Source organism: Vipera ursinii (genome assembly GCF_947247035.1).
Source record: "Vipera ursinii genome assembly, chromosome: 6".
Lineage (NCBI taxonomy): Eukaryota > Metazoa > Chordata > Lepidosauria > Squamata > Viperidae > Vipera > Vipera ursinii.
The window spans coordinates 43,768,358-43,912,536 of record NC_139515.1 but is presented as its reverse complement, the minus strand read 5'-3'; the positions used below and the strand labels follow the sequence as shown (position 1 = coordinate 43,912,536).

At 39.1% G+C, this 144,179-nt stretch overlaps 4 protein-coding genes across 12 annotated transcripts; all 4 read right to left on the bottom strand.

The window, feature by feature from the left end:
* Window positions 1-817: 817 nt before the first annotated feature.
* Window positions 818-17,423, bottom strand: MDM2 (MDM2 proto-oncogene). 5 transcript variants are annotated; one of them, XM_083365559.1, is made up of 12 exons: window positions 17,225-17,423; window positions 16,890-17,119; window positions 16,704-16,794; window positions 14,536-14,610; window positions 12,499-12,632; window positions 11,448-11,497; window positions 11,072-11,151; window positions 10,218-10,278; window positions 9,274-9,428; window positions 6,519-6,668; window positions 4,749-4,826; window positions 818-2,284 (listed from the first exon to the last, which is right to left on the bottom strand). In XM_083365559.1, the coding sequence occupies exons 3-12, from the start codon at window positions 16,785-16,787 to the stop codon at window positions 1,727-1,729; spliced, it is 1,425 nt and encodes a 474-aa protein (XP_083221685.1). In that variant the 5' UTR covers window positions 16,788-16,794; window positions 16,890-17,119; window positions 17,225-17,423; the 3' UTR covers window positions 818-1,726. The 5 variants fall into 5 exon arrangements, with proteins under 5 accessions (XP_083221685.1, XP_083221686.1, XP_083221684.1 ...); XM_083365560.1 differs by having other exon boundaries at window positions 16,890-17,026; window positions 17,225-17,410; XM_083365558.1 differs by having other exon boundaries at window positions 16,890-17,410.
* Window positions 17,424-36,885: 19,462 nt separating this feature from the next.
* SLC35E3 (solute carrier family 35 member E3) lies at window positions 36,886-46,497 on the bottom strand. 2 transcript variants are annotated; one of them, XM_083365936.1, is made up of 5 exons: window positions 44,598-46,497; window positions 43,574-43,684; window positions 41,328-41,486; window positions 39,920-40,002; window positions 36,886-37,960 (listed from the first exon to the last, which is right to left on the bottom strand). In XM_083365936.1, exons 1-5 carry the CDS (start codon window positions 44,892-44,894, stop codon window positions 37,774-37,776), a joined length of 837 nt encoding a protein of 278 aa, XP_083222062.1. In that variant the 5' UTR covers window positions 44,895-46,497; the 3' UTR covers window positions 36,886-37,773. The 2 variants fall into 2 exon arrangements, with proteins under 2 accessions (XP_083222062.1, XP_083222061.1); XM_083365935.1 differs by having other exon boundaries at window positions 44,300-45,245.
* A 527-nt stretch (window positions 46,498-47,024) lies between these two features.
* Window positions 47,025-73,537, bottom strand: NUP107 (nucleoporin 107). Its single transcript, XM_083365934.1, has 28 exons — window positions 73,345-73,537; window positions 72,276-72,352; window positions 71,376-71,453; window positions 71,063-71,178; window positions 67,647-67,779; window positions 66,734-66,837; window positions 65,738-65,865; window positions 63,595-63,643; window positions 63,110-63,181; window positions 62,496-62,584; window positions 60,577-60,655; window positions 59,642-59,755; window positions 58,733-58,823; window positions 57,745-57,821; window positions 56,804-56,863; window positions 55,521-55,666; window positions 55,375-55,423; window positions 54,681-54,750; window positions 53,656-53,774; window positions 53,336-53,374; window positions 52,886-53,036; window positions 52,224-52,330; window positions 51,633-51,735; window positions 51,377-51,537; window positions 50,816-50,941; window positions 50,503-50,616; window positions 49,872-50,039; window positions 47,025-47,363 (listed from the first exon to the last, which is right to left on the bottom strand). Exons 1-28 carry the CDS (start codon window positions 73,350-73,352, stop codon window positions 47,256-47,258), a joined length of 2,736 nt encoding a protein of 911 aa, XP_083222060.1. The 5' UTR covers window positions 73,353-73,537; the 3' UTR covers window positions 47,025-47,255.
* An 8,671-nt stretch (window positions 73,538-82,208) lies between these two features.
* On the bottom strand, window positions 82,209-115,544 carry RAP1B (RAP1B, member of RAS oncogene family). Of its 4 annotated transcripts, XM_083365604.1 has the most exons (10): window positions 114,562-114,896; window positions 108,589-108,644; window positions 108,319-108,406; window positions 101,077-101,160; window positions 97,095-97,163; window positions 96,623-96,679; window positions 94,663-94,803; window positions 92,582-92,725; window positions 91,526-91,641; window positions 82,209-84,526 (listed from the first exon to the last, which is right to left on the bottom strand). In XM_083365604.1, the coding sequence occupies exons 4-9, from the start codon at window positions 101,131-101,133 to the stop codon at window positions 91,555-91,557; spliced, it is 555 nt and encodes a 184-aa protein (XP_083221730.1). In that variant the 5' UTR covers window positions 101,134-101,160; window positions 108,319-108,406; window positions 108,589-108,644; window positions 114,562-114,896; the 3' UTR covers window positions 82,209-84,526; window positions 91,526-91,554. The 4 variants fall into 4 exon arrangements, with proteins under 4 accessions (XP_083221730.1, XP_083221729.1, XP_083221732.1 ...); XM_083365603.1 differs by lacking the exons at window positions 108,319-108,406; window positions 108,589-108,644; window positions 114,562-114,896 and adding an exon at window positions 115,481-115,544; XM_083365606.1 differs by lacking the exons at window positions 108,319-108,406; window positions 108,589-108,644; window positions 114,562-114,896 and adding an exon at window positions 115,056-115,402.
* Between the last annotated feature and the right edge of the window lie 28,635 nt (window positions 115,545-144,179).

Here is a 144,179-nt window from a genome sequence, read left to right as displayed (position 1 = left end):
GAGCCAATGAAATTATTTTATTAGTACCTATTAAGCATCTATAACAAATGCTGTTGGATACGGTGCTGTATAAAAAAGCATGATCTGTTGCTTTTACCTTTCCTAGTCTCTCCTTGGAATCACATTTTACAACTCTAAATTAGGGGAAATATTTCTGTGACAAACTATTTTTACATTCCAAAAGTGCAGTACTAATGCAGTTTTGCTCCAAAATTAATACAAATGGGGAAATACTATTTTATATGCATACACACACATACCCAAGGAATACAACATATTATGCTCTTCTTTGTCAGATCTCCTTTTAGAAAATAAGGCTTCCAAGTAAATAGTTCACCATCTACAATCTTTAGATTGTACATTTGGAGGGAAAGAATTAACATTACATATTGTTGCTCAGTGGGTTAGGATGCTGAGCTTGTCGATCAGGTCAGCAGTTTGGCGGGTCGAATCCCAAGTGTTACTCGTCCCAGCTTCTGCCAACCTTGCAGTTCGAAAGCACATAAAAAATGCGAGTAGAAAAATAGGGACCACTATGGTGGGAAGGTAACAGCGTTCCATGCGCCTTTGGTGTCTAGTCATGCCGGCCACATGACCACGGAGACGTCCTCGGACAAGCGCTGGCTCTTCGGCTTTGAAACGGAGATGAGCACCAGCCCCTAGAGTTGCAAACGACTAGCACGCATGTGCAGGGGAACCTTTACCTTATTGTTGCCTCTCCCCACTACCAAAGAAAGACTGGAAACATATTATTGCTGTGAACTGAATTACGACATAAGAATAAAATATGGAAGATAAGCAAAAGCAAAGATTGATTGCTTATTGGTAACATTTATTGGTAAACCACAGGTCGCAACTCCACTCATTGTACATTATTTGCTTGCTGTGAGTGTATTACAGTAAGCACTTGGAATGCTACATCTTATTTCAGTGACTTTCAGAATTAGTTCTAAAAACTTTTTTAACAGAATTCTTGCCATAATACTTGATCAAAGCACAAATGTAAGTGATCCTTTTAAATTTCACCAAAGAAGTATAGGCCTAAAGAATGCAACTTGAATAGACCATCAAAACTTCACTGGGTTCACCGAGGCAAAGGTAGAGCTTTCACATTGGGAACAGACTGTAAGCTTGTCCAGGTCCAAAACAAGTGTCTGCCTCTTGTTTTAATCAGCATTAAGGAATCTGCCAGAACTAGTTTTTCCAACATGAGCTTTAGGCTCTTTTTGAGACAATCTTAGTTTGCTAGCCAATAACCACTTAGATACAATAAAAATATTAGACAAGAGAGAACCTGGAAAGCATCTAGGATTGCTTCAATCATTATTAAGCACCTTCCATTGTATCTGTTTGTTTGGAAAGGGGTAATTTGAAGTTCTATATCACACATAACTTGGCCTACAGTATTTGGATCAGCTTAGGTAAATCAGTTTTCAGATTTAGAACAGAATATATACTTTATTTCTGTGGTCCTTACAAGAATATTAAGATTCCTTTATATTAGATATAAAGAATAAGCTCTGAATTATCAATCTTCATCACGTATACGTGTGCTTGCTGTTTTGGCAAATTTCAAAACTAAACTGGAGAATGTTCTGATCACACTGTCAGTTGCAGTGCAATATTTAAAAGTTTCTATCTTTTGGAAAATAAATATATTTGTGTAAGCATTCAAAACTGCATTCTGTGTTCTTCTACATGTAGAAACCGTTGGTTTGCACTGCAGCTAGCAAAAATAAGTTAGCAATATCATGTCAATAGGCTGCCTGCAAACTGGGCAAGGCTTGTTCCTTTTTTTCAGCTTTTTTGCACATACAAAACATAACATTAAGTGTCCTGTCTTTCCATGTACTATGCAACCATTTTTAGGTCGTGTTTGACATATGACACAAGGCTCTACGCTGGAGAGAGGCTGCTCGGCTTCCAGTCTTTCTTCTTTGTCTTCAATGTCTTCTTTCTCAGATTCTTTATAGTCTTCTTGGCTACTACAAAACATACTGCTAGATGTAGATGGTTGTGAATATGCCTCACTTTCCTGAGATTCAGGGCTTTCTTCTGCACTCTCTTCTTCTTCTTCTTTACCCTCATTCATTTTTCCTTTCTTACAGTCAGGAACATCAAAGCCTTCCTCAGGATCTAATGGTGAGGGATTTAGAAATTTGCTCTTCTTGGCGATCTCAGTCTTTTTATCAGGAAGCCAATCCTTTCGAAGAGTCCAGCATCTTGGGCAATGGGATGGAAGAGGTGGGTTCATTTCATTGCACTTTGCGCACTTCCAATAATCCTTTGATGAATTAGATAAGAAATAAATTTATGTTAGTGAAAATGCTTTATCAAAATAAAAGATAAACTATAATTTTTTGTGCACATGATGGGCTGTAAAAGTTTTCAGAAGGGACCATATTTGTGGCCAAAACTTATAAACTCACATTTCTGATCATTGCAATCCTTATTTGTACAAAATATACATATAAAGTGAAAGCAAGGGCACTATGCATGGTAATCTAGAAATATGTTGAAGAGCTACTAGTGTTGGATGCTTTCTCATATATATATATATATATATATATATATATATATATATATATATATATATATATATATATATATATATATATATATATATATATATATATATATATGTTTCAAATGTTAACTATTTAGATTACCTTGCTAGGCCCCAAACATGGGGCAAATCTTTATTTCCTGTTTTCAGCCTATCTTGAAGGCTATCGAACAGGCAGTAGTCACACCGGACAATTCATATATTTGTGTAAATTACTAACAAAGAATTAAAGGGAAACTGGGATGCATTTCTGACTCCTTAGTCGTCCTCAGCCAGCCATACCCTTCTGAGATTCGAACCAGGGCTGATTGCATATGAGGCAGTGTTATTTGCCTCTAAGCCACAAGGTCTCTCTCGCTCTGTTAGCTTTTTTTTTTTCTGCAAGGGAAGATATGTTTCAAATGTTAACTATTTAGATTACCTTGCTAGGCCCCAAACATGGGGCAAATCTTTATTTCCTGTTTTCAGCCTATCTTGAAGGCTATCGAACAGGCAGTAGTCACACCGGACAATTCATATATTTGTGTAAATTACTAACAAAGAATTAAAGGGAAACTGGGATGCATTTCTGACTCCTTAGTCGTCCTCAGCCAGCCATACCCTTCTGAGATTCGAACCAGGGCTGATTGCATATGAGGCAGTGTTATTTGCCTCTAAGCCACAAGGTCTCTCTCGCTCTGTTAGCTTTTTTTTTTCTGCAAGGGAAGATATGTTTCAAATGTTAACTATTTAGATTACCTTGCTAGGCCCCAAACATGGGGCAAATCTTTATTTCCTGTTTTCAGCCTATCTTGAAGGCTATCGAACAGGCAGTAGTCACACCGGACAATATATATATAATATGACCACAAATGAGCCCAAAATTTATGTTGCTAAGTGAAACATTTATTCAGTGAGTTTGTTCCATTTTATGACTTTTCTTGCCACAATTGTTAAATAATCCTTGCATTTGTTAATAACACGGTTTTTAAAGGAATCCGGCTTCCCCACTGACTTTGCTTTTCAGAAGATCACAAAGGGGGAATCACATGACCCTGGGACACTGCAATGGTCATAAATATGAATCAGTCGCCAAGCATCTGAATTTTGATTATGTGACCATGAGGATGCTACAACGGTTGTAAATGTGAAAAACGGCCATAAGTCACTTTTTTCAGTGCCGTTATAACTTTGAACAGTCATTAAATGAACTGTTGTAAGTGGAGAACTATATGTACTACTTCTATCTTTCTGACAGATTGAAGCTTGCATATAAATAGCAATTGACTAGAAGTCCTGAGTCAGAAGCTTTGGCCTCTGATAAGATATGAGGTAAATATATTCTGAAAGGACCCAGATTGTTGGGGGCAATAAGCTGACTTTGTAATAATGTAATAATGCCGCTGGGGTGTGTGTGAAAGCCCTAATAAGCAGGCATATACATAGAATGAAGGCTACTGCTAAGCTTGTAAGCTGCCCTGAGTCTTCGGAGAAGGGCGGGATATAAATGGAATTTAAAAAAAATGTCCATGACTGGAGTAAAATTTCATGTTAAAAGTATTGTAACTGGCCAGGTTCTGGACTACTCAATATACTTCGTGGTATAGCTATTCACAGCACTTTGGTTTTAGTGACAGAACAGTTATGCTTTAAGAAAAGTAATTTAAAATTAATACATTTTCACCAAGAGAATTTCAGAAGAGGATCCTGACAGAATTTCAGACTTGGTGCCATATTTATTGTAATGCACTCTGCTGTCCAAGATACTTGATATCCTGCAATTGATTTGGTGATATACCCAATCTATAATTAGGGAAATGATCATCATTCCACATGTAATGGTTTGGGGAAAGGGACCAATATACATTCTTTCCTAAAGTGAACTCATATTACCCTATATATAGCAAAATAATTTTTAAAAGATTTATGAAATATATTTTTCTAATTAGTTGTTATATTAGTATTTTAGAGAAAAATATACAACTATAATTGGCACCTGAAAATAGATTATAACTCTCCAATTCACTGAAATACCACTCTAAATTAAAGCTGAAAACAACATGCTTTTAACCTCTTCGAGTTTTTAATGTATATATTAATTATATATGTATTTGTTTATAGACAGACGGGTCATCTGGAATAAATTAAGGAATATGTTGCAAATTCAAAAGTGCAATTAGTCTCAAACCAACATTTTACTTACTGCTAGTGAAATTTCAGGGTCTTCGTCAAATGAATCTATATCACTATCTTCGGTCTGATATATAGTTACTTGATATACCTGATGAAAATGATTTTTAAATTAGGGTTAATTAAAATCCACACAAAATACATTTTATAACTCTAGATTAAAGTTAATTTGTGAAGGTTTAATTCTCTTTCATCAATGAAAATAAATTTCGTAAACAATTATTTTACTATTTGAGAAGAAAATACAGTAATTTCCCCGTCCCAAGTCAAATGACTCAATATTTAATTTTAAAATCAATAAAATCTTATGAGCAATTATCTTCGAGAACAAGAATGAGTGACAGTAGGGAAGTCAAGGCAAGATACAATTAAACTAGCAATATCCCTCCTCCCATCAAAGTCATAATGTCCATTTGAAATCCAGCCAATCCACTGGTGGCAAAATTAACGGGTAACTGGCACAGTTGGTGCACATCTCAAGGTCTTCTTCAGCTTTTGTTTCTCTGTAACCATCTCCCTGATAAGGGAGACACATTCCTTTCTCAAGTGGATAGAGATAGAAGAAGGAAAGCAGAAAGCAAAAGTTATCCCAAGCTAAAGCAAATACCCTCCTTCCAGCATAATGGCAGGCCCCAAAGCACTGATTATGTTATCTAATAATTTGGCTAATGAAACATCTGCAAGAAAACATGCAAGCTCAGAGGGCACCAAGGACCCCTCATTTCGACCCTGAGCTAAAAATATTCTCCTTTATTGATTTTCAAAATAGAATAATAGAATATGCCATTTAGGTAGAAGCATTTTCTCCCAGCATCAAAATTTATTTCTTCATTCAGACTTCCTTTTATTTACACTGCGCAATTATTAGGCAAGTGAGTATTTCGACCATATCATCGTTTTCATGTGTATTTTCTATCTCCAAGCTGTATAGACTTGAATGCTTAGAGCAGGGGTGTTAAAACTGCTGGCCCGCGGGCTGGACGCGTCATCCAGAAGCCACCCCCACCCCATTGCCGGCAATGGCAAAACTGTCCCGATACGTTATGCAACGTCATGTGACATCGCGAGTTTGACATGTCTGGCTTAGAGGATATAAGCATATCAGGTGATGTGTATTTCTGTAATGAGGGAGGGTGTGGCCTAAGGAGATCAACACCCTCTATCAAGGTGTGCATAATTATTAGGCAGCTTGTTTTCCTCAGGCAAATGGGCCAAAAAAAGATTTAATTGACTCTGAAAAGTCAAAAATTGTAAAGTCTTTCAGAGGGATGCAGCACTCTTGAAATTATTAAGATATTGGGGTGTGAACCATGACAGACCCATCAAACGTTTTGTTGAAAATAGTCAACAGGGTCACCAAGAAACATGTAGAGAAAAAAAGACACACATTAACTGCCAAAGATTTGAGAAGAATCAAATGTGGAGCTACCAGGAACCCATTACCCTCCAGTGTGTCATATTCTAGGACTGCAACCTATCTGGAGTGCCCAGAAGGACAAGGTGTTCAGTGCTCAGAGACATGGCCAAGGTAAAGAAGGCTGAAACCCGACCACCACTGAACAAGACACATAAGTTGAAACGGCAAGACTGGGCCAAGAAATATAATAGTAAGTAGCAAAGATAAGCAGAACTTCTGAAAGATTCTGAATACTTTTTATGAAAATGTACTTCTAGATTTTCAGAGATTGATAGTTCACTCAGTAATGTCCAATTTTAAGTGTACCTATATGAAGTTACATTTCTCAAACAACATTCCATCTGATTTTGGTTCAAATATACATACTTCATCATCCTCATCTGTTAGTTCAAATCCTTCTTCATTAGGACTATAGTCTTCTGAGTAGATAGATTCAACTTCAAACTCTACACTGAACTGATCTGAAACAGAATCTTCATCTAACCAGTCCGAGTTTTCACTTAAACTGGCATGATCCTAGAGAGAGAGAGAGAATGTTTCTGATTAGAATAGTAATGAAATTTAAGAGATGAGGTCCCTATAATTGTAATGCATATATGGGATGAAAACTGTGCTAATAGGATAAAAACATCTAGTAACATTCTAGGAAAGTAGTTACCGTAATTATATTTACTTTTAATCAAAGTACAGGAACCCATCATTTTACAACCATTCATTTAACAACTTTTCAAAGTTAGGACAGCATTGAAAAAACTGGCCTGTGACTTACAAATGCTGTAGTATCCCCATGGTCACATGATCAAAAACCAGATATTTAACAACCAGCAGCATCTATTTATAATAGTTGCAGTGTCCCTGAGTTACACGATCACCATCTGCAATCTTCTCAGGGGGCTTTCAACAATCAAAGTCAATGGGGGAGGCCAGATTCGCTTAACAACCATGTGATCTGCTCAACAATCATGGCAAAAAAGGTTGTAAAATTAGGCATGACTCACTTAATGACCACATCAGTTTAGCATTCCCAATTAGTTCAGGTCCCAATTATGGCCCTACGTTGAGCATTACCTGTAGCTCCTACAATGAAGAACACATATTGCCTGAACTGTAGGGGCATTGCTATGGGAAATAAGTATTTTCTTTCTTTAAAAAAAAGGCTACTTCCATAGTTAAAAAGTAAACATTCATCTTTTTAAAGAAAGAACATTCTTGAAATGTCATGGGTATGAACTGAAGAGACAAGCCATGTTTAAACAACAATGATCATAAAGCATCAGTTGTCATACAGTTTTAGGAATTGCCCTACCCTGGTTCTATGTGGAATATTTAGCATTTTAGCAGGTGTTGTGCTACACAAGTCTAAAGAAATTGTTTAGCAGAATTATATTTTACTGTGCTAGTTTCCAGCTTGTAGAGGCAAGTTCTGATATCACTGAATATTCCTGCTTCACTATTGCATTATGCTTTGTCAAACCAAATGTTGCAGAAAATGCCAGTTAACCCTGAAATGCTATTAACCACCCTGAAAATTCAAAATCACATTTTAATAAAAGCTTCCTCTATTTTACAATTTAACAAATCACTGGCTTATTTAAGCAGAACAAACAGCTAATGTGAATGCATTTACAAAAAGGCTTTAGATGTAATAGTATAATACTAGCTAAGAATACATTGGAGTTAAAATTCCTGAAGGCCCTAAGAAACAGCACAGGTAAAGACAGGTAGGACAAGAGTATTTAAGTTTGAAAACATATAGTTGGTGGAGGTGGACAAAAAACAGCATCTTTAAATATGCAACTCAGACGACTAACAACAAATTTCACAGTGGTAATTCCATCCTACAAATTATGTAAATTAATCCACAAAAAGAGGGTGCAAACTATGAAAGCTAACAGTCATGGTACATACACATCAAAATGATTATCTCAATAATAGTAACTGTTAGTTAGAAGGATCTTTGTAGTCCTAATGGACAATCACTTAAATATAAGCTAGCAGTGTGTTGGAGCTGCAAAAAAAGTCAATGCTATCCTAGGCTGTATTAACAGAGGGACAGAATCAAGATCACGTGAAGTATTACCACCACTTTATAATGCTTTGGTAAGACCATACTAGGAATACTGCATCCCGTTTTGGTCACCATGATGTAAAAAAGATGTTGAGACTCCAGAAAGAGTGCAGAGAAGAGCAACAAAGATGATTAGGGGATTAGAGGCTAAAGCATATGAAGAATGATTTCAGGAATTGGGTTATGTCTAGTTTAATGAAAAGAAGTAGGGGTGACATGACAGCAGTGTTCCAATATCTAAGGGGCTGTCAGAAAGAAGAGAGGGTCAACCTATTCTCCAAACCACCTGAAGGCAGAACCAGAAGCAATGGATGGAAACTAATCAAAGAGAGAACCAACCTAGAACTAAGGCAGGGGTATTAAACTGCCAGCCCGCGGGCTGGCTGCGTCACGTGGAAGCCACGCCCACCCCATTGCCAGCAATGGCAAAACCGTCCCGATACATTGCACGTCACGTGACTTCGTGAGTTTGACATGCCTGAACTAAGGAGAAATTTCTTGACAGAACAATTAATCAGTGGAACAATCTGCCTCTGGAAGTTGTGAATGCTCCAACACTGGAAGTTTTTAAGAAGAGATTGGACAACCATTTGTCTGAAATGGTATAAGGTTTTCTGCTTGAGCAGAGGATTAGACTAGAAGACCTCCAAATTCCCTTCCAATTCTGTTACCTTTTGGGTGGGTGTATTCCAATGCAACAGAACTGGGGTAAAAATATAATAAATATCAAAAGGGAATTTTTTTCCTTTTCTATACAGTGCTATACATGACAGCTAATTGTTTCTAATATTTCCTAAGAGGCCTTTTAGCCTCTCGCTTCATGAAATTTTTTCCCAGCCATTTACTGTCTTAGAATATGGATGTTAATTTAATACCCTATTTATGATGAAGAAACTTTACAGATAAAAATTAGTATGTTTACTAACAAGTTTTCTTCTTTTTGACATGTCAGGTTAAAATGCATTTTCTCATGCTATTATTACTTACTTTCAGGGGTACAGATTTAACATAGTTAAGTTTCTTGTTTAAAAATTCAAACTAGTATCTACTTACTGGACTTGGCAAGGAATTGATTGAGCTGCTGCTGCTGCTTTGCTCACAATGTACTACACACCATTTAAGACTTTCATCAAACGTAAGAGAAATACTATCAGATTTCTGCCTTTTTCTTTGTCTTTCATAATTTATATCTTCTGAAGCACTTTCTTCTGTTGGAAAAAAAAACTCTTCTTAAGCAAATTACCAAATCTCTGATTTTGTGTAAGAAAAGAATTGAATGAACAAACTCTGCTATGCAATTCCTAAACTTCAGAAAGTGTAGGTTATTGCTATGTCTTATTTCTACCATTCTGAAGACAGAATCTTCTTTCCATATTCTGAAAGAAAATCACCAGTACTATCTAAAATGCTAGCATAAAACTAACAGCTCATTAAGACATCTATTGACATCCCAATGTAAAAAAAGTTACATATTTTCAATGTATTTCCTAAATTATAATGGAAAATTGTTCACTGGATTGCTATCTTTAGAAGCATTCCTAAATGTTTTTTTTTTAAAATTCAGCATTATTTTATAAAGATTACAAAAAGCTTCTACTTGACAATAGTAATGGTATGACAAATTATACTATATTGTACTATATCTCACTATGTTTTTAACTAGATTTAAAATGTTTCTAGTACAATTTGCTTTTTACTAAACCAGTTGGAACAGTGTGAAGTAAATTGATCTATAGGATAAGTAATATTCTGGATACAGTCAAATAAACAAAGCTGTATATCTTTCACTTAGCCATATCTCCACAACATGCTGTGTTAGTCAGACAAGTTAAACATCTAGTGTTAAATTTGAAGCCAACAGCTTCAATCAGAGGTCAGCCAACCAATAAACAACTCTATTTCCACACAATGTACACAACTGTATTACTAGTCAATGATTAACTTTGAATATTCAAATGACTCTAAGGACTGAAACAAAACATAACAGACTTATATACCTGTTTCACTGGATCTTGTTCTTCGGGAAGTAGTTGCTTCAGCGGCTTCTTGTATTGTTTCCTGTTTAATAATATATTAAGTAACTATTTCAGATTTACATGTGAAAAAATAAAGAGGAATACACTATATATATATTACTGAGGAATCATCTCAACCCAATGGGACAGGCCTGCCCCATTTGCACCTCGAGAGGTGGCACGCTGCAGATCCAGTCAGTCAAGGAATTTTGGCTGGTGAGATCCAGAAGAACTTTCTCTCCTGTGGCTCCTGCCCTCTGGAACATCTGACCCCTAGGGCGAGATCTGGTCCCACCCTCCTGACCTTTCTTTTTCTTTATGTCCCTTTAATTCCTTTATTCGAGTTGGAATCGAGACGACTAAATGGAGCTGAGCGTTTACTGGCCGGATGCCTTGGCTGACATCTACATGGAGTTCACAGCAGATAATTTTCTCTTTGTACCCTTATAGAGAAACCTCTGCGAATGCCTAACATTGAACTTTCAACCTTCTGAGTGGGGGCAAGTGCATCTTCACTTCTAGGCCACCAACGCTGCTCCCTCCTGACCTTCCATAAGGGCCTGAAAACTGGTTCTGCCAGATGGCTTGGGACCCCAATGGGGGAATGCTACAGTAGTGATAGTTGGTAGATTAATAGCAGATCCCACCTCACCACCAGCACATCTTCTTACTTCCCTCCCCATATTTTTATCATAATGTATAATTTTATTGCTATACTTAACATTTGTACTGTTTTATTGGTTTTAACTTTGTAAGCCGCCCAGAGTCACTTTGTGGTGAGATGGGTGGCAAATAAATTTAATAAATGAATGAACGAAATATAAATCAGTGATCACCTTTAGAATGTTTTCATTTTCTAGCTGGCATCTGGATGGATTCACAGCTATGTTATTAGAATCTTCAAAAGAAATACATACTGGAAGTCACAAAAGAAGAAAGCTGGCAATTCAGATACACATTTACAAAATAATCTAGTTATTACTTTATAATTGTAGAAACAATTAGGAATATGACTTCCTTAAAATTCAGTAATAAATGTTGGCTAATAGAGTTAGAAAAGAATTAAACAAATATTTATATAATTGCTTTTCAGGATCTATTCTCTTTTCAAAATGTTAACCATGCAACAGTTCAGTGGGTTTTTTATTTGTACCTAGCCTTCTGTCCATCAATTGTTTAAGTGGAAGCTTACTTAAAAAAAAAATAACTTACCTTGCTGGGTGGCCGTTACCAGGTTTTTGGAAATCATCAAATATAATTGCCTTTTAATAGATAAAACAATATCTTAGTTTTAGATATAAAGAACAGTGAACAAAAACACTGATGAAAAAAGTTTGTATGTATTCAGAAGCTTCTGGGAAAGAAACCGTAAACTGAAAATGGCTGCTAAAAGCAGAGTGATCTTTCAGTATAGGTATCATATGAGTCTCCTCCTTCCCGAGCCTTTTTTTAATATCTCTGAGTTCTGACAACCGCCTGGACAAGTCCCTGCAGTTTTCTTGGCAACGTTTTTGGAAGTGGTTTGCCCTTCTCCTGTTCCTAGGCTGAAGGTGATTAGTCCAACATTGCGCAGCTGTACAATTACCGGTATGCCTAAAGTATGACTAGAATTAGGCAGGATTGGAATTGAATCTGCATTTATTTTGATACCATTTACTTATACCAACTAAGAACCTAGCTGACACTTATTAACCATCTGAAGCTAGAAGTGTTGGTTGAAATAGCATATCTGGCTGCTTTTTCAAGCATGGGTTCTAAATGGCCGTATGAAGGCTACATTCAGATCCAGCCATATGATATACATTTAAGCTTCTGGGTTAGCTGCTAGGATCCAGATTCCAGCCTATCTTCAGTCTTGGTCCAAAGTCATCTAGGGTTTCCAAAGCTAAACGATGACTAGAAGCTGTATCCTCAGTCCCAGCCCAGCACCTTAAGCACTGTATCACACTGGCTATAGTACTTTTTTAAAAATCTAGAAGAAACTCCTATCCACTGCCCCCAATAATCTATTGTGAGCTCTCACAATATAAATGCAGTAAATAAATATTACCAAAATTTGGATGATTTTCTTGTAGACAGTACTTTATTTTACAGTATATTTATTACAGCTACTAAGGAAATATAATGCAGAACTATAAACAGTTACATCAGATGTCTACATTAAAAATAAATTCACTATAATCATGCAAACAATCTGAACTGATGTATTTCTAACACATAAATTCATGCCAACAAAGCAAGCTACGTTTTTTTTTTTGTTTACCTGTGTTCCTTTATAGAAAAACTCTGTACTCCAAACAGATCGCCCAGAAGGTCATTTGCACAGTGGACAATATGCTGTTGCTTTTCATCATACAGACGTTTAGACATAATATATTGACCAAGGTAGAACAGAATCTACAACAGCAAGCATTGAACAGTTTTGTAACACAAAATTTAGAAAGTAGAATTTGTACTGCATTTTGCTCACAGGACAATTACATTTATTAAAGGTAATTCCCAATAACGTCTCAGCTATAATGCTGTTATGGTGCCCTTCTGAAGTTGGAAATATTCCAGTGATGACTAAAGGTGCTATGAAGTGTGAGGACAACAACACAGCTTGATTGGAACCCAGCTACCATTGCTGGATGCTGAACTTCCTTTGGATGAAGGAGGAAGTGTGAAATTAACCTACCTGATCTTCAGAGGGCCATTCCCTATGGGTTAACCACAAAGATGGAGGTTTTTGCGGTTGTTTCACAAGTTGAGTATGATGTAGCCTATGGACACTTTGACCTGCCAATCCTCATTTCTTAATCGCATTTGCGATATTATTCTTCAATTTAAGAGAGATTTTCTTTTGTAACAGATAAGTATGTTTGTGACTATAAACTTAGAAGAAGTATAAACTCAAAAATATATTGGTATTTAAGCCAAATAATAGGGATTATATAAGAAAAGTATTAACAGAAGAAGCGGAACATTACTTTTAAAAAAATATTTTTCAAGAATTTGCATTGTAAAAATCTCAGTTGTATTGACAGTTCTTCCATGGGAATGCTTTTTGCTTTGTCTTAATATGCTTAATTGTTGACTGGATTTATAAAAAAAGCCACAGTAATTTGAGTAGATTGTATATTTCACTGAGACATGCCTGTAATTACAGCTTTAAAGACACTAGAGGGAGTGAAGTACAGATAATCCTTGACTTAGAACAGTTCATTTAGTGACTGTTCAAAGTTATAAAAGCACCTAATTGATGATTAGAAATAAAAGTAGATAAAAAAATGAAAGTTAATGTTGTAAATGTAGAGTAAGTGTTTAATGTAAATCAATACTTATATCTGTTGTAAAGGAAAAGGTGGAGGTCATTTCTTTGTATTTATAAAGAATGAAGAATGAAAAAGAAAGCAAAATCAAAAGTATAGGGGAAAAAAGGATTTTGCTTTTTCATTTTTTAGCTTAAATATTACTTTTTGTTAGTTTCTATTTATTTTAAAATCTAATAAGGTCATTTTAAAAAAATGAAATTAGAAATATTCACTGAACGTAGAAAATAATTCTTTGAAAATAGGTAAGTTTGGAAAACAGAATATGGGTCTTGCCTTTGCTCTCACAATATAAGGCTAAGATAAAATCATAACCCACCCTCTCAGCTGTGCGGTATTCTTCACTCTTCAGTCACATTATTGTAACTTGGCATGTTGTTCAGTGTATAAGAAATAAACACCTAGTTCAGTGGTGGCGAACCTTTGGCACGTGTGCCAGAGGCGGCACTCAGAGCCCTCTCTGTTGGCACGTGCACCACTGCTAGCAGAAGCAGGTCCATCAGGCTGCCACTGCCGCCCAGAGCAGGAGCCTGCCCAGCACAAAGGAGGCATAGCGGCTGACTAGCAAGCTCAAGTAGAGGTGGTAGAGCAGAAGTCACCAACCATTGTCGATTGGTGGACTGGAAGAAAAGGGAGGGGGAAGCATTTTACATGTGTGCGTGCACAGGGCCACGAGCATGCGCATGCTGCAAATGGGGCGGGGCTAGTGCCTGCATGATACTCACTAGCCCTGCCCCATTCTTGCGTGGTGCAGCGCCTTGTATCTGTGCCTTGCAGCACGGTGGCCCATTTTTTGTGTGCCAGAGGCAGCACTCAGAAGCTCCTCCCTGCCCCCCCCCGAGGGCACCATAATGCTGATGCGCCCCTGGCACTTTGTAATAAATAAGTGGGTTTTGGGTTGTGGTTTGGGCACTCGGTCTCTAAAAAGTTTGCCATTGCTGACCTTATTCATTTTCACTTCCTATGTTGACTGCAATTAATCTATTTACCTCCTTCATGGTAAAAGTATCCTTTTCTGCACCACCAAACTGTAGAAGTTTCATAAACAGTGGTTTGGGTTTAATCTGAAAATATAAAGATTGCAGTTTGTTTAGTTGTCTTGTTCAAAATACGGGAAATTTTTCAAAAACGAACCTTGCTCTAAAGTTTTTAATATGCTCAATAGCAAATCTTTTTGAGATCAACCGCAAAAAGGCTCTCAGAGTTGCATCTAAAAGCGGAAGGGAAAAAAGCGCAATTTCCTAGAGCGTGTTTTTGGTTCCTCAAGATCATGCCCAAATAACAGAGAATGCTATTTTATTTAAAATCTTATATTCTGCTTATCATGAGATGGGCTGAAAAGACAGTGCAATAACATATCCAAAAGTAAATAGCAGAATAGCTTTTAACATATGAAATGAAAAACATCCATACATAGGCCTTAATAACCAACTGATCATGCCTAAAGGAATGTTGGGGCTTCTCAGATACTATATATTGCCACTCTTTGAAAATGCTTTGAGTGCAGCTGATCAATGCAAACAGAATACTTCCAAATGTACATATTCCACTTTTTTTCTTTTTAACAAAGGTGACCTAAGTTTTAATTTTCCCTTAGGAATGGAAACTGTCTGCATGACTTTTAGCCAGCCATTCTTCAGCCCTGAACTGGGAAGTTGAAAACATCCCTCTACCAAATGACAAGTAGGTAGGTGAGGTTTGCATAATATTCTTATATCCAGGCAAAATTACAGTTCACCACAAAGTGGATACCCACTCATAGCTTCTTCAACCTTGAGCCAGTCTCCAAATGATAACATTTTTAAGTGATCTTCACTTTGCCTCAAAAATGTCTTACCATCTCAAACACAGAGTAATACTTAACTATTCCAATTCCATCCTAGTAATTTTTAAACCTTTCAAGTGATGCTACCTTGTACCTTTATGCTAAGAAATCTTATTAGCCTGAATTTCCCAGCACACTTTATAGCTTTTTCACTGGGTCTCTGGCTTCATGTAAATAATCATCTCAAGCATAATTACACAAAAGCATGTTCTTTTAAGTCCTATGGATTTTTTCCAAACAAATTAATACAAGCTAATCTTAACTTTTTTCTGAATGTCTAAACCGAGACACACTGCAAAAGATTCTGAACAATGAAGTGGGTCAGAGTTCTCCAATTTTTAAAAAAAACCTATCAGCATTCCCAAATTGGCCATATCAACCTGTCATTTGCTGATCTCAGGCTGTTGACCGAATCACTCAATGCAGTTCCTAAACCAGTGTTTAAAATTTAAAACGTGTGACCCATCTAACTTGTTTAACCACCTTTCCCCCCAAAAAATTAAAGAACCCTCATCATAGCATGGAGTGCGCACTTGTTGTTAGCTGTGAAGTCGTGTCCGACCCATCGCGACCCTATGGACAACATTCCTCCAGGCCTTCTTGTCCTCTACCATCTTCTGGAGTCCATTTAAACTCACACCTACTGCTTCAATGACTCCATCCAGCCACCTCATTCTCTGTCGTCCCCTTCTTCTATTGCCCTCAACCTTTCCCAGCATTAGGCTCTTCTCCAGTGAGTCCTTCCTTCTCATTAGGTGGCCAAAGTATTTAAGTTTCAACTTCAGGATGTGGCCTTCTAAAGAGCAGTCAGGGTTGATCTCCTCTAGGACTGACCGGTTTGATCGCCTTGCAGTCCAAGAGACTTGCAGGAGTCTTCTCCAGCACCATAGTTCAAAGGCCTCAATTCTTTGGCGCTCAGCCTTTCTTATGGTCCAACTTTCACAGCCATACATTGCAACTGGGAAGACCACAGCCTTGACTATATGCACTTTTTGTTGACAGGGTGATGTCTCTGCTTTTTAGTGTGCTGTCTAGATTTACCATGGCTTTCCTCCCCAGGAGCAAGCGTCTTTTAATTTCTTGGCTACAGTCCCCATCTGCAGTGATCTTGGAGCCCAGGAAAATAAAATCTGTCACTACCTCCATTTCTTCCCCATCTATTTGCCAGAAGTTGAGAGGGCCGGATGCCATGATCTTCATTTTCTTAACGTTGAATTTCAAGCTAACAATGCTAACAATCCGCCCTCTCCCTTCCTATCGTCCCGCTCAACAGGGACCTCTGGAAAAATGCAATCGCTTCGGAAGGACCTCGAGATCGCCTTACACGCTTACCAGGGCTTCTTGATCCGAGCGGCCAAGGACAGCAGAGCCAGCCGCAGGCTGGTCGGTCGCAGAAGCCATTTTAGTATTGCACATTTGCCTGCTAGGGAGGAAAGAAAGAAAAAAAACTAAGTAAGCTGAGGCGTTGCATAAGGCGACAGGACAGCAAAACCCCAAGAAACACCTCGATCAACTTACCGTAAGGGGCCCTGTAGCTACGCAAGTCTCAACTGCCTCGCAAGGGCCGAGCATAAATAGCGGCCTCGCGACCTCGTTTACGGGCATGTCTAGACTTCACTCCTCCAAACCAAACGGCCAGGCATGTCCGAGCATGACTAGAGAGGCGCTGAGTCAACAAGGTAGCAGGGACAGAACAGCGAAGCCGCCCCCGCCGCTTTTTCCCAACGATCCCTCCAAGCTGAACGCGCCTTCCTGGGAATCGAGAGGAGAAATAAATCCCTCTTCCCGCCCAACTCCCAAGCCGCTCTGCGACTCCTTCCCTTGAGCTCGTCCTCGCTCGCCCGTTTCCTTACGCGCCTCTTTCTCTGTGGGCGAAAGGAAGCCGCTTCCTCCTGAAAGTGGAGGCCAAATTATTTCACGCCACGCGCCGCCATTTCAAACTTAAGGCGCTCGTAGCTGCTTTCTTTTTTTATGCAGCGGCAGAAGCCACTTCCTGGCTGAGGTGCGCGAGCGGCCTACGTGGCGTCCCCCGCAGACGTTCGCGCCGTCGCCCGACGTCCCCCAGCCGCGACGAAGAAGCGGCTTTATACGGAGGAGGCGGGGGGGGGCAATTTTTTTCCTCAGGGGCCCTGCCACGCGCTGCCGTTCGTGTTTGAAACCGGTGGGGGACGGGATCAGTTGCAGACTTCCTGCATCGCACTGTATTCATCGGGTTTAATTTAGAAACAACCGCACAAGGTTTATAGTAAAGCAGCCATCCTATCAGCGTGTATATTTTTGTCTGGAATCTCGGGTTTGGCTTGGATTATTTCTTAAGTCCATACACAAATATAAAATCCGATGCATTGTTTTACTCCCAAGTCATTTTCCCACAACCTGAAGGATATACGTACATTAATATTGTGGAGACCGTGAGTTCTACTCCTACCTTAGCCATCCATGAAAGCTAGCTGGGTGAATGAGCCAGTCACACACACTGCCTAGCTCATTTCACAGGTTGGTTTGGGGGAAAATAGGAGGAAGGCATGTTGGATATGTGTGATATATATATATGTATATGTAGATCTAGAGTCGGGTTTCTTCCCGCGTTCCTTTCATCTTCAGAAAGTTGTGGCGACGTTTCGACGAAATCCCATCCGTCATCATCAGGCTGGAGTGTTCCTCCTGCTGCTTCCAGGAGCAATGCGTGGTCTGGCTGTTCCTTTCCTTCCAACTGCCGGTGGGGCTGTGTTTCGTCGAAACGTCGCCACAACTTTCTGAAGATGAAAGGAACGCGGGAAGAAACCCGAGACTCTAGATCTACACATACAGACACCCGCGAGAATCTACGAAAACATATATGTATATGTGTATATGTATGTATATACACACACACACATATATAAATCACACACACACACCACATACATGTATCCAATAGGAGCTGAGCTGCACTAGTGAGCAGCTGAGCTGTATTTTAGGCTGAAAGCATAATGTACCACAATACATTTATGTGTAAAATTCTATGTATGTGGAAGGGTAGCTTAAGAGGCATGCCCTGACATGTACTGTGGTACATTTATGCATCTCACCTCTTGTCAGCCTATGGAAAATACAGCTCAGCAGCTTTAGTGAAGGTCAGCTCCTATTGGGTAGGTAGACACACCCTTGCTCTTATCTTAGTGACCAGGGAGCAATGATTGCAATCTTAATACCTAGTCTACAGCTCTGAGAATTACTGGTGGTCTCTGAACCAGACTGAAATCCACTTTCAGTCACAGCACTTCCTGGATGACTGACTACTGAAGTTTTGTGAAGAACAAGAGGAAGTGCTGTGTATGTTGCCTTGAGCATCTGAATAAAAGAGAAATCTGGGGCAATGACCCTGCTAAACAAGGAGACGCTTTTCATGCTATTGCACCTTACATTGAACTTCTCAAATAGATGGCAATGCTTTAAGAAGGGACATGGTATATTCATAGATGATAAAGTTATTAGTGCCTACTACTTCAAAAGCAATAATTACCTTCTGATAGAATAGTCCTGAAAAACAAAAGGTTTCCTCTGTGTGGGCTTCACAGATATTTCTTTGGTCATTATTGTAAGCGTGACATGGTCAAGATTAGCTTTTGGTTTGATTCAGCAGGGCTATTATGAGATTATCTTTGCTCAAACCTCTTCCAAAGCAGGAGCAAATAAATATTACAGATTGTTGAGCACATAACTTCCAAAACCACATAAAAATCTGACATTTAAATAATAATTAGGGTTTTTTTTCTCCAGAATTTCTCAAAATCTGAAATGCTTCAATCTTACAACTGACCAGATCAAGATCTTCATTTTATTTTTTATTTGGCCACTAATAAACATTCTTAGATAATTCCATGTTTAAAAAGGAATTGCTTCAGGAATGCAGGTAAATTTCAGTATTTGGAACAGCTTCCCTCTAGAATGTAGGCTAGCCATTTTGATGACATTTGTCAAAAAGTTAACAAAAACCTAAATTTGCCAGCAGGCCTTAAGGGTATAATTGCACACTATTAATATTTTATATACTTTTATATAATAATTTCTATTTCTGGTTTTAATTTCTTATAAGTTTATATTGTGGGACTCATGTATCATACTATATGATTCATTTTCGTACTGTGTATGTTGTTGTGAACTATAAGTTTTGAATGCCGTGTTTCCCTGAAAAGAAGACCCAGTCTTATTTTGGTTGTTGCCTCAAAAAGAGGCATCAGGTCTTTTTTTTGGGGGGGGAGTCTTTTCCACTCACCTGTGGAGGTGGCACTAACAGCCCCACTCAGCTGGCCCACTTCTGTGGCCGAAGGAGCAGCTTTATTCTGCAGATGAGAATGGAGCTCAGGCCTGCATTTCGTCACCAGAAGCCTTTCAGAAAGCCTGTGCAGCAGAGAATGAGATCCATAGCTCAGTTCTCGGCTGGATAGGTCTTCCGGAAAGGCCTCTGACTGCAAAATGCAGGCCCAAGCTCCATTCTCAGCTGCAGAATGAAGGTGCTCCTTCGGTTGCTGAAGTGGGCCGGCAAGACAAGTGTCAATCCATGGGAGGCCTGGCTGCAATGGTAAGTGCTGCCCTAGCTTGATTTTTAGGCGTGCGCCTCGCCCCAAAACTAAGGCTTATTTTTGGGGTAGGGCTTACTTTCCAGGAAACATGGTAATAAACATTGCATCATGAGCTTTTAACAAGTGCATGAAATACTGCTTTTTAGGAATTATTTATTGGAAAGATCACTCATTAAATTGTATTTCAATAGATTGAGTAAATTTAGATAAATAATACACATTATCAACATTGTAATATCAATATTGCATTTCAATACTTACAATCTTACATATTGAAAGAATTAGATCTTTTTCACCCTAAGAAAGGCAAACTGCCAGTCATTGTTAAATTGTAATCTTTAATACTTTCCCATTGTAACATTCCAGAATCAAACCTAAAAATATGGACTCTTGCTAATTAATTAAGCTATAATTGAATAATTAAACTAGAAGATACTTAAATGTTGCATTCTTTATTATTTGCTTTACTGTTAATTAAGGCTATGATTTCTATTACCACCATTGTGAATTCTGCAAAATTCAGCAGAACTTCAATAAAATAAAGGAAAAGCAGTGTACGTTAGTAAAGCAAATTAATAAAGCTTGTATTGGTTTAGATTATTATTTATAACTTCATGACTAATTGTTATGAGTTAGGGATGTTAACTTCCCATGTTTGTTTTCATTTTTTAAATTACAGAATACCCTACCTGTCAAAAGTAAGAGTCATTAATATGAACATATTTTAAATAGCATGGACATATGCAATATTCATAACTTTGATGCCCTTGACATATGTTGAACCTAGAATTCACATTATTAGTGGGATTAAGACTACGTTTAAAGTGGCTCTATTTAATATCTATAACTATAAATGTGTATAAGCCATCCCACACTTGGCTTTGTTTTTACACTTTAATTAAACATAAAATATTTACTTCACTTTCCCCAGATACTCATTATTGTCTATCATATTCTTTCTACTATTTTAGTGTTTTATTTGCTAGATTGTGGATTCCCTGTGAATTCTATTACAATATGGTAAGTACAAAGAAGAACATGTGAATGAAGGAAAGCAAATGTACATAAATTAATATGCATATTTTAATGCAATCTGTATCCGCCCAACAGATTCATAGCATCTTGCTATGCTTAGGAGGAAGCAGACTTTTCAAGCCTGCCTTATGTACATTTCCTAGTAAAATACATGGAAAAATCTCACTGCGGGGCAAATCCACATAGGGTTAGTTAGGTCTCCATGAATTCGGACGGCAAAATGGACATCATCAATGGATTTGTAGCATGTCAGTATGCTTAGGAGGGCGCTGACTTTTCAAGCCTGCCTTATCTACATTTTCTGTTAAAATTCATGAGAAAATCCCATTTAGGGTTAGGTCTGTATCAATTCAGAAAGCAAAATGGATTTCACCAACAGGTTCAGAGTGCATGGGTATGCTCAGGAAGGCGCTTCCATTTTGAGCCTGCCTTATCTACGTTTCCTGGAAAAATACACAGGGAAATCCCATTGTGGGACTAATTCACTTAGGGTTAGGTTTCTATGAATTCTGAGAGCAAAATGGACATCGCCAATGGATTCGGAGCACCTGGGTATGCTTAGCAGCACACTGACTTTTTGAGCCTGTATTATCTACCTTTTCTTGTAAAATATATGGGAAATTCCCATTGGATGGCAAATACACTTAGGCTTAGCGTTTGGTGTCCATGAATTCGGAGAGCAAAATGGACAAAACCAATGGATTCGGAGAGCCTGAGTATGCTTAGGAGAGCTGTGACTTTTCAAGCCTGCATTATCCACGTTTACTGGATAAATACACAGGAAAATCCCATTGGGGGGCAAATCCATTTACGGTTAGGATTAGGTCTCCATGAATTCTGAGAGCAAAATGGACATCACCAAGAGATTCGAAATGCCTGGTTATGCTTAGCAGGGCACTGGCTTTTTGAGCCTGTCTTATCTACCTTTTCTGGTAAAATATATAGGAAAATCCCATTGGATGGCAAATAGCCTTAGGGTTAGGTCTCCATGAATTCAGAGAGCAAAATGGATATTGCCAATGGATTCAGAGCACATGTGTATGCTTAGGACAGCTTTTCACTTTTTGAGCCTGCCTTATCTACAGTACGTTTCCTGCTAAAATACATGGGAATATCCCATTGGGGGCCAAATTGACTTAGGGTTAGGTCTCCATAAATTTTGAGAGCAAAATGAACATTGCCAATGGATTCAGAACACATGAGTTTGCTTAGAATTGCGCTGGCTTTTTGAGCCTGTCTTATCTACATTTACTGGTAAAATACATTGAAAAATCCCATTGTGGCGCAAATCCACTTAAGGTTAGGGTTAGGTCTCTATGAATTCAGAGAGCAGAATGGAAATTGCCGATGTATTCATAGTGCATTGGTATACTTAGGAGGGTGCTGAGTTTTTTAGCCTGCCTTAACTGTTTTCTGGTAAAATACATGGGAAAATCCCATGTGGGGCAAATCTACTTAGGGCTAGTGTTAGGTCTCCATGAATTCAGAAAACCAAACTGACATCTCCAATGGATTCATAGCACATATGTGTTCTTAGGAGGGTTCTAAGTTTTCAAGCCCACCTTATGTTAGATTCAAGAGTAATCAATATAGAATGAATTTGATGCAGATTGCTTATAAAGGCATTAAATTCTTACCTTAAGATATAATACAACACATTTAATAACCATTTCAATAAACTTAAATTCAGTATTTATTCCTTACTGCGTGCCTGCTCTTCCCTTCCCTCCAATGTCTGCTCTCCGAGAGGAGAGGAGAGAAAAACAACAGGTCAGATATGACAACACAAACCAACTTTATTGGTGATCAGATGACTGAGGAATATCCTCAAGGGTGTAAATGCAGGCATTAATCATAGCTGACTTTGATTTAAAAGTCAGTAATGATTTATATGACATAATATGTTCTGTGGGATTGTATCCCACTGCAACACCCCTAGAATATTAATAATAATAATAATAATAATAATAATAATAATAATAATAATAATAATAATAATAATAATAATAATAATAATAATTTTATTTATATACCGCCCTTCTCCCGAAGGACTCAGGGCGGTGAACAGGGCAAATGTATAAAAATACAAAAATACAAAAGTTAAAAGGAATTAAACATAATGCCCAAGGTAAAAACAGTAAATACAAATATTAAGAACAATAAAAACCCAACCCATCCCCCATCAGGCAAAGCCGGCTTGTTCAGATTGCTGAGGTCCCGAATCCAGTTTTCCTGGGGGAGTGGGGGGGGGGGTTTATCCCAATACCAAGATAGCATTGTTTTGGTATCTCATAAGGTGCTGCAGCCTGCTAAAGGGTCCTGAGTGCTAGGAATTTAATTCTTCCTCTTTTGAGGCAGACAACATCTTGTGATTACAGTCTGCATTACCAAGAATGACAGATTACTTTCCAGCTGACTTGATATACATACTCCATCTTGACCAAAAAAATTAATGGGAAAAATGATTTTTATTATCTAAATTATCTATTATCTAAATCAAATATATGGTAAGTGCTCCTGCATCTCCCTGTCCTAGATAGAAAAGTGCTTTGTTCTTTTGAAATTCAGAACAAACATCCAGGGAAATGGAGAAAGAATGTGCTGAATCAGAACTGGAATGTATGGTCTTTCCAACTGTTCTGAGAAGTGAGTGGGAATTACCCCAGCCTCCAGAGAAGATAAGGAAAAAGAACAAAGAGCCTTGCTTTGGAATTCAGATTATTTCTGAGAAACAGATATAAATGTTTTAGACCAAATCCATGTTTGAAAAGTTGTCTGTGCGCAGGATTCTTTATATTTTAGTAGACACTCAGCAAGTATATATATGAGCTTTAATCTTTTATTCATATATCAAGTTGTACATGAAGATACTCTGTTTTTTTCTTCAAATTTCTTGAAATCATGATTTTTCCCTGTGATATTCCTTAAACTTCGATTGGATTATAGTCTTTTGCCATTGCCCCTACTGGCTGAGGCTCCCAGAAGTAAAAAACCAAAATGTCTGAAAGTCACGAGTTGCTTACCTCTTTAAAAAATAAAAACCCAACTCCTTCACAAGTAAAACCTATTACGGTAAGTTTGATGGAAGAAACAACACAATATGAAGGGTTTTTTGTCAGAAATTGCATCACATACTCTATGCTTATTTCAGAGAAAAATGAATACATTTTAAAATTGTATTTCCATTACCTTAAAAAGTAAACTTAAGAGTTCTTATACTGATATTATCTTACTATTTATTTCTCATATTTATTATTTTTACAAATAACCTATCCAACACACCTTCCTCCTCCTATTTTCCCCACAACAACCCTGTAAAGTAAGTTGGGCTGAGAGTGAGTGACTGACACAAGGTCATCCAGCTGGTTTTCATAGCTAAGGTAGGACTTGAACTCAAGGTCTTCCGCTTTCTAGCCTAGTGCCTTAACAACTGGACCAAACTGGCTTTCATTGATGAAACTAAACTGTGGAGGAATGGTATATTATGTCATTTACTCAGGATCTTTTTGCTTGCTTTTCCTACAGTAAACCCTGTGCTTATATTCTACAAAATAACAACCTATCATTGTCTCACTTGTATACTGTGACAAATTAAACTGGGACTCCTTTGATAGGTTTTTATGTACTGTAGAATGCTGAGAATCTCCACTGAACAGGATTAGGAGCTATTTTTTTTAGGGTTCTTAAGGATAAAATGTAAGGGACGTGGTGGCTCAGTGGGTTAGGACGCTGAGCTTGTCGATCAGAAGATTGGCAGTTTGGCGGGTCGAATCCCGAGTGCCGCGTAGCAGAGTGAGCGCCTGTTACTCGTCCCAGCTTCTGCCAACCTAGCAGTTTGAAAGCACATAAAAATGCAAGTAGAAAAATAGGGACCACTATGGTGGGAAGGTAACAGCGTTCTGTGCGCCTTTGGTGTCTAGTCATGCCGGCCACATGACCACGGAGACATCCTCGGACAAACGCTGGCTCTTCGGCTTTGAAACGGAGATGAGCACTGGCCCCTAGAGTTGGAAACGACTAGCACGCATGTGCGGGGGAACCTTTACCTTTACCTTTAAGGATAAAATGTGTCTTAAGTTGATATCAGATAGGAGCACTACCTATACCTGTCAAATCCGCCACTCTCCTTACTGAATTGACAGTAATTCCTATAGACATCTATTTTCCACTGGTAGTGTATATCAGACATGACCCAACAACCAACAAATTTTTCCCTGCATTCAAAGGAGGTAAAGAAAGTATCCCATGACAGAAGCTAGCATGGTGTTAGATATACATTGAAAGTCCATATGAGATATGCTGTCTGATGTGGGATTGATTTCACAGCCCTTTATCTGAATAAAACAATCCAGCGGAGATCTACATATATAGGTCTGATTGGGGTAAATTGTAAGGGTGACTGGAAACATGATATTGCATTCCTTATTTATCCCTTTTTATTTGTTGTAACTTCACTTTTACATGTGGTTCTATTGTGTCACGTTTTATGTTTCCTTCTGAATGTTTTATTTTGTATTCGGATGTGGCCTATGGTAAAATAATTACTGAGGAATACTAGATTATTGACATTAGAGGGACATGATTTACAGTTGGGATGGCATTCATTCATATGGTATGGGAAAAATAGAATACACAGCTATTTCCAGAGACATTATATCAGGAATTCTTTATTGATGGTTTGGGAGAAAATAAAGAGGAAGCATTACTTGAGGATTCCAGATTGACTCTCAACGATGGAAGCGTTAATACACCCCAATATGTTTAACATGGGAAACATTATAAGATATAAAGACCTACTAACAGATACAGGGAAGTTGAAAACCAAACAACAATTAGAGGAACAGGGAATAAAGATGGATTGGTACATGAGAACGCAAATACAATCTAGATATGAAAAAGAAGCTAAAATAGATGGTTTTAATTTGGGGAGAACAGAGTTAGATGAAATACTTATGGGAACTGAAGAAAAATGGATTAAAAATGTATAGCTACTTATTATATAGGAAATTAGAGGAGGAGCAAGTTAAGGAGTAAATGATAAAATGGTCAAGAAATGTTGGATATACGATTGAATTAGATAGATGGCAGCAATTGTGGGAACGAAACTATAAACTGACAATGGTGACAGCATATAAAGAAAATGTGTACAAGATGTTCTACAGATGGCATATGTCTCCAGACAAACTAGCTAAAATGTTTAAGGACAGATCTATGAAATGTTGGAAATGCCATCAAATACCAGGCTCTTTCTATCATATGTGATGGATGTGTGCAGAAGCTAAAACCTATTGGAACATAATCAAATCATGGATAGAAAAGATGATACAATAACGTATAGAATTAAGACCAGAAATATTCCTGTTGGGTATTTTACCAGAGAAATATAGCAAAGAGAACACATATTTGATTATTCATATAACCACTGCAGCTAGGATTGTGTTTGCACAAAACTGGAAGGCACTGAAAGCTCCTCCAGAAGAAGAGGTGATCAGGAAAATAATGGAATGTGCGGAAATGAATAGATTAACAATGATAATTAAAGATAAGACAGAGTCAGAGTATTATGAAATTTGGGGAAAAATTTATGAGTGGATGAAAAAGAGAATATGCTTAAAAGACAGCTAACACTAATTTAGAAAAATTAGAGGAGATAAGGATATTATCATACCTAATATAGCCATTGAAAATCCAAGGAGAGGAGCTGCTCGGACACCACCCCTGAATTGTATAGGAAGAGGAATGGGAGGGAAGAAAGGAGAGGAAAGAGGGAAGAGAGTAGAGGAGGGGGAAGGAAGTAGGAAAGTTGGAGGGAAAGAGGAGGAGAAGTGGGGGGAAACGGGAGGGGAGTGGTGAGGGAAAGAGGAGAGGAGAGGAAGAAGAGGGAAGTAGGAAAGAAAGGAGAAAGGGAGAAAGAAAGTAGAGAAGAGGGAAGAGAGAGAAGGAGGGTGGATACAGTGAAAGGGGAAATGGACGAGCAGCACCCAAACTTACGTGTATGTATTTATGTATGGTGATATATAATACCTACAGCATTACTGATATAACAAATGTTAAATACTTGAAAAAATGTTTATATTTCATTGGTTAGTTTGTGGTATATTAAAGGAACTGTGAAAAAATAAAAATAAAATGATGTGGCCTATGGGCTAATCAGTAACAACAAAGGTTGGGAATGATTTAGGTAGAAATTCAGTAATTCAATCTGTGAATGGTCGAGTTTGACTTGGGTACAAAGCAGAGGTTTCTCTCGAAGATAACATGTCTGGACAGAACATACATCAGCGCCCCCTAAGAATAAACCTGGTTTCCCTCCTTCTCCCTTATTGAGTTATTGAGATATCAGGAATGCCATCTCCCATGTCAAAAGGTTAATTTAGACCAGTATGATTAGTTAAAATGGAGAGACTTAAAATGGAAGGAGTAGAGGTAGTTCCTGGCTAGGGACGAATGACCTCTGAGGAACCCACGTACTTGTAGGTGGTTTCAAAAGTTGTCATCTCTTGACTATCCAGGAGGAAAACTCCCAGTATGATGCTAGTATTAAGGGAAATGTCCTATCACTGAAAGCTACTTAAGGGAAGACATAACCACTCTTTTCATCTAAGACATTACTCTGATCATCCTAATATTTGGTCAGTAAAATTACTTCTGGCATTTGGAGCACCAATAAAAAATATCAAGTCCAAATTGATTCAGACCAGCAAAAATAGTAATAATTGATACAATTTTCATATGGTTCCTCTAGGTGTAGCAGATTAAAAATGTAACTCAAATAAATATAGACTAAAGATAATCTCAGTTATGCAGGGGGCAACATTTTTGTTTCTTGATCTCAAATTCATTGTTCTCATTTTGATGTATTATTTGTTTTCACAAGTGTTCTTGGTAAAGTTATGTTAGTCAAGAATTTTTGAAATTCTATAATTCACATTGTTGTGATAGTTTGTCAAGGCCTTATGACTTCTTTCACAAGCTATAACCTCTTCCCCACATCCAAGAAAAAAATAAGATAATTTAATGCTCTATCTTGAAATTCTCCCTGTACTAGTAAAACCTCTTTAAAAATCCCAAACGCTGTTTAATATAAGTTCATGAAAAAAATTTTTTTTGACAAAAATAAACAATATTTTAAAAATAAGTAGAGCTTTTTCATTCAGGCTCAGCAATAATTCAAGACAGGATTTTTTTATTATTGGTATGGTTGCAGCTATGTTAGAGTGCCTTACTCATATTGAAAAATGGATCCAATTTCAAGAGTATTATTTTTCCCTAGTATATTATGATATTCATCTGCATTTGTGTTTGTGTACATGTACTGGCATGACTTCAAGTTAGTCTTGATTCCTAGCCACTGCCTGGGCAATTCCATGAAATCTTTTTGGGCAACATTTTTCAGAATTGGTTTGGCTTTGCCTTCTTGAGGCTGAAAAAGCATGACTGGCCCAAAATCATCTAGCTAGCTAGTGATTCATACCTAACATAGGACTAAAACTCACAGTCTCCTGGTTTGAAGCTCAGTACCTCAGCCATTAAGCCAAACTAGCTCTCTATGTAGAGATGCCTTAGGATGTAGGCTGTACTTCTATGGGTTGACATCAGCACATTATATTCTGACATCCAAGCTTTGGTTATTGGATGGTTTACAAATTATAATAATTAAGTAAAAAGGTAAAGGTTCCCCTGCACATGCATGCTAGTCGTTTCCAACTCTAGGGGCCGGTGTTCATCTCTGTTTCAAAGCCGAAGAGCCAGAGCTTGTCCAAGGACATCTCCGTGACCATGTGGCCGGCATGACTAGACACCAAAGACGCACGGAGTGCTGTTACCTTCCCGCCGTAGTGGTCCCTATTTTTCTACTTGCATTTTTACATGCTTTCGAACTGCTAGGTTGGCAGAATCTGGGACGAGTAACAGGCGCTCACTGTTACACGGCACTCGGGATTCGACCCGCCAAACTGCCGACCATCTGATCAACAAGCTCAGCGTCCTAACCCACTGAGCCACCGCATCCTTAATAATTAAGTAGTGGCATGCTATTTATTCACACAAATGAATATATACAGCGAATATTTTGGTAACTTAATGTTGTAGAAAAGAAAGAGATGCTTGACACAGTGTTTTTTAAATATTTCAGGAGTCTCTTTCACAACACCCATTTTGTGAAACTGCCAGATATCTCTTCCCCACACTCAAAATATTCCCATTGGCCTATCCCTGTCCCAGGTTAATTAAACATTGCAAAAGGAGACAATCTGTAGCCCTTCCAAGAGTTTTTACTATATTGCCAATGAGCTCTAGCTATCAAGATCAAAGATAAGATTGTGCAAATTATAATCCAAAATATTTGGAGGAAAGCAGCTGGCCTCCTTTACATTACAACCACAATCCTTATATATAATATATAATAATCCATATCAGCCCACAAGTATAAAAGAGTGACTAATAGAAACATACATTCTGTTTATAGGGTTCTTTTTAACAGAATTAGAATTTATTTCACTTTACATTTTCACTTTACATTTAATTTGCTTGGGCTTCAGGAAGACATGCAAAGCTCCTGACACCTGATGAGCACTAAAACTAAAATTAAACATAAAACATATTAGATATATGAAACAGGCTCTTCATACAGCAAAGTAATCTTATGGTCAGCTATGCTTTGGGTCTTGGGGAAAACCACTGACTTACAGAGGATGCTACTTCTATTCTCCATCTGAGCTTGGCGCACTTAGAGGAAAGAAACACTCATGTGCGAATGCTGTTTGTTGATTTCAGTTTGGCATTTAATACAATCATTCCTCAGCATTAGGTAGACGAACTGAGCCTTTTAGGCTTCAATACTCCTTTGTGCAACTGAATTCTTGATTTTCTTATTGACAGGCCCTAGTATGTGTGAGTTGGGACTAATATTTCTAACACCATTTTCTTGAGCATAGGTTCTCCTCAAGGTTGCGTCCTAAATCCACTGTTGTTCACCCTGTTAACCCATGACTGTGGTACCAGGTTTGCCACCAATCATATTGTGAAGTATGCAGATTATACAACAGTAGCGGGCCTTATTCAAAATGACAATGAGGGTTCTTACTGCAAGGAAGTAGAACTTGTGGAGAACTGGTGTAACAAAAACAACCTCATTTTAAACCTAAAGAGATCATTGCCAATTTCAGAAACGGCAGGTACAACTATATACCTCTGTGTATTAATGATGGTTCTCCTGTGGGGTGGTTAGCAGCAAGTTTCTGGGTGTGCAGCTAATGAGTACACTATTTATTTATTTATTTATTTTATTATATTTATATAATAAATAATGAGACCCCTCCTCAAAAAGCCTGTCCTGGACCCGGCTGTTTTAAATAATTATTGTCCAGTCTCCAACCTTCGCTTTCTTGCGAAGGTTGTCGAGAGCGTGGTGGCGCATCAACTCCCTCTGTTCCTGGAGGAAACTGATTATCTGGACCCGTACCAATCGGGTTTCAGGCCCGGGCACAGCACGGAGACGGCATTGGTCGCGCTGGTGAATGATCTCTGGCGGGCTCGGGACAGGGGTTGCTCCTCTGTCCTAGTCCTATTAGATCTCTCAGCGGCTTTCGATACCATCGACCATGGTATCCTACTGCGACGCCTCAGGGGGCTGGGAGTGGGAGGCACTGTTTTACGGTGGTTCTCCTCCTATCTCCTGGGTCGTTCGCAGTCAGTGTTGACAGGAGGGCAGAGATCCGCCCCGAGGCCTCTCGTTTGTGGAGTTCCTCAGGGGTCGGTTCTCTCTCCCCTCCTGTTCAACATCTATATGAAGCCACTGGGTGAGGTCATTCGTGGTTTCTTTCTTTCCACCCCGAACCAACCCAGCGATGCCCTCGCCGTGATGTCCCGTTGCCTGGAGGCGGTCCAGGTCTGGATGGGGAGAAACAGGCTTCGTCTCAATCCTGCCAAGACTGAGTGGCTGTGCATATCGGCATCTCGGACTAACCAGTTCATTCCACCTTTAATGATGGGGGGTGAGGTGTTACCCCCCGTTGATAGGGCTCGCAACTTGGGCGTCCTGGATTTACAGCTCAATTTTGAAGACCATATAGGTGCCGTGACCAGGGGGGCTTTTTCCCAGGTTCACCTGGTGCGCCAGTTGCGAGCCTACCTGGACCGAGATGCCCTACGCACAGTCACTCATGCGCTCATGACCTCCCGTTTAGACTACTGCAACGCTCTCTACATGGGGCTGCCCTTGAGGACCACCCGGAGGCTTCAACTGGTGCAGAATGCGGCCGCGCGAGTTGTGATGGGGGTCTCCTGATACTCCCATGTAACACCTCTACTCCACGAGCTGCATTGGCTTCCAGTTGCCCTTCGGGTGAGATTCAAGGTGCTGGTGATGACCTATAAAGCCCTAAATGGCCTGGGTCCGGGATATTTGAGGGAACACCTCCTGCCAGCATCAAACTCCCTTCGTCCAGTGCACTTGCACAGGGAGGGTCTTCTCAGGGTGCTGCCGGTAAAAGATTGCCGGCGGATAACACCCAGGGGGAGGGCCTTCTCTGTGGGTGCGCCTGCCCTCTGGAACCAGCTGCCCGTGGAGCTTAGGACCGCCCCTCACCTTCGTTCATTCCGCCGGGACCTGAAGACCTGGCTCTTTGAGCTCTCCGGCCCAGGCTGAGAATTTTTAACTGAGGTTTTTAGTTAAGGGATAATTTAATCTTTTTTAATTGTTTTTTTAACTTTTGTATTTTGTACTGTTTGATTTTAAATACCCTGTAAACCGTCCTGAGTCCTTCGGGAAAGGGCGGTATATAAATTTAATAAAATTAAAATTAAATTAAATATAATAGCTTGGTCACTCAACAGTGAGACACTGGTGAAGCGGGCACAGGAGCGCCTGCATTTTCTGTGTCACATGAGAAAAGCACATTTTCCTTCCTCAGTCCTTATAACTTTCTACAGAAGGACGATCGAGAGCATCCTGTTATATGTTACTGTCTGGTTTGGAAGCATTACTGCTTCAGACAGGAAAGCGGTGCAGACTGATGAGGATGGCAGAAAAGATTATTGGCAGTTCACTTCCTTCTATTCAGGACATAGCATATAAGTGATGCTTGAGCAAGGTCCACAGGATTTTCTGGGACAATGCATATCCTCTTCACGGCTTGTTTTCCTTGTTACTTTCTGGAAGGAGGCTTTGTGGTATCTGAAGCAGTACATCCAGATTCAGCCAGTTTTGTTTCATATAGCATCAACCTTGTGAACTCTCAAGTTGCCTTTTTCCACCATGTATTCAAAATGTATAGTGGTTAATATATAGTGCTCATAGTAAAAATGACAATAAAGGTTATCTATGTAAGAATCAGACATAATTATGAAAGCGGACAATTGCAGAATATTAGTATCCACACGATCATGTTTTCCTTAAATCTGACCTTTTATTTTTCACCACAACATTGCACTGAAGTATTTTGAAAAATGAAGAGTACTAAAAATATGTATCACTTTATCTGCTGCATATTGGGGGGAGATATTCTAGATATTAAACAAGTGAAAACTGTTCCAGTTTTCCAAAAAAAGCAAAAAAGAATTCAGAGGCAAGACTAATAAAGATCTATTTTATTCATAAAGAAAAACAAGTACGGTATCTTGCATTAAAAACATTGCCATTCTGTTTTATACAGTCATATATTTTATGATAATATATTCTATTTGACACTAAAAAAAACTCCCACCCAGTGCAGACTGCTATCTACACCATTCTATTAATACTCTGTACATGTTTGTTGTGTGTTATAATTATGTTAATAAGGAGATGAGAAATTATTAAGTCTCTAGATATTAGTGGTGTATAGCTCCAGTTATTCTTAAAACCTAGGTCTGACAGGAGGTGGAATCCAGTAGCATCTAGAAACCTAAAAATTCCCCATCTATGACTAGTTTACAAATGCAATAAATGTTACAGTTGAATGAGATGTGGAGTTATCATTTTGTTCTCTAAAATACTTGAGGAAAGAATACATTGAGCTTGGATGGATAAGGATACTCTAAATTATTGTTACCCTCTTCAAGACAGGATACAAGCAGAAATTGTTGTTTGATGTATTTACATTTCAGAAAGTACTCTGCAAGCACAAGATTGCTTTGTAATGCACAATGACACTGCATTGGACATGCTGTTTTGAATGTTACTTGCTAGCAGGCTGTTTTGAATAATAACTACAAGCTATCAAATATTGCATTTGAACCATTCTTCATTTTGAATAATAGCTAAGATCCAGCTGTTCATTATTATGAAGTAGCCGAGCTTTCATAATACTGACAGAAACTTTGAATTTCAGGTTCATAGGAGCCAGTTTGATGTAGTGGTTAAGGCACCAGAAACCAGGAAACTGGGAGTGAAAACCAGCCAGGTGTCTTTAGGCCAGTCACATTCTCTCAGCCTAACTTGCCTCATAGGATTGTTGTGGGGAAAATAGAAGGCAGAGAGGCTGGAGAGGAGACAGCTCCCTTGATCATCGAGATCTATGCAAGGTAAGTGACCTGGTTGGGCAGGATGAGGGAGAGAGGGAAGTATGAGGTATCTCACAGGGTTGGGGGAGACCTTGGGTGGTCAGAAGCACTAGCTCCCCCTCCCCCCGGTCTTCCCCACCCTGAAATATCTCATGCACTTAATGACCTGCGCATTCAATTAGAGCAGGGGTGTCAAACTCAATTTCATTGAGGGCCGCATCAGCATTGCGGTTGCCCTCAAGGAGCCGGGTGGGTGTGGCATGGGTGGGCGTGGCCTACTGGGTGGGCGTGGCTAGATTGCATATGGCCTACTGGGTGGGCATGGCCAACTCTACATTGTTCACATCAAGGGGGCCTATGGGGGCCTGGGCAGGAGTGGGACAGATCTGAGGGTCTCTGGCAGAAAGAGGGTCTGGGCCAGGGTCAAGGCAGTGGGGGCAGTTCCCTTACTGTTTCCAGGCCACATGAAACCACTTTGCGGGCCGGATCCAGCCCCCGGGCCTTGTGTTTGACATGTCTGAATTAGAGAATGCATGGGTGAAAGTTCAAGTTATTTGATTCACTCCTATGAATCCTGGTTACAAATGCAACATCCGTAACTTGAGGATTACCTGTAGTTATGTTTGTCACCTTCAGTTATTTATAAAAACAATAAGGGTGGGATAAAAACAAATTTAAATCTTTTGTGGGACCTAAGTATCTACTTGTAATAGGACAGCAAAGACTTTGTTCCTCATCTACTTTAGGGTTTATTCTTTGCAAAAGAAATTGCCAGGGGTGGGTGGATAGTGAGTACACAAGAATGTAATACAGACAAACATACAGTACACAATAGAGTTAGTAAGAGATTAAGGTTCTAGACTAGGACTGATTCAGCATGAGCTTCAATAGAGAAAGCTTCATCCCAAAGCAGATTGATTCAGACTGATTTTATATACACTCCCAAAAGCAACAAAAGCCTATCGTGTTATTTTCTAACATAAATGTATACAATTAAGAAGCAACTACATTTTCCTGTAACAAACAGTACAAATGAATCAAAAGTGCAAAATACCAACTGTGCTTGCATTTCCAGAATTTTAGAGATCATTACATTAATGTATAATAAGGTTAGGTTTTTATAATTTTTGCAGCTTTGGATTCCAAAAAAGTACATTAATCAGACAATATGTCTAATGAGTACATTAAAGTAGCTATGACTCTTGAATCATAGTGCAATATATTAGTCCAGTTCTTCTCAAGTTTTGCATTCCCTTCTAGAATTGTGGCCACAGTAAATTATTACAGTTGATCAACTCACCTTGTCCATATTGGGTACTTTCAATTAGAACTACAGTTAATATTTGGAATATTCAGATAATAACTATTTTAAAACTAAAGGTTCATTAGGAAATGACTTGTTCCTTTCCTAGAAAAGTCTTTTTCCCAATACATTTTTAAAGATTTATATACACTCCCTGCACACACAGATTTAAGGCAGCAAACATACCTAATTCTCCTGCCTCCATTTTCCTCACAACAAGTGAGAAGGACTGCTCCAAAGTCATCCAGCTGACCTTCACATCTAAGGCAAAACCAGGGATCTCAGTCTCCTGGTTTCTAGCCTCAGGCCTTAACCGCTACACGTTGTCTTTGACTTATGACCACAACTGAGCCCAAAATTTCCATTGCTAAACAAGACAGTTGTTAAGTGAGTTTTGCCCCTTGTTATGATTTTTTGCCACAGTTGTTAAGCGAATCACTGTAGTTGTTAAGTGAGTCACATGTTAAGTGAACCCAGCTTTTCCCAATGACTGCTTGTCAGATGCCAGCTAGGAAAATTAAAAACAGTGACCCCAGGACAGTGCAACTGTCATTAAGTCATTTTTTTTAGAGTTGTTGTAACTTCAAACGGTCATTAACCGAATGGCTGTAAGTCAAGGACTACCTGTAGACCACACTGGCTTTCAAAAATAAAACAGAACACAACAGTTTTCAACATATAAAACAATAATACAAAGATTTGTCCCAGACTACATTTTATTATAGCATTCTCATCCTTTTCTTAAACTTCTGCTGCTCCATTACAGGTAGTCTTCGACCTATGACTCATTGCTTAGCAACTGTTCAGTGTTACTGCAGAGCCCCCAAAAGCTACTTACAACCCAGTGCCGAAGTTATGGCCCCTGCAATGCCCTCAGTCTTTTGCCCTTAGGGCTGACCCCAGGGACTTTGTAGCATGCCCCTGCTTGTTTCCCACCCCCGTTCCCTTTCTTGGATTCCTGCAGGCCTTGGGCCTGCTTCCTATCCCACCAGGCCCTATATACTCCTCCTCACTTACCTTTCAAAGATCTCCAGAGCTCAGTTTAGGAAAGGAGGACAGGCCATTCTGTTCCAGGGCTACGTGGTGCGACCCCAGAAACGTCTGCCATTTTCCAAGCAGCCACATTGAATTGTGGTGGCTTGAAAAATAACGGCTACTTTCAGGATAGTGCCACGAGGCCCCAGCAATGGAGTGGTTTGCTTTGCTTCCCTAACCCAGCATTCTGCAGCCCTGAAGAACATGGTGAAATACTGCAGAGCTCGGGTTAGGGAAGCAGAACAAGCTGCTCTGTTGCTGGGCCATGCAGTGCCATCCTGGAAGCAGCCTGTTCTCTTTTCCTAACCTGAGCTCAGAGATCTTTGAAAAGTGTGCAGTGGTGACATGAGGTGGGGAGGAGGGTGTGGCGTTTGGTGGGATGGGAAGTTGGCCCAAGCTCAGCAGAGACTCTGAGGGGAGGAAAGCAGAGCATGGGGTGTCTTAGGGGATGGGAGAGGCTTGGAATCCTGGAGTGGGGCCTATGCTAGGCCTTCCAGAGCCTCCCCAACCGCCCCGGGTGGCATGATCTATTGAACAACCACATCAGGGAAAGCAGCGGTGAAAGGGTTGTAAGGAAGCCGCTTCCCTTAACCGCCATTATGACTTCCAACCATAATAAGTGGTCTCTATTACGGTCAGGAGTTCAGAACTACCTCTATATAGAGCTGATAGCGTAGAATCTGGAGCATGGTGACATGACAAACTACTCTAGCCATCCATAGCTAATCATAATCCAACTAAGTTGAACTAACCCATAATTTCAAGTCAATATTAGAACTACAGTTTAAAAGTTAGAACTACAGTAACTACAGTTTAAATATTAGAACTACAGTTTAAGGAGACATTTGGATGAGACTGGATAGCAGTTCCTCACTAATACCCTATCTTGGTTTAAACATGGTTATCTTTACATCACCAAGTTAATATTCAGTAAACATTTATCCTTAATTAGCATTTGAAAGAAGGGGATGATGTTGATTTTAAAAAAAATCCCCATAATGCTTTGGAAGTTCTGTCTTAAACGTTTAAAACTGAGCAAAAATATATACAAGTTGCAAGAAAGTTTACAAATCAAGTTGCAAGTAACACTACATCTGCACTGGCCAAAATAATTAGAAAAGAAACCTCTTGTATAAATTACTGAGTCCTGAACAAAGTAAAAAGAAAACACTTTCAAAGTACAGGAGCCAGCCTGCACTGAGTCAGGTAATACTTATAAACTTAACAACTTGTAAAATTCTCAGGTCTTAATAATTTTGGAGTACCAGTAATTTGCTCAACTGTGAATGTAATTATAGTTAAATATACATTAAGTTTTAAAATACGCAGAAAAATATAAAAATGTATGTGATTAATAGAAACAAAATCCCATGTGGAAATTTAAAAATCTAGAATCCAGAAAAAGATACAATTTGGTTTTTCAATATTTACCAGATCAAGGAACTTCAATCTTCATTTGATCACAAAAAAGCAAAAAGTCCCTTTTAATACTGACATAATCATAAGGACATGATTAATTTTCTAGCAAAAAACCACTATCTGTCTGAATGAGTTCATTTGGTATAAATAGGACAGTTCGCTTAAAGATTGCACTGTTAATTCCAAACAGCCCTTTAAAGAAACAAATTGTGCATAGTATGTATATGTATGTGTACACACACACACACACACACACACACACACACACACAGAAAAATCTGGAGATGCCAACATTAGCAGACACCCATTATCTACCAGTCTTCTATACTATGCTTTTCTTTCTACTGAATCCTGTGACCCCTCAGTGTAATCCAATCCATACCCCAACTGGCCAGTGTAGAAGGAGGCAGTGCATGGCAGTTATAGGGGAGAGAATATCTGCTCTGCTCGGGAGGGTCCATTCTGCTGGGAGATGGACAATTTTAGATTCATCCATAGACAGTGCATTGCTTTTGGAATCAGTGCATTTAAAGTATTTTTGTTATCAACAAAAATACTTAATTTACGGACGCTGAACCAGCTTGCTTTTGTTCCCATCTTGCTCACTAAGTTTGAAGTGTGTGTAAGCTAGAATGCCAAACAATGTGCATGTAATTCCAAGGCCTTGATTAATTGACAAAGGATCCTTAAATAGGAGATATCCTCCCATGAGAGTGATGCAGAATTTGAAGTGTCCAAACATGTTGTATCTACATAACTGTGTTAAGGAACATAATTAATCCAAAATAATCAAATACTAAATCCTGTGCCAGGTTTGGCTTCTTATGTCCTACTCTTGTAAACGTAAGCTATGTCAGAAAATACCTCCCTCAAGAATAATTGGAAGTCTTACTTCATTAATATGGGTTATATAGTAATAGAATCTTGAAAGATTAATAGCATTTTCCTCCCTCTCTCTTATTGCCAAGCAAGTTAAAACTGGAGTCAGTTTCATTTTAAAATTTTCTTCTTCTCCTGAGCTTAAATAATATTTTTGTTACTGCTAGGGCATACTTTTGCCAGGGTCATCTCCATAGTTCCTTATTGTATACCACGGGTCGGCATCCCGCGGCTCCGGAGCCGCATGCGGCTCTTTGAGCCGTCTCCTGCGGCTCCCAGCAGCCCGGTGCGCGCGCACCTCTTCGAACTGGCAGTGGTGCGCGCGCACCTCTCCAAATGGGGTGGCACCGCCCGTTTGGAGAGGTGCGCGTGCACCTCCCCGAATAGGCGGAGGTGCGCGCACACCTCCCCAAACCTTTGGAGAGGTGCGCGCGTACCTCCGCGCGAAGGGGCAGCGGCGCCGCTCTTTGAGGAAGCTGCCGCGGCCCGTCTGCGAAACTGCCGCTTTCGGAACGGGCAGGGGCGCCGCTCTTTGAGGAAGCTGCCGCGGCCCATCTGCGAAGCTGCCGAAAGCGGCAGCTTTGCAGACGGGCCGTCGCCGTCGGGCAACCGGGAACCGGTTCCATCTCACTTTTAAAAAAAATGGCAGCCGCGTGCGTCCGCGCATGCGCAAAAAACCATTTTGTGCATGCGCAAAACGTTTTTTGCACATGTGCGTGCATGGACACACGCACGCGGCTCCCACTTTTTTTAATTTGTGATGGAACCGGTTCCCAGTGGCTCTTTTTTTTTTTAGGTTGCCGACCCCTGTTGTATACAATGGTTCTTAAAACTGCCTAAAACTGAAAGCAAGATTTTCTCATGTATCTGTTAATTCATTTTTGGCTTTAAGGAATCTCTCACTGCTAACAATACAGGTAGTCCTCGACTTATGACCACAATTTTGAGTCCAAAATTTCTGTTGCTAAATAAGACATTTGTTAAGTGAGTTTTGCCCTATTTTACAAACTTTCTTACTACACTTGTTAAGTGAATCACTGCAGTTGTTAAGTTAGTAACATGGTTAAGTGAATCTAGTTTCCCAATTGACTGCTTGTCAGGTTACAAAAGGTGATCACATGGTCCAGGAATATTGCAACTATCATAAATATGAGACAGTTGCCAAACATCTGAATTTGGATCATGTGACTATGGGGATATTACAATGGTCATAAGTGTGAAAAATGGTCATAAGTCACTTTTTCAGTGCTGTAACTTTGAACAGTCACTAAACAAACTGTTGTAAGTTGAGGACTGCCTGTATTCATTATATATTTTTTTTCAATAAAAGATTCATCATTATTTTACTGCTACTATAGAAAGTAAATCCAAGAATTGGAGATGAGTCATCCTCTCATAAAACAATGGGATTCCTTAACTGCTTTTATTTTATAAGATTATAATACTTTCAATGTATAAGCAAAATTATAATAAATTAGAATGGAATGCCTATAATTTGAATATAGTTGTAACACTGACATGCAGCGTGTCAGCTACATTTAAAGATTTTAATTACCGGTAATACCACGGTACCAGAGATCAGATTATACAGCATCATTAAGATACCTAATTAAGGTAATTCACTCTTAACAATGTAAACAAACTTACTGAAAGATCCTAAAACACAGTGTTTAAGTCCAATACAATATGATTCTACAGTTTCTGAAAGTTTTATTTAAAATAGTTTATTGGTGACTCACCTGTTTTCTGATTTCTATAGTTTATTACCAGTGTGATACAGTAAATAATTTTGCAAAACTGGAGCAATAATTTTCCAAGTGAAAGGATACGTCACTGGTGAAGTATTCCCAATAATCCAGTAAATAGACAAGTTCACCATAAATGCTATTATTCCGGAGACCAGCACCATAGACTGTGGATTAGGAAAAGAAAGCACTTACATTTCACTGCAAATGATTTTTAATAGTCAATATCCTCTATAAAGTGACAAAGATGGTTGCAAATTTTATCTTTATCATTGCCTTTCCAATCATTTCACAATCACAGTAAGAATTACAGCCTTGTAACTCTATCGGAATGTGTAGAAAGGTTCTCTTTGTCATGGTACCTTACATCTTGTATGCTAACATCTTGGATCTTCATCTAGCATTGCTGTTCTGAAAGTTGGTGCCTGTGTTTGTAAACAATTAGACCTGATTTTTTTATCCTTAGCTTTCTCCATTTTGAATTATTATTCAATTTGATGTTAAAAATCTGGAAGCATTTTTCTTTGAACATTTAATTGCAAGCTGAACTATGGAGTATAAAAGTTAACAAAACTATATAAAAGGGTTCAATAGATTGACATTTCACAATACCTACTTCCAGGAATATCTAAAATACCATCTCCTAAGCAGTTTTATTTATTATTTATTGAATTTATAAATTATACCTTTCGATTACATCATGCATGGATAAAAATATGAATTAAAAGTTAATTTTTATTTTGAAAAAAAATGCCCCCACAAAGTATGGAGTAAAAATAAACATTAAGCAGCATGAATGCCATTACAATTGAAAAATGACCAACCATCAGAATATTAAAACCTAATGGTACTATAATCTTTACTGTCCTTTCAAAACAATATAATAAGGAGCCCTTTGATTATTCTTGGAAAACAGTGTGCGGCCCAATCCACTGCCTGTTTACTCATAAGTAATCTGTTTACTCATAAGTAATCTGTTTGCTGTCTGCTGTTTCTGTTGTTGTTGCTGCTCCCAAAACTTTTACTATGAAGCTAGCAAAGAGCCAAACATAGACAAAATTCAGGGCAAGAGAAGAAGCAAGGAATATCCCAAGCCAACCCTCTAACCAAGACAATGTAAATAAATCAATCAAGACCGGCTTGTTTGATTTTAGCAAGATTGCTTCATTGTGTGCCTTCCCAACAAATGCCCGAAGTTGTTTGAAAAGCAATACATTATATGCAGTCATTATTAGTTGGACTAATTTATCTTAATGCATAAAGTAAAGATTATTTTAAAAAATAATTCAGTAGTGGATGACCTTTTCGTGCAGTCCTTTAGTTGTAATACCTCACAATTGAAAATTCAGTGGCTAGCAACTAAATAATGGGAAACATTGATTCAATATAGAACTTAGGGTTATATTTGCTTATATTTGAACAGGAATGTTTTTTGTTAAATTTTAAGAGCATTTAGAACAAATAGAATGAAGAAGAAAAATAAACAATTTACCATAGCAGAGAGTGTCCAGGGGCCAAAAATTCCACCTTCTCCAAAGACTGGTTCAAAGAAGGGTACAACACACAGCAACATGCCACATGACATTGGTGCTTGATAGTAAAGAAGCTGCATGGAATTTACCTGTAGTTCATGTTGCTTTGCTCCTACCCACTGAAACAAAGACAAATATATTAATAGTGTACATGTCTAACCTTGACATAAATTACAATATGCTTACTAAATACTCTATTGGTATGTACTTTAAAAGCATGTATAGCCCAACTCAATTTATTCCAACTGCACAAGGCATCTAAAGCATCTGAAAGAAAAGACAATCCGTTTCTTCTGTTTATCCTGATACAATGGCAAAAAATCAGTGTCTAGATTACAGATTCCTTAAAATGCCAAAAAAATTGAAATGGAATAAAATATTTTGAAAGCAAACAAGCATCTTAATATGCAAGCTTGCTAGCAATGAAGTGTTATTCAGGTAGAGAAAATGTAAGCTAAAATTTTTGAACTTGAAGTTAATGCAAGCTACAAACTGCATAACATGAGTAGGAAACAAGAAAATATAATTCCAGCTATGACCTTCATAGATAGCTCTAGAATAAATTTCCCTAGTGTGGGCATCTTCCATATATGAAGATTTCAACTGCCAATACTTTTAACAATGACCTTGCTGGCTGAACAACTCTAGGAGTTATCAGCTTGGGGGGAAGTAGGGCAGTGGTGTAGGTGGAGGACTTCCAGGTTCCATTTTAATGTGAGGACCAATAGCCTGAAGACCATGGAATGTGCAGCGAGAAAGGACTCTGAGGCATAGCATGTTTTATTACTGAATAACACAGGAGAGGCAGCAGTGGCTCCATGGCGAAGATAGTAGCTGTGCAGGAGGCATTGTTCAGTGTGACACAAAATGAGAGGAAGTGAAAGAATGGGAGCTTGCCAGAGGTGCAGTGCATGCCATGCAGTTTATGTTGGACACACTCCTGGAGAATCAACCTGAAGCTAACATTGGAAGCTGTTGGCCTGTTGCGGCGTGGAGAAAGCAGAGGGCCTATGGGTACTACCTATAATGATTTATTTATTTATTTATTTATTTATTTATTTATTTATTTATTTATTTATTTTTGGGACTTATATGCCGCCCTATCTCCCAAAGGACTCAGGGCGGCTTACAACAATAAAAAACAACAACACAAAAATTAAAAAAACAAATTAAATAACAGATTTACTGCTCCCAAAGTCAGTAGAAAGTCAACAATAAGTAAAGACTTCTAAAAACAATCACTTACTGTTTTAATTATCTTTAATGAAAATATCATTTTAAACTTTAAAATATCAGTTATTTTTATTGGTCTGAGGAAACTCAATTTAAAATGTATGTTTAGTGATAAAACCTCCACTTACACTTTGACAAGTCTTTTTAATTCCCTTCCCATTCTAAAAAGAGGAAATGTCATCTATCTCTCACCAAATAATTATTATGGAAAAAATAATGTATATAAACATGGATGAGTGCCTAATTACACAACCACTACAACAGAACCAACACAAGCTATGAAACGGAACTATCAACTACCAACTATCAAGTAGTAAACAACAGCATAATCAAGGAATTACCAAGAAAAAAACCCCACCATCAACACTGACAGGCAAGCTACTATAAACAGAGACCAAATCCTATTCCCTCCCAGCCTGGAAGATGTTACCTAATAGGGTAACGAAATGTCTGGAAGCAAACAACCAAACTCAAAGGGTGAACCACTATCAAGTTGTTCAAAACTGTTCAAATGGTTAATAGGCTATTCACAGACAAAATATTTGACATTATTACAATGTACGGTAGTTTATTGCAGTTTATTGCTGAGTACAGAACAGAATAAGCAACAGTTTCTCATCCCCTTGTACATCATCACACAATCCTACAATATTTTTAAAAAACTGGTAATGCCACTCTTCATCAACTAACTCTTCAAATATTTTAAAGCCATGGCCAAAACAACTTGGCACCAGACTGGGATCAATTCAAGAATGCATATGCCAGCCTTCTTCGAATACAATTTATATACTTATGCATAGAGTTACCTGTTGCTTTCCAACAGAAAATAGTTTTTCCTACAGTTAAATAATACATATTTAAATAAGGAAGCTATGTACAACAAATATTTTCTACTCAAAAGACTGAAAAATACAGAATAGATTACATAAAATATTATTCTAAGTTTGCATGTAAAAAAACATGTTTAACTTACCACTTGATAAAGAGATGTCACTATAACACCAAGAGCAGCAAATATCATTCCAAGAAAACTAAATTTCACGTCATAATAGGAATTTAGAAAAACACCTAAAGTGATAGGAATCTGTGAAAGAGAAAAAGAAACATTTGATGCTTAACTATTCCAGTATTATTTCTTAGTTTTGAAACAGTTTTCATAAACTTTTTGGTCTCTAAATGATTAGAATTTCTACAGCCTCTAACCAGTATAACAAGACAAGGAGGCTAGCAGTCGCTATATTCCTAGCTTTTCATAACATCTTGTCTGACAATTTTTTTAAAAAATATATCATTTTGGTTTTGTGATTGAACCTGATAAATACCGGTATATTCAAATTCTAGGATGAAAAGGGGGTGTTTACATTCTATAGTTTTGAGTCAAAGCCCCTAGTTAGTCACAATCAACTATGGACATTCCCACACATCCATACGATCTAGAAATTATAGACACTCTAATCCATCAAATCTAGGAGCATTAGACCTGGGAAAGCATTTGACTAAATCAATTATTTTTAACCAACCTTCATAGCAACCAAAAAGCCATTCTGTCTACATTTCTGGCAATACTTCACTTCCAGCATTTCTTGCTCTAGGATTGCAGCCCATTACTTCGGGAACCCTCAGCATGCGCAAGCGAGGGCCGCTCTTCCTTTGGCTGTTGCCCACCCGTCCTCCCCTGGCACCCTGCTCTGCTCCTCACCAAAGTGAGCTTGATGCGGGTGGCAAAGGTCTTGCCGTAGGCCACACTCTGGATGAGCACGATGACCGGCGTGGTCATCGCCTTGGCCAGCTGGTAAGTGCCGACCGTATTGTTCTGCAGAGAGAGGTTGGTGAAGACCACGAAGCCACAGAAGCTGAGCGCTAGGGAGAGGATCTGGCGCGGCCGCAGGCTTTTGGGGGCGAAGACGCCCAGCGCCTGGCACACGTATAGCCCCAGCCAGGTGACGGCGAAGTGCACCAGCGTGAGGCTGAGGTTGGGGAAGCCCATTCGCACGTACAGCCACTTGTTCAGGAAGACGATGCAAATAGACGCCGCCAAGTTTACTAGCAGCGCCGCCGCCAACCGTCCGCGCTCTGGAAGCCACCCCTCCATGCTCGAGCCTCTTCCCAGTTCCACGTCCACTTCCTGGGGAGCAGCAGCAGATGCAGCTACCGCTCCCGGGCAAACAGCTGGCACAACTGCCGCCACGGCCTCTTCCTTGCCCGCCCACGTGACCCGAGCGCAGGAACTTCCGCTGCCGCAAGAGGCTTGTCCTTCCCCGGCAGAAACCCACCTGGGAAGGGGCTCCTCGCATTTCGGGGCCGGCTCTGGGCTCCGGCTATTGTTGCACTGGCTGATGTCACCCTGGCTCAGCGCGAGCTGCCGGCAAATGCAGGCCAGTCTCGACACCGGTCTCCTTGCACTTGGGAATGGTGAGTTCAGTCCAACCCGGCGCCGGGTGAGAGAAGTCTGCCTGTAAGGTAGGAGAGAGGATGTTTTTCGGAGCCACGAACTGTAAAGGCAGCGGCGCAAGTCCCAAAAGGCTGGAACCGGCCATTTAGGAATGTGGGTGTAGAAGCCATCATCGCCTTTCTGTCTCCGTTTGCGCTGAATTTGTGACTGAACGAGTGGTGCGAACGCAGCCAGAACACAGAAAGAATCATCCCCACGATTTCAGAGACATGGCGCAAAGGCAAGATCGCTTCAGTTCCTGGTGACTTTATGAATACACAAAACAATCCCCGTCGGGTAATCTTTTCAGAGATCTTTCCTCACCTGGAGAGAGCAGGAGTGACTTCTTCCCCAATCCTTCCCTTTGGCAAGTTGGCAGGGAATCAAATGAGTTTGTCAAATTTCAATCCCAGGGGAGTAATGTGCCCCAGCCACAACTTTGCTAAATTAAATTCCTGAGACATTCGGTCATGACCAGAAGAGTTCACACCTCCTGCTTGCATCCCCATTGATTTCTGGGAAGCTGCCAGAGAACATTCTATACAGGTAGTCCTCAACTTAGAATAGTTCATGTAGTGATCTTTCAAAGTTACGGCGCACTGAAAAAGTGACTTATGACTGTTTTTCACACTTCTGACTGTTGTAGCATTCTGTGATCACATGATCAAAATTCAGATGTTTGGCAATTGACTTCATTTATGACAGTTGCAGGGTCCTGGGGTCATGTGATCACCTTTTGTGACTTTCTGACAAACAAAACTCAATAAATCTTGCTTAGCAACAGAAATTTTGGGCTCAATTGTGTTTGTAACTTGAAGACTACCCCTGTTTATTATAAGCTGTTTTCCCTCTCCTCATGACCCTCAGCAAAGCCATTATGAAGCCTCCTCTGATGCATGGAACTGCCTGCCACTTTGCTGGAGGAAGGGTGGGGGAACCAAGGAAACCTCAGACCAGGGAGGAAAGTGTACCACTGCTCTACATTGCAGTCTTTCCCCAAGAGTCATCTTCCTCCAGGAAGGTGGCTCACCCACTGTCAGCCAGTGTTCTTCGGCAAGCTCTACGTCTCCAGTAGGCATCTGAGTAGCTCCCCTGACCTTCCTTTGTTACTCACCATTAAGGGATTTCAGATTTTGGGCTTGGTTTCAGATTAGCCAATTGCCACTCACCCATCAGACCTTGCCACCAGCCAATTGGGTGTATCAGTTAAAGAGTGGCAAGAAAGATGTCCGGGATTATCAGTTCTTGTCCTACTCTTGGGCATTGGAGAACAAATCTACACTTTTTCGTGTGACAACGCTCAAAATATTGGAAGTTGGCTATCATGTCTCACCTTGGTCTATTCTTTAAGCTAAATATATTCAGTTCTTTTAATTACTCTTCATAGGATTTAGCCTTCAAGTCATCCTAGTTGCTGTTATCTGCACTCTTTCCAATTCCTTAGCATCCTTTTTGTATTGTAGCAACCAAACATGCTTTGTCAATGACTGCAAACCTGGTACTTGTTAAGCAGTTCCCTGGGTCGCTAAGCAGATGGGGTGAAAAATCTGCTTGTTCAAGGATTTCAGCTCCATTCCTGCAGGCTGCTGAAGGGATTCCCACCCCTTTCATGCATGGAGGGAAAATCCTTCAGGGGACTGTTCAGCTGTTCCTGCAGCTGAAAGGTATATCCTTTGTGGGGCTGGAGGGGAAATCCTTTGTGAGGCTGTGGGCAATTGGCCATAAATGTTTGCCAAACACACAAAATGTGGTCATATGACTGCAGAGGACTCTGTGTGTGTGATGTTTTATAAAGGCCAGAAGTGTTTTATAGGCCATACAGCACTTTTCTGATGCTGCTGTTAACTCTGGTCATTAAATGACAAGTTCTAGGTTGAGGACTACATGTATTACTTCCTTGTTACATCTATAAGCCACTTCACAATCTGGCAGGTTTATTGATGCAAACTACTTCCTACATTTAAGCAATATAAATCTTATTACAAAATTATTGCAATTTTATTGAGAAAAATAGAAAGTGTTATCCATGCAATTCTTTATTTTACATATAAAAAAAATCCAAACTGCTGTGTGCCAATGCCAATGTAATATTCAAATATTTCCACATAAAACGATGGAGGTTGAATCCAAATGTTCTCTATTTCATGGAGGCCAAGAATCTGTGATCGAAACCTGATATTCATTTGTATTATTAATTTTATCTGTATTACTTAGAGCAATGCAATTAAGATTGAATTTCATATCCAAGAGGATCAAGACCTTGATCCAGAAGCATGAGGGAAGACTCTCTCAACTTCTGTAAAAGTTTCTGGAGTTCCTCCTTGGAAAATACCTGCAGGATAGGAAATAAAAATGTAAGCATAACTACAATTTGAGATAAAATATCCAATCTTCTTTGCCTGGAAATCTGGTGATTAAAGAGAAAACTATTTTAATGAAGTATTCATTCCACTTCTTAAATTTCTGGATTCTGTAACAACCAGCATGGTAATTCAATTCATTTTTGTGGTTAGCCTACCAATATCCTATTTTATTCAAGTGCTTAATTATATTTCATATTTTATTAAAAATTGGAAAAGCTAGCTTATTCATACTTTTTAATAGTTTGTCTTTGATCTTTGGAATTTTCTACACAATACCATGGACAGTGAAATTAAAGAGACAAGCAGAGCATTAAAAAACAGGTCAAAGAATATATTATCATATAGACCCAAAGGTTCTTTTTTTACGAGGCAGTGAGCCATTTGCAGATCTGTAATCTGTAATCCTTTGGGATTACGTGGTTTTGCATGAATTGGCCATAAAATGCGCTCTAAACGTCATGTAAGTCACAACAATAGAAAAACACAGTCTGCTTAAAATACTACTACACAAACATTAGCTGTTGTCATGTTTTAATTGAACATAACAAGTAAACATTCACAGTGCAGGGTGGAAAAAGTATGTGAACCCCTAGCCTAATGACTTCTCCAAGAGCTAATTAGAGCCAGGAGTGAGCCAACCTTGACTCCAATCAGTGTGATGATATTGGATGTGTTGCTGACAGCTGTCCTGCCCTTTAAAAACACACACCTGTTTTGGGTTTACTGGTCTCAAGAAGCACTGAGAACCATGCCTCGCAAAAAAGAGCTCTCAGAAGACCTTCGATCATGAATTGTTGACTTGCATGAAGCTGGAAAGGGTTACAAAAGTATCTCCAAAAGCCTTGATGTTCATGTGTCCACGGTAAGACAGACTGTCTACAAATGGAGAAAGTTTAGCATTGTTGCTACTCTCCCTAGGCGTGGTCGTCCTGTAAAAATGACTGCAAGAGCACAGCGCATAATGCTTAATGAGGTAAAGAAGAATCCTAGAGTGTCAGCTAAAGACCTACAGAAATCTCTGGCACATACTAACATTTTTGTTGACACATCTACAATAAGGAAAACATTAAACAAGAATGGAGTACATGGGAGGACACCACGGAGGAAGCCATTGCTGTCCAAAAAAAATATTGCAACACGTTTGAAGTTTGCAAAAGAGCACCTGGATGTTCCACAGCACTACTGGCAAAATATACTGTGGACAGATGAAACCAAAATTGAGTTGTTTGGGAAAAACACACAACACTATGTGTGGAGAAAAAAAGGCACAGCACACCAACATCAAAACCTCATCCCCACTGTAAAACATGGCGGAGAGAGCATCATGGTTTGGGGCTGCTTTGCTGCCTCAGGGCCTGGACGGATTGTTGTCATTGATGGGAAAATGAATTCCAGTGTTTATCAGGACATTTTGCAGGAAAACGTATGACCATCTGTTCGCCAACTGATGGGTGATGCAACAGGACAATGATCCAAAGCATACAAGTAATTCAACAAAACAATGGCTTCAACAGAACAGAATACGCCTTCTGGAGTGGCCCAGTCAGAGTCCTGACCTCAACCCGATTGAAATGCTGTGGCATGACCTTAAGAGAGCGATTCACACCAGACATCCCAAGAATATTGCTACACTGAAACAGTTTTGTGAAGAGGAGTGGTCTAAAATTACTCCAGATCGTTGTGCAGGTCTGATCTGCAACTACAGGAAACGTTTGGTTGAGGTTATTGCTGCCAAAGGAGGGTCAACCAGTTATTAAGTCCAAAGGTTCACATACTTTTTCTACCCTGCACTGTGAATGTTTCCATGTTATGTTCAATTAAAACATGACAACAGCTAATGTTTGTGTAGTATTATTTTAAGCAGACTGTGTTTTTCTATTGTTGTGACTTACATGACGTTTAGAGTGCATTTTATGGCCAATTCATTCAAAACTCCACATAATCCCAAAGGGTTCACATACTTTTTCTTGCAACTGTAGGAGAACAAATCCATCAGGACAAGATTCAGCAGTCCATCTGCATTTAAAAGACAAAGGCCAGTCTTTTGAAGACAGCAAAGTCCACATTCTGGACAGAGCGGACCGCTGGTTTGAAACGGGTCAAAGAGGCCATCTATGTCAATACTGAACAGTCCTTTCTCAACATAGGGGGAGGGATATGACATCATCTCCAGTCTACAACACAATCCTTTCAACAGTTCCAAGAAGGCTCCACACCCATTTGCCCTACTCAGGTGACCCTGAGGACACAGATAAGCCTCCAGGGGCTCCAATGACTCACTAAAAGAATGCAAATGACCAGCTGTCTGCAAGGAGTATAAATCCTGCCATTCCCCACCATCCAGTCAGAGCTGAAGAAGCCTCTGGCATAAGAAGTGAAACATCTTCAAGAAAAACAAGATAGTCTAGTTGCCTTGTGAAAAAAGCACCTTTGCGACAACCATGACCTGAATGACTGAGAATCTCCATAGACCTTACCATATAGAGTTTGTGCCTATCTGAGGCAATCAAGTCAGCAAGTCTTAAATCTTCCTGATACTGTCCAGTGCTGTACAAGACTGTATGAAGGAGGAAGCACATCATTGGCAAGCAGAGTTTTCGCAGCATGATCATTTGATGAGAGCGCTCAGGGTCATCTTCAGTATCCTTGATGAAAAGGTATAGCCATGTATTAAGCCAAAGTCCTATACACAATCTTAACTCTCTCTACCCTAACCTTTGAAAACTCACCCACTTTTAATTAGAGAAAAAGTGAGTAAATGTTAAGTTGTGCAATTCTTCCAATTCTAACCCACAAAAACTAACCTGGCTACAGGACTATTAAATTTGCCCTTTTGCTTTAGTGTAAGATAGAAGATAATTTTAAATCAGAGCATATGTGATCTTGCAATTTCATTTCTGTTTAAGTGCAGGTACTATTTACACGGTTAGTTTCCAGTTTCTCATGTAACTGTAATTATGATTACTTCGAATAAGAGTTAGTCCAGAGGAAGTAAACTCTTGAGTTGTACATAGGAGCATTCTAGTGGGAAAAATGAAGCTATTCCATTATCTTTTATTCTATTATTATCTAAGACTAGCTTTAAATGCATATTGGACATAAACCAACCTCTCTGACATCAACCATCCATCCTCCATCGATAAACAATAAGACGTTATACATTTTTTCTTTTGCATCAGCTGTAAGAGCATCTAAAAGACCTTTCCAAATGTCATAATCTACCTGAAAAAAGATTACAAGAAAAAAAAGATGTGAGACAATATAGTAAAAAATAAAATAAAAATCCTAGTATAAATTTCTGTGACTGGCCTGAAATATATTGATAAGTTTATCCACACTTTATCCATATGGATAAGGTATTTATGGGTAAGATTTATATTTCAATATATTATGAATGAGTCATTTTTTCATATATATTTACCTCATATTTCTTCTCTTTGAGTTCAAGGGCAACTTTTTCTGTAAAACTTGCTTGTGAAAGCTGGCCTGGCTTCTGTGGGACTGAATTCATGTGTTTAAACCACTCATTAAAAGCTTCATGGGCTTCCTATTTTGAATTGGAAGTAGGCAGTTATTATCAAATACATAAATCTAGAAATATGTAGGTTATGTGTTTATGAATTCTCTGACATCTCTAACCTTGACTATAATTAAACAGATCCTTTAAACATCTAACTAGTTTACAGACTCTGTGTTCCCTCTTCCTCATTAGTTGATAGCAGAGAGCTAAGCCTACCCCACTCAGTTGAACTTATTTAAAAAAAGAAAGAAAACCCACTCAGTTTGGCTTAATCTGAAATAAGATTCAATCTCAGAATGCAATAAGATTTTACTACTATTGCTGACCTCTGTATTAGCTTGTTTATTAAAATAAACAACATATTTGAACAGTGTATATTTTTCACACTTAATATTAGAGCACTGACATATTTTTGGAATTAGGAGATAGGTTGTCCTCTTTGGAACATAGTTACATTCTTACCAGGTATGCTCTAATACATAAATGTTCCCTAATAGCATTGTCATCTTCAGCCGGAAGTGGACTCTCCATTCCTTGTTCTTCCCACTGATTGTATATTTCAGCTATAGAGTCTTGTGGAATTTTTATAAATACTTCTGTGGCTGCTTCATGCTTCTTAGATGCTATAAAATATTATTTGAGAACATAAGTTGCTTTCAGATTCGGTAGGCTTTAATTATTTGTTTATAGTTTCAAACTCATGGATAATATGCAGTACCTAAGAATTTTCTCATTATAGCATTGCTTTGCTTAAGTGCTTCAGCTCTTTGAGCAGGATCAAATACTAGCCAGTCAATCACATCAATCTTCAAGCGATCATCCTGGGGGGGAAAAAATCCTGTGTTAATATCTAGGGTAACCAAATGCCCTAAATTAGCTTTTAAGGCTAGAAAAGGGATTTGCTAAGACACTGGTTACCATCTAGAGATTTTAATTGTGCATTATGGGAGAATCACAAGTACCTGGCATATTTAGAGTTAATCACAATTTATATTAAATGATATACTTGAGTTTTTCACATTTCAAGAACAGTGTATAAATGTAGAATCAGGATTGCTACTTTGAGCCATTAAAAGCATTTAAAAGAAGTGCTTGCCACTCGGTTGGAACCCAGACAAGCAAAGCATCCCAATGAATTATTACAACAATTGCCACTTTTGCAATTACTTTTATTGACCAGAAGCTGTTGGAAGAAAAGCAAAAGCTACGCATGCAAATTCACAGAGGAAAAGCTTCTGCAAGTGATAAAAGTACACAGATATATACTGGTTAATATTAGAGACAGAGCACATGAGGTACCACCACTCACCTCTGTTGTGCCCGTCTCTATTGCAAGATCATGATGGAAGAACTCACTAGTATCTTTCTTGCAAATATTTTCAACCACTGTTTTTGTTATAGTTACAACGTCCAAACCTGCTTTGCAAAAAAGAACAAAGATTATATACCAAGAGCAGGAGGGATTTGTAAGATCTGCGGGGATAAGAAACGGCATTTAAAAGAAGCACTGAAACCGAGTAGTTTTCTATGAGATGAAACTAAATTAACTTTAAATGGAAATATTGTCTTTACTTCATTTACAGCGGTAATTTCTTGGGAGGCAAAATTTCACTGCAGAACTTTTAACCAAGTAGACATTACGGCACATTAAATAACTAATGTTATAAAAATCACTTCCACTATGAACATTTCAAGCTACGACTAGCTGAATTGTACATATTCTGTTTAGAAATATTATAATCATATTCACCCATTTACAAATAGCCAGCCAGGGAAAGAGTTAAATGTTTCCTAAGAACAAGGGTCTTCAAACTTGGCCCTTTTATGACTTGTGGACTTCAACTCCCAGAATTCCTCAGCCAGCGTGCCTGGCTGAGGAATTCTGGGAGTTGAAGTCCACAAGTCATAAAAGGGCCTAGTTTGAAGACCCCTGCCTAAGAACATTTCCAATTCATCACATTTTTTTCTAACCTGCTTCCTTGGCAAGCTCCAGACAGTGGTGCCGTTGTTCGGTCTCTATGACATCTTCCAAGAATGCAGCATACTGAGCAACTGCGACATCTTGAGGCAGGTGGCTGACATAAAATGCTATGAGATCAGTGTGCTTCTCACTTATTAACCACTGGAACAGAAAACAAATGCTACTCTGGGAAACAATATAAATATTACTACAATATCTAAAATATAATGGTAAAACAACACAATGCGGATACAAATGCATATATATTTACATTTACCTGAAAGGTAGAATAGCAATGCATCAGTATACCTGTGCCATTAAAATCTAATAATGTCTTCTTTCAACTAATTCGATGACATATTCCATATGTAAAAAAGGTCATAAATGTGCAATTATTGAAACAGAGGTAACACCTTTGCTCTTTATTGTTTCCATTTGTGCAAATAATGAAACAGATTTACCTGAATGTAGGTCTTTAAAATATCAACTGATACTTCCTCCTATATGGGAAAACAGATGCTTTAATATAATTGACTAATTATATTAAGGTATGAGGTTAATCTTAATCTATTATAATAATATGTAATTAATATTAAAACTTGTCATTTGGCTACCATTTTAAGGGATATGAAAATGCTTTCTGCAACTAGTTCTCATATTTTAAGATACATCACTGGAACACATTTAGAAAGTTTTGTTTGTTAGCTGTGACACTTTATTTCTAATTATTTTGCTAATATATATACACATTCAGAATGGCTGAATAAATTAATGCATTTACTTTGGTTTGAAGCCCCAAAGTACGGAAAAATAAAATGAGATGAGTCATGAATCGAAGAAGATGCCCAGGGAGCATGTTTCTGCCTTTGGAAAGCCATTTGTAAAATTCATCTGTAAGACCTGAAAAATAGTAGCAAGAAATATAAAATAATTACAACTGCCCATCGCAGAACTAAAGAAACTAATTTCCTCCCATTAGCTTCTCAATTCATCTGGGATATACTCACATTATTTTCAGCCAAGTTTATCACAGCAGAACAGGAAAACATATTTTTTTAAAAAAGCAGTAGGCTGAAGGCTTCTACATTTTTACTTTTTATGTGCTTTAATTAAGCACTTAAAGATGTTGGCACTTTAAAGTATGAAACTAATTTTAATTTAAAAAATCTTATGGGCACCCAGGATGTTTGGAGGCACCAAGTTACATACCTTTGCTCTAATGCAGACATGTCAAACACAAGGGCCGGGGGCCGGATGCGGCCCGCAAAGTGGTTTCATGTGGCCCATGAAGCCATCCTGGAAACAGGGAATGGCCCCCGCTGCCTTGGTCCTGGCCCAGAGACCCTCCTCCTGCCAGAGACCCTCAGATCTGTCTCACTCCTGCCCAGGCCCCCATAGGCACCCTTGATGTGAACGATGTAGAGCTGGCCACGCCCACCCAGTAGGCCATACACACTCTAGCCACGCCCACCCAGTAGGCCACGCCCACCCTGGCCATACCCACCCGGCCCCTTGAGGGCAACCGCAATGCTGATGCGGCCCTCAATGCAATTGAGTTTGACACCCCTGCTCTAATGTTTCAAAAGGCAACATAGTCACAAGTGCCTCTTTTATGTATCAACTGCATCCCCCCTCCGTCCCATCTATAAACATTTGAAATAACTACAGATTTTTCTTTCTTATCCATCTTTTCTGCAGAGAATAAGTAACTAAATTCTTAAAGCCTTGTAAGTATGGTTACTCTATAACAGCACTACTAAAAACACAGGGAACTGAGAATGAAAAAAGACCTAGTGTAAAACTTACCATCCACATGTCCTAGGATAACAAACTTTTGAATCGTATGATAGTGCTCTTGATTCTCTTCCAAAACCCTCTGAAAAACAATTTATATATTTATGAAGTCATAACATATAATCATAGAAAATTATTTGCAATCAGGATATTTAGGCATCTTTGAAAAAGATTATTTTGCAGCATGGTTATGCTGAAGGGCAATATTTCTGTGCAGTAATAAGGGACATTTACTGGCTGATTCATGTTCCATTATAAATTCATCAGATGGTTTGCTTGTTCTGATTTAATGGTGTGTAAAAACCTATCTGTTATGATCAAATTCGATGTGCAAGTGGTTTGTTCAAGCTTATCAACACACAATTTAAATATCCTGGTTTAAATATGTGAACTCATCCATTGTATAAATGTTAATAGATAAAACAGTATGTTGTGGTCACTGCATCAGATTTTTTTTAAAAAGAATAGTTTAATCTTTTTGACTAATAAAAATCTGTTATTGCAGATTAAGACCAGGGTGCTCCAATATATTTATTCATATTCAGTGAACTATGCCCAAAGTCTTTCTCCCAAGTAATTGACTACATTATTACAACTTTATCTGGAAGCTTGTCCCTGAGGACCCTACAGGACTCAGTTATGGGAAAATACATATAAGAGTAGGTTATGACATATTCCTTTAAATCTGAAAAAGCCTCAGATTTACCTTTTTGTCTGTTGCTTGAAGTTCTTCAAATACTTTTTCTAAAGTCCAGCTTCAAACAATGAAGAAAAATATAAGCAAGAAAAATGGCAGTTAGCATTGCCTTCGAAACTTCATAGCAGCTATTAAACAAACAAAAAATAACTCACTTTGTTTCTAAATATTCTCTGGGGAGTTCTTCCTTCTCCTCTGTGTTCATTACAGTAGAACGGATTTCCTGTTCAACAAGTGTGTCTACCATGACCCTGAAGTATGCCCAAACAGCATCTTCCCAGGTATCGCAAACTGGAAGAAGCTTTAAAGTTACAAAGAAAGCAAATAAAAACCCGGCAAATTGAAGTTTTGGAGAAAGTATAATATTAAAGCTAGCCCAATTTAATTATGAACTATTGACACACGCAATGAGAATGAATTGCAATAAACTTTAATTTTAATATTTCTTCTCCCCATAAGCATGACTAGAGAGGAGGACCTGGAAATTCTTGCCAATTACAGTTAATATTAGTTACAATTAATTTCAAACGAATCAACTTATTGTTAAAGATAAGATTCTTCTCAAAAGAGAGTATCACATACAGGTAGTCCTTGACTTACAACAGGGTGCTTAATGACCGTTCAAAGTTACGACAGATTCTCCAAAACTACTTGCGACCTGGTTTCAAAGTTGTGAGGGTTGTAGTATCCCCGCAGTCATTCACGACTGACTGCAAGGATGCTGCAACACGCAGTCACCCACCTATCCCATTCCACTGGCTCTCTGCAACCACTCATCTATCCAATAGAGATCAGACAGTTGTAGTGAGCGTAAATCAGCTTTAGCCTGCAAGCCACCAGCTTGTTTCCCATCCAGCAAGGGAGGGGAGGTCAGGGCTTTTGGAATTTGCAAGGGGAGATCCCACCCAAGGACTTGCAGAATTCAAGCCTATTCCAGGGTACTAGCAACACGCAAATTACCTGTTTTTTTTTAGCTTCTGATAGAGATACCCAATCCAATACAGGATTAGTTTATTGCAGAAGAAGCAAACTGCTGTTTTATAACAGGCTCTATTCTCGCAACACTATCAAATTATTTTTTTTTAAAGAAGGCTCCATTTGTCAGTGCAGCTTATGAAGGTGGGGGTAGCCTTGGGAGGCCTAGAGCAGCCAATCCTGAGCCTATGTAGGGTTCTCTGGGGGCCCCTACCCCCAAGGCGCCCATGCTTTGTTAAATGACTCTCCTGTTTGTTTTAACGTTTACATCAGAGAGAGCAAGGAGTGGGTCATTAAATGAGGTGATTTTGCTTAATGACTGTCATGACATGCAACTGTAACGGCCAGGCTCCATCTCGAGGATTACTAGAATGGCCTTGCTTGCAATTCCATTATATGATAGCAGAATGATAGCAAAGTGTTCAACACTTCCAACGCTTACTGAAAAAAACCCATATCATACCTGTTTGAGATTCCCACTAAGTGCTGCATAGATTGCTCTCTCATACTTGTCAAACTGTTCCTAAAAATATTCAATTCATAAATATTGTCCGATGTCATTATATTTAAGAAATATAATACATATTATTGCTAAAGCATGGCATTCAATCACATCTGAAGCAATCAAAATAATAAAATAGCCTAAGCAGTTTCTCTCGGTAAGATAACGTAAGAGGACTTGTCCAGCCAAAATATGAAACTCCTAAGATTGAGGCTTGCATGAAAAAAAAAATAAGAAAGAAACAAGGCCAAGTAAAGACTGAAATTCGAGGCAATATGCCTAAGTTCTATTTCATCCACTTGTCTTGTGAAAAGTTAGATGGTTAAACAATTACTCAACCAATGCCAATATAGTGAATGAACATTATTCTGATATTAAAGAGAACGGGACCGATGCTCGGGCTGATGCTAGTTAGTGAGATATTGCAATGCATCAGGGCTCATCTAGTCATCAGATTTCCCTACAATGGCCAGAAGTACCATTCTCCAAGAGAGGTACTCTATGTACTCTGCCATCACCTGCTCCCCATCCTGGGAAAACCAGTATGCATAATAAACTATACAACCTTATTAAGATTATATTTAATTTTGCTATATTTTATTCAGATAAACAAGAAATAAGAACATTTGATTCATTCTATGAAGTGTGCAAAACGATTGTACATGACCTCCACCAACCTGGTGCCTGCTGGCTGGAGAATTCTGGGAGCTGGGAAAAGATGCTCTACAGGAGGAGAGCATACAACATTTAATTATGGAAAGTTTTAACCCTGGGATGAGATGTTCCAAGTACTGTAGAAGGCGTGCAAAAATACTCTTACATTCACATAATTATAAGTCATATGCTTATGCTACTACTGGCAATATTAGAAGTGAATGGTAGACGATTTGTAAGTTTCTTACCTTTTCTGCAAGTTGCCAGCAGCTTATTTTCCAAATGCACCTGTATGGGTTTCCTTCTACTGGCTCTAGCTCTTGCCCTATTTGTAAGAAGTAATTTTATGCAGCGGTGTAACATGAAGCATTCTGAAAATACAACCTGTCTCCCTCAACCCCAGAAAAGTTTGTATCATTTCATATAAGAAAGCTCCGGGTCAATACAGCTTTAATAGTTGTCTAGTCAAATCATCTCAGTTTTTGCATAATCTCTCTAGTCTACGGTTACATCCAAATTCTTGGTTAAATGAGCATTTTAAAACCAAGCTAAAAGCCCACCTCTTAATTTTTATTATTTAAAATTATAGACTTTCATTTTGGATGCAGTAACTGAGGTTGCACCAAACTAGGGAAGTGTTCTCTAAATTAAATGTAAAAGGAAAGGAGGGAAGTAGAAAGCATACAGCTGATTATGGATCCTTCAAATTGTTCCTGAGATATTAAATATGAAGTAGGCAGTGCCTGGAAACAGTGATAAATCTTTAAGAAACATGGCTACTAAGACATCTGGGCCCTTTATATCAGGGGTCCCCAATCCCTGGTCCGTGGACCAGTACCAGGCCGTGGCATGCCAGCAACCGGGCCGCACAAACAAGCAAAGCCCCATCCGCAAGATGTAGGCAACACACAAAACCATGCACTCTCCGGTGTGCGGAAAAACCTCTCCACAGAACCGGTCCCTGGTGCCCAAAAGGTTGGGGACCTCTGCTTTATATCAGGGAAAATTATGAGATAAGGCTAGACTGACTCTTTTATTTCTATTATAATTAAGGACTTTACATTATACTTGGTAACTTTATTTTATGAATATGTAACCTTTGATGAACTGAAATAAATATTTTTTCCTTTCCAAGTGCACAGTTGTAGAAAACAGCTAAGGGAAAACAGGAAACAAAACGGTGAACTTTGCCATGCTTTGTTCTATATGTGCTTATGCTATTTTTCACTTCAATACCTCCATTCATGTTAGGATCGTGATACAGTTTCCACCCTTCAAGTGTTGCAGCTCTCCATGCCTGGCCACACCTTTTGCAGAGTCTTTGGGCCTGAATTCAGGAGAAAGAAATATTTTGCTAGAAATAATTTCTAAATAACATATGGTAATCTGTATCAAAACAGTGCTAGATTTTCATTTTAAACAAACTTTTGTTTGTACATTTACTCTAAAATTATCGTGGTTTACTTCTACTCAAAGAAACAAGTCCTATTATTCAAAGTTCCGGTCAATGCACCAAGGATTAATGCAGTTTAAAATGTGAACACTTTATTCCAAGCTTTTTATGTAATTAACGACCAAAATATTATGTTATTTTTTGCCAATTAAAATTTTCCTAGATGCTTAAGGAATTGAATGTTAATTTGTATGTATTTATTTATTAATTTTCTATGCCATCTATTTCCCTTACAAGATGACTCTAGGTAGCTAACAAATTAGTTAATAATATTGTTAAGCAACAAAAGCTTTTTATTATTTCACAGATACTATTTATGATACAAATTCACAATTCCACTGAAGAAATAAATGCCACTACAGCAGGGTAACTTTGATTCTATAGTTATTTGCATAATTTTGTATTTGAGGCAATTTTATATTTGTGTATGTTTAAAAATTGTTATTCCGCCTTTATTATTTTATAAATAACTCAAAGTGAACATACCTAATGCTCCTTCCTCCTCCCATTTTCCCCACAATAACATCCCTATGACATAGGTTGGACTAAGAGAGAGTGATTATAGCAAAGATATCCATCCATCTTTCATGCCTGAGGCAGGACTAGAACTCACAGTCTCCTGGTTTCCAGCCTGGTCTTTAACCACCACACCCAACTGGCTTAAAGGAAAATATAAAATTCCATTGGCTTACCTCATCAGTCATTCCTGCTCTAATGAGAGTAAAAAGGAACTTGAGCAATCGTGCATCATCTTCACGATCCATATCATCAAGTGGCATTTTCTGTCTTATTGGAGCATCTGGGTCCTAAATACAGAAATCAAACAGATTCTTTTATATAACAGATTCTAAGGCAATTCTAATCCTCTGGATTACCTTGCAATTTTACTCTTTAAGAAATTAGACAAGATATTTAAAAACCTTGTCATTAATTTACTTATCCATTACAATGCCTGCTTCCCTCCATTCTCTAAAATTACTAATACTCATGTACCAAAAATTCAGTTCTATCACGACTTTCTTTTAAGTCTTCTCTATCCTAATTTTTTTTTCTTTTAGATATAATGCTTAGCCCATCTCTTTAAACTCTTTTTTAAGGCATTCAGGAAAAAGCCTGACCTATTTTTAAGGATTCTTCTCAACAAAAACTATGATTAATTATTCAATTAATATTTAAATACAAATAGTTAAAGACATTTGTTAATGGAGCATAATATTCAGAACAAGTCATTTAAAGGTTAACTGATTTCTTTAAGATATATATCTATGACTAAGTTTTAGTTATTGAACCTTCAGATCCTGTTGTTTCCTTATTAGTAGTTGTTCCAATTAACTATTTTTTTCTAACCCAACAGTCTCAATCTTTTGAATTAACTTTCTGTCCACCCTCTATTCCATTCTGGTTTACACACTAGTTTTTCTTTCATTCCCTTATTATATCTTATTACTACTAATACATGTAATTATTCCTCATAATGACTAATCTATTCAATTTGAATGTGTACTCAAGCTGACAATAAAATATTGTCTATTGTAATGGTACTTTAACAAATTGATTTTTATACAAGAATGTTTGGTAAATATTTAATTTAGATATTTAAGGTTTGGAATTGGCACGTTATACTTACTACTTCAGTCACTAATGGACGTAAACTCCCAGTGAATGTGTTTAATTGCCGCTGTTTCAAAATGTGTAATGTATTCTCCCTAAAAAAAATCGACAGCATTTACTAATTAAATATTCTAATGTTATAGTTATGTAGTGTTATATTACAATAGCTTATATCCAAACAGCCAAATGAATGTCAGGATGGTTTTATTACATCCACTATCACCTATCCTTAGTCTTTAAGGAAATAATGTACTTATTTTCCACAAACTTTCCATGTATATATATTTTAAATTGCAATTGTGATAACTTCTCTCTCCAAATACTGTTCCCAAAGAGATTTATATTGGTGATATACAGTATATAGCTCCATAAACCAAACAAAAAGACCAAAACACCTCACCAGCAATCAATATCCAGATAAGCAGACTGACACCAAAATTAACATCAGACAAATATTAAGAAGCAAACAATACTCCAATCGTGGAACTGCCAATCAAGCTAACAGTAAACAGCTCAACCAAAGAACCATCAGCACCACGCCCACCAACAATGACAGGGCAAGCCACTAGAATATCAACTGAGAGCAAACCCCCACTGCCTACTAGCACTGCTAATGTTGCCTAGTTTGGGTAGTGAAATGTCTGCAAGAAAACAGCCAAGTTCAGAGAGCACCAAGGACCCCTTCATTTCAACCCTGAGCTATGAACATTTTCCTCTATCAATATATAACTCCTTTTGTTTAGAATGACAAAAGCTTCTTTATAAACCAGCCTAAATTGCTTCAGAGACACATTTGCTCTCTTTCCGTTTACCAGAACTCAAATAATTTTTCACTCACACACGGTTTATTTACTACAACCTACTTTCTGGCAGTAGAGCAACTATCTCATGCTTCCTCTTATATTGGCATATAAAATCAACTTATAGGATCCTCTTAGATCTACATCCTCGTATGTAGATCATAGGGTCTGGGTAGGCAGAAGACAGTTTGTCTCCAATTGTTTCTGCCTTTCCAGTATCTTCCAGCAGAGTGGGTGCACTCCAGGTCCACTCCATTAAATATTGTGGAACGTAAGAAACATTCCTTCTCTGTTGCAGCCCTCACCCTCTGAAAGAGCATCCTCCCAAAGAGAAGAACTTGGCTCTTTCTCTTGGGTTCCAGAAGGCTTTGAAAACTTGGCTTTGGTCCCAGACCAGGGGTTGATGCTTGCTATGTTTAATGGCCCCTGTTTTCTTTTGTGGGTTTAGTTATCACACTATTTTAGCCCAGCTTGCCTGCTAATTTAATAACTTTAGTTGCTTTTATGTCTTTAGTTTTGTGCGCTGTCCAGTCTCCACTGGGAGTAAGTTCCAATAAATTTAAATAAATAAATGAAATTACGAATATATTTATCTATTTAAATAGGAATACATTCAACATCTGTTCAAAACAACATTAGCATATCATAAAAACATAATTTATGCCAGAACAAAATTTCCAATATATTACTACAATAATAAATATACTTAAGAGATATTGGTCCCTTTTAGAAATGGCAGAAGCCATCTTACTTCTGCAATTCCAAGACTACAGATACCTGAAATAAAAGTAAATGCAAGCTTCTTGTAGCTGCCTTTTCTGTAGCTGAAGGTAAACCCAAACAAGAGAAGGGACTTATGATGTATCTCAATAGTGTGAGACATAACACATTTTAATATTTCATGAGCCTTTATCAGTTCGATATATCCTGTTTTAATATGTGCTATAAATTAAAATCCAATTATGGAAACAAGAGGTTATCACAACATTTGGTAGAGAGGACATGGGACATGCTTGAAATATAATGGATTACCTAACGATTATAGAAAAAACCACTTTTTGAAATATTTTTCAACTGTAAACAAAATATCAATTATAAATGCTCATGACTGCTCAATAGTAGGCCAATAACTTACCAGTATACAGACTTTGCATAAAATTCAATATTATCAGAGAAGTCTCCAATTTCATCCTTTGCAATGCTCTCTAACCAGTCTACCACCAACTGAAAATTAAATTTAAAAATAATTTCAAAAACAGGATAATTTACCTCCAACAACACTCTACTATGGGATAGTGAAAAAAAAATGCTTAAATCCAATTCTTACTCAAAGATAAATTTCATTAGATTTAGTTATATTTTTTCTTAAATATGAATGGAAAGGACAACAGTCTATCTCAGATCACTTCAATTCCTCATACCCATCCATCCATTTAAATTCACATTTATGTTTGGGTTTGAGGACCCAAAATGGCTGGCTTTTTAAATGGTCTTTTTCAAAGTGATGGGGTGGCGGGAAATACAATGCTGCTTTTCCCTTAGCTGCTCTGGTGACACTGACCATATAAAAACATGGCATTTTCTGAACAAATTATAAGCATTAACAGCAGAATGGTACAGAATGGTAGACTACTATCTGCCAGTCCCAGGAAACAGCACTGAGAAAATCTCTGTTCAGTTCCACACCACAAGTCTTGAGAAGGCATTCAACATTTCAGCACTTAACCACTTTATCTTATTTTGTCATACCTGGCTTTGTCGCACCAACGAATCTCTCTGGAATAGATTGTTCACAACAGTCTTTTCACTGGCATTTATAGCCTATGGAAAAATAAAAATAAATGACTGAAACACATTCATATAATATTTTATATCTTCCATGTTTATTCAGTAGTATCCATCAGAACAATGGCCCTTTGCAACAAACTAGACTGCTACTCTTATAGCACCTTCCAAATATGCTTGTGGGGATGAAAATCCTGAAGTGCAGATTGGGCAAGAGGGAAGTGAAAGTTCTGTTTCAGAAACAGAAGTATACTGCAGTGCTACCATTTGGACTTTGGGTCTTTTTAAGGCAACATCTGGGAAAAAAATAGCTGTTGTAATTATTCACTTCCATTGTTTTGTCTAGTTGTATTAGACATTTTGAACAGAGTGATATTTGGTTAAAAAAAAATAATATACTTTAGATTTGTATGTTTTTTGTAAAACAAAATGAGTTTGACAAAACTTACTGCAAGATCAAATATAGTTTCATCTTCCATAGCAGACTGTATTCTGTCTCTAGGTTTAAAAGACAAATGATATGATAGATTAACATTACAACGCGCGCGCGCGCGCACACACACACACACACACGCACACACACACACACACAAAGACATATTGATTTTGGAGAAGATGGCAAGTGACAGCTCTTTCATATGCTCTTGACTTTTTATTTATTTGTTTTATCTAGCTCTAATCAAGTAGTTTTAGTCCCTTTTTTATTTTAGTCAATACCCATAAATACACACCTCTTAGTACAATACAAATTAAAACATATATGCTAACATTTGTGAAGTCTAGGTGCAGTTTTCATGAGAACTAGGTGCAGTTTCCATTTCTGTCTCAAACAGAGAGTGTTGCAGAAATTACATGTATCTTCCAGTTCCCACTTAGTCTTGCTTTCGATGCCTTACTAATAGTTTGTGCTATGTGTTCCATAGAGCATGGCTTTTCAACCTTTTCACAGATTGTACCACTTTTAGGACATGACAATATTTGAGTACCACCAGTGCTTAGCAAGGTGTCAAAAAGTTGATGACTAAAAAAAATGGAGGGGGGGTTGGGCTTTACTGGTTAGATTCATTTGTTGTTATAGAAATGGCTAGTTTACGATATTATGGAAAAGTAAAAAGTTGAGGTTCAATGTTAATCCTTCCTTCCTACTGCAACAGTGGAACTCAGAAGTCAATGCCTTTTCTTTTCTTTTTTCTTTCTCCCCCTCACTTTTCCCTCTCACCCTTCGCTCACAACCCCTCCACCCTTTGCTAGAAAAAGCCTCACTTGCTCTCATTCACTCACACTTTGCTCACAAAGCTTCTCGCTCCCATTCACTCTTTGCTCGCAAAGCCTTCTCGCTCTCACTCACATGTTGCTCGCAAAAGCTTTTCTTGCTCTTCTCACTCACACTTTGCTCGCAAGCTTCTCGCTCTAATTCTCACACTTTGCTTGCAAAAGCTTGTCACTTTCACTCACTTTGCTCGCAAAAGCTTCTTTCTCGCTCTCACACATTGCTCACAAAAGCCCCTCTCTCATTTACTCACTTTGCTTGCAAAAGCTTCTCATTCCCATTCACTCACGTTGCTCGCAAAAGCCTCACTCCCATTCACTCACTTTGCTCGCAAAAGCCTCTCTTGCTCACACACTCACACGTTGCTCGCAAAAGCCTCTCACTCCCATTCACTCACTTTGCTCGCAAAAGCCTCTCTCGCTCACACACTCACACGTTGCTTGCAAAAGCTTCTCGCTCCCACTTTGGTCCCAAAAACTTCTCTCGCTTCCATTCACTCACTTTGCTCGCAAAAGCTTCTCTCTTGCTTCCATTCACTCACGTTGCTCGCAAGAGCCTTTCTCTCAGTCCCATTCACTCACACATTGCTTGCACAAGCCCCTCGCTTGCTTTCACTCACCCTTCGCTCGGAAAGGCCGCTCACTCAGTCTCTCACCATTTCACTAACAAAAGCCTCTTCTCTCTCTTTCCCCATGTTTTTTTTCCTCTCCCTCTCCCGCCAAAATCTGCTCCTTTTATAGCTTCTCCTCTCACCGCCCTCCTACTCCTTTTCTCTTCCGGGTCCACCAGTAGCTCCAACCAGCATGCAGCTGCATGCTCAGATCCTGGCGCTTCTGTTGAGCCCTGCAGCTCCAGCTGGTATCCTCCTCCGCTACATTTGGCTAGGGGTCGTGTACCACCTGCCAGGTGCTCAAGTACCATTGGTTGAAAAGCCCTGCCACAGAGGGCTTTAAAACAGTATTGTTGAAACCTCCAAGTTTAATACTTTCTTTCATATTTTTCAAATTATGTGACACAGTCTTATTCATCATCTACATTCTGCATTGAATTATCTATCACCCAATCGCCAAGATAAATCCACTTTAGACTGAAAACATACTTCCTAAGCAATAAATGCAGGACTGAAATACAGACAGGATTGCACTGCAAATTTACAATAACATACTTTTCCTGAATAATGTTCTTTCTAAGACTGAACAAAATGAAAGTTTTCTTAGTGCTTATTTCATATAAAATAAACATTCATTTTTTATTCAAATATAGACTATAACACAAGAAGGTAATATGCTGGGGAAGGATTTGAATGGCTTTTAGAGAGTTACCTGTAAATTGATGACAAGAGTCTCCATGTTACCATTTCCTGCTTTAGAAGCCACAAAATACTTGCAGTTTTGGAAAATTTCTGTTGTCCAGGAGTTGCTCGATACACTATTTTTTGAAGAATGTTTAGCTGATGTTTGAAAAACAATGAAGAGCTACTTTATTTGATGTTTTATGTTATTCATTATAATTTTTATATTGTTTAGCATAAAGTAACAATTTATCATTTACTGTATTTTGCATTTTGAGTATGTGAGTTTATTTTTAGATGGTGGTATGCAAAGAGCAGTTTTCAGGCTTGCAGGATAATTTTTAGAAGAAAGTTCCTAGCTTGCATAGAATAGCACAAACAAGATTGGACTACAATAGGACTTTTAATTCTGTAGCAGTAGCTAATGAGAGTCAAAACTGACTGCTATTCTTATCATTAGCAGAGAATGCTGCATGTGGCATGAACACTACGAAGACTATTAATCTAGTCTACATCTCTATGTTATCAATTACTTTATCTTACCATTTTCACATAATTATGTAAAAGTTGATTGGTCAAACTTTAGATAATACAAATCAGTATCTATAAGCCAATCTAGTTACGATCATTTTTTATGGAAAATTCTTGGACTGTAAAAAGTGTAACTGAAGGTACTAAGAACTGGATATTTCTTCATCTCTGCTTTGCAGCATAAATCCCAAAGAAAAAAGAGTGAGCAAGTTTCCTTTCAAAACAAGCTTACAGTCAAAAGTCTGATAGGAAAAGTACAGACAAAGGGGAAAAAGATAGATAATAAAATTGAAATGGTGGTGATGGTGAGTAATGTTTTTAACTTTTCTTTTAAACCACATATTTCAAGTAACTAAGTGGCTCTCGTGATTACCTGCAAAGTATCCTTCCTACAACATTTGATGAAGGCCAAACTTACTATTCAAGCTCTGTGCTTATTCTAAAGAATTCTGGTTAAGCAAGAAATCATTGAATCACATAATAGAATTCTATATACCTGGTTACTGCAAATATCTTCATACTCATCTATAAGTTCAAAAACAGTATTTGAACTGTGCTTTAACAGGGAATGAAGAAAGTCAGGAAACATGCTCCGAGCAGCTAAAATCACAGAAAAAACACGTATTCATTAGTATGATTTGTTTTATGCAATTGTTAATTGTTATGGCTTTACATTTAGACTTTTAATCATCACACAGATCATCCTCATGACCACAACTGAGGCTGGAATCTCATTTGTTAAGTGAAGTGTTCATTAAGGAAGATGTTCATGTGACTGCTTCGCTCAGTGACTGCAATCCCAACTCTCCCAGTTGGAGTCATTAAGCAATTGCACAGGGGTACCTTGGGAGGGGGAGAGGCCCTGAGAGGCCCAGTGCCCACCAGCGTATGGAAACATGTCATGGGCCAGGAAGCCTCGACTGGCCGCTACAGGGACCAATGGCATGCAGAAACCTGTCACAGGCAGGGAGGGGAGGGCCCTCTCCTTTCCCAGGTCTACTTACTTTACCTTTTTCTACAACTGATGGTAGAGGCTTTCTAGACTCTGCAGGTTTTCTGGCCAGAAAAGAGCCTTTCTAGCCTTCAAAATAATCACCCTTGCTAGGTTTCACATTTGCCTGTCAGAAACATCCTCACTTTGCAGGCAAAGGGAATCATTCTGAAGGCTAGACAGACTCTTTTCTGGCCAGAAGGCTAATGAAGGCTTTCTTCCCCCCCCCCCCCAACAAATTGGTGCCCTACTGTTATGACCCAAGAGAATACACAAAGAAAAGCTCGCTCAGTTTCCTTCTATTCACTGTACATTAAACAGCTCACAAAATGTGTTTTTATCTCCTTTTCTCATAGGCTCATTGGTCAATATTGTTAAACTGTTATTCAAATAAAACATGCAGATATTCATCTCTTACCAGCTTCCCCAGGGTCATCCTCATTCAAGAGGACAGCACTCTTTGTGACATCTTCTGTTGCACTATAATCTAAGTTTGTGAACATGACTGAATGTGGAGGCGTAAGTGCAGCTGTCCAGTCACTGTCATCTAACTAAGACACAAAGCATTTTATCAGTATCAAGGCAAATTTGTTTTCTAACTGCAGTCTATTTTAAGATTCGCTGAAGGTAATAATACACTAGAATCACAATTATAAGTTGGAGAAATGCGAGGTAGGTATTAGCTTTCACAGAAATGATTTTTAGCAAAGCATTAAAATATATTTTATTTAGACTCAGATCAACCTACCTGGCCATTATGAGGCTAGAATCACATCTTTAAAAAGTAAAGGTAAAGGTTCCCCCGCACATGCGTGCTAGTCGTTTCCAACTCTGGGGGCCGGTGCTCATCTCTGTTTCAAAGCTGAAGAGCCAGCGCTTGTCCGAGGACGTCTCCGTGGTCATGCGGCCGGTATGACTAGACGCCAAAGGCGCACGGAATGCTGTTACCTTCCCACCGTAGTGGTCTCTATTTTTCTACTTGCATTTTTACGTGCTTTCGAACTGCTAGGTTGGCAGAAGCTGGGACGAGTAACAGGCCCTCACTCTGTTACGCGGCACTCGGGATTCAAGCCCCCAAACTGCCGACCTTCTGATCGACAAGTGGTGGCTCAGTGGGTTAGGATGCTGAGCTTGTCGATCACATCTTTACTGTCCATATATTAAAATATAATCTAAAAATTCCTTTTGTTAGCTGCAAGAACTTTATTTCAACCAATATAAATGTCACATTATTTTTAAAGGGGTTATATATCAAGACAAGGTTTTGTGATTAAAAAATAAAACCAATCAATTAATAAAGGATAATACAGATTCCAAAATAGTAGATAACACCAACTCTCTTCCCATCAAGTTAAAGACTAACATGATTTTGCAACCTTCAAAGTGACAGTAAGAAATACGTTGATGCATTTATTTATTCATTCATTCATTCATTCATTCAATTTTTATGGCCACCAGTTCAAATACCGTATATACTTGAGTATAAGCCGAATTTTTCAGCCCACTTTTTGGGCTGAAAAATTCCACTTCGGCTTATACTCCAGTCAACAAAAAAACTTACCGAGGACTTGTGCGCGGCCGAGGCTTTGGTGCTTCCGGGATCGCGCGCACCTCTCCCAAGCCACCGCCGTCCGGAGACCTGCCGAAGTTTGGGGAGGTTTGGGGAGGTGCGCCCGCACCTCCCCAAACCTCCCCAAACGTCGGCAGGTCTCCGGACCTCCGCGCCCTGCCTGCCTGCTTCTTTCCGCTGCGGAAAGAAGCAGGCAGGCAGGGCGCGGAGGTCCGGTGACCTGCCGACGTTTGGGGAGGTCCCCAAACCTCCCCGAACGTCGGCAGGTCTCCGGACCTCCGCGCCCTGCCTGCCTGAGCGGAAAGAAGCAGGCAGGCAGGGCGCGGAGGTCCGGAGACCTGCCGACGTTTGGGGAGGTTTGGGGAGGTGCACGCGCACGTCCCCAAACCTCCCCAAACTTCGGCAGGTCTCCGGACGGCGGCGGCTTGGGAGAGGTGCGCGCGATCCTGGAAGCACCGAAGCCTCGGCCGCGCGCAAGTCCTCGGTAAGCTCCGGGCGGTCACTTGCTTCGCGTCTCCTGAGGGAAGGGGGGGCAACTGGAGCGGGCGTGTTTCCTCGCCTGCTGGGCGCCGCGATTTGCCCGGGGAACGCGCGGGCCCCGAATGGCAGCGTGGAGCGAGGAAGCGGACAGCCAGGGCTTCCCCGAGAGCCGTGGCCACACAGGGTATTCCTGTGTATTCAGGCTTGCAAAATGGCGGATCGAGCCTCTGCTGGCGGCGGAGGCTTGCAGAGCGCGGATCCAGCCTCCGCCGCCGGCGGAGGCTTGCAGAACGGCGGATCGGCTTATACTCGAGTCAATAACTTTTTTCAGTTTTTGGGGGTGAAAATGGGGGTCTCGGCTTATACTCGAGTCGGCTTATACTCAAGTATATACGGGTGGTGACTAATTAAAAAAATCAATTAAAACTAAATACAAACACAAGATAAAAATAATATATATAGCAACTGAGAAAAATCAGAACCCTGTATGGTAATATAACCAGGAAACAGGGCGTTTCACACACATGAGATCCTAGGCCTGGACAGATAACCAGTCTTCAAGGCCTTATAAAAGCCAACAGAATCAGGGCCAATGAGAAGACAGGTACTTGGCAGAGAAGGCATATCTCCTGGTCCTGCTAGGTGTCATTCCTTGGCTGACAGGACCCTGAGCATGGGTATCCTGCCAGACCAGATTGGATGGTTAGAAACAACTGGGAGAAGACAGTCTCTCAAGTAACCCAGTCCCAAACCATGAAGGCATTTAAAGATGATAACCAGCACCTTGAATTTCATCCAGAAACACACTGGCAAACAATACAAGAAGCAGTGGTCTTACATATGTTGGATAACTGACACCATTTACTACCGTGCAGTTGCCCTTACACTGCAGGAATCCAGATGGGCAGTGACAAGGCATGAGTGACTGTTTATACTTTCATTTAATAGCAACATACTTACTAGCTGTAACTAGTTATCCTATCTGTGCTGTAGAAATTCAGACAACCAGGAGACAAAAGCAAAGAGTACTGATGGCCTGGATTTTGTAGTCAATGCAGAATAGCCATGAGAATAAACTATAGCAACCAATCATATTCCTCTATGTCATAACCACCTAATGGGGAAGGGAGGGGCTTTCTTGAATATTTTCAACCTCTCTAAATCCCAGACAAATACTGCAACATAAAATCCATAGTAACTACAACGGTAACTGTTATTTCTTTACTTACCGACCAAATAACTCATTCATAAAAACTACAAAATATTCTTACCCTGCTATCTTACACGGAGGAATAGTTAAGCTCCAACAAGTTCTTAGAAAATTTTTCATATTAACTTAATGAAATTTAAAGACACATTGGAAAGAGCAAACCCTCCAATAGTTGCCAGGGCTCAATATACACTTTAGCAAGAAAGTATGGCATATCGCTTGGAGAAAAGAATGTGGTGAATGTCCTACTTGACTGAAATAAAAAACAGGTGTCACAAACAGATCAGTTTTGTAGGTGGAAGGACACAGTGCACAACTCATTGCAGGTTCCATTTGTATTATTTTTTCTCATAGAACTATACATAGCAATCTTTCCAAAACCGTTTATAGGAAGAAAATTAAGAGACTCACAGTCTGCTACTTTATGAATGTTTCCATGAACATGTTAAGTGGAGTTGGATGCATTTCTGAGATTGCCACTTTGTGATAATAATGGGTTATCACAAAGTAGTCGTAGGTGGCTCAATTATCTTATGCCCTGCAGTCTAATCATTTCTGTTTAGTATGCTCTTACCAAAGATGAATTATCAAGGTACCCAGGAGTCTTCACAAAGTAAGGTGATTTCCTCTCTCTGCCTTGGATGGTAGATATATTTGACTGCCTTGTGGCACTTCGGCTCCGTGGAGTAACTGGGAAAAATGTTTTTGATTATTTTTCTAAAAAACAGATACTTTTGTGTTTAACACTTTTATTTTGAAAAAACAAAACAAAACAGAATTCTGGATGACAAATAGAATACAGTAAATTTAAAGGACTATTTTATTGAAGGAATTTTACTATATGCTATCTGTAATTTTTAATATTTATTAAATGTAAAGAATCTTACCAGAATGAGAAAACAGCCCTGGAGTCCTGGGAATTGCTAACCCTCTTGTTGACATGCCACTTAAACTGTCATCCAACACTAAGAAAGGAAGCTAAGCTAAGAAAATGCATATCAGATTTTGCCTCATCATATAAAAAGTTCTCCTATCAAAATTTGGTAAGCAGAGCTCTTTCATCAGATCCTGCAAATGCCATTTTTTCCTAGCTGGTTAGCTACAGACAACCAAGCCAGATGATGCTATACACAATATTTGTTTTTTAAATAAAAGCCTAGTTTTATTCCATTAACTGGAAATAGGGATAACCTGATCATTAATGGAAGAGGAAAATCAAATTCAATTGTTCACATTTTACACAATGCCACAATCAAGAAAGCCACATTATAATTAGTGCTGTAAAGCAACAGGCATTCTGTGATTTTTTTTATTACAAATTGTGTGTAGTAGTTTGTGTATTAGATTAAATTGGCAAGAAATGTTTGTCATCTAATTCAGGGGTTCCCAAACCCGGTCCGTGGACCAGTGCTGTGCCATGTCATGCCAGCAACCGGTCCGCACAAACAAACAAAGCCTCATCCACAGGATGCAGGCAGCACACAAAACCATGCGCCCTCTGGTCCACGGAAAAACTTCTCTCCATGGAACCGGTCCCTGGTGCGCAAAAGATTGGGGACCTCTGATATAATTCATTCTAATACATTCCAAACAAGGAGAAACATTGAAAAATGTTAAAGACTGAAATCACATAGAACTCTGCACCTATTTGAATTAAGAGTATATATATATATTTCTTTTTAAAGAAAAAGATACTATTTTTGCAGCACACAATAACAATAGGCATCTCTCAAATTACATCATTTATGGGATACAAGTTATATCTTAACTACTATAATAAAGGATACTAGAAACTTTCTTCTGAGTATTTTGCTTTTGAACTGGATGAATCATTTCTTGTGATGACGTATTCTGAAAATCATTCCTGAAAAGAATGAAAAATATTTTGAACTTTGCTCAATATTTTCTCTTCAGACATAGGATGGATAGATTTGTCTCCTTTTGATTAAAAAAATATATTTGGGAAATTTAAGACTTAAATGTATTCCTCAGCAAGTCTTTTTTTCTTCATGCACACAAGTGACTTTCATGAACAATCACATTTCTATGTCAAGACTTATACAGGCAATGAGAGGTGAGAGTCATATTCTGTTAAATCCAGCTTCTGATTTATGTAGATGTATACGTGTGCGCACATGCACACACACCCTGCTCCCTTCAGGATTATAATATGGAATTGGAAAAAGGTGAAAAAAAAGCATAGTCATCATCAAGACGATGAAATAATCCTTGAATAGGTTTTAATTATCTTTTTTTATCTAAAAAAGTAAAATAGATATAATCACTGTGGAATTACATATTTCCTAAGTTAAAAAATATTAACTGTTCTTAAAATCCTGCCAAAGTGAAAATAGCAAGATATAACAAATGTGATATTCCACAGAAGGCACTTCAACCAGATAAAAGCCTCTGACCCGTTATCCAAAGAGCAAGGCATGTAAAGAATAGCTTCAAGATGACAGTCCTAGCAGAATGATGTGGGTGAAGGAGGTCCAGCATTTTTGGTTCCTTTGCCATATATTGTTTTGGGGTGAGAAGACGACTTCAATTTCCCGGTTTTGTTTTTTTTATAAAACGTGATGCTAGACATGCCACCCAGGCCGCTAAAATTATGCCATTAATTGAGAATAAAAATTACTCCGAGCCACTTTGAGTTTAATATAAAAAGATAAAAACCCTTTTTTATAAGGGTTTTATAAGGGTTTTAAAGAAGACAAACCCAGTAATAACAATAAGAGATCTGCTACTGCGCCGCCACTATGCAAAATCTCATTAAATAATTGATGCGATAATAAACACGTCCATTTTGAAGGTCCCCACATAAGCCCTCGTTAGCCTAGGGTCAAAATAGCTCACCGGTCCATTTCTGCAATTCGAGGCCAGCGGACCTCCAATCTGACTCCAAGCCGCTACTTGAGAGTTCCCGCTTCCGGAAGTTTAGGTACGGAGACAGGAAGGGAAACACACTTGGGAGAGAATGGGTGGAGTTGGAGCCGCGAGATGATATCTTTGGTTCTGGACTAACCGCCTGGTGAAAACCCTGTTGTTTTTCTGTAACGTTCCCAGAATGCTAACATGCTTCCGGTTTGCAGAATGGAAAATAAATCTATAAATCCGTTATCTGCTTTGAGAAAGGCACGTTTATCGAATTCTTGTCCTCAGATCAGCAGATAGAGCGCCCTCTACCGCTCTGGAGGATTATATCCCCGTCTCTGAACATTGATGGGTCGATCTGCTTGTCTCCTGTTGTTGCCATAGCATAGGCCAGAGGTAGGCAACCTTGGCTCTTTTATGACTCGTGGACTTCAACTCCCAGAATTCCTGAGCCAGCACAGCTGGCTCAGGAATTCTGGGAGTTGAAGTCCACGAGTCATAAAAGAGCCAAGGTTGCCTACCCCTGGCATAGGCGATCATTTGACGCCCGCTAGATTTGAACTGTTTGGGAAACAACATTTGAAGATCGAAATACTGGGTTATCATCTGGAGTCTGTGTGCAGATAGATTCCTTGTTATATTTGGAAAATTTACTATGAGAGAGTGGATTTTATCTGCAATCGTCTGGATTAAAATAAGCTACCTTTATTATTTTTATAAATAACTCAAAACTACAAACGCAGCTAATATTTGTCCTCCTCATTTCCCCAGAACAACCACCCTGTGAGGTGGGTTGGGCTAAAAGAGAGTGACAGAACCAAAGTCACCCAGCCGTCTTTCATATTAAAGTGTGACGCAGTCTTTTAGTTTTTAGCCTGGTACCTTAATCACTAAACCATACTGGCTTTTTATTCAAAAGTAAATCAGTGGCGACCAGATAAGGCTGCAAAAATCAGCTGATAGGATAATATAAATAATACAATTCCCTATACTATGTAGTCAACATATTTTTGCCATCCAATCAAGAACTTGGAAACAAACCCAATGAACTAGATACCATTTGGATACTCTTATGCTAAGAGGTTGAAAAATATACATATGTATTTTTCTTTAATTAATTTTAATTTAATTTAGTTAATTTAGTTTTAAGATGTATCTGTTTTACTGTTTTTAGATTTTCCCAGGTAAAATGCCTACTTGTAAGCCCAAACTTGTGTGTGTGGTATGGGGAGTTACAAATAAAATCATGTAACTTAAAAGTTATATACATGCTCCTTATTTATTTAGTCTTGCTTCAGTTACCACAGTTCACATAATTCTTTGCATGAATAAGATGCTTAAGAGTTGACATGAAGATAGAAATAAAATAATTGAATCTAAAATATAGCAGCTTGCATTTGGAAATGTAACAGGTATAATAGTATGTAGCAAGTCTTTCATAGAAATGGTGTATATAGTTTGTTAAAAATATCATTTCAGCCTTTTACCAGGGGAAAGCAATAAATGGCACTTTTATGCTAACACTTTTGTCATTTGAATCTAGCAGTATCTGTTACATTCACCACCCAAAATAATGCTTTTTTTTAAAAAAAGGCTGCTTATAAATTCCACAGACTAAATAGGTCAACTAGGAATGCTCTCTTTTAATTCTAATTGTGATACACATTTATTTGTATTCAGGTTAAAACAATTGCTGAATCCAAACCACAAGTTTGATGTTTTGAACAGATTGTTGTTCCTCAGTGTTTTAAGGGCAGATACATCTATAGCAAATTAAATCGATCTGATATTATTAGAAATGATAATTGTTAAGAAGAATTCTTTGCCCAGAATTCAGAAGCATTGTGAAATTTTACATATAATACATTATGTATATTATATAATTTCTATTTTGATTTGGTCCCACTTTCAAAGGTAAAAAATGCATAAGAACATTCCAACCATAAATACAGACAGCATAGTATCAACTGCTTCACCTTTCTCTTAAAATGGAAACAAACTATTGAGTATTTTGCCATGCAATTAACATTCACTTTTTTTTGTTAGTCAAGACTGTAAATATTAACTTTGTGATAACATTATAAAATAGAATGCAAACATTGTTCCTGTTTCTTACTACTGTATTTTAGTGGCAAAGGTAAAATACTGATGTAGTTAATAACTGGATTATTGAGAACTTTCTATATTGCAAGGTACAAGTTTTTCAAACATTGTAATACAGTAATCCCCTAAATGACTTAAAATACAGGTGAAACTTGAAAAATTAGAATATCGTGCAAAAATTCATTTATTTCAGTAATGCAACTTAAAAGGGGAAACTAATATATGAGATAGACTCATTACATGCAAAGCAAGATAGTTCAAGCTGTGATTTGTCATAATTGTGATGATTATGGCTTACAGCTCATGAAAACCCCAAATCTACAATCTCAGTAAATTAGAATATTGTGAAAAGGTGCAATATTCTAGGCTCAAAGTGTCCCATTCTAATCAGCTAATTAAGCCATAACACTTGCAAAGGGCTCCTGAGCCTTTAAATGGTCTCTCAGTCTGGTTCAGTAGGAATCACAATCATGGGGAAGACTGCTGACCTGACAGTTGTGCAGAAAACCATCACTGACACCCTCTATAAGGAGGGAAAGCTTCAAAAGGTAATTGCAAAAGAAGTTGGATGTTCCCAAAGTGCTGTATCAAAGCACATTAATAGAAAGTTATGTGGAAGGGAAAAGTGTGGAAGAAAAAGGTGCACAAGCAGCAGGGATGACCGCAGCCTGGAGAGGATTGTCAGGAAAAGGCCATTCAAAAGTGTTGGGGACTTTCACAAGGAGTGGACTGAGGCTGGAGTCAGTGCATCAAGAGCCACCACACACAAACGGATCCTGGACATGGGCTTCAAATGTCATATTCTTCTTGTCAAGCTGCTCCTGAACAACAAACAACGTCAGAAGTGTCTTACCTGGGCTAAAGAAAAACAGACCTGGTCTGTTGCTCAGTGGTCCAAAGTCCTCTTTTCTGATGAGAGCAACTTTTGCATCTCATTTGGAAACCAAGAACCCAGAGTCTGGAGGAAGAATGGAGAGGCACACAATGCAAGATGCTTGAAGTCCAGTGTGAAGTTTCCACAGTCTGTGTTGATTTGAGGAGCCATGTCATCTGCTGGTGTTGGTCCACTGTGCTTCATTAAGTCCAGGGTCAACACAGCCGTCTACCAGGAGATTTTGGAGCACTTCATGCTTCCTTCCGCAGATGAGCTTTATGGGGATGCTGACTTCATTTTCCAGCAGGACTTGGCACCTGCCCACACTGCCAAAAGCACCAAAACCTGGTTCAATGACCATGGGATTACTGTGCTTGATTGGCCAGCAAACTTGCCTGACCTGAACCCCATAGAGAATCTATGGGGCATTGCCAAGAGAAAGATGAGAGACATGAGACCGAACAATGCAGAAGAGCTGAAGGCCGCTATTGAAGCATCCTGGTCTTCCATAACACCTCAGCAGTGCCACAGGTTGATAGCTTCCATGCCACGCCGCATTGAGGCAGTAATTGCTGCAAAAGGGGGCCAAACCAAGCATGCTTATACTTTTCAGAGGTCCAATATTGTTCTATGTACATTCCTTGTTTTATTGATTGCATGTAATATTCTAATTTTCTGAGATTGTGGATTTGGGATTTTCATGAGCTGTACGCCATAATCATCACAATTATGACAAATCACGGCTTGAACTATCTTGCTTTGCATGTAATAAGTCTATCTCATATATTAGTTTCCCCTTTTAAGTTGCATTACTTTTGCACGATATTCTAATTTTTCGAGTTTCACCTGTATACTAAATACCATGCTGGAAATCTCTAGCCATCAGGAAACCATCTACCAGTGGGTAGATGTATTGTTTGTTTCAGCTACTCAACATTCCCAGGAATTTACTTCCTGCTTTGCCTGTAGTTGTGTTTTGCCTCTGCATGCTTGATCAGCTGTACGAAATCCTGTAATTCTTCCAGCTGCTGGCTTTTGAAAAACCTCAGTAAAATCTGCAAAACCTGCCTACTATTGCACACTACTTCCTAAAATGATTACAAGTCAACTAAACTAGTATTTTTACAATGGTAGGAAAGTTAATGTCAACTTTGCCTCCCTCCTTGCAGCTAGATTAGAAGCAGTTAATCCAAAGAAACGAGTCTAAAAACTCTTAATAGTATTTATTAAAAGGTTAAGATTACAAGAGAAGATTCCAGTGAGTATTCTACTTTTAAATGGTGTGTGAGTGAGATTTATGGTAGCAAACTTTGTGTTTTTTTCCATTTTTCAAATAGTAGGTGAAAAAGGCTTATCTTGTGAAGGAGATGTTGTCTGAATATGCTAGTTGCTCTGGTCCTGCTCATCTTTTTATTATTATACTTAAGTACTTTATCTTAAGATCTCTTTAAATTCATGATTGTAAAGAATGAAAAAGCTATTTTTTCAATGCATAGGAAATCTCTGTAACTAGAATAAGGGTATCAAACTCGCAATGTCACATGATGTGTCGCGTTGTATTGACTTTTTTTCCATTGCCGGAAATGGGGTAGGCGTGGTTTCAGCATGACACATCAGGCCCACGGCCCGGCAGTTTGACAACCCCTGAACTAGAACATAATTCAAATTTTGGCATATTCCTCTACTTTCTTTGCCTTAAATGTTGATACTTAGTAACTTTTCAATTTTTGATTTTCTACCATCAGAAGGCAACATTGGAAAAGCAAACTAGCCTGATTATGAAAGATGCTAATTGGTGCAGAAGAAGCACTCACACAATAAATTAACTTCCCAATATAGGGAAATGAATTTTTATCTTATCTGTTGGTCAGGCTTCTTATTCCTTCCAGTCCTTTTAGGACACAACTGCAACTAATATGACAATAAAAATCTCTAATCACAGTATGAAAAAAACAGAATAAAAATTACTAGTCCTGATAATAAGGGCCTAAGGTTTATCTAGAGGAGGTATGGATATCCTTCAAACAGGAAGCAATATTCACTGTATATATCTAGTGTTCCTTTCTCAGCTACGTGTGAGGGAGACAAGTACTTATCCAAAAGATGATGGATTAGAAACATGAGTAATTCAAATTGAAATTGAAAGGCCTTTTTTGGAGCCAATAGAATTCAATAAGAAACCACCTCCCTTGAAAAAAGCCATTTATGTATTAATCTCACAATGCCTTATAAATGTAGACACTGAGTCTCCTTCACATTTTTGAAGGGGAACAATCCCCTAGTCTAAAGGGGAATATTTAGGAGCTAGTGGGTATGCATCTACTCTATCTTTGAAGATTGGTGAGAGGAAAGGAATTGGGGGAAAAGCAAAACCCTTCTTCCTTTGGTCAAGAAACAACACAAAACATACACAATCTCTCATCTTTGAATCTAAAAAAATGTACTTTGCTGGGGCAATTTGTGTTAAGTTTTGGAAATAAAGGATTTAAATTTCATTTTCCCAAATCTACTAAGCAATGACTCTCAAGAAACCAAACTTTGGTTTAATATATTATTTTAAGGATACAGTTGCAAGAAAAAGTATGTGAACCCTTTGGGATTACGTGGAGTTTTGCATGAATTGGCCATAAAATGCACTCTAAACGTCATGTAAGTCACAACAATAGAAAAACACAGTCTGTTTAAAATAATACTACACAAACATTAGCTGTTGTCATGTTTTAATTGAACATAAGATGGAAACATTGAAAGTGCAGGGCGGAAAAAGTATGTGAACCTTTGGACTTAATAACTGGTTGACCCTCCTTTGGCAGCAATAACCTCAACCAAACGTTTCCTGTAGTTGCAGATCAGACCTGCACAACAATCTGGAGTAATTTTGGACCACTCCTCTGCACAAAACTCTTTCACTGTAGCAATATTCTTGGGATGTCTGGTGTGAATCGCTCTCTTAAGGTAATGCCACAGCAGTTCAATCGGGTTGAGGTCAGGACTCTGACTGGGCCACTCCAGAAGGCGTATTCTGTTCTATTGAAGCCATTGTTTTGTTGAATTACTTGTATGCTTTGGGTCATTGTCCTGTTGCATCACCCATCCTCTGCGGAGCTTCAGTTGGCGGACAGATGGTTGTACGTTTTCCTGCAAAATGTCCTGATAAACTCTGGAATTTATTTTCCCATCAATGACAACAATCCATCCAGGCCCTGAGGCAGCAAAGCAGCCCCAAACCATGATGCTCCCTCCGCCATGTTTTACAGTGGGGATGAGGTTTTGATGTTGGTGCGCTGTGCCTTTTTTTCTCCACAGTGTTGTGTGTTTTTCCCAAACAACTCAATTTTGGTTTCATCTGTCCACAGTATATTTTGCCAGTAGTGCTGTGGAACATCCAGGTGCTCTTTTGCAAACTTCAAACGTGTTGCAATATTTTTTTTGGACAGCAATGGCTTCCTCCGTGGTGTCCTCCCATGTACTCCATTCTTGTTTAATGTTTTCCTTATTGTAGATGTGTCAACAAAAATGTTAGCATGTGCCAGAGATTTCTGTAGGTCTTTAGCTGACACTCTAGGATTCTTCTTTACCTCATTAAGCACTATGCACTGTGCTCTTGCAGTCATTTTTACAGGACGACCACGCCTAGGGAGAGTAGCAACAGTGCTAAACTTTCTCCATTTGTAGACAGTCTGTCTTACCGTGGACACATGAACATCAAGGCTTTTGGAGATACTTTTGTAACCCTTTCCAGCTTCATGCAAGTCAACAATTCTTGATCGTAGGTCTTCTGAGAGCTCTTTTCTGCGAGGCATGGTTCACATCACAGTGCTTCTTGAGACCAGTAAACCCAAAACAGGTGTGTGTTTTTAAAGGGCAGGACAGCTGTCAGCAACACATCCAATATCACACTGATTGGAGTCAAGGTTGGCTCACTCCTGGCTCTAATTAGCTCTTGGAGAAGTCATTAGGCTAGGGCAGGGGTCGGCAACCTAAAAAAGAAAAAGAGCCACTGGGAACCGGTTCCATCACAAATTAAAAAAAGAGGGAGCCGCGTGCGTGTGTCCATGCACGCGCATGCGCAAAAAGGTTTTTTGCGCATGCGCGGACGCACGCGGCTGCCATTTTTTAAAAAATGAGATGGAACCGGTTCCCGGTTGCCCGACGGCGACGGCCCGTCTGCAAAGCTGCCGCTTTCGGCAGCTTTGCAGACGGGCCGTGGCAGCTTCCTCAAAGAGCGGCGCCCCTGCCCATTCCGAGAGGTGCGCGCGCACCTCTCCGAACGACCGGAGGTGCGCGCGTACCTCCGCGCGAATGGGCAGCGGTGCCGCTCTTTGAGGAAGCTGCCGTGGCCCGTCTCAGCTTCCTCAAAAAGAGAGGCGCCCCTGCCCATTCCGAGAGGTGCGCGCGCACCTCTCCGAACGACCGGAGTTGCGCGCGCACCTCCCCAAACCTTTGGGGAGGTGCGCGCGTACCTCCCCAAACCTTTGGGGAGGTGCGCGCGTACCTCCGTGCGAAGGGGCAGCGGCTCTGCTCTTTGAGGAAGCTGCCGAAAGCTGCCCGTTGGAAGAGGTGCGCGCACACCGGGCGGCTGGGAGCCGCCGACCTGTGGGCTAGGGGTTCACATACTTTTTCCACGCTGCACTGTGAATGTTTACATGTTATGTTCAATTAAAACATGACAACAGCTAATGTTTGTGTAGTATTATTTTAAGCAGACTGTGTTTTTCTATTGTTGTGACTTACATGATGTTTCGAGCGCATTTTATGGCCAATTCATGCAAAACTCCACGTAATCCCAAAGGGTTCACATACTTTTTCTTGCAACTGTATATTGTATTTTGTCCATGAAAAACAAATTATTGTCCATGAATTATCATGTCGTGCTTTGATTTGCTTGATGGATGTGATATTTTTGCTATCACATCCATTCTGAAGTTCCTAAATTATGTAAAGCTCCCGATATCTTGGGTTAACTGATTCTCATGGTGAACACAGCATTATTGATAACAATTATTCTCTTGCAGTTCTTGAAAGGGAATCTGCTTTGATTTGGTAGTAGCAAGTAATATTTTGAGTTGTTATCTATAGACATGGAAGAAGCAACATTTCAGGGAACTGACGTACTATGGAGTAGGCAACCTCGGCTCTTTTATGACTCACGGACTTCAACTCCCAAAATTCCAGAGTCAGCATAGCTGACTCAGAAATTTTGGGAGTTGAAGTCCGTGAGTCATAAAAGAGCCGAGGTTGCCTACCCCTGGCTTATACCTTAGGACAGAGGTTCCCAAACCTTTGGGCAACAGGGACAGGTTCCGTGGAGATATTTTTCTGCGGACCGGAGGGGCCGTGGTTTTGTGTGCTGCCTGCATCCTGCGGATGGGGCTTTGTTTACGTGGCCCATGTTGGGGACCCCTGCCTTAGGACACTTTTTTCTTTCCATTTAACTGTGTCAGATTCTTGGAGACTGCCTAGACAAGTCTCTGCAGTTTTCTTGTCAAGATTTTTCAGAAGTGGTTTGCCACTGCCTCTTTCCTAGGGTTCAGACAAAGTGACTAGTCCACAGTGACCCAACTGGCTTTGTGCCTAAGGTAGGACTAGAATTCACAGTCTCTTGAGTTCTCTCTAGCTTGATGCCTTAACCAGTACACTGACTCTCACCCAAGTCCTAAGCAAGAAATCAAAAAGTGCCTGGGATCTGTGCCAAAATTATGAAAGTTGTTCCTTTCTATACAGCTAGATTGAATCTTGTCTCCACAGGTAAACAATTAAAGTTTTTTCAAATTTCTAAATCTTTTTATACAGATTTCTAGCACTGCATCTAAATATATGCATGCATGAGTCAAAGAAAGGTAATTTTTCTTGTAATTGCATACAAAATCATATTTAGAAAGACAGACCAAGTTACAGAGGAGTGTGATGTTTGTCATAGAAAAAGGGGGTGGATACAGAAGGGGATAATCAGAATTCTGATATACATGAATGTCTTACAATCACAGATGTGCTACCTTCTTAATCCATTAGCTTCAAAAAAAAGCCTGGAAGCTGAGGACAATCCAAGAAAACAAAGCAGTCAGATAAGGCACAAAAGAGTTAACAGAAACAGAACTGTTATCTAGGACATTGATGGCAAACCTTTTAGAGACCGAGTGCCCAAAAACAACCCCGCCCCCTGGCCTGCAACAGATCGCCCAGGTGGCCCTGCAGCGCCATGGTGGCCACCCCCTTTGCCCGCACCCCGCAGCATCATCTGCACTCAATGGGGCGCGAGGGTGGAGTCTTGTCCCTGCTGCCCAGCTGCCATGTGCTTGGCTGCGCTGCTTCGCGCGGGCCACACCCGGGGGCGACTTTTCTCCAGGGAGCTGCTGATGAGGAGGAGACAGTGGGGCTGGGGCAACGGCGTGTGTGCCTACAAAGAGGACTCTGAGTGCCACCTCTGGCACTCGTGCCATAGGTTTGCCACCACTGATCTAGGATGAAGGAAGGGAAATGATTGGAAGGAATGAGGAGCCAGATATCATAAAGATCTGGTTATGAAGATCTAGGGCAAGAGAGAAAATCACTCTATTATGTTGATTTCTTCAGTGCACCAGCCATGTAATATTCACATTTCTCAGTGGATACAGATCAAACTCTGCAAAGTTTCTATTGAAACAAACCATAGGAACCTTTAGTAGTATAAAGCCATGATTATCTTAGGTATATAAGCAATGGGGGATTCTTTAAATACTTACACTACTGTTCCCACAATGTTTCACCACTGGCTATACTGGCTTGTGCTTATGGAGCTGAGATACTAGTTGGGATCTACCAATTGGGACAATGATAAAAGTGTTTGGAGGTGTATAAATCTGACTTAGGCTCTTTAAAAAGTTCTGCTTTTTGGCTCATGTTAACATTTTGTTAATGAGTTCATTAAAACATTACACAAAACAATCTGTTACAGAACAGGTAGTTGTAATGCAAGCCCTTGCATGGCAATCCAAATTTATTGAACTACTGATGCTAAGTCATACAAAATTGCACCACTTTTAATTAAGGCTTTTAGTTTACATTTGGCCACCTCAAATCAGTTGTAACATTAGGTTGTCAATTTAAATACTGTGGCTCCCTGTTGGATTTTACACGCAATCTTTACACCCAAACAATGCATACAAAGCAACAAGGCATTGTTAAATAAATCTGCAAAAAGGTAATTACTGCAACTTAGGCCTTGGGACCAATTACACATGATTAAAATTACTTCCCACATTCACATCCACAGTACTCGTCCACCATTTAACATCTCAACCAAAACGTTACACATGTAAAACAATCACTAACAGGCAAAAGTACTAAACCTGTATATTTGGTATTGCAAATACACTTATGCATGAGCAAGCAAGGGAATTCACAGTGAGAATCTACAGCTGCAGAAGCCCAGAAATGATTTACAAAAAATTGTTAAATCATTAAAAATTGTTTTATAATATACACTTCTTGTTGTAGACCCCCACTGTACACACAACTATAAACATTGTTCCCTATGTAAACAAGGAAAAGGAAACATACGATAAAAGGTTGAAAAATCTGGACATTTCCTTCCCAACAGATATTAAAGGCAATGTCTTTAGACAGACATTATACTGAAAGGACTCATTTTAAAGACACTAGTTCACTGTCTCCACAGGTTTTTTTTATCCTAAAATTAAAAAACTATATAGCTGTTGTGTTAATCAAAGCGCTTTTGTACAATTACAATGATGATCCTGTATTTTTTTTTAAAAAAAGTTACAATAAGCTACAAATACCAATGAAGCAAAGTTATCTGGAGTAGTCTATATAGGAGCTCTTTGGACTTTCTTTTATTATGCTAAAATAGTGGTGCTTTTAGGATTTACATTATTGTACTCTCCAATAGGAAGTATGGGGTTTGTTGCAGTATACAGTACGGATTTCATACATGTACAACATTGGTAAATGAACAATGTCTCTCACTGGTAATACTGGATGTAGGCTCTGGTTTTACCAGTTGCATACACTTAGATTATGTATATGTAAAAATCTCTTGTGACACTGGAAAGTGATTACAATGTGCAAACTGATGTAGCTGTCATCATTTTATAAGGGTACCACCACAGGAAAGTCCATTTAAGATGTTGGCAGGTTTAACAAAGTTGGAATGCTGGCGCTGTTGTAGTCAGCAACAGTTCTTCAGACCTGCGGCAAGGACAAACAACAGAGAATTAGCTGCTACATTTACCTAAATAGTTAAAAGAGAACTCCTGCTCTTAAATTTTCCAAAGCATTAAATAGTTTTATTTGTCTAACTTGGATTACCTACTACTCTTCAATTAAACTTGATTCAATCACTCAAGCATAGGATCCACTATAAAGATGAACTTGCAGGACCTCCTTGCAGCAAACAGATTTTATGAAAAAATGCACTTGAAATTCTTATTTACTTTATCTTTTTTATTTAAATTAAGCAGATGGATATTTTACCAGGTCAAAATTGAAGGAATACATCCAATACTGCATTCACCCTCTATAGGATTCTCTTCATTCTCCCCCCTCTTTTTTGTGTAAACCCCTGATCTTCTAACACAGGGGTCTTCAAACTTGGCCCTTTTATGACTTGTGGACTTCAACTCCCAGAATTCCTCAGCCACATAAAAGGGCCAAGTTTGAAGACCCATGTTCTAACATAAATTTATATATTCAGGAAATGAGGAGTCCATTTTTCCATTGGCTGGTGGACACCAACAGGTAAAAAGTTCAAACATCAGCTCTACAAATACCAACCTAGGTAAATAAACAGGAACGCAGTAATGAAACTTATTTAACCAACAGAAAGAACAAAAGCGCATAAAACATAAGCAAATTTAATAGGCCTGGGTAAAAAAACTGAACACCAAATGAAAACATTGTTTTGGGTTGTGCTGTAACTATAAAAGCAAACAGCTGCTGGTTAAAATAGGCATTATTATTTCAAGATAACGTAGCAAGCATGGTACAATAATATTTATTCAACTTTGAAAACTTCAGGAGATAATTATAAAATCTAGGAATTGTTGTGAGCTGCTTTGAAATATTTAACTGCTAGGTAAAATATGACTTAAAATAAAATGCTGCTGTACTTCAATCAAAATAGTCTGTTAAATGTAGTGAGGGGGGATCTCCACATTACAATGCATTTTACATTATTAGCATCTGTTCTAGAGCGCTTGGGGGGGGGAAACAAAGAGGAGAGAAAGTACAGTTCTTTTGTTCCAGTGAAGTCCACTAGTCTGATACTGGATATTACCCAGTTGAGAATTTTAATTCTTTCTACAGCTGCTAAAACTTCTAGTAATAACAAACGAATCCCATTTTCTAAGCATTAGTCTCTGCTCATTTTATTGAAACCTAATTTCAAAATGGGTATCACTCTCATACAAGCAATCGTAACAAGCAAGTTACTTTAGTGAAAATGCTTATGCTTCATTGAATATCAAATAGATGGATTTTTTTTAAAAGGATGAAACTAAAGAAACAGGCCCAGGGAAATTTCCAAAGTATTTAAATCTGAGCAGTTTTACCATTAGAGACTTGTATAAAATGGAAATAACATCAACATGAGATTCACTTCAATTACATTTTAATATTGTAGTCACGAAATGACTCATACTTCTAGGGAAAGAGTATCTTTAAAATCTTCTAGCTCACGGGTGGCGAACCTATGGCATGCGTGCCACAGGTGGCACGTGGAGACGTCCCTGTGGGCACACGCGCCATCACCTAAGAGGGAGGCGGGGCCAGGCTGCCCTGCCCCCTCTCCACATGCTCCTGCGCTCTTGCTCTTTTTCTCTCTGCACTGAGAGTCAGGGAGCAGCTGCAAGAGCTGGAGGATCCGGGCTGGATGGTGGAGGCAGCTGCAGCACGAGTCCAGGTAAGACTCCGGAGCAATTTTGCGCCCCCTTGGCTGATCATTTTACAATGCTCCAGCGGCCCAATCCGGGCATCGGAGGCCTTCTGCTGCCCAGATCTAGGGCTGCAGAGCGATTTCGCCCCCTCCCAGCCGAACTGGGCAGTAGAAGTGTTTTCAAAGCTTCTGGAGTTCGCATCCATGGCTGTGGGGCGATTTTACAATGCTCCAGAGGCCTGATCCGGGCATCGGAGGCCTGCAAAACACTTCTGCTGCCCAGAACTAGGGCTGCAGAGCGATTTTGCTCCCCCCTCCCACGGCCGATTTTGCAGGCCTCCGACACCCGGATTGGGTCTCTGGAGCATCACTCACTTGGCCATGTCCCCGGCACCCAGCAATGCATAAGTGGGTTTCTGGTTGCAGTTTGGGCAGTTGGTCTCAAAAAGGTTCGCCACCGTTATAGCTCAATAAACCTTTGTGTTAGCTTGCCAACATAAGGAAATAGGACAGGTTCTGAAGGTTCATATAACTTAATCTACTGAAGTGATCCTAGCTGTTTCTCCTTAATTTTTTTTTAAAAAATACATTTTTATATATTTTATACATTATACATTTATAGAATCAATTTGGCTGATAACAGAAATTGGCACACAAAAAGTTGCCCTCCTTGTTCTTACTCTGACCTACCCATTTTTCAAACATGGGTAGCACACAACTGAATGTGAGATTCTACTCAACAGTGATTACTCCTATATCTTTTTTAATTTGCTTAAATATTTATAATTTAGAAAATATCTGTACTGGTATTTAAACATTTATGGTTATAGATAGGCTAATTCTTCTAATGCATCACAAAACAGATTTTATTTTTTATTCTTATTATTAGATACTAGAATACAAATTATGCACCTTGCTAATTCTACTTATTAGTAGAATAGAACAAAACAGAATAGAATAACAGAGTTGGAAGGGACCTTCAAGGTCTTCTAGTCCAAACCCCTGCTTAGGCAGGAGGGAAGTTTTTCCATTGATTAATCGTTCTGTCCTTAGTTCTAGGTTGCTTCTCTCCTTGATTAGTTTCCATTCATTGCTTCTTGTTCTACTTTCAGGTGCTCTGGAGAATAGCTTGACTCCCTCTTCTTTGTGGCAACCCTGAGATATTGGAACTGCTATCATGTCACCCCTATTCCTTCTTTTCATTAAACTAGACATACCCAATTCCAGCAACCGTTCTTTATGTTTTAGCCTCCAGTCCCGATCATCTTTGTTGCTCTTTTCTGCACTCTTTCTAGAGTCTTAACATCTTTTTTCCATCATGGTGACCAAAACTGGATGCAGTATTCCAAGTGTGACCTTACCAAGGCATTATCAAGTGGTATTAACATCTCATGTGATCTTGATTCTATTCCTCTGTTAATGCAGCCTAGAACTGTGTTGGCTTTTTTGGCTGCTCCAACACACTGTTGGCTCATATTTAAGTGATTGTCCACAAGGACTCCAAGATCCCTCCACAGTTACTACTATTAAGCGAGTTACCACCTATGCTGTACCTGTGCATTTGTTTTTTCTTGCCTAAATGTAGAACCTTATTTTTTCCACCATTGAATTTCATTTTGTTAGATAGTGCCCAATGTTCAAGTCTGTGAAGATCCTTCTGTATCTTAAGCCTATCTTCTGGAGTGTTGGCTATTCCTGCCAGCTTGGTGTCATTTGCAAATTTGATGAGTTCTCCATCTATCCCCTCATCCAAATCATTGATGAAGATGTTGAACAGTACTGGGCCTAAAACAGAGCGTTGGGCTATCCCACTCCATACTTCCCTCCATGTAGATGCAGTTCAATTGAGGACTACATGTGGAGTGCGGTTGGTCAGTCAGTTATGAATACATCTGGTTCTGATGTCTAACTCACATTTTTCTATCTTATCTAGTAATAAGTCTACTTTATCAAATGCCTTACTGAAGTCCAAATAAATTATATCCACAGCATTCCTCTGGTCTACTAATTTTGTCATCTTGTCAAAGAATGCAATAAGATTTGTCTGGCACAATATTTGATAAACCCATGTTGACTTTTGGTTATGACCTTGTTTGTTTCTAGGTGTTCACTGATTCACTGCTTATCTTTTTCAGAATCTTTCCAGGTATTGAGGTCAGGCTGATAGGTCTGTAATTTCCTGGAACCAATTTTTTTCCTTCCTTTTCCCCCCTAAATCAGCTCTTTTCCAGTCCTCTGGTAGTTCCCCGGTGCTCCAGGATCTTTGAAAGATATAGTTCAGTGGTTCTGAGATCACGTCTGCCAGTTCCTTCAGAACCTTGGGGTGTAATCCATCTGGTCCTGGTGATTTGAATTCATCTAGGGTGGACAGCTGCTCACTTATCATTTTCTTGCCTATTTTAACTTCTGTTTCTAATCTGTTTTGTACGGTACTGTTTTTGATAGGTTGCACTGTTTTTTCCCTTTGTGTAAAGACGGAGGCAAAAAATGAGTTAAGTAGTTCTGCTTTCTCCCTGTTGCCTATTACCTTGCCACTTTCTCCCACTAATGGACCAATCGTTTGACCTTTTTCTTGTTTTTTACATGTTGAAAGAAGCTTTTTTGTTATTTTTGACTTCTGTCGCAAGCCTTATTAATTTTGAGCCTTAGCTTTTCTCACTTCATCTTTGTAGGCTCGGCCTATTTGCTGATGTCCTGCCTTTGTTATGTGCCCCTCTTTCCACTGTTTATACTTGTCCTTTTTATCTTTCAATTTGTCAGACAGTTCTTTATGCAGCCACAATGGTTTCTTTTGAGAGCTGTTATTTTTCCTCTTCGTTGGTACTGTGCTAGACTGGGCCTTTATTATCTCACTTTTCAAAATTTCCCAAGCTTCTTGAGTTGTTTTCTCTTGAGGATTCTCATCCATGGAATCCTTCAAGTATCAGAGTGTTCTTTTTTATTAAAGTTTTATTAATTTTTAAGAATTACAGTCTTTAGTGGTTAGTAAACATGTTGTCTGGGTTCAAATATTTAACGTTAACTTTTTAATATAAATCTGTTCAATACTACACAATCCAGTAATTTTTCCTGATCTTCTCCATATTTTTTCCATTTTCCCTTCATTACACCATTACAATTTTTGGTATTGTTAATGCATACAAATTTAGATATAAGTATCTTCATCATATTTTACTAATATCCTACAAATAATATCAATTCATAAATCAATATACTGTTTTGTACTCTTGTTAAAGTTTGATTTTTCATCAGTATTTGCAATATCTTTATCAGTTATGATTTCCTCAATATTAAACATTTATATAACATGCTTTTTAAAGGTAAAGGTTCCCCCGCACATGTGTGCTAGTCGTTTCCAACTCTAGGGGCCGGTGCTCATATTCGTTTCAAAGCCGAAGAGCCAGCACTTGTCCAAGGATGTCTCCGTGGTCATGTGGCTGGCATGAGTAGACGCCAAAGGCGCACGGAACACTGTTACCTTCCCACCGTAGTGGTCCCTATTTTTCTACTTGCACTTTTACGTGCTTTCGAACTGCTAAGTTGGCAGAAGCTGGGACGAGTAACAGGCCCTCACTCTGCTACGCGGCACTCGGGATTCGACCCGCCAAACTGCCAATCTTCGGATCGACAAGCTCAGCGTCCTAACCCACTGAGCCACCACGTCCCATGCTTTTTATGACATGCTAATTAAAGCTTTTGTTCTTCAGTTGTCAGCAGCTAATGGCCGAAGAGGTGTGGCTGGTCTTTCCCCTGCCGGTTTAGAGGGTTTTCTGTGGATCGAATAGAGAGACCACCATCTCTCCATGATCAACAAGGCACCTCTTCTTCATCGCCTCTTTGGGCAACTTTAGGCCCTTTTCAGGGCTCCCAAAAGGGCGAATCAGGCGTGGAAGGCAGAGCCTTGCCTTCCTGCGTTCATCTCGCTGTGACGCAAAATTGAAAGTCTCTTATCAGAGAGTTCTTTATGCAGCCATGTTGGTTTCTTTTGAGAGCTGTTATTTTTCTTCATTGGTATTGTGCTATACTGGGCTTTTATAATTTCACTTTTGAAAATTTCCCAAGCTTCTTGAGTTGTTTTCCTCTTGAAGATTCTCATCCATGAAATCCTTCCCAAGCTCTAAATTTATTGAAATTAGCTCTCTTAAAGTCCAAGACTCCAATTTGGACTTTATGTTCTATTGCTTGTGCTTGCATAATATTGAATTCCAATACTGCATGATCACTCTCCACTTCTATCATTTCATCTCTGTTAGTGAGAATTAAGTCCAATATGGCTCATCCTCTAGTTCCCTTCTCTACTTTTTGGGAGACAAAGTTGTCTCCTGGGTTTGTCAGGAATCTGTTTGATCTTCCACTTGGCACAGAGTTTGTCTTCCAGTTGCTGTGAGGGTAATTAAAGTCCCTCATTACTATTGTGATGTGCTTCGTACATACCTACCTGACTAGCAAAAAGTTCATCTATTTCCTCTGTTTGGTTGGTGGCCTGTAGTAAACACCTATGGCAATGTCATCCCCCCCCCTTTTATATTGACCCAAATGCATTCAAGACAGGTTTTCATCATTGTTATGCTCTATTTCTGTAGAGATGTAGTTATTTCTTATATAGAGAGAAACTCCACCTCTTTTATTTGATCTGTTTCTTTTAAGTAATTTAAATCCCTCTATCTATATGTTCCATTTGTCGGTTTCATCCCACCAGGTTTCCGTAATGGCAACAATATCATATCTGCCTTCATTTAACTGAATTTCTAATCCACCCTGTTTATTGTTCATACTCTGTGTGTTGGTGTATAGACATTTGAGTCCTTTATGACTGACCCCGTGTTTACTTTCTACTCAACCTGTGTGGTGCCTAAGTTCCCGTATTTCCTCACTACCTGTTTGATTAGTCAGTTAACTCCCTGTCCCCATTGTTTAGTTTAAATATATGGTTTGTTGCAGTCAGCCAAATGTTCAGATTGGTTTTGGCATTTTTATCCACCTATCAAATCCTTCCCAAGGACATGATATATGCAGATGTTCGTGTCTGATGAACTTAGAGGTACTGTCGCACAATGTAAGCTGTTCCGAGTGAAGCTCCCTTTGGCAATTGACTGATAGTGAATTTGTCAATGCTGGTGGTATTCAAGTGGTGCTCCCATTGTTTTGAGATTGCAACCAAGGAGTCTATTACTATAGATACATACAGGAGGTATATTGTTATTTATATGATTAGAAATACTTCAAGAAGGATTTAAAGAAATCGATAAGACTATTTTATAATTTATCACGAGAAGTAACTTTTACAATAGGCTATGCTCCACTTGCAATCTTACCTGGCTCAGTGCTACAGTACATACATGTATTAAAGTAACTGACATGACGACTTTTTGCGTGCTTTTCCAGGCACAGGAGTTTTTCTGTTAATTTGTCGCACAAGGTCATAAAAGATCTGTAAATAAGAATTCATTTCATTTAATACAGAAGTTAAATCCTATAGATATCTTGTAATGCATTAAACTGAATTCTGATTAGTCTTAGTAGCAGTCCCATTTCACTTATGAAACTTTTTAAAATTTTTGTTACAGTGAAATAGGGACATGTTACTGTCTACCTCATTTACTCTCCTTATTTACAGTAAAAATATGCTGCGATGCACCATTTGCGCAATTATGAAATACTAAGTGCTGCACAAGGGAATAAACGTACTATAAAATTATATAGCTCTGTATTACAATTATGATACTTATTTGAGAAATTTATTTTCAAGAAATTACCTGCCTTTTTCAATAAACTTCCTAACATACGTTTCTAGAAGAGTGTGTTTTAAGATTAACCTTTGCAAGATACCCTTTTTTGTTTAAAGAATTCCAATACCCAATGTGAATGTTCTCTGAGAAATATGGGGGTAAAATAATACACACAGGTGATAATTTTTAAATTAAATCCCCAAACTGAAACAGCATTCAAGTGTGCTTACATGACTAACTGCTTTTGTCTTCTGTGAAATCCAAGGCTAAAATGCCCTTATTATTTCTCCCAGCTAAAACAGACTAGGGAAAAGTGATTTTCTCCCATTCATTAATTTATAAAAATTTAATTCATAATCAAAAATCCTAATTTTAAACTTCTAAAAAGGGCATGCCCTAAAAGCACTGTATTAAATAATATCTACTTCATCATTCTGTTTAAACACAATTCCCAGACTTCACTTAAATACTACTAAAATTAATGATTAACACAGCTCAATGAATTAATCATCATTTGGAAACAAAAATGTCTTACATTTTAAATTAGAAAGGAATATACGGCCATTAACATTCACAAATAGTGTTGATGAAGAGGTGGGCCTCAGACAAATAAAAGTATTATAAATACTTTATACTCTTTACCTCATTAACATTTATCTTTGATTTTGCAGAAGATTCTAAAAATGCACAATTATTCCATTGCCTTGCTAAATTTTGTCCTTGTTCCTTTCCCACAACTCGTTCATCTTCCAAGTCACACTTATTGCCAACGAGAATCATTGGAACCTAAAATGACAAAATATTGTATATGCATTAAAATGATATATGATTTACTGAATGGCTATTAGAAATTGGGTATTATAAGAAAACCAATTAAATGCATTTTAAAAATAAATTATTTGAGAATTAAAAAGTTAAGTTTGTAGTAGATGTTAGATTCTTTTGAACTGTCACAGTGATCTTGAGCAAGCACATAATAGTTAAAAGTGAAAGTAGGAACTCATGAGTGGGCAACAGAAGAAACTATTTTTTCAGTATGCAGGAAACAAAAAAGTCTCATGAAATTGTTGTGGCTAAAAGGGAAGCATGTACAGATCAATATTTCATTTCTTTAGATAGCCAAGACTAGCTGAGGAAGAGGGATAAAAAAAGAGAACGTTCACCATTTAACTTACTACTTTTTCTCTACATCAAACTTGGATTCTACAAAGCCCAAATCATGGATCCTAAGCAAATATACCAAACATTACATAAAACTGAGATGAACTTCAAGTCTTAACTATGCATTTGAGAATTGTGGGTTATGATTTTGTAACACCAGCTTCTTAATAGAAACTATAATTTCTGTTTTATGTAAAAATGCCTCAAGTCTCAAAAGAATGTATAGAAAATTGAACTAAGAAGGATATGGCAGCTTTAGAACAAAGTGAGAAAGGCACAATAGAACATATGCAAAAAGACACATGGAGGAATGATGAACTAGCTATAAAAGACAAAAAAATGTACATAAAGGAATGGTGCGAAAACTGAAGATCAGAGAAAGATAATGTATAGTACACACAGGGAGAAAAATATAGTTCCAAAACCTAATCTACATATGTAAGAATTATACAGCAATTTCATAAATATTAAGGATATACAATAAATTAGAATATAATGTCAGCTTATAATAATATTCCTACTGATTTATTTAAAAAATCATGGTTTTTATTCTGTGCTGATTTATAATAATTGGAGATAATTATTTCTACAAAAATAGTTCCCTTGAATTGAAACTAATATTTTAAATTATATTATTCTTATGAAAGTTGATAGTATAGCAAAATGAAGGAACTATCAAAATCTGTGGGGAAGAATAAATGTGGTACTATATTTTGAGAGCTACATCTACGCTGGTTACTATTAAATATTTTTAAAAGTTAAGACTTTATTAATTCATTTCTAAGAAATAATCACCCAGGATTTTTCTTTCAATGATAGTTTTCACAAGAAAATTGTATTTTCAGTTTTCTTGATTTTAATGTATTTATTTCATGATTGGACATATTTGTTAACTGCAACCCTACTTCACCAAATTACAAGCTGAAGGTATTACAGAACTTTCCATTGTAGTTTTCAAGTTTTAGATTTCTTTTTCTGTTCTTATGGTAATTAATGTTTCCAGATAAACAGATGCATTTGTTCAATGAATGGTATTACAGAAAAATGCAATGTGCTACAATTATTCCATTTTTATGTATATTCTTGGCTATTTTAGTCATTTCAAGATTCATTTGCACTTTCTGATGCAATGTAATTTTAAAAACATTTGCAATTTTTTTCTGCAAAGAAATGTTGTTACATGGGAGAAGGTTTTAATAATCCATCATATAATTTTTGGTAACCTGCTGCCACAAGAGTTGAAGACTACTTGAAAACTACAACAGGCCCTTATTGTAGCCATAGGCCCTTATTGTAGCCATAGGCGGGGCTACAGAAGCTAAATGGTAGGTGGAGGCTGCTGCCAGGCAGATCTGCGGGGTGGGGTGAAATGGGGGCGGTGGGGATCGAAGAAAGCCCTTCCAATGGCCGATGTGGCTGTTGCGATGCAGCATATATTAGGCGCATGCTAAAAATCATGCTAGGGCTTATTTTCTGGGTGGGTCTTATTTTTGGGGAAACATGGTACTTAATACATTCTTTACATCCATCTTCATGCAAAAGGGAAAAAAAATGTTACTCACATCATCAGTGTCTTTGACTCGAAGAATTTGTTCTCGTAGATCCTGCAAATCATTAAATGTGGATTGTGCTGTGATGGAATAAACTAAAGCAAATCCTTGACCATTTTTCATGTAGAGGTCTCTCATTGCTGTAAACTGTTCCTGTACATACAAAGAGAAATGGAGAATTCAAAACTGGCTTGTTTAGAAAGTCAAACTGACTTGTTATGAGTATGTTCCTTTTAACATCATTATTATAAACACAAACAACTATTCTTCAAATACAGATAACTATTTACAGGTAATCCTTGATTTATAACCATTCATTTAGTGACTGTTTCAAGTTACCACTATTGAAAAGGGTAACTTATGATTTTTCACACTTACAACTATTGCAGCATTCCATGGTCATGTGATTAAAAATTTGGATGCTTCGCAATTGGTTCATATTTATAGTGGCTACAGTGTCCCGGGGTCATTTGTCTCAACACTGCAATATAAAGCATAGCCATTCCAAGAAGCCCTAGGTTTGCAGCATGAAGGGCAGTGACCCCAGGAGAATGGTGCAATGCTGCAGTGACCTTAGGAAGTCCCAGCCCTGCAGGATGAAGCATAGTTGCCCCTGGAGTATGGTGCAAAGCATAGTTGCCCCGGAGTGTGGCTTTCTGAGTGGGCTGTGCTTTGCACTCCAGTGCTATGTTGGAGTTTCCTGGGATGGCTGGACTTTGTGCAGTGGCATTGGGCTGAGGCTTCCTGAGGCAGCTGCAGCTTCAGACAATAGGGATTGCTGTGATTGCTGTTGCTAAGTAATGCAGTTATGTGATATCATTCTTTACGAGTATATCATTTAGCCTTGGAAATTGTGGTACCGATTGCTATTGTAAGGCTAACTATATACAAGATGCAGCAAGCATATCAAATAATTGATAGTATCTGAGTGGACAAGAGAGATACCACAGAATCATATCTTCCGTGCCGTTTTGTAGTATTACTTCCATGAATTGAAATAATTTCATTTCTTCTCAAACCTACCTGTAGGAAATTATTGCATATTTACATTCTCTGTATTTCTGCTCTCCTGTCTACATAATTCCCACAAACTTGGGTTGAAATCTTCCTACAACTACCAGAACTTTGCCACAAGTATTATGCCAAAAATTGAATCTACAATCATTTTTAAGATGCAGTTTCCGTAACAAATGGATCACATATTATTAACTGTAAAATAATGTACTATACTGGGTCCCAGGTATATTTGTTCACTTTTGTCCTTTCATATAAAACATCACAAATGAATAGAAACTGAGTCATATTATTATTCTTTGACAGATACACATCTGCTTGTCTTAAGAAATTAATGTTTCATCTTCCATCGTTCTTGTCTTTTTAAGAGTTTTCTTTCAAATTATTCAATTTCTAGTGCTTTTTCTTCAAAGATAATTATTTCTTAAGAATGCATTGTAAAATGATGAAATGACATTCAATGAACACTAGTTGCCCAACTAAGGCAGAAACAATACCAAATTTAAGATTGTTATAATGTACACAGATAACACTTATGTTTACCCGGCAATATAATAATATATTAAGTTGTTGAAAGCATCAAGGATTTCTCCAATCCTTTAGACCAGTTCTGGGAAACTTAACTGATGGAAAAGGGAAAAAGGATACCAGTCAAATGCTAACATTCTATGTAATATCTGAACCCCTTTTAAATACTAGTGCAACTGAAATGTTAAATGCTGATCCAATCACCTTTCTAAACTGAAAATTTAATTTGCTATAGCTTACAATCTCTCATTTTCCTCTTGAAATTAGTCTTATTTTCCAATAATGTTGTTCTAACTAAATAAAAAAGATAAAAATAATTTGTGTTTCCTTAGGTTACGTACTATCTGAAATCAGAAATAGTGTCAAAACCTTATTATGAAAGTCTCCCATTTTATTTCATAGTATTGTACAATAGCTTTATTTTACATACCGTTCCTGCTGTGTCTAGGATTTCAAGCATACATTGTTGAGCATCTACTTCAACTTGCTGTCAAAAGAACAGAAGCAAATTTTTATTGAAGCATAGTTTCTTGCCTTTATTAGTTATACCCACAATGCATGGAGGTTTGTTCTTGTCATATTCAAAGAAGTTGGTAGGCTATTAAAGTGTAAAGGTTTATATAATATGATAGCAAAATGATTGCTACTGTAATAAATCTTGTTGCAGGTTGTCTTATTCTTCTCTTTTCTTCCACTTTATCCAGCATTATGAATTTCTAACAGCAATTTTCTAGTTTTTCTTGAACTGCCATTTCTTTACATCCCTTTCTTTTGATCAATAGCTTTTGATCTCCACATGCCTCTTTATTACTCTATCATGCTTACTTCTTTTAAGTGCTAGACTATTTTTTTTTAATATTAAGTACTAAGTATATTTATAATTTTAAAAAAACCGCACATACCTTTCTGTAGGAATCTTCTATCGTTGGATCATATTTTTCAACAAATATTCCTTGAACGAACTGTACAGTCTAGAATAAAAGGCAGTGTGTACATAAATACAGTTTATTTGAATTTATTTTTAACAATAACTCAACTGGAAAGTTCATAAAAAATTCAGGACAAATAAAGCCATAAGTTACTATCAATATTTTAAGCAGTTGACTTAAGAATACTGGCTCACTAGTTTAAACTCATACTGAATTATGAACAATGCTTCAAAAATTATTGTTGTTAGTTGCGAAGTCGTGTCTGACCCATCGCAACCCCATGGACAATGTTCCTCCAGGCCTTCCTGGAGGTACCATCTTCTGGAGTCCATTTAGGCTCACGCCTACTGCTTCAGTGACTCCATCCAGCCACCTCATTCTCTGTTGTCCCCTTCTTCTCTTGCCCTCAACCTTTCACAGCATTAGGCTCTTCTCCAGTGAGTCCTTCCTTCTCATTAGGTGGCCAAAGTATTTGAGTTTCAACTTCAGGATCTGGCCTTCTAAAGAGCAGTCAGGGTTGATCTCTAGGACTGACCGGTTTGATTGTCTTGCAGTCCAAGGGACTCGCAGGAGTCTTCTCAAAGGCCTCAATTCTTTGGTGCTCAGCCTTTCTTATGGTCCACCTTTCACAGCCATACATTGCAACTGGGAAGACCATAGCCTTGACTATATGCACTTTTGTTGGCAGGGTGATGTCTCTGCTTTTTAGTGTGCTGTCTAGATTTGCCATGGCTTTCCTCCCCAGGAGCAAGCGTCTTTTAATTTCTTGGCTGCAGTCCCCGTCTGCGGTGATCTTGGAGCCCAGGAAAATAAAATCTGTTACTTCCTCCATTTCTTCCCATCTATTTGCCATGATCTTGGTTTTTTTTAATGTTAAGTTTCAACCCAACTTTTGTAGTCTCCTTCACCTGCAACAAGAGGCTCTTTAGTTCCTCTTCACTTTCTGCCAATAGAGTGGTATCATCTGCATATCTTAGGTTGTTGATATTGCTTCAAAGGACTCCTCAGCTAAAATCACCATTATAATCATATTTCTATTTAAAATTAAGGCAATGCCAAAGTTCACATATATACAAATTACCGGTATACGTAAAGGTAAAGGTTCCCCCGCACATGTGTGCTAGTCGTTTCCGACTCTAGGAGCCAGTGCTCATCTCCGTTTCAAAACCAAAGAGCCAGTGCTTGTCCGACGATGTCTCCGTGGTCATGTGGCTGGCATGACTAGACGCCAAAGGCGCATGGAACACTGTTACCTTCCCACCGTAGTGGTCCCTTATTTTTCTACTTGCATTTTTACGTGCTTTCGAACTGCTAGGTTGGCAGAAGCTGGGACGAGTAACAGGTGCTCACTCTGTTACGCGGCACTCGGGATTCGACCTGCCAAACTGCCGACCTTCTGATCAACAAGCGTCCTAACCCACTGAGCCACCGCGTCCCTTATGCAAATTATACTTACTTACAAATTATAAAATTAATATATTCAAAAAGATACTGAAACTGAAGCCATATTTATTTATTCAACCATTGTAAAAGAGGAAAGGAAGAAAACGTAAGCAAATGTTAATATTAAAGTAGGTGAAAAGAAAATTCAGAATTTCACTTCTGTCATTTATGCTTTTACCCCATACACATCTAAGTCAGTGAATTTTCAGAGTTGCAGTTGTTTATAAATTCAGTTTTACAATTGTTAAAATGCCAGGTTTTGAGATGTAAAAAAAATCAGACCAAGATAAATCACTTTCTGCAACAACATGTGATAATGGCTTTATCACTGACAGTGTACATTGTGAAGCATTAAAACTCCATTTTGCAACATGTAACAGACTACCAGATTTCCACTGATTTCATCAGTAACTTGCAATCTAAGGTGACCTTCCAAACTAATTTTAAACAACGTAACAGGTGACTTTATACTCCAAAGAGAATTAACAGCCAAAGTTCTGGTTTTTTTTTTGCTTTTTTAAAAAAAGTAATCTGTAAATTTACATGGGCAGTTCGGAAATAAACCTCCATTTGTTTATCAATGACAGACACACAGATACAGAACTTTTATTGTACACATTAGAAAACTAGAACATTTTTGACATAATCTCCATTCAAATTGAGAAATTTCTCATTTCTTACAAGGTTTGAAATTCCTTAGTAGTAGTCGCTCAGCACAAAATCTGGGCTATTGGGTGTGTGTGTGTGTGTGATCAAAAACATCGCAACAGAACTGCTTCCCAAAGTTCTTGGGCGTGTCTAGCAGTGTGCGGGTGAGCATTATAGTGAATTAACATCACACTGGAAGTGGTGCCATAGCAAATCCCACCAAATGTGAAGATGCCAAAGGAATACTGCTAGTGAAGTTCATGGAGCATGGTTTGACCATCAATTTAGAAATCTACTGTGAAACGTTACAAAAACTCAGATAAGCCATCCATAACAAGCGTTGGGGCACGCTGACTTCTGGTGTGGTGTTGGTTCACGATAACGCTCGCCCGCACACTGCTAAATATGCACCCAAGAACTTTTGAAGCAGTTCCGTTAGGATGTTTTTGATCACCCCTCCCCATAGCCCAGATTTGGTGCTGAGTGACTATTTACTAAGGAATTTCAAACCTTGTAAGACGTTATGACAAGTGCCGCAATTTGAATGGCGATTATGTCAAAAAGTAATGCAATGTTATAGTTTTCTAATGTGTATAATGAAAGTTCTGTATTTACGAGTGTCTGTCATTGATAACCCATTGGATGTTTATTTCCGAATTGCCCTCGTACAAAGCTAATATTGGTCTATGGCAAGTTCTTTCATCATTCTCAGACAATACGTTCTCTTTCACTCTATGGAAAAGTTTTTTAAAAGTTCTCTGAATTATAGTTTCACTTTTTGTGGGAATGCCTCTGAGTTGTTTTTTTTTACTTCAACTGACTGCCTGGATAGTCCTGTACTTTTCTTGGCAAGACTTTGTAAGTGGTTCGCTATTGCCTGCTGAAAGTGTGTGATTGGTCTAATGTTACTCAGTGGCTTCAGGCCTAAGATGGGACTAAAACTCACGATCTCCCAGTTTCTTGCTTGATGCATTAACCACTAACCAAACTGGTTCTCTATTCTGCCTATCAGTTTAAAATCTTCCAAAGATCTGATCTTTAGGAAGTACACTACTAAATACTAAATGCTTGCGGTAGCTCAGATGACTAGATTTTTAAAATGCAAGATACATACAGTAGGTATTTCCAATCATTGTAAAGTTTTATAGACAACAAATAGATGCACCCAATGAGCACTCCTTTCACTTGATTCTGAAATGTGCATGCTCATAGGAGTAAAGTAACTTATAGCCATTTATTTACAGTATCCTTCTAGGGTTGTCAAAGAACTAAGGCAACTTTGGGAAAAAAATTTTTTAATTGAGTCCTAAACAAGAGGCGAGCTTCTAAAGTCTTCAAATTTTCCATTTGCTTGGAGGGAACTTAAGAATTATTATACTCCCTTGCTGACAATACTTGAATTGTTTCAGCACTAAATGTAAGGATAAAAGTGTTCTAGATCATTTTGCTGTCAGCCTTGCAAATCCAAAGAAGCAGCACATCCACAAGTACTAACTTTACTGTAAGGCCATATTAACATAAATTTGCAAGTCTGAAAGTACATTTCTTCTCCCTGCTTTGCAGTCCAAAAAAATAGAAAGGGTCCGTTCTGTGACCTCTTCCATGCCCCCATGGTCTCTCTGGACTAAGTTGCTTTTCATCTGACTATTGTCTGGCTCTTTCTCCTGTCTGCCATATATCTTCACATCACTTTGTTGTGCTATTTTTTTTCTACAAATCAGTTCCAATTCTAGAAATTGAGTTTCACAATAGAATACAATATTTTTATGCACAGAAGTCATCTGAAGTTTAGTCACCCTGAGCTGTAGATGCAACGTATTTTCTCTGCTTATAAATCAGTAAGATGGAGGTGAATACTACTTACCAATGCAGACTTCCCAACACCTCCCGAACCAAGAACTACTAGTTTATATTCGCGCATGATGTAAATCTTAAATCACCTTAAAACCTGCAATACAAAAAAATATGCTATATTGCAAATATACATGTGTCAATGTAGTTGATTAACATGTATGCCATGTATGAAATTGTGGAATTAAAAACAATGAATAGAAATTATGGCTATCTTATTCCAAAATTAGTGACACATTTTATGGTATAAACCTTGAAAGGTATGCAGAGGAAAAGCAAAATATTTTATTTCAATATGGTAATTTATCCAGTGTCTCCAAATCTGCACATGCACATATACTCATGTGAAATTAACCTCAAACTTTTTATCAGTAAACTCACATAATCTCAATTTATAAAATGTTCTAAATTTTTTAATCCAGAGTTACAGTTTAAGAAATAACACTATTATTCCAAAAGACTCATTCCAGGTTTTCCTTAACCCAACTATACAATTACATTAACAGCAAATATTCTAGAACCTGTGGCATTATCTCTTATGAAGACTAAGGCTTATATAGATAAACAGTTGGTAATGCAATATCTTTTCACTATGAGTACTGGCTATGCAAGTTAATTACAAACTCTTGCATTCATTTATATGGAGAGGAAACTTAGAATAATAGTTAAAGTCATGTACTAGGACCCAGGAGACTCTGTTCTATGCATAGAACCTGGCTAGATGATTTTGAGCTCTTTATCAGTTTACGTGGTTGTTGGTGTGAGGAAAACAGCAAGCATTATACATGTCACCTTGAGTTTTCAAAAATAAAAGTGGGATATGAATAAAATAAATCAATACAGAAATAAAATATTCAGCAAGGGTCCCTTTCAATAATCAGATAGCTGAACTCACTATATTTCTGGTTACTGAACAGAAACCTGGTACACTTCTAGTCAATCATAAAGGTAAAGGTAAAGGTTCCCCTGCACGTGTGCTAGTCGTTTCCGACTCTAAGGGCCGGTGCTCATCTCCGTTTCAAAGCCGAAGAGCCAGCGCTTGTCCAAGGACATCTCCGTGGTCATGTGGCCAGCATGACTAGACGCCAGAGGCGCACGGAACGCTGTCACCTTCCCACCATAGTGGTCCCTATTTTTCTACTTGCATTTTTTACGTGCTTTCAAACTGCTAGGTTGGCAGAAGCTGGGACAAGTAACACTCACTCTGTTACGCGGCACTCGGGATTCGACCTGCCAAACTGCCGACCTTCAGATCGACAAGCTCAGCGTCCTAACCCACTTAGCCACCACTTCATACTTATGCTTTAACCACTTCAGAGATAAAAAGAACTTGTCTGAAAGTTGACAGGTACCTAAAACACACTTTGTAGGAATTAAGAAAAAACTTGGTATGGTAGTACTTGCAAGATCCACTATAAAATAAGTCAATGGCAGTTGAATATGCTTCATTTTCTACTGTGTCAATGCATAAAATCCAAAGGCAAGTCAAAATTTGGGGGGAAAAACTATTTACTGGACAAGCTGAACACTGGAGATAATTCTTAGGTACACAATTGGAAAAGACATTGGTTGCTCTCATGCAGCACTCACAGTATTTTTATGGTTTGTTGTGAAGATGCATAGTATACATGCACCATCTGCTAACTGCTACGTTCTGAGATAGCAGCACTTGAGTGAGATGCAATGAAGAATGAGAATCAACCCCTCACAGAAACAATTGTCAGATACCACATATTTTTAAACTGCCACTTAAGCAATGCAAGGCATAAAAGATACATGTCCTCTTAGCTATATTAAAAATAACTAAACATCTTAGTACTAGTGTACTTATGTGTGTGCATTTATGCACCATAAATTAATGCTATGGGTTGTTTTAGATAATTCCTGAAAATAGACTAATGTTCCAAAATGTTAATATAGTAAATAAGGACTCTGCTATCTGTTCATCTTATTAAGCAAGGGAAGAATGAATTAGACTTTTCACTTGTTTTAAAAATGCATAATGGATTTTACATTGACATTAATCCATTGACATTAATCAGTCAAAATGTTTGCATATATACAATCCAGGAAAGTTGCTTGTTAATATATTGCTTCAGCTACAAATGTCTACTAGCAACTGGATTCATAGTAAATTATTTTATTCTCATGGGATATTGAGCTGTCAACAGAAAAATCAGTTATGATGAAATACTATGATGAAATATATTTTTATTCTCAGTGTATTAATGGGACAAAGCAATGGCCATCCAGTGAGGAAAAAAGTATTTGATCCCCTACTGATTTTGTACATTTGCCCACTGACAAAGAAATGATAAGTCTATAATTTTAATAGTAGGTTTAACAGTGAGACAGAATAACAACAAAAACATCCAGAAAAATGCATTTCAAAAAAGTTATAAATTGATTTGCATTTTAATGAGTGAAATAAGTATTTGACTCCTTTACATGACTTAGTACTTGGTGGCAAAACCCTTGGGTTTTTTTTGTGTGTTTTTTTAATCCCATTTATATCCCGCCCTTCTCCGAAGACTCAGAGCAGCTTACAATCTAAGAAACACAAATCAATCTGCTTAGCAATAGCCTTCATTCTATGTATATGCCTGCTTATTAGGGCTTTCACACACACCCCCCAAGCAGCATTATTACAAAGTCAGCTTAATTGCCCCCAACAATCTGGGTCCTCATTTTACCTACCTCGGAAGGATGGAAGGCTGAGTCAACCTTGAGCCTGGTGGGATGCGAACCTGCACTAATTGCAGGCAGCTGGTGTTACTTAAGGAGGCATTAGCCCACTGCTCCACCAAGGCTCTTGCCTTGTTGGCAATCAGAGGTCAAAACATTTTTTGTAGTTGGCCACCAGGTTTGCACACATCTCAGGAGGGATTTTGTCCCATTCCTTTGCAGATCCTCCCCAAGTCATTAAGGTTTTGAGGCTGATGTTTGGCAGCTTGAACCTTCAGCTCCCTCCACAGATTTTCTATGGGATTACGGTCTGGGTAGTGGCTAGGCCACTCCACGACCTTAATGTGCTTCTTCCTGAGCCACTCCTTTGTTCCCTTGGCCGTGTGTTTTGGGTCATTGCCATGCTGGAATATCCATCTATAACCCATTTTCAATGCCCTGGCTGAGGGAAGGAGGTTCTCACCCAGGATTTGGGTTTGGCTAGTATAAAGAAGAAATAGGGGAGACATGATAGCAGTATTCCAGTATTTAAAGGTCTGCCACCAAGAAGAGGGGGTCACGTTATTTACCAAAGCACCAGAGGGTAGGACAAGAAACAATGGTTGAAAACTAATCAAAGAGAGAAGCAACTTGGAATTAAGAAACTTCCTGCCAGTGAGGACAATTAACCAGTAGAACAGCTTGCCTCCAGAAATTGTGGAAGCTCCATCACTGGAGATTTTTAAAAAGAGGTTAGACAGTCACTTGTCTGAGATGGTATAGGTTTGTGGTGACAAAACTATGGCACGCGGAGCCATCCCTGTGGGCACACACGCCATCGCCCCAGAGGGAGGCAGGGCCAGGCTGCTCCTTTCTGCCTCTCCATTTGCACCTACACACACTCTCTCTCCCTGCACTCTGAGTTGGAGGAGCTGCAAGATCTGGACAGATCCAGGTTGGATGGTGGAGGCAGCTGCCAGCTCAAGTCCAGGTAAGCCTGCAGAGCAATTTTGCACTCCCCCCCATGGTCTTTCCAGGCAGCAGAGCCTTTTCCAATCCTCCAGAACACAGATCGGGCCGCTGGGGCACTGCAAAATTGCCCCGCATCCATGGATTCGAGCTCCGGAAGCTTGGAAAAGGCCTCTGCCAAGTGGCGGCAGCAGAGCGATTTGTGTGGGGGGAAATGGCAGCGGCAGCAGGGCAATTCATGAGAGGGGGAAAACGGCAGTGACAGGGTGATCCGTGTGGGGAGGACAGCAGCGGTGGCAGGGGGATCCGTGTGGGGAGGGGAAAACGGCAGCAGAGGCAGGGTGATCCGTGCGAGGGGGAAAACGACAGCAATAGGGTGATCTGTGTGGGGAGGATGGCGGCAGCGACAGAGTGATCCATGTGGGGGGGACAGCGGCAGTGGCAGGGCGATATGTGCGGGGAGGGGGAAATGGCAGCAGTGGCAGGGTGATCCATGCGGGGGGGAAACAGCAGTGGCAGGGTGATCCATGTGAGGGGGGGGAATGGCAGCAGCGGCAGGGCAACCCGTGTGGCGGCTCGGCCAGGGCACCGTTCGCCCCACTCTTTCCATAATTTGGGGCACCAATCTTCCCTCCCTGCGCCATGGTAGGCTGCTACTCCCTGTGTTGTGGAACGCCCTTGCAGCCCCTGGGAGTCAAAGGCCGGCTATGACCACCTCACCTCCGGTCAGCAGACACTGGCCACCCAGGCCATGGGGGTGGAAGGGGGTTCTGTTCTCCCCAAAGGCCAACTCCTGGCTGGAAACCTTCCCGGCAGCCCCGCTCTGTCACTGCCTGGTCGGGGATGGAGGCAGAGAGGCTTTGCCAGGGGTCTGGCCACCGCTGCCCAGGCCTCAGTTTGCGCAGAGGACGGAGCCCCATTGGAGGCTTCCTGGCCGAGGCTGCAGAGGGGCGCCCAGCAGGATTGCCACTGGGTGGTGGCAAGGAGACGGCCTGGCTTCCTCTCATTGCTGCTGGCCATCTGGGCTCTGTGGCCCAGTGCCCCCTTCCCCTCGCAGCTCATAAGGCCAGGGTCATGGCTGGAGCAAGGGCATGGCCAGAGCTGCTCGGCCCTCCGGCTTCCTCCTCCCAGCCATGCGGCGGACCCAGCAGTGTAAGGGAAGCAGCCACGAGGCACCCGCCAGGCTCCGGGTGAACAAAGGGTGGCTTGACAGGGAGGGACCAGAGCTGCACCTGCCCTTCCTTCCAACCAGGCACTCCTCGCCACTTCTTCCCCCGTGGTCATTGGGAGCGCGCACCCCACCCCGCCTGCATTCTTCTGCCGCAGATGCCGTGTCTCCACTTGCCTGGCAGGGCAGGAGCTTCCTCATGCACAGGGTCGCACATGGGGCTGCTGCCGTGCTTTCTGTGCTGTGCCGTGCCTGGGCACAGAGCCTCCTCTCCGCTTCTTCCCCCATGGACATTGGGAGCACCCACCCCACCTACCGCTCATCCCAAGGCACCTGTCGCCATCCTGCGCTCTCCAGCCTGTCACTGGACAGCCAGGCGTGCCAAGGTCAGGCCTCAGGCAGATGGAGGCAGGAGGGGAGCGAGAGCCGCATGCTGGGAGAGGCACCGCCCAGCTCAGTAAGTTGTGGTCCGCCTGCAGGAAGAGAAGGATGGAGGAGGAGGGCTGGCGGGGGACGAGCACAGGTCTGCCCATGGGGGAATCTGACCAGCCCCAGCCTGGAGGCGGGGGAGAGTCTGAGGGAGCCCAAAGGGCGGCATCCTGGCACGCCTGGTGACAGGCTGGAGCATGGGACGGCGGCAGCTGCCCTGGGATGAGTGGTAGGTGAGGTGGGCGCTCCCAATGTCCATGGGGGAAGAAGCCGCAAGGAGGCTCCGCAACCAGTCCAGCCCAGTCGCGGCACAGAAAGCGAGGCAGCAGCCCTATGTACATCCCCATGCGCAAGCGCCCCCCCCTGCCAAGCAAGCGAAGCCGCGGCATCTGTGACAGAAGAGCGTAGGCGGGCAGTGGAAGGCACAAGGAGCCCTGATACCAGCACAGCCCCTTCCCACTCTTCTCCTTGGAAGAGCTGCAGTGCTTAGGAGCCTCCCCCATGCCCCCCACCCGCTGAGCAAGATGCCCTCCTGCTCAGTGCCCCACCCGCCAGGGCACCATTGAGCTGGCCACACCCACCGTAGCCACGACCACCCAGTCTGCCACAACCACCATAGCCATGCCCACCCAGCATCCGGCGATATGTAAGTGGGTTTTGGGATGCAATTTGGGTACTCGGTCTCTAAAAGGTTTGTCACCACTGGTATGGGTCCTCTTGCTTGAGCAGGGGGATTGACTAGGTGACCTCCAAGGTCCCTTCCAGCTCTATTCTATTCTTCTTATTTGATGCAGTGAAGTTGCCATGTCGCCTTAGCAGAAAAATACCCCCAAAGCATAATGCTTCCACCTCCATGTTTGACAGTGGAGATGGTGTTCTTGGGGTCATAGGCAGCATTCCCCCTCCTCCTAACACAGTGAGTTGAGTTGATGCCAAAGAGCTCGATTTTGGTCTCATCTGACCACAATTTTACCTAGTTCTCCTCTGAATCATTCAGATGTTCATTGGCAAACTTCAGATGGTCCTGTACATTGTGCTTTCTTGAGCAGGGGGACCTTGCAGGTGCTGCAGGATTTCAGTCCTTCACGGCGTAGTGTGTTACCAATTGTTTTCTTAGTAACTATGGTCCCAGCTGTCTTGAGATCATTGACAAGATCCTCCCGTATAGTTTCAGGCTGATTGATCATTGAAACTCCATGAGGTGAGATCTTGCATAGAGCCCCACACCAAGGGAAATTGACATTTTGTGTTTCTTCAATTTGCGAATAATCATACCGTTGTCACCTTCTCACGAAGCTGCTTGGCGATAGTCTTGTAGCCCATTCTGGCCTTGTGTAGGTCTACAATCTTGTCCCTGACAACCTTGGACAGCTCTTTGGTCTTGGCCATGGTGGAGAGTTTGGAATCTGATTGATTGCTTGCTTTGTGGAAAGGTGTCTTTTATACAGGTAACAACCTGAAATTAGGAGCACTCCCTTTATGCATGCATGGGGTGGAGTGCAGAGTTGTAAAGCAGAGGTCACCAACCTTTTCATGCTGGCAGCCCATAGGGAAAGGGAAGAGGTGAGAAATTTGTGCGTGCACACGCACCAGTGCAAACAGGGCTGTGTGCATTCGCATGGGGCTAGCAGCCCTGCTTGTGCATGTGCATGCTGCCACTGCTAGCCCTGCACGCTTGCGCAAACAGGCCGCGTAACCCGCACAGGGCTAGCGGCCCCGTCTGCAGTCATGCAGGGGCTAGCCACCGGCGCTGCTAGCCCTGCGCACATGCGCCAGTGGGTCTGTAGGCCATTACACATACAGATTATCTGTATGTGTATTTAAAAATACTGGAAATGTTAATTCAGATCCCTGCTAAATTAGGATAGCAAACTATGTGCCTCTTTAGAGAAATTTCAGCCTATAACAAATTATATTGTATACATATTCTGAACAAAGATACTTTTTCCTGCTTTTAAGGAGAATAGTATCCTACTGCCTCACCAAGATATTACGAAAATATTCTCAAGATATTGTAATAATTACCAATAGTCATTCTCGGGGATATTGATATTCATAACATGTTGCTGAAGCACAATAAAAGAGGGAAAGGATGCCTATTATAGCAGAATGCCTGTGAAATTTAAACAAAATTTTATGCAGTTATATTTTATAAAATTTATACATGCATATAACGGGAATGTAATTTTATGCACATTAATATTATAAATGAATAAATGCAACTTTACATATGTGTAGAAGCATATAGTGTATGGATACATTTTGTTTTTGGCATCCAAAGTCTACTAGACTTACTGTATTTTGCATGTGCGCTCAGATATAGGAGTTTGAAGCTGTGTAAATCTGTTAGTCTTGGAAACAAAAGACATCAACTTCATAAGTTCTTTGAATAAGAACTTGTGATCATCTACCTAAAATTTAAATAATCATTTTGCCTTAGTGTGCCCTGCTATGTTCAAATATTATATAGCTTTGCTGGATATAAATATATGCTTTAAATAAAGCATAACAGCTACTTTTTACACAAAATAAATCTGAAGTCATCCAAAGTCTGAAAGAAAAATATGCATTTTTAAGAACTGTCATGGATGTTTTTGATGAATTATTGATTATTTAACCATAATGCTTTTATATATAAACCCACATTTGTAAATATAAATTATAGCAACTGCCTTATAAGTAAAGCTGAGCTATATCAAAAATTACTACACCTTTTTATGCAAATTTCACAGAAATCATGGGAAAAAGACAGCATTTGATAGATAGGCTTTAACAACATAATCAGTATGAAAGAAACAGCCATGATTTTTAAGAAAAGTAGATCAGTTTTCCTAAAGCTCCTAAAGAAAATATGCAAGCTTAGTATTGTCGGCTGAAACAAACAAGGTCTCTTTTCTAAATCAAGCATTCTGCTTCATTTAATTGCCTGTTCTAGCTTGTGATATTGATTCCCTGCCTTGGAAGAAAGCTTTTATGTGCAATTCCCTTGATGTGAATGGCCTTTATTGACATTAGATGGTGCTCCATTCAGTTTAGGAATTCTGATGGTATTTTTTTAAATTTCTTTATGCAAAATAATCAGATGTCATTTACTACCAAGCACTACTGTGCTTCCCTACCCAACAATGAGCTAACAATCTGCTACCCCGTGTATATCCTCTTATTTCTAACTATATATCAAAGTCCAATATTATAAATGACTCTGTCAACTATAAGTCTTAACAGCAAAGCCTTGGATCAGTGTGATCTATAGAAAGGCCGATTGGAACAGAAAAGTCTGCGCCTTCAACATTAAATATGGAAGAATGCAATTCTTGAAGCAGACTAGCTATAGGCCAATTAGACTTTTAAAAGTTAGACATTATGGTTGAACTGAATCGACAGTCAAACTGATACCCAAAGTTAATGGCATCCGATCTGCAAAGTTTAGAAAAAATTCAAGCAGCTTCATATTGAAAAGATTTGTAGTTTTTCCCAAGTCTTCCAATTAGCTTTAGGATGCTTTATTGTAACTATTTTATTAAATTAATAAAAATACTTTATCCTGAAAAATAAATTTAGCACATTTTATAAGAAAACGCACAATGAAGCAAGTCCAATGCCCACCTATTGCCACCAGCTTTAGTTGCTCCCCCAAATATCTCCAAATTGTAAAGATCACAAGATGATAAAAACATGTTTATATAGAAACATTTAAATAGTACTGTAACTTCTAACAACTGATTTAGTAATACTATTGGTCTGATTTCAGAACTGAGTAACAGGAGGAGAATTGGCAAGATCTATTAGTTTGTTACTTGATTCCACAATGTACAAGCTGCTTTCTCCATGATTTGATACAATCAGGTTATTCACTGACCCTGAGCTACAAATACTACACAAGATTTCTTATAGTTTATAACCAATATCATTTTTCCCCTGAAGTGTGCATTATTTGTTAATTTTACATATTTAAAGTCAGGCTTAAAATTGTCAGGCTTTGCCTTATATAAAGGGTAAAATATATACGACTGAAGAACAATATACCAATCTATGGATTAGAAAGTATGGACATATAGCATATATATTAAGAAATGTTTTGAAGGGCTAGAAATTACTGTAAGAAACCCCTTGATGTTAAAACTATGTATTTGAGCCAAAATGCTTTTTTTAAAAAAGATACTTGTCTTTGGGAATGAGTCAAAGATAAATTGCTGTGTGTCTTTATGACTGCAGAAGACATATAGTATGTTGCAGAAAAGCTTGACAAGCATTTTTCAAAATATCCAATGTGACTAGTAAGCCAATGGCATAGCTAAGCAGAATGGCACTATGAATTTTTTAAATATTGATTACTAAACCCAGGTACATTCATATCGTACTTACTGGGAGTGGGATGTAATAACTGTATTATTTACCTACAGTAGTCTAACTTAAACAGAATTCCAGACAGTTAACAACAAATAGACATTATTCTAAATGCAAGAATATATAACAGCTACAAAAACTTCAGCAATAGAAATCAAAAACATTAATAACAAGGTAGCACTTGTTAACATCAAAAATATATATTCTGAAAAATATGGGGAAAGGATTTATTGCAGCTTGACTTTTCATGATGATTATGAAAATAATAAAAAATGTACTAATAACCAATTCCTTATTTTAACAATATGATTAGCATACTGAATATTTGACCCAAGAAGATAAAACCAATGAGATTAAATATTAAGAGAAAGAGTTAGATGGCATTATATGAAAAACTGACAGTACTTAACATTTTTATTACTTTGGGAACCATTTACAGTAACACAATTTTGCATATTAGGACCCTTAAGTACCGAGTTAGCTTTTAAAAAAAAAACCTATCGTGCACTATAGCAATTTTTTTCTCAGTTTAATAAAATGCCTTCCTCTAAAATATATTCCACTACAAAATTCCAAGACAATAACTCCCCAAATTGTATGCGTTAAAATAAAAACCATGCTTACATAAGATAATCACTCTATACTCTGAATAGCTTATAAGCAAACCTAATGTATTGAAATATTTTCCAAATGAATTGAACTCAATGGTTTTTCAAATCTGCACCGTTTAATGTTCATTCTGCAACCACCACAGAATTTACAGATCATTCATGTTCTCATTCCATTCTAGTAGTTTCACTCTTCTTCCCCCCTACTGTATCTACTTCACAAAATTCTATCACTTGAAGCACACACCTTTCTTTAATTTTAAAGTCCTACCACCTCTAAATCGTTACTTCCATATTGTGTTTTTTCTTCAAGTACCTTTTTGCAATACATCAGGTCTATTTCCCAGGTTTTGTTTGTTCCTCTTCTCCCAGTTACAGGTAGACAACAATGTTAAGTACTTTGAAAAGTTTAATCTACTTCAATGATTTTTTTCCCTAAACTAAAAGTGTTTGAAGTCAAGACTAAAATGTGCTTCTAGTAACATTAAAAAATAAAAATGAAAAGGATATTAGTTACTTTTAAAAAAGTTTGCAGATGAGGATTGTTTGAATTACAAGTCAATATTCCAGAGGTCTTTTTTCGTAAAGCAGTTTATTTAGATAGTTAAAAACTACAGAATAGGCAAGGATAGAGGTGGTTGGTGGTTAATTTTTTTCTAATTGTATAACAGAAATATTTTAACCAGATCCAGTTAACTGAATAGATTAACAAAAACAGCTATTCCACTGAATCAGAAAAGGAGTAGGTTTTAAAACATTAGTTTCACTTAATTCAACTTGTGTCCTCCAATACATCCGCCTCCTGTTTGAGTAAATCTTTACACTAGTTTTAAATTCTATTTAAGAAACTCTGTGCTAGGGATTATTATGAAGAGTTTGTGAAAAATGTTTATAACCTGCAAAGTATAAAACAACTCCCTAATTATGGTAAACAACAGCATATTATTGCTATCATTAGTAATTGTGTTGGTGCCTTTTCTCAATTACCTTTAATGCAGTATTTTAAACAAATATATCCAGTTGTATTACGTTATCTTATGCATATGGCATTTATTAAATAGCAAATGCATTATTACATTATTGCCACTAATAATCCCTAAAAAGTTTGTTTCCAAACATGTTTCATTTAAGAAATCACTGTATGAACACTTCAATTTCTAATTTATAACATTAATCAGCTGATTTCAAGATTTTGGCTAGCTGATAATATAGAAATCTCAAAATCATAAAAGCATAATAAATTATTAATGGTTATGCACAAAATAGTCAACTAACTTTAAAATGCAATCACTATAGTTCAGGCATGTCAAACTCACAACGTCACATGAAACTCACTAACAAATTGATTCACTGAATATCTACTCAAGAATTTTTGCTTCAGCGTATAGTTGCAGCATAGAAAATATTAAACATTAAATTAAAAAGGAGATAGCTAAATGTAGCTTGTTCATCAAAAGCAAAATAGATCACATTGTTGTTAGTTTTTTTTCCCTTTAAACATTAGATGACCAGCCTTTCTTTTGCTTTCCATTACTTCAGCTCCAAATCTGTCCTAGCCTCAGAACTGGTATCAATAAAATATGATGATGCACAAAGAGTTAAGTCAAGGGGGGGGATTCATGCATCTACTCCATCCCTGACATTTAATTGTGCAACGATTCATTTTCACTAACTGCAATATATGTAGTCCTTGACTTACAGCCACAACTGAGCCTCAAATTTCCATTGGTAAGCAAGACAGTTAAATGAGTTGGGCCCCTTTTATGACCTTTTTGCCCCAGTTAAGCAAATCACTGGAATTAAGTGAAACATGCACTTTTTAAGTGAATCTGGCTTCTCCCATTGACGTTGCTTGTTGGAAGCCAGCTGGGAAGGTTACAAATAGTGATCACATGACCCAGGGACACTGCAACTGTCATAAATACATGCCAGTTGCCAAGAGTCTGAAATTTGATCATGTGACTATGGGGATGCTGCAACAGTTTAAATGTGAAAATGGCCAGTAGTCCTTTTTCAGTGCCATTGTAACTTTAAACGGTCACTAAATGAATGATTGTAAGTCAAGGATTACCTCTATATATAAATAAATCAAACATAGATAGGCACAATTTTTATGATATATAAAAACAAATTTATGTCCACATATGCCAATAAAAACATGATTATTTCAGAAGCTTACAAACTAATTTGATATTCAAAGGAATACATAAAAGTACTTTCTCTAGGGAAAAACAAGGAAATTTAAATATATTCCCATAGTTAAAATTAGCAATGTTAATAATAAACTATATTTTGTAATGTAGCTTCATTCCCTGCTCAATTCTCTTACCTCAAAATAGTTCATATTGACAGTATAATAAAAAGTTACTCTAGTGACTTAATTATAGCATTTTTAATGTTCTACATTCATTTTAATCTTTGGGGAGTTTATACTTTTCAAAGGTTGTTCCCATAATACTTTAGCATTACAGTACTTAAAAACTGGTTACGAGAAGTTGGTGTTAATTCATAGCTATTTTGTTTTTATCACTGTATAAGCAAGTAAGGCCAATCTAGGCTGTACATCCAGAAAGATAAGTAAAGTTTATCTGCTAAACAATCCCCAACTTAATGTGTTGCATATGTGCGAAAACTTCAACAAGCTAGCAGGAAATTATGAGAGCTGTAATTCAACTCATCTGTAGGGTGCTATACTGAAGATGACTGATAACATATTTAATTATATTTGTATTGGAAAAAAGGTTTCTAATCCCTCTACATTTTACACCAGCTGATCTTATAGAAAGAACTACAGTTACTCAACACTTTAGCAGTTAAACATCAAAACTATTATTTGGACACAAAAATGAATGGCATTTCCAGTACAATATTACATCCTACTTCTAGACTGACAGAAGTTGGGTTCAAGAGCATCTCAAGGCCACAATATTACTCATAGAATTAGTCTTGACATGCGGTTAAGCAATCTTTACTTCAATCATGTCTAGATTTAGTTCAAGACCCTGAATTATTTAAATAATGAATTTGGTCAATCTGATTAGAAACTCTTTATCATTCCATTAACTAAGAAACATGGAGAATTTGCAAGTTTTACCATACTATTTCTAAAAGAGTATTTAAAAATCACGATTTAGAAAAATGTAGCATATTGGGCCTTTTTAAAAACCCAACTAGATGCACCATTCACTTTGTCTGCATTATCAAACATAATTAAACCGAACGTCAACTGATTTAATGTTCCTAGAAAGCACTGTTTATAGAACCAAGTCATGAGCTAATCAATCAATATTAGGAATATCGGAAGGCCAAGTACCACAAGTCGCCGTCATCTCTCCATCCAAACGTCTCTCTACTCCTGTCGATTTTGTAATGGCGAAAATAGCACTAATAGAACTATAGCGAATACGGCATTCACTAATTATCTTCCTTCGTGCGGGCGCCGTTTCTCTTCAAGAATCTGAATTCAACCCAGCTCTTAAAAGAACAAGGATCGGTCCGAAAAACAGCTCTTCTTTAAACTGAGGATCTGGCTGAATATTATCTCCCCCTGCTCTCCATCCTTTAAAAGCTGAAAACGGATTCTGGCAAGAGAATGGGAAGCGGAAGAAGCTTATCGCAGCCCGAGGAGCGGCCGCCCAGCTTCCCGCTGGGGTAGAGAATGGAAACATTGAGCTGGTTCAGCTCAGCCGGACTAGGCGGGGCGGCGGCTCCCAGCTGAGGCCGCTGCCGCCGTCGCCATCCAAGTCCGGCCGGCAAGAACTTTTTTTCTCCCCCCCCCCCCGCAGCGACGAGTAAAGCGCGACTTACTTCCTCCTCCGTGCCCACGTCGCCTTCTCGCCCAACAAGCCCAAGTAAGGGGCGGCCTCGGAAAGGGGCTCTAACTTTCCCCTCCCGCTCGAACTTATCTTGGAGAGGAAGGCAAAATCGGGAGAGGGAAGAAGAGCGAGGGCTGGAGCAGCGCTTGCCCGGCTTCTCTCCCCTGCAGGGAGCGGCGGGGTCGGTTCCGCCTCCGCCATGTTCTCTCTCGAGAGCCTTGTCCCACCCGCAAAGCGCCAGCGCCGCCGCCGCCGCCGCCCCCTTCCTAGCCAGCCCTCAGCCGCTTCACAAGCACCCGTTTGCCGGCCCAGTTCTCTCAGACCCGCGCGGCGCCGCACGTACTCCGTTTACACGGCCCCCGTACTTCCCCCACACGTCCCTTCTCCCGCCTCCTTCCCATAACGGCCTCTACCTACCGGACGGCGCCTCAGCTGTCCGCGTCCGCCGCCGCCGCCGCCACCCTGACCAAACCCTCTCTGCCTGCGCGCGCGCCCTCCCTCCCTCCCTCCCTCCTCTCTGTCTCTAGCTGGGCGAGGCTTCCAGCCGTCGCCGTGACGCTGCACGCCCAGCTTCTCTCTGATTTCCCTGGCCCAGTCCAGTGATGCTCGAGAGGGGGGGAAAAAAAGCGAGGGGGGGGGGGGAAAGGCGAGAATGACCTCTCGGCTCTACTGGGAACGCGCACGCGCATAGCTCAGGCTGGAAACACCGCAACCCTCCCCCGTCCTTCCTTTTCTCCTCCCTCTTCCCCGTAACCTTACGCAGGGCCCCATCCTGTCTCAGCTTCTGAGAGCGAGAAGTCGTTCGAAGCGCGTGTCCTGCAGACGCGGCGCTGAGAGAAGAGAGGGATAACTTCCTCCTTTCCCCCCCCCCGCCGCCTACATAACTCCCCTCGCTGCGAAGCTCCTAGGTGTGGGAGGAAGTGATGTGCAAGGAACAAACACAGCCAGTGTGCGCTGGGCGAGGCGAGGGCAGGTTCGGTCGGGGAGCTTTCTTAGGCAAGGGCAGGGGTCGGCAACCTCGGCTCTTTTATGACTCGTGGACTTCAACTCCCAGAATTCCTGAGCCAGCATAGCTGGCTCAGGAATTCTGGGAGTTGAAGTCCACGAGTCATAAAAGAGCCGAGGTTGCCGACCCTTGGGCAAGGGGAAGAGCTAGAAAAAAACCCTCTTGAATACTAAAAGTACGTTCAACTTGGCAGAGGCAACTTCCGAGAAATCGTATACCAAATGGTCAGTTTTTAATATGGCCGCTCATTCAGGACTTAAATAATCGCAATTAATATAAAGACCGTTCCTGATGGGAGAGCCATGCTGTTCTTGAATCCCCGCCCAGTTTGGTAACCATGTCAGTTTCCGGTTTGCGGCTGAAATTACTTCTACGAGCTTCAGACTAGGGACAGCAGCACAATTGCAGGCAGAAATAGTTGGTGAGGTCTTCTTAAAAGTGGACGGAAAGAGATCTGTCTGCATGTAATTAAAGAATGATGTGCTGCTTAGTTCTTCAGAATCGGAGTGAACCGATATCTGGCACTAATGGGGATGGCTATTAAGAACTACTTTCCCTTCCTCTGCCAGAAGTCATTCTCTCGTTCCTCCTCTCTTAATGCTACCAAAATCAACTATGAGTAATATTACTGACTTATGCATGTTTCTGAAAAGTAATTCTGCTATAAGTCTTAACTGCCAAGTAAACATGCACACAGAGCTGCTAGTTGGAATTATACACAATTTAACTGGGCATTTCTGAGTAGCAATGCATATGACAAGATTATTAAGATAGTTACAACTAATTATTAATAGAACTGAATCTGGGAAACTTTCAGTAATTAGATATTATATCAGATTTATAGGAGGTTGCACTATTGTAATAACCTTCCCAAGAAACAGAATATGGTGGAGAAAATTGCTAGCATAGGAGAAGGCAAATTGTATGCATCTCCAGTGTACGTATCTTCAAAATCTATTCCTATTTTTAATATATTTGTGATGGTTTTAACTAGCCCTAATAAGTGTATTCTGAAGGATACTAGATTCAGCAAATCCTTTGGTTAGGATTGTGGATATTCAAAGCCCTTTTACATGTATTGATTTATATTTGTGAACTATTCTGTGCAAAAGAATACACATAAATGTATAATTTGCAAATACTGTACTACAATAATGACAGCTGGTTCAAAATAAGTGCTTTTATTGCAAGGCTTAAACCTTCATAGTTTTTAGTAAATTGAGGTAGCTCTCCTACAGTGATTTCAAAATTCCAGTAACCAGATGGTTGAAGTCCCAACCCTTTTACACAAGTCCAGTTGAATGTGTTTAGATTATGCTCTTAATTTCATACATGCAAACATATCTTCTGAGTAAACAGGAAAGTTGGAAGCCCCTTGAGTAAGGCTTATATTTAGGATTCCATATCTTTCCACGAACTGTTGCAAAAAAATGTCTGAAGAGGGCTGGCTTTTTTTTTAATTGAAAAGTTTTACAGTACATTTTTAAATACAAAACCCCTCCCCCCTCCCCTCTCTCCAAACCTCCCCAACTCTCCCCTCCCTTCTCCCTCCTTCCCCGACTTCCCAGAGCTAAATACAGGGTGTTGTTAGCTGCGAAGTCGTGTCCGACCCATCGCGACCCTATGGACAACATTCCTCCAGGCCTTCCTGTCCTCTACCATCTTCTGGAGTCCATTTAAGCTCACGCCTACTGCTTCAGTGACTCCATCCAGCCACCTCATTCTCTGTCGTCCCCTTCTTCTCTTGCCCTCGATCTTTCCCAGCATTAGGCTCTTCTCCAGTGAGTCCTTCCTTCTCATTAGGTGGCCAAAGTACTTGAGTTTTAGCTTCAGGATCTGGCCTTCTAAAGAGCAGTCAGGATTGATCTCCTCTAGGACTGACCGGTTTGATCGCCTTGCGGTCCAAGGGACTCGCAGGAGTCTTCTCCAGCACCACAGTTCAAAGGCCTCAATTCTTTGGCGCTCAGCCTTTCTTATGGTCCAACTTTCACTGCCATACGTTGCAACTGCGAAGACCATAGCCTTGACTATACGCACTTTTGTTGACAGGGTGATGTCTCTGCTTTTTAGTGTGCTGTCTAGATTTGCCATGGCTTTCCTCCCCAGGAGCAAGCGTCTTTTAATTTCTTGGCTACAGTCCCCATCTGCAGTGATCTTGGAGCCCAGGAAAATAAAATCTGTCACTACCTCCATTTCTTCCCCATCTATTTGCCAGGAATTGAGAGGGCCAGATGCCATGATCTTGGTTTTCTTAATGTTAAGTTTCAACCCAAGTTTTGCACTCTCCTTCTTCACCTGTAACAAGAGGCTCTTTAGTTCTTCTTCACTTTCTGCCATTAGAGTGGTATCATCTGCATATCTTAGGTTGTTGATATTTCTTCCGGCAATCTTAATTCCAACTTTTGATTCATCTAGCCCTGCCTTTCTCATGATGTGCTCTGCATATAAGTTAAATAGGCAGGGCGACAGTATACAGCCTTGCCGGACTCCTTTCCCAATTTTGAACCAATCAGTGGTTCCGTGTCCAGTTCTCACTGTTGCTTCTTGACCCGCATATAGGTTTCTCAAGAGACAAATAAGATGGTCTGGTACTCCCATCTCTTTAAGAACTTGCCACAGTTTGTTATGATCCACACAATCAAAGGCTTTAGCATAGTCAATGAAGCAGAAGTAGATGTTTTTGTGGAACTCCCTAGCTTTCTCCATGATCCAGCGTATGTTGGCAATTTGATCTCTAGTTCCTCTGCCTCTTCGAAATCCTGCCTGCACTTCTGGTAGTTCTCGATCCACATACTGCTGAAGTCTAGCTTGTAGGATTTTAAGCATGACTTTACTAGCATGAGAAATGAGTGCAATGGTGCGATAGTTTGAACATTCTTTGGCACTGCCTTTCTTTGGAATTGGAATGTAAACTGATCTTTTCCAATCCTGTGGCCATTGTTGAGTTTTCCAAATTTGCTGGCAAATTGAGTGTAGCACTTTTACTGCATTGTCTTTTAAGATTTTGAATAGCTCAGCTGGAATACTGTCACTTCCACTAGCTTTGTTGTTGCTCAGCTTTTCTAAGGCCCACTTCACTTCACATTCTAGGATGTCTGGCTCGAGGTCAGTGACCACCTCATTGTGATTACCAGGGACGTTAAGCTCATTCTTGTATAGTTCTTCTGTGTAATTTTGCCACCATTTCTTAATCTCTTCTGCCTCTGTTATGTCCCTGCCATTTTGGTCCTTTATCATGCCCATTTTTGCATTAAACGTTCCCTTCATTTCTCCAATTTTCTTGAAAAGATCTCTGGTCCTCCCTATTCTATTATTTTCTTCTATTTCTTTGCACTGTTCATTGAAGAAGGCATTCTTATCTCTTCTAGCTATTCTCTGGAATTCTGCATTCAATTGGGTGTATCTTTCTTTTTCTCCCTTGCCTTTCGCTTCCCTCCTTTCCTCAGCTATTTGCAAAGCTTCCTCAGACAGCCATTTTGCTTTCTTGCATTTCTTTTTCTTTGGGATGGTTTTGGTTGCTACCTGTTGTACAATGTCGCGAACCTCTGTCCATAGTTCTTCAGGCACTCTGTCTATCAGATCTAATTCCTTAAATCTATTTGTCACCTCTACTGTATATTCAACAGGGATATGATTTAATTCATACCTGAGTGGCCTAGTGCTTTTCCCTACTTTCTTCAGTTTAAGCCTAAACTTTGCAAGGAGAAGCTCATGGTCTGAGCCACAGTCAGCTCCTGGTCTTGTTTTTACTGACTGTATAGAGCTTCTCCATCTTTGGCTGCAGAGCATATAGTCAATCTGATTTCTGTGTTGACCATCTGGTGATGTCCATGTGTAGAGCCGTCTCTTGGGTTGTTGGAAAAGAGTGTTTGCTATGACCATTGTATTCTCTTGGCAGAATTCTATCAGCCTGTGCCCTGCTTCATTTTGCACTCCAAGGCCAAACTTGCCTGTTATTCCAGTTATCTTTTGGCTTCCTACTTTAGCATTCCAATCCCCCATGATGATAAGAACATCATTTTTTGGTGTTAGTTCTATAAGGTGCTGTAGTGCTTCATAGAACTGGTCAATTTCATCCTCTTCAGCACTGGTGGTTGGGGCATAGACCTGGACTACTGTGATATTGAATGGTTTGCCTTGGATTCGAACTGAGATCATTCTGTCATTTTGAGGATTGTATCCCAGTATTGCTTTTCCTACTCTTTTATTGACTATGAAGGCTACTCCATTTCTTCTGAAGGATTCTTGCCCACAGTAGTATACCTGATGGTCATCTGAATTAAATTCACCCATTCCTGTCCATTTTAGTTCGCTGATACCTAAGATGTCAATGTTCAGTCTTGTCATCTCTTGTTTGACCACGTCCAGTTTTCCTTGATTCATGGATCTTACATTCCAGGTTCCTATGGAGAAAAAATCTTTACAGCATCGGACTTTCCTTTCACCACCAGACATATCCACAGCTGAGCGTCCTTTCGGCTTTGGCCCAGTCGCTTCATTCTTTCTGGCGCTACTAGTACTAGCCCTCTGCTCTTCCCCAGTAGCATATTGGACACCTTCCGACCTGAGGGGCTCATCTTCCAGCGTCATATCGTTTTGCCTTTTGGTACTGTCCATAGGGTTTTCATGGCAAAGATACTGGAGTGGTTTGCCATTTCCTTCTCCAGTGGGTCACGTTTTGTCAGAACTCTCTGCTATGACCTGTCCGTCTTGGGTGGCCCTGCACGGCATAGCTCATAGCTTCATTGAATTACGCAAGCCCCTTCGCCACGACAAGGCAGTAATCCATGAAGGGGAAATACAGGGTATAAAAATACAAACAAACATAATCTAAAATATGCAAACAACAATAAAATATTAAATTCTATCGCACTTTAACTCTTAATAAAATAACTACAAGCTAGTTATACATCATATAAATCCACTACTTATTCAAATGCTAAGTGAAACTTTTTAGTCCCATATTTATTCTGGATACAATCAATCCATCTTCTCCACTCCACAATATATCTCTGTTGCGATTGGTCTTTCAAATACGGTGAAATCTTTGCCATTTCCGCCAAATTGGAAACTTTTAAAGTCCATTCTTCTATAGTCGGCAGTTCTTCCTTCTTCCAATATTGCGCTACTAAAAGTCTCGCTGCCGTAATTAAATTCAACATCAGCTTAGTGTCCACAACGGTAGTATCTGTGATAATACCCAATAAAAACAATTGCGGACAAAACTTTATCCTTTTCTTGAATATTTTTTGCATATTCCACCAAATTTTGATCCAAAATGCTTTAACCCTTTTACAAGTCCACCATATATGAAAATATGTTGCGTCCTCACAACCACACCTCCAACATTTGGGCTGGCAGTTTGGATACATGCTTGCTAGAGAGGGCTGGCTTTATTATACAGAGCAATAGTGACAATAGTCATGTATTTACAGAGCTGTAATAAGATACATTAATATTGCATGTTGGAAATAATGATGCTGTAGACCAAACAATAACAATTTAAAACCTGTAGAAATAAAAAATATGGAGAACATTTTGGAAAATTTCTAGGGGTTATCAGCCAGCCCTGTACATTCAGCAAATACCCCCATGCTGCTCCCATGCATGTGAGACAATGTACTCTTTGATGATAAGAACATGGCCTCAATTCATCCCATTGCATTATTTAGAATAGAATAGAGCAGGAAGGGACCTTGGAGGTCTTCTAGTCCATTATAAATCAGAAGATGTTGCCACAATCTTTGAGTCCCAAAGTCACAGCTGACAACTCCATTACAACTCCTACTCAGCATTTCATGCAAGTTTTTTACTACTTTCTTGCAGTAGTAATAGCTTTCTTGCAGAATGCCTGAAGAGATCATACAAAAATGGTCCCAGAATCAGCCCAGGAAATGAAGAATAAAAACACAAGGGAGAATCCCAGCCAAGCAGTGGAGTTACCTCTGATATGATCTGCCATCAGCAGCTTAGAAAAGCTTATTGCAAAAAACTAGGACTCAGGAAGCAGTAGATAAAAGTCCCACTTGGCAAAGGTTTTTTTTTTACCCTCTCTAAGAAAAACCCTTCGTTTTATATGCCTGACTGAAAAATGTAAGATTGGAGTAGAAGCTTCAAGAACTTGGATCCATCTTGCAGCTTTGGTAGAGATGTTAGTTGGTTAACATTTCCCAAAGATTCCCAGGTCTGAGGCAGAGAACCTGTTGCTTCTTCTCCACACAAGTACCTTGCTCTGAAGGTCTTTCATCAGAGCAAGACCTTGCAAGGGCTGAATCTGAAAGAGTGATATGACTGACTTGGAGACCAGTCAGAATTATTATGTAAATACTGAGCAGATGTAAGAGGAAAAAGTATAATATTTAAACCCCAAAACAGATGTATGTAGATACTGATTTCCATACTCTGCAGATCTTATGCATGTATATAAATTATTTTCTGCCCAACTTATTCAGTCGTGCCCTGATTGTGACTCTTCTGCTTTGGGCAAATTCTGTTACAATTTAGTGTCTGGAGGGTTGAAATGTACAGCTGTGCCTGGTGTGAAGCCTGATGCCATGCATGCAGCCATAACATCTCATTTTGAAACTAATCTCTGGTGCAGTTCCAGAACTATTGGCAGATGATATGGCTCTCGGCCCAACTGATTCATCCTGAGACTTTCTCAAAATGATAAGTCAGGTTACCCATTCTGGAAGTGCCTGCATCTGGCATTATAGGACCTCAATCTACTTTGATCTACAGTAGCTCTCCCTGGTGTTCAGTCCATCAAAATAAGGCTTTAAACTGAGCAGGCCTCCTAGAGATAGACGTGAAGATAAATGAACCAACTTTCACCTCTGAATCTGTTACCTGATTTTACTTTACCTCATACAGTCCTATACTCAAGCACTCATCTGTAGTTGAAAAAAAATAAAACACAAAAACAAGACACTGATTTTCTTAAACCTAGCTCCAATCCTTATACCTGTACACTAGGAACATTGGGAATTATAAAAAAGGGGAAAAAACAGCTACAGTATAGAGTAGATTTTTTTAAAAAAGGCTTATTTTTTAATAAATAATACCGTGTAACATTTATGTAACAGATGGTATGATGGGGGAAATGCATGTGTTGAGAATATGCACAGCCTAGCTTTAAAGGCTTAAACTGTCCTGTGAAATTTTAACTTCTTTGTTGTATTTGCTGCAAGAGACTAATATGATTATTAGTTTTCTCCCCCTTTCTTTGGAATTAAAAGGCTCCTCAGAAATACTATACACGGTTATACAATATAAATATGCAAAATTGGTTCCATCCAAATTAAATTGTGTGTATACTCTGTTAGAACATGACCATTGTTTGCCTCAAATATTTGATTTTTCTGAATGATAAACAATCATTAATATAGTAGGTGAGCTTTATTAGGGCCATGCAAAGATTTTGTGTCAAAAGGTTGGATTGTGATTCAGAGAAAACGTGTCATAGATACATCACCTATTGGAACCATGTTAAAGCAGCTCCAGCTGTTCAGAGGATTGTGGCTGCTTTCTGCAGCTGGCATGCGATTCTGGAAGAAGACACTATAGGTTTAACATATACTCAGTGCTTTTTTTGTAAAAGAAAAAGGTGCTGGAACTCACCCATGTCATACAACCCGCCTTGCCTACCCTAAAAGGTTCCATCCCAAAAAGGTGCTGGAACTCTGTTCTGAGCGTGCTGTGACAAAAAAGGCCTTGCATATACTTAACAGATGGTCTGTATATGTGCCCACATGTGCTCCAAATCACATTTTGCCCTTGAATCTGGATCACTGCAGTTTTAATGTTTACCATTCCTTATTGCTGACAATGACTATCAGTTGTTAGTTTCAAGTATTTACCCAATTTTATGAGATCAGAATATGTAAATGTCAACATATGCTGCAGATTTTATGGACAAAAGATATTTATTCATTACTGCTCTAGCCATGGATTGCCATGGTATTTTATTTCTCAGTCTCTGTCATATCTCCCAGAGGGACAAGTAATGAGAATACAAGTCTAAAGGAAAGGTGTACCTATAAATCAAACATGAGAAGAATTTCCTTTTAAATGCTCCAGGATATTCTTGGATTCAAAGAAGAAAGGAGTTTTCATTTGAAGTCATAGCATATTTTTCAAGTAATGAAGAATTGAAATAAGGAAATTAAAAGTTTGGATTTTTATATTAGTTTTCAAAAATATTAAAACTGCATGAAATTAAGCCCTTGGCAAATCTCACACAGCCTTACGGTTGCAAAAATATAATCTGAGCCCAATATTAAACAGATCCAAATAATTCACAGTTAAAAGAATTAATTATGGCCTTAGAAAATTGCAGAAATAGACAACTGGAAGTAAAAGTTTTCCCTAGAAAGAATCTTAACTCAGTGATGAATTGATATTTTATCCTTTGCATTTGAAACACTGAAGTACATTGTTGATGAGTAGTATTCTCACAAAATACATTTTGAAAGATTAGCTGAATATGTTTTAAAATAAAGGACTTTTGCTTTTTTAAAAAAATAATTCCTCCATCTCAACTCAATGTTTTCATGCTCTGCTGTGATATATCATGCCATGCTATTTAGAGTCCCCTAACTCACCAAAAAAAGGGGGGTATTGGTTTGGAATTGCAGAGTGGAGGAGGGGTGGGAAAACAGTACTGCACCCAAGCAGCCTTCCTCTTGCATTAGCTTGGATATAAGCCAAGGACATTCAAGTCTTTGGTTCTCAAATATAGAAAAAATCATTTACAGATACACTTCTCTGTTTTGTATCCTTTTTTGGATATCATTACAGTTCATTTGCTTTCACTGTTGAGCAGGAAGTAAATAGTGTCAGTATGTGTAACATCCAGCTTTCCGGACAGATTTCAACATAATCTGGGCAGATCCAGTTTTGTTCTACCTGAGATCACGAATGAAAGTGATAACTTTGGTATTCAGATGGTTTAGAAAGGTGTGCAGAATTTTTTGGGACAGAGTAAGATTTCAGTTGTCTTTGAACTAATATCTTGGTGGTTACACTCCAAAAACTAATTGAGAAGACAGGATAAATGTTGATTTAAATTCATGGTGTTAATTAATAGTAAATATACTTAATATATTTTTTCTACTAGTTTTGTGATGAATTATTCTTTTTTAATGTCATGTTACCATTATGCATTAATTCATGGAGGTCTTCTATACCACTACATGAGTGTTATAGTGTTGCAGAACAGAGTGTAGTCCTGATTTAAATGGAAAACCTTTCCCAGATGAATCTTGCAGTAGGTCCCTCCAGAAGTTTGGCAATACTGTTAGCGTTCATAATCTCTATCTGCTCCTCTTGCTGTCTGGACCTGATTTAAAATACATAAAGGATAAAAAGTTGTCTAGAGAAAAATGTTGTAATTTCATTCCTATGGAAATTGTGGTTGTTTAATACAATTTAATGCCTAGTCTACTATTACACTCAAAAACACTTTCTTTGTTTTGTGTTTATGCCTGATCTTAAAATGACAGAAGATGTTGCTTGTATGTCAGTCTTGTAAATAATGTTGGGGGGGAAAAAAGAATTCTGAATTTAAAATGACATCCCCTCCAAGAAAAGAGCAGATATAAAAAGAACGATAAACAGAGACAAACATTTTACACAATGCACCTTGTCAATTCCAACTCAATGAGCTCAATCTTGGGGATTTTTCCCCTCCACAAAAATGTATATAGTATGTGATGTACAGTATATGGCTGTGTACAGTACTGGGTAGAGGCCACATTGAAATAAAAATCAGGGCTGGAACAAAATATACAGTGTAATGAATGAAAAGTAAATTTAATCTGATCTATTAAATTAATTGATCCCTCAACTGCTGTTATAAAATCTAAAAAAATGATTTATGATAATCTTATGAGCAGCCTTTGAGTAACTTGGAATGATCACAACCTCAGCTGCTATCTTGGGGAAAAAACAGAATGTTCTTTGTCACATAATGAGATTGAAACTGTCCTGATATGATATTGGTTCAAAGGTTCTCTGACCTCACTGATGGGTGGAGGGAATAGGGTTATCTGATCAAGTCCTTGATAATTCCAGGCTGTTGTTGTTGTTCCTGTTGTTGTTGTTCTTCTTCTTCCTCCTCCTAGCCATCACAGTAGAATCATGGTTCTTTAAAAGTGCTATCCTATACTACCTTTTCAGCCCCCCACCCCAAGCTCAGTTCACTTGCTACAATAATCAGTATAATTTTTTAAAAAGCTAACATTCACATCAAAAGGCTCTTTTAGTAAGTTTAAATGTCATTCAAAATGCACATCAGGCTGCTTTGTATCATAGGGTAAGCAGAATATAATAGAAATACTGTAGTAAGCTTTATTGCGTAGAAGAGCCAGCCCTATTATTCTCAGCTTATGCAGATGACACAAGGCTGATATGCCAACCTGGCCGAATGAAGACAAAAAATTCCTTTATAGTACAGAAGAATTTTGGATAAGATTTCATGTGCATTTATACTTGGAGGAAAAATATTGAACTGTCTGTTCATTCCAAACAGTATAGCTGCATTTCAAGACCCAAGCATAAACTTTCTTCATTAAATGGTACCTCATTAGTCAGAAGTACCATTTTTAGCTAATGGTCAAACACCAATTGAAGAATGATAATATTGGCGGATAAATTTAACCTATTTGCTCCTCATTTTTTTCAATTGTTACACAGTTATCCTTCCTTTTGTAGCATAAGCTAGAGTTACTGGATAAGATCACATATCGTTCACAAGTATGTCAGCAAAACAGACTTCTATGCTCTATCTTGCATCTTCTTGAGTGAAAGAAATTTCAAAATAGGTCTGGCTGGAAAAAGCAGGAAATATTTTTGATATTCAACTGTCAAAATTCCTTTTTGTACAAATGTACAGAATGAATAATGCTGATGTTGATCAACATCAGTATGAGATAATATTTCACCAAAACCCCAGAAACCACTGTCACTGCACCAGTGATGAGTGATGAGACAAATTGATATACTCTCCAAATAGTTCTTACGTCCCAATTCCTTACTCACATTAAGTCATAGCACATTAGGAGCACATTTGTTTTGTTTTTTTTCTCTCCTCCTTACAAATTGGTATTTTAATGACTACCATTCTAAATATTGTATAATTGATATGGATATGGAAATGAGATAAATAAGAACTGGATTACATTACCAGATATTGAAGAAAATTGTGTAAAGGGAAAGGAGGTTATTTAGCAATATGAAAACGAGAAGTCTTAAACGTTTCAATTTCAATATCAATGTAAAATTAAAGCTAGAAAAATAGATAAGGTGTTTGATGTGTTAAAGATGGAATGTTAAAATATGAAATATACTAAAAGATATATATATATATATATATATATATATATATATATATATATATATATATGTATATATATATATATATATATAAATTTTCGTAGATTCTCGCGGGTGTCTGTATGTGTAGATCTAGAGTCTCGGGTTTCTTCCCGCGTTCCTTTCATCTTCAGCTTTCGCCACAACTTTCTGAAGATGAATGGAACGCGGGAAGAAACCCGAGACTCTAGATCTACATATATATATATATATATATATATATATATATATATATATATATATATATATATATATATATAATAAATTTATATATATAAATCTTTAAATGACTGATGGGTAGCAATAAGAAATATATTAATTTAGATAAGAGATAGTATGTATTAAAGGGAAAAAAGAGAGGAAGTATTGATTATAACTTGGAAATTTGTAATAATATGTATTTGTCTGAAATGGAACTATTGTAACCCGGCCACCACATTGCTTTTTAAAGATATTACTGTAATAATGGAAAACTAATAACTAAAACTCTCCCACACAGAAGACAGAACAAGTCAAGCAAAAGTGCCATCACCCAAGCAGAAGAACGCACACACGAACCTGACTGGCCCATACCAGAGATACATAGCAGGTCCTCGAACTCGGAGCCAAACCAAAGCTCTGGAGGCCACTACACAGCCCACTCCTCAGGACACCAAATCACAACACTCAGGATATTACAACACAACAAAAAACCCCACCCATTCAGAACACACCCCACCCAGTCAGAAGACAGCCACGCCTCCAACCAATCAGAAGACAACCACGCATCCACCCAATCAGAAGACAGCCACGCCTCCACTCAATCAGAAGACAACCACGCCTCCACCCAGTCGGAGGACACCCCCACCCAATCAGAAAGCAGCCACGCCTCCACCCAGTCAGAACACAGCCCCACCGGCAGTTGGAAGGAAAGGAACAGCCAGACCACGCATTGCTCCTGGAAGCAGCAGGAGGAACACTCCGGCCTGATGATGACGGATGGGATTTCGTCGAAACGTCGCCACAACTTTCTGAAGATGAAAGGAACGCGGGAAGAAACCCGAGACTCTAGATCTACATATATATCTATATATATCTCTATATATATATTTATGTATATATATATATATATATATATATGTTTCAAATGTTAACTCTTTAGATTACCTTGCTAGGCCCCAAACATGGGGCAAATCTTTATTTCCTGTTTTCAGCCTATCTTGAAGGCTATCGAACAGGCAGTAGTCACACCGGACAATTCCTATATTTGTGTAAATTACTAACAAAGAATTAAAGGGAAACTGAGATGCATTTCTGACTTATTAGTCGTCATCAGCCAGCCATACCCTTCTGAGATTCGAACCATGGGCTGATTGCATATGAGGCAGTGTTATTTGCCTCTAAGCCACAAGGTCTCTCTCGCTCTGTTAGCTTTTTTTCTGCAAGGGAAGATATGTTTCAAATGTTAACTCTTTAGATTACCTTGCTAGGCCCCAAACATGGGGCAAATCTTTATTTCCTGTTTTCAGCCTATCTTGAAGGCTATCGAACAGGCAGTAGTCACACCGGACAATTCCTATATTTGTGTAAATTACTAACAAAGAATTAAAGGGAAACTGAGATGCATTTCTGACTTATTAGTCGTCATCAGCCAGCCATACCCTTCTGAGATTCGAACCATGGGCTGATTGCATATGAGGCAGTGTTATTTGCCTCTAAGCCACAAGGTCTCTCTCGCTCTGTTAGCTTTTTTTTCTGCAAGGGAAGATATGTTTCAAATGTTAACTCTTTAGATTACCTTGCTAGGCCCCAAACATGGGGCAAATCTTTATTTCCTGTTTTCAGCCTATCTTGAAGGCTATCGAACAGGCAGTAGTCACACCGGACAATTCCTATATTTGTGTAAATTACTAACAAAGAATTAAAGGGAAACTGAGATGCATTTCTGACTTATTAGTCGTCATCAGCCAGCCATACCCTTCTGAGATTCGAACCATGGGCTGATTGCATATGAGGCAGTGTTATTTGCCTCTAAGCCACAAGGTCTCTCTCGCTCTGTTAGCTTTTTTTCTGCAAGGGAAGATATGTTTCAAATGTTAACTCTTTAGATTACCTTGCTAGGCCCCAAACATGGGGCAAATCTTTATTTCCTGTTTTCCTTGCTAGGTAATCTAAAGAGTTAACATTTGAAACATATCTTCCCTTGCAGAAAAAAAGCTAACAGAGCGAGAGAGACCTTGTGGCTTAGAGGCAAATAACACTGCCTCATATGCAATCAGCCCATGGTTCGAATCTCAGAAGGGTATGGCTGGCTGATGACGACTAATAAGTCAGAAATGCATCTCAGTTTCCCTTTAATTCTTTGTTAGTAATTTACACAAATATAGGAATTGTCCGGTGTGACTACTGCCTGTTCGATAGCCTTCAAGATAGGCTGAAAACAGGAAATAAAGATTTGCCCCATGTTTGGGGCCTAGCAAGGTAATCTAAAGAGTTAACATTTGAAACATATCTTCCCTTGCAGAAAAAAAGCTAACAGAGCGAGAGAGACCTTGTGGCTTAGAGGCAAATAACACTGCCTCATATGCAATCAGCCCATGGTTCGAATCTCAGAAGGGTATGGCTGGCTGATGACGACTAATAAGTCAGAAATGCATCTCAGTTTCCCTTTAATTCTTTGTTAGTAATTTACACAAATATAGGAATTGTCCGGTGTGACTACTGCCTGTTCGATAGCCTTCAAGATAGGCTGAAAACAGGAAATAAAGATTTGCCCCATGTTTGGGGCCTAGCAAGGTAATCTAAAGAGTTAACATTTGAAACATATCTTCCCTTGCAGAAAAAAAAGCTAACAGAGCGAGAGAGACCTTGTGGCTTAGAGGCAAATAACACTGCCTCATATGCAATCAGCCCATGGTTCGAATCTCAGAAGGGTATGGCTGGCTGATGACGACTAATAAGTCAGAAATGCATCTCAGTTTCCCTTTAATTCTTTGTTAGTAATTTACACAAATATAGGAATTGTCCGGTGTGACTACTGCCTGTTCGATAGCCTTCAAGATAGGCTGAAAACAGGAAATAAAGATTTGCCCCATGTTTGGGGCCTAGCAAGGTAATCTAAAGAGTTAACATTTGAAACATATCTTCCCTTGCAGAAAAAAAGCTAACAGAGCGAGAGAGACCTTGTGGCTTAGAGGCAAATAACACTGCCTCATATGCAATCAGCCCATGGTTCGAATCTCAGAAGGGTATGGCTGGCTGATGACGACTAATAAGTCAGAAATGCATCTCAGTTTCCCTTTAATTCTTTGTTAGTAATTTACACAAATATAGGAATTGTCCGGTGTGACTACTGCCTGTTCGATAGCCTTCAAGATAGGCTGAAAACAGGAAATAAAGATTTGCCCCATGTTTGGGGCCTAGCAAGGTAATCTAAAGAGTTAACATTTGAAACATATCTTCCCTTGCAGAAAAAAAGCTAACAGAGCGAGAGAGACCTTGTGGCTTAGAGGCAAATAACACTGCCTCATATGCAATCAGCCCATGGTTCGAATCTCAGAAGGGTATGGCTGGCTGATGACGACTAATAAGTCAGAAATGCATCTCAGTTTCCCTTTAATTCTTTGTTAGTAATTTACACAAATATAGGAATTGTCCGGTGTGACTACTGCCTGTTCGATAGCCTTCAAGATAGGCTGAAAACAGGAAATAAAGATTTGCCCCATGTTTGGGGCCTAGCAAGGTAATCTAAAGAGTTAACATTTGAAACATATCTTCCCTTGCAGAAAAAAAGCTAACAGAGCGAGAGAGACCTTGTGGCTTAGAGGCAAATAACACTGCCTCATATGCAATCAGCCCATGGTTCGAATCTCAGAAGGGTATGGCTGGCTGATGACGACTAATAAGTCAGAAATGCATCTCAGTTTCCCTTTAATTCTTTGTTAGTAATTTACACAAATATAGGAATTGTCCGGTGTGACTACTGCCTGTTCGATAGCCTTCAAGATAGGCTGAAAACAGGAAATAAAGATTTGCCCCATGTTTGGGGCCTAGCAAGGTAATCTAAAGAGTTAACATTTGAAACATATCTTCCCTTGCAGAAAAAAAGCTAACAGCGAGAGAGACCTTGTGGCTTAGAGGCAAATAACACTGCCTCATATGCAATCAGCCCATGGTTCGAATCTCAGAAGGGTATGGCTGGCTGATGACGACTAATAAGTCAGAAATGCATCTCAGTTTCCCTTTAATTCTTTGTTAGTAATTTACACAAATATAGGAATTGTCCGGTGTGACTACTGCCTGTTCCATAGCCTTCAAGATAGGCTGAAAACAGGAAATAAAGATTTGCCCCATGTTTGGGGCCTAGCAAGGTAATCTAAAGAGTTAACATTTGAAACATATCTTCCCTTGCAGAAAAAAAAAAGCTAACAGAGCGAGAGAGACCTTGTGGCTTAGAGGCAAATAACACTGCCTCATATGCAATCAGCCCATGGTTCGAATCTCAGAAGGGTATGGCTGGCTGATGACGACTAATAAGTCAGAAATGCATCACAGTTTCCCTTTAATTCTTTGTTAGTAATTTACACAAATATAGGAATTGTCCGGTGTGACTACTGCCTGTTCGATAGCCTTCAAGATAGGCTGAAAACAGGAAATAAAGATTTGCCCCATGTTTGGGGCCTAGCAAGGTAATCTAAAGAGTTAACATTTGAAACATATCTTCCCTTGCAGAAAAAAAGCTAACAGAGCGAGAGAGACCTTGTGGCTTAGAGGCAAATAACACTGCCTCATATGCAATCAGCCCATGGTTCGAATCTCAGAAGGGTATGGCTGGCTGATGACGACTAATAAGTCAGAAATGCATCTCAGTTTCCCTTTAATTCTTTGTTAGTAATTTACACAAATATAGGAATTGTCCGGTGTGACTACTGCCTGTTCGATAGCCTTCAAGATAGGCTGAAAACAGGAAATAAAGATTTGCCCCATGTTTGGGGCCTAGCAAGGTAATCTAAAGAGTTAACATTTGAAACATATCTTCCCTTGCAGAAAAAAAGCTAACAGAGCGAGAGAGACCTTGTGGCTTAGAGGCAAATAACACTGCCTCATATGCAATCAGCCCATGGTTCGAATCTCAGAAGGGTATGGCTGGCTGATGACGACTAATAAGTCAGAAATGCATCTCAGTTTCCCTTTAATTCTTTGTTAGTAATTTACACAAATATAGGAATTGTCCGGTGTGACTACTGCCTGTTCGATAGCCTTCAAGATAGGCTGAAAACAGGAAATAAAGATTTGCCCCATGTTTGGGGCCTAGCAAGGTAATCTAAAGAGTTAACATTTGAAACATATCTTCCCTTGCAGAAAAAAAGCTAACAGAGCGAGAGAGACCTTGTGGCTTAGAGGCAAATAACACTGCCTCATATGCAATCAGCCCATGGTTCGAATCTCAGAAGGGTATGGCTGGCTGATGACGACTAATAAGTCAGAAATGCATCTCAGTTTCCCTTTAATTCTTTGTTAGTAATTTACACAAATATAGGAATTGTCCGGTGTGACTACTGCCTGTTCGATAGCCTTCAAGATAGGCTGAAAACAGGAAATAAAGATTTGCCCCATGTTTGGGGCCTAGCAAGGTAATCTAAAGAGTTAACATTTGAAACATATCTTCCCTTGCAGAAAAAAAGCTAACAGAGCGAGAGAGACCTTGTGGCTTAGAGGCAAATAACACTGCCTCATATGCAATCAGCCCATGGTTCGAATCTCAGAAGGGTATGGCTGGCTGATGACGACTAATAAGTCAGAAATGCATCTCAGTTTCCCTTTAATTCTTTGTTAGTAATTTACACAAATATAGGAATTGTCCGGTGTGACTACTGCCTGTTCGATAGCCTTCAAGATAGGCTGAAAACAGGAAATAAAGATTTGCCCCATGTTTGGGGCCTAGCAAGGTAATCTAAAGAGTTAACATTTGAAACATATCTTCCCTTGCAGAAAAAAAAAAGCTAACAGAGCGAGAGAGACCTTGTGGCTTAGAGGCAAATAACACTGCCTCATATGCAATCAGCCCATGGTTCGAATCTCAGAAGGGTATGGCTGGCTGATGACGACTAATAAGTCAGAAATGCATCTCAGTTTCCCTTTAATTCTTTGTTAGTAATTTACACAAATATAGGAATTGTCCGGTGTGACTACTGCCTGTTCGATAGCCTTCAAGATAGGCTGAAAACAGGAAATAAAGATTTGCCCCATGTTTGGGGCCTAGCAAGGTAATCTAAAGAGTTAACATTTGAAACATATCTTCCCTTGCAGAAAAAAAGCTAACAGAGCGAGAGAGACCTTGTGGCTTAGAGGCAAATAACACTGCCTCATATGCAATCAGCCCATGGTTCGAATCTCAGAAGGGTATGGCTGGCTGATGACGACTAATAAGTCAGAAATGCATCTCAGTTTCCCTTTAATTCTTTGTTAGTAATTTACACAAATATAGGAATTGTCCGGTGTGACTACTGCCTGTTCGATAGCCTTCAAGATAGGCTGAAAACAGGAAATAAAGATTTGCCCCATGTTTGGGGCCTAGCAAGGTAATCTAAAGAGTTAACATTTGAAACATATCTTCCCTTGCAGAAAAAAAGCTAACAGAGCGAGAGAGACCTTGTGGCTTAGAGGCAAATAACACTGCCTCATATGCAATCAGCCCATGGTTCGAATCTCAGAAGGGTATGGCTGGCTGATGACGACTAATAAGTCAGAAATGCATCTCAGTTTCCCTTTAATTCTTTGTTAGTAATTTACACAAATATAGGAATTGTCCGGTGTGACTACTGCCTGTTCGATAGCCTTCAAGATAGGCTGAAAACAGGAAATAAAGATTTGCCCCATGTTTGGGGCCTAGCAAGGTAATCTAAAGAGTTAACATTTGAAACATATCTTCCCTTGCAGAAAAAAAGCTAACAGAGCGAGAGAGACCTTGTGGCTTAGAGGCAAATAACACTGCCTCATATGCAATCAGCCCATGGTTCGAATCTCAGAAGGGTATGGCTGGCTGATGACGACTAATAAGTCAGAAATGCATCTCAGTTTCCCTTTAATTCTTTGTTAGTAATTTACACAAATATAGGAATTGTCCGGTGTGACTACTGCCTGTTCGATAGCCTTCAAGATAGGCTGAAAACAGGAAATAAAGATTTGCCCCATGTTTGGGGCCTAGCAAGGTAATCTAAAGAGTTAACATTTGAAACATATCTTCCCTTGCAGAAAAAAAAAAGCTAACAGAGCGAGAGAGACCTTGTGGCTTAGAGGCAAATAACACTGCCTCATATGCAATCAGCCCATGGTTCGAATCTCAGAAGGGTATGGCTGGCTGATGACGACTAATAAGTCAGAAATGCATCACAGTTTCCCTTTAATTCTTTGTTAGTAATTTACACAAATATAGGAATTGTCCGGTGTGACTACTGCCTGTTCGATAGCCTTCAAGATAGGCTGAAAACAGGAAATAAAGATTTGCCCCATGTTTGGGGCCTAGCAAGGTAATCTAAAGAGTTAACATTTGAAACATATCTTCCCTTGCAGAAAAAAAGCTAACAGAGCGAGAGAGACCTTGTGGCTTAGAGGCAAATAACACTGCCTCATATGCAATCAGCCCATGGTTCGAATCTCAGAAGGGTATGGCTGGCTGATGACGACTAATAAGTCAGAAATGCATCTCAGTTTCCCTTTAATTCTTTGTTAGTAATTTACACAAATATAGGAATTGTCCGGTGTGACTACTGCCTGTTCGATAGCCTTCAAGATAGGCTGAAAACAGGAAATAAAGATTTGCCCCATGTTTGGGGCCTAGCAAGGTAATCTAAAGAGTTAACATTTGAAACATATCTTCCCTTGCAGAAAAAAAGCTAACAGAGCGAGAGAGACCTTGTGGCTTAGAGGCAAATAACACTGCCTCATATGCAATCAGCCCATGGTTCGAATCTCAGAAGGGTATGGCTGGCTGATGACGACTAATAAGTCAGAAATGCATCTCAGTTTCCCTTTAATTCTTTGTTAGTAATTTACACAAATATAGGAATTGTCCGGTGTGACTACTGCCTGTTCGATAGCCTTCAAGATAGGCTGAAAACAGGAAATAAAGATTTGCCCCATGTTTGGGGCCTAGCAAGGTAATCTAAAGAGTTAACATTTGAAACATATCTTCCCTTGCAGAAAAAAAAAAGCTAACAGAGCGAGAGAGACCTTGTGGCTTAGAGGCAAATAACACTGCCTCATATGCAATCAGCCCATGGTTCGAATCTCAGAAGGGTATGGCTGGCTGATGACGACTAATAAGTCAGAAATGCATCACAGTTTCCCTTTAATTCTTTGTTAGTAATTTACACAAATATAGGAATTGTCCGGTGTGACTACTGCCTGTTCGATAGCCTTCAAGATAGGCTGAAAACAGGAAATAAAGATTTGCCCCATGTTTGGGGCCTAGCAAGGTAATCTAAAGAGTTAACATTTGAAACATATCTTCCCTTGCAGAAAAAAAGCTAACAGAGCGAGAGAGACCTTGTGGCTTAGAGGCAAATAACACTGCCTCATATGCAATCAGCCCATGGTTCGAATCTCAGAAGGGTATGGCTGGCTGATGACGACTAATAAGTCAGAAATGCATCTCAGTTTCCCTTTAATTCTTTGTTAGTAATTTACACAAATATAGGAATTGTCCGGTGTGACTACTGCCTGTTCGATAGCCTTCAAGATAGGCTGAAAACAGGAAATAAAGATTTGCCCCATGTTTGGGGCCTAGCAAGGTAATCTAAAGAGTTAACATTTGAAACATATCTTCCCTTGCAGAAAAAAAGCTAACAGAGCGAGAGAGACCTTGTGGCTTAGAGGCAAATAACACTGCCTCATATGCAATCAGCCCATGGTTCGAATCTCAGAAGGGTATGGCTGGCTGATGACGACTAATAAGTCAGAAATGCATCTCAGTTTCCCTTTAATTCTTTGTTAGTAATTTACACAAATATAGGAATTGTCCGGTGTGACTACTGCCTGTTCGATAGCCTTCAAGATAGGCTGAAAACAGGAAATAAAGATTTGCCCCATGTTTGGGGCCTAGCAAGGTAATCTAAAGAGTTAACATTTGAAACATATCTTCCCTTGCAGAAAAAAAGCTAACAGAGCGAGAGAGACCTTGTGGCTTAGAGGCAAATAACACTGCCTCATATGCAATCAGCCCATGGTTCGAATCTCAGAAGGGTATGGCTGGCTGATGACGACTAATAAGTCAGAAATGCATCTCAGTTTCCCTTTAATTCTTTGTTAGTAATTTACACAAATATAGGAATTGTCCGGTGTGACTACTGCCTGTTCGATAGCCTTCAAGATAGGCTGAAAACAGGAAATAAAGATTTGCCCCATGTTTGGGGCCTAGCAAGGTAATCTAAAGAGTTAACATTTGAAACATATCTTCCCTTGCAGAAAAAAAGCTAACAGAGCGAGAGAGACCTTGTGGCTTAGAGGCAAATAACACTGCCTCATATGCAATCAGCCCATGGTTCGAATCTCAGAAGGGTATGGCTGGCTGATGACGACTAATAAGTCAGAAATGCATCTCAGTTTCCCTTTAATTCTTTGTTAGTAATTTACACAAATATAGGAATTGTCCGGTGTGACTACTGCCTGTTCGATAGCCTTCAAGATAGGCTGAAAACAGGAAATAAAGATTTGCCCCATGTTTGGGGCCTAGCAAGGTAATCTAAAGAGTTAACATTTGAAACATATCTTCCCTTGCAGAAAAAAAGCTAACAGAGCGAGAGAGACCTTGTGGCTTAGAGGCAAATAACACTGCCTCATATGCAATCAGCCCATGGTTCGAATCTCAGAAGGGTATGGCTGGCTGATGACGACTAATAAGTCAGAAATGCATCTCAGTTTCCCTTTAATTCTTTGTTAGTAATTTACACAAATATAGGAATTGTCCGGTGTGACTACTGCCTGTTCGATAGCCTTCAAGATAGGCTGAAAACAGGAAATAAAGATTTGCCCCATGTTTGGGGCCTAGCAAGGTAATCTAAAGAGTTAACATTTGAAACATATCTTCCCTTGCAGAAAAAAAGCTAACAGAGCGAGAGAGACCTTGTGGCTTAGAGGCAAATAACACTGCCTCATATGCAATCAGCCCATGGTTCGAATCTCAGAAGGGTATGGCTGGCTGATGACGACTAATAAGTCAGAAATGCATCTCAGTTTCCCTTTAATTCTTTGTTAGTAATTTACACAAATATAGGAATTGTCCGGTGTGACTACTGCCTGTTCGATAGCCTTCAAGATAGGCTGAAAACAGGAAATAAAGATTTGCCCCATGTTTGGGGCCTAGCAAGGTAATCTAAAGAGTTAACATTTGAAACATATCTTCCCTTGCAGAAAAAAAGCTAACAGAGCGAGAGAGACCTTGTGGCTTAGAGGCAAATAACACTGCCTCATATGCAATCAGCCCATGGTTCGAATCTCAGAAGGGTATGGCTGGCTGATGACGAATAATAAGTCAGAAATGCATCTCAGTTTCCCTTTAATTCTTTGTTAGTAATTTACACACACACACACACACATATATATATATATATATATATATATATATATATATATATATATATATATGTATGTATGTATGTATGTATGTATGTATATATATATATACACACACACACACACAGTGAAATCCAATTTATGAGGACGACATCAAAAAAGGGATAGTTTTGTTAGTTTTCAGGTATAGCCTTCTTATTTATCTAATATAATAATTCTCAGACAATAATCACCTAAGAGAGTTTAACAAATGTGAGAGGATCCATTCAGAAGTATGTGAACTATTGAAGCATTAGATTATTATTTTTTATTTGTTACAAAAAATCTTCGTGATCTTCGAACACACTCTGGCTGCCTTATATAAATAAATACAAACTTAGTGCAAATACAAACCCAGTAAATCCCCCTGGCAACAACAATCAAACCACCACTTGATCACTTTAGGGTCCCCAGGCCCATTGGCAGAACAGTGACTTCAGGGCCTTTAGAAAGAGTGTCAAAATGCAGGCAATATTCTTTCTGCAAGGGGGATGTTCCACAGGGAGGGAGCCGCCTTGGTCCCACCTTAAGAGAGGGGACCCAAAATATATCCCGCCTCTGGTGGATTGGATAGATATAACGGAATGTTACACACTCTTCTCACTTTGGATTGTTGAGAGCTAACATATAAGATCTGTTTAATACTGTTCATTCTAATGCCAGATCTTACACCTTTTTTCTCCCCAAACACTTGAAAAGTAAAACAAAGCAGAAAAGAACAGTTCATTTGAAAATAATGGATCCCACTGAAAGAGTATCTGAAATATACATATCAAAGTAGAATATCCTTTTGAGTCAAGCTCAGTTTTATGGACTGCTTGTTAAAATTTTATGGCTGCCCAATTCTCTGAGTGATTTAAAATGTATAAGATTATAAAAACAAGGAACTAGAATAAAATATACAGTAAACACCCAGAACCGAAAAGAGAGCAATTGAGTAACAGCATAATAATAGAATTAGCAGAAACCAATCAACTCATGTTAGATCTTTCATTCTAGATGGCTCACCCCTCATTCTTCCTCTGAAGAAGAGCCTGGGTTGTGAAGAAGAACAAAGAATTGGGGCATTCAAATATCAGGAGGAATGTTGTTCCACTGGGCACATGCTACAACAAGGAAGTCACACATGCATGCCTTTTTCTTAGCAATAATACAGGAATGGTTCAGAGTCGTCTTTGGATTTGCCCATCTAAACTACAACCCTGATCTTCCCTGCAGTTCTCCTATTCAACTATTATCCAAGCCTGACCTTTTACTTTTAAATACAAATGGGGTCAGACAGTTTTACATATTTTAACATGCCATATGTTAGAAGCATGTATTTATCATATGTAAAAATATAGGTTTTGGGGAGTGGGATTTTTTGGTCCTAAGTGGCCTCTGAGTTTGGTTGTTTTTCTGCAGACATTTCATTACCAAACTAGGTACTATAACATCATCAGTCTAGAAAGGGGAGGGGTTCCTCTCTTTTTATAGTGGCTTGCCCTGGCAGTGTTGGTGTAAATGTTTCCTGGTTGTTCCTTTATTAGGCTGTAAGACGTTTATTGAGGATGTATACGGCGTTTTATAGGAACATTATATATGTATTGATCAGTACTAAATTAGAAGTTAAGAATGACTGATTTAACATAAAACTACCAGTATAAAAGTCACAATTAGTTTTATTTGTAACTGCTACTATAACCATCAAAAAAGTTGCATGATTTTTAAGTAGCCTATCAGCCAAGCAAGATTGAAGAGATTCTTTGCCTCAAGTAAAGGGAAAGGCCTTTGTGACCCTCCTCAGACTAGGGGACCAGAAATAGACACTTTTCAAGTCTGTGTTTTATGTCAATGAACACAAGTGGTTTTGCTTTATTTATTAATAAAATGTATATACCACCCACTCATACAGACTCCAAGCAATGTTTATATAAAGTAGAAATGGCATCATAAAATTAAAATATTTTCCAGATCATAATCCCACCCCTTGGCTAAAATAATAACAAAATCAAATTCTAAATTGCTACCTGGACAATATCTGATTAGCAATCAAAGCATATTGAACAGCTTTTGGAATGACAGAAGTGAGAGAGGGCAAATGCATCTCTGGGGCATCATAACTGATAAGGATTTAACCATTGTGGAAAAAAAGGCTGCTTTTGGTCCAGGCTATTCTCACTTCTTGACAGGATGGGAGCTAAGCAGGCTGTCTCTGGTGACTTCATAGCAGAGTACTTTTCAGTAAGGTGGTTCCTAATATAGCCCAATACTGCAGCAGATAGAGAGTATGTAGTAACCAGCACTTTTCATTTGATCCAGAAATCTACTAGCAGCAATAGAGTATAGGTGTTATATTGAAGTAAAGGATTCCACCCACTAGCAGTCTGGTTGCTGAGTCTTAGACAAGGTGTAATTTCAGAGCTATCTTCAAAAGCAGTTCCAACTAAAGTGAATTGTGGTAATCAGGATGCATGGTGATAAGGATATCAATCACCATCAGCAAAGGACTGTAACTGGCATACCATTTGAAGCTGAGCAGCAGTTTCCCTGATCATGGCCTCCACTTGCTGTTGAAACAAGAGATGTGAATCCAGGAAAACCCAAGTCACAAGCCTGTACCTTCAAGGGAGCACAACTCCCATTTAGAGCCACAACTGAAACCTATGTTTTGGAAAGCCAAGATGTTTATTTATAAATAACTCTATTCTGTCATGGTTACATCCAGTGCTTTTTTTTTGTAGAAAAAAAAGGTGCCAGAACTCACACGTCATACAACCCACCTTGCCTGCCCTACAAGGTTCTATCCAAAAAAAGGTGCCAGAACTCCGTTCTGAGCACTTTTTCTGAAAAAAAAAGCCCTGGTTACATCTAACTTTTTAGGTTTTAGCTTTTAATATTGTTTTAATTGTTGGGCTTAATTAATTTAATCTATTTTAATTTTATACTATTTTTATATTGTATTTTATGCTGCCCTGTAAACCGCCCTGAGTCCTTCGGGAATAGGGTGGTATAAAAATTTAATTAATTAATTAATTAATTAAATAAATGAATAACTTTTTCTTCCCATCCAGTCCTGCACAATCTGTCATTACTGCACAATCTCCAAGGCATCTTCATGTTCTGACAGTAAATAAATTAACAACATACCTCACTCCAAACCAATGGAGGAAAGTGTGCTAGGTGTTTCATATAGATATTGAATAACATGGGGTAGAGGGTCAAGCCTTGATTTACTATAGATTGAGTAACCATGGACTTGATTGTTCCTTCCCTATGATTATCAGCTAGAAATGCACACTCAGATAACAGCATCTGTATTCCATACTGTCTATACACAAAGGTGCTCTACTAATGGTCAGTAAAATTGGTGCCAGGTAAGAGTCAAAAAACATCAAAGGTGGCTGGACTTAGGTTTCTTTTGGAGGTATAGAATCCGTCCTCAAGTCTCCTATGTAGGAGATGACTGGACTGAGCCCGAGTGGGGTCAAATACATCAGACTGATGATGCATCTCACCCAACTCTAGGGCTGAGTCTGGTCATCTCCTACATAAGAGACATGAGGACCAGTCCTTTTGGATGAATGGTTGGCAATGGCTTGAGAGGAACTCTCCCAACTGAGTTACCCTCTAACCCATCCAAACTTGCTACAGACAAGGAAGTGGCTGTCTTTTCCTGGCAGCTTGACTATATCTTGTCTGCTCACATCCCCTTTGGATTATAGGCATACTGCTAGGCAAGCAATTAATTGATTTAATATATTGCATTATATTTACAAAAGGTTATGTTGCATTATATTTACAGGTAAGATTAAATGTTGTGAATATGATGACATCAGAGAAGGTTGCCTAAATGTATGTGATAAAATGTCCACTTCATTTAATAGAAATATTTTTCATATAAGGCTATTTGACAGTTATCTTCTGTTTGAGAGAAAAGGGGCTTAAAGAAAACTTATTCCAACCTGATTTTCCTTCTGAGAAATCTGAAAGATGTCATGTTGGGGGATGGCAGCTTCAAGCTTTTTGCCTCCCCCCCCCCCCCGGATCCTTTATTTTTACTAACTTTACTTACTTGCCTTTGGCCTCTTGAGGCCCACAGAAGCAGCAGCATTGAGGTCATGGAACGGGACGTGTCTAAATGTTCATTGTTGGGAGCTGGATGGATGGTTTCAAGAGAAACAAATGGGTGAAAGAAAAATATATTTAAGCACTTGTTTTCAGTGTTTCTGAACTGTGCTGCCAGTCTTGCATTTTGCCACCAGCATTAGTGGGGAGAAATGCAAATGTCTGACGTGAAGGAGTTCAGGGTCTGCAGAAATGGAGTTACAGATACTATGTAGGATGCTCAGCCTTCATGGAGTAATATATTCCAGTCTGTTGAAAAAGATTTTAAATACAAGGCAAATGAACTCACAATTAAATGTTAAAACCATAAAGTAGAAGAATTAGGCAATTAAACAGTAAATGCCTAATTGCTTTTATTTCTCAATAGCAGTAAGGTACAATAGATGTGAACTGATTCTCATAGACATATTCATCATGTAACCCTAGCAGCAAGTGTCAACTTCTGCACTAAAACAGTCAGAAAATGTTCATTGATTTTTTTATTGTGAGCTGCTTGTACTTTGATTACAAAAATCAAGACATAAACGATGCCTAAGCCTGAATGTTCATGTCACCTTTTGTCACTAATGCAAAGTGCAGTCAAATGTTCCATAGTCCTCCTTGTTGGTGGAACAAAAAAAAAAAGGATGATGAGAAAAGTAGTGGAGCCGAGAATGTGTTACACTTCATTCCGTCTTGCTAAACTCAGCTTTGGTATATCTTCCTAAAGTAGAGTTTAGCAGTGTTTCTTGTTTGCTTTTGACTGGGTAAGTCATGATTTATGATTCAGTAGCTTATTGGATGAGCCCAGCCAGTGCCTGAGTACGGTGTGTGCAAAGTCAGTCAGTGTGAAACAGAAACAAAAAGATAATCTTTGAAGCATTTTTCTATAACCATCACAGCTAGGCAAAGTAATGTACTATATAAATATTGCAATTAGGGCTGTTCAAGGTAATTCAGAGAGGCATTCATGCAATGCTCTCAAAGTAGGTGCAGCTCTTAAAGCAATAATAATGTGGCTGCTTCAAAGTCCTTTCTTAGATTTCTGATCATATGTGTACACGCATGAAAGACATTTCTCTGGTTTTCCTGCCAAAGAGAAGTGAAATGCCTTCTATGCACGTGTATGCATGCTTAGAAAATAGGAGATTGAAGTAATTACACCAAAAGACGCAGCAACCTTGACTTTCCAAGCAGAAGGTTCAGAAGAGTGGTTTGTTTGCTAAAACCTTCTTCTGAATTGTTTGCACAGCTCAAAATGGCTATCTTTACACAAGATCCATTAAAAATCCAATAATTTTATCAAATAGATTAGAGCTGGAAGGACCTTGGAGGTCTTCTAGTCCAACCCCCTGCTCAAGCAGGAGAACCTATAGTCTCTTCTTAAAAACCTCCAGTGATGGAGCACCCACAATTTCTGAAGGCAAGCTGTTCCATTGGTTAATTGTTCTGTCAGAAAGTTTCTCCTTAATTCCAGGTTGCTTCTCTCTTTGATCAGTTTCCAGCCATTGTTTCGTGTCCTGCCCTCTGGTGCTTTGGAGAATAGTTTGATGCCCTCTTCTTTGTGGCAGCCCCTCAAATACTGGAATACTGATATCATGTCACCCCTGCACCCAGGTCCTGCAGCTGTTCTTCATATGATTTAGTCTCCAGGCCTTTGATCATCTTAGTTGCTCTTCTCTGAACTTTTTCCACTCTCAACATCTTTTTTGTGATATGGTGACCAAAATTGGTTGAAGTATTCCAGGTGCAATTACTAGGGTTTTATAAAGCGGTACTATTATTTTGCATGATCTTGATTCTATGCCTGTTTATAGAACCCAGGATTGTATCAGCTTTTTTGGTTGCTGCTGCACACTGCTGCCTCATAGTCAAGTGATCATCCACTAGGACTCCAAGGTCCCTGTCACAATTACTGTTTTTGAGCCCAGGTCTCACCTAACTTTGATTTTTCCTGCCTCATTGTAAAATTTTGCTTTTCTCCACATTAAATTCATTTTGTTGGATAGGGCCCATTGTTCAAGTTTGTCAAGATCTTTTTGGATCCTGAGCTTGTCTTCT

Bases quoted from the DNA above. Each gene is read 5' to 3' on its own strand.
- MDM2 (XM_083365559.1), bottom strand. From the start codon at position 16,787: ATGTGCAATACTAAAATGGCTTCTGCGACCGACCAGCCTGCGGCTGGC. The intron at 11,498-12,498 runs GTAAACAAAAAA...ATCTATTAAAAG, and splicing joins TTTTCTATAAAGGAACACAG to GCAATTATATTTGATGATTT. The intron at 11,152-11,447 runs GTAAGTTATTTT...TGTGACTTCCAG, and splicing joins GGTAACGGCCACCCAGCAAG to TATGTATTTCTTTTGAAGAT.
- SLC35E3 (XM_083365935.1), bottom strand. From the start codon at position 44,692: ATGGAGGGGTGGCTTCCAGAGCGCGGACGGTTGGCGGCGGCGCTGCTA. The intron at 41,487-43,573 runs GTAAGTTAAACA...TCTTTGTTTCAG, and splicing joins TGACATCTCTTTATCAAGTG to TGGGTAGGAGCAAAGCAACA. The intron at 40,003-41,327 runs GTAAATTGTTTA...CCTAATCCACAG, and splicing joins CCTGGACACTCTCTGCTATG to TCTATGGTGCTGGTCTCCGG.
- NUP107 (XM_083365934.1), bottom strand. The intron at 66,838-67,646 runs GTAAGAGATGAA...CTGTGATTTTAG, and splicing joins GGATGACCCTGGGGAAGCTG to CTGCTCGGAGCATGTTTCCT. The intron at 50,040-50,502 runs GTTGGTTTATGT...CTTTTCATCAAG, and splicing joins GGATGGTTGATGTCAGAGAG to GATACTGAAGATGACCCTGA.
- RAP1B (XM_083365603.1), bottom strand. From the start codon at position 101,133: ATGCGCGAATATAAACTAGTAGTTCTTGGTTCGGGAGGTGTTGGGAAG. The intron at 96,680-97,094 runs GTATGTGCGGTT...TTCTTTTGACAG, and splicing joins TAGAAGATTCCTACAGAAAG to CAAGTTGAAGTAGATGCTCA. The intron at 94,804-96,622 runs GTATGTAAAATA...TTGTATGTACAG, and splicing joins TCCTAGACACAGCAGGAACG to GAACAGTTTACAGCAATGAG.